Consider the following 103,819-nt stretch of genomic DNA (forward strand, 5'->3'; position numbering starts at 1 on the left):
CTTTCTTGAAGTCCCGTCTTGGATACGCAATACGATACGGAAATTTCATTCAAGAAATTATGAGAAAATTCCAGGTAAGTAACAATCTCTTTCTTGAAGTCCCCGTTTGGATACACAATACGGAAATTTCATTCAAGAAATTATAAAAAAAATGGAAAGTAAGTAACAAACTCTTTATTGATTTCAACTCTTGGATACAAAAAAAAGACATTTCATTCAAGAAATTATGACAAAATTCTAAGTAAGTAAAAAACTCATTCTTGAATTCGCCATTTGCATGCACAATACATAAATTTTATTCTATGGGACCTCTACACGTGATCAAATACGTTTTGAATCTACATAGTATTTGCTTGCCTTTCCTTGGTAACTTTCCAAACGACCAGGGATTCCCCACTGGTTCCTACACATTGCAAAAAAGTGAGCAATACGAACGGGGATTCCCCACACAAGTTTTTTTTCAACTCCACTTTTTCAACCAGACTGGTTTTTTAGACAACACCCATTTTTGAGGGGCCAATCAGAGACAGCGGAGGTTGCTCAATATACGATAACTTGATTGGTGATTGGTTACACACCGCGACGGCGCATACATAGTGAGAGAGACTTGCAAAGTCGACATAGCTTTATTTCATTTTTTAAGGTTAATTTATACGAGGTTACGTGCGCCAACGTAACCTCGTCTAAATTAACCTTAAAAAATGAAATAAAGCTATGTCGACTCCGTATTGTATATCCCAGAGGGAGAAAACAATAAAGAGTTTGTTACTTACTTGCGATTTTTTCATAATTTCTCGAATGAAGTATCTGTATTGTGTATCCAAGAGGTGAAATAAATAAAGATTTTGTTACTTACTTACAAATATTTTCATAATTTCTTGAATGAAATTTCCGTATTGTGTATCCAAGAGGGGACTTCAAGAAAGAAATTGTTACTTAATGAGAATTTTTTTATAATTTCTTGAATGAAATTTCTACATCGTGTATCTAAGATGTGAAAACAATAAAGAGTTTGTTACTTACTTAGAATTTTGTCATAATTTCTTGAACGAAATGTCTTTTTGTTTATCCAGCAGACGAATTCAAGAAAGAATTTGCTACTTAATTACAATTTTTTCATAATTTCTTTAACGAAACTTTTGTATTGTGTATCCAAGAGGTGACTTCAAGAAAGAAGTTGTTACTTACTTACTTACAATTTTTTCATAGTTTCTTAAATGAAGTTTCTGCATTGTGTATTCAAGAGGTGACTTCAGGAAAGAGTTTGTTACTTGCTTACAATTTTTTCATAGTTTCTTAAATGAAATTGCTGCATTGTGTGTCCAAGAGGTGACTTCAAGAAAGAGGTTGTTACTTACTTAGAATTTTGTCATAATTTCTTGAATGAAATGTCTTTTTTATTTATCCAGGACACGAATTCAAGAAAGAATTTGCTACTTACTTAAAATTTTTTGATAATTTCTAAAATGAAATTTCTGCATTGTGTATCCAAGAGGTGACTTCAAGAAAGAGTTTGTTACTTACTTACAATTTTTTTTTCATAATTTCCTTAATGAAATTTCTGTATTGTGTATCCAAGAGGTGAATTCAAGAAAGAGTTTGTTACTTACTTACTTACAATTTTTTCATAATGACATATCCAACAACGGATGTTGATAAATAATTTATTCATTCTGATACGAAGATTTTGTGAATGTTATCCCATGTGTTTGACAATAGATGTATGCAAATTCCTTTTCTTACAACTCCGACGTTTTATTAGACATTCTAAACGTTTGATATGCTAGCTTACTCTAAAAATAATGAACACATAACAATGTAATGCATAATATATTTTTAATGAAATAATGCTATGTAGAATATTAATACAAAAAAATATATTATGATACATTATTAATATCAATGATTAACTTTGGACATTTTGAATCTGTTCCATAAAATAGTTCACCATGTTCTCTCTTGATATTATAGGTATTGTCTTCTCTTAGTTCGTAATCAGCAGAATAATCATTATTCCATTTTTGCGTCATACACAATTTTTACTGGTGCCTCAGCAACAGGCTCAATATGCTTTTCGTCTTTGGTATTATCAGGTTCATTGACTGTTTGATCATTGGCAGTAACGTTTGCTGGTGTTTTGTTTATCATCGATTCATCTTTATATTCCATAGTGATATTTTCTGACAATGCCCTTTTTTTTCTGGCAATTTCACTGTCTATTATCACATTATTTTTACACAGGTAACAGTTTTGACACGTAGACAAGATATGGCTTACAATATTAGTAGAAGAGTAGGCCTTTCTTTTATTGATCTTCCGTTGAATGCTAATACCCGAAAGGTGACGATTGGATATATCAGTAGGTAATGTGTTACTTGCAACTGTAGCGAGGAGTTGTCCTCTATCATCAACGATTATTTTTATGTTGGCATTCTCTTTGAGTGCAATCATCTCTGGAGATCTCAATCTCGCATAACCACCAACATAAGAGTTGAATTTTTTCGGTATTCCAAAGAAATTTAATTCCTTACTGTCATGACAATGTATGCATACATTTCCAATAGTGCTACCACTTTTAATTGTTTCATAGTTTAAATACTTCTCCTTGTCGGCATTCAATGCTACAATAACTTTGTTATGTGAGCACACTTTATTGAAATGCTCCATCTTCACTTTTTTTAGAGATTTTAGTTATGTGTTTATCCTTCCACTGCGAGAAAAAGACTGATTTAATACATGCAATAAACTAGGTAGTGTCGATAACCGGCCATAGAGCAATAGCGGGAAAGCCACATCGTGTCTCTGGGCAAGCATAGAGTACAATTGTTAGAGCCATAAAAATATCTGTCGAGCAGGTATCATTAGCAATAACCTACTTCTAATGAAGCATATCAAGTCACCTGTTTACCGGGTACTAAATAACTACCAATTTTACTCCCCCTAGCATTATAAAGGCTTACACTGAAAATAATTGAACGGAAAAAATAAAAGCCCGATAAATATTTACTAGTTGGTGTGACAAGCACAGCGCAACGTTTAGCTAGATAAGAAGAAGAAGAATACGGAGAATTAATAGTCTTTTGTTCACCATTATACATGAATAAAGTGATTTAGTCGAGGGAATGAATCCTTATTCTAGAAGTTTTATTTCTACAAGTTAAGTTGGAATAAAAGAACGATGTAGTTTTACTGGCTTACACTGAAAATACTTGAACAGAAAAATTAAAACCCCGATAAATATTTACTAGTTGGTGTGACAAACACAGAGCATCGTTTGGCTAATAGCTATAAAATACAATAAAACAAATATCTGTCGAGGAGGTATCATTAGCAATAAACTATTTCTAATGAAGCATTTCAAGTCACCTGTTTACTGGGTACTAAATAACTACCATTTTTACCCCCCTTTCTGTCCGTTTTTAAGTTTTGATGTTGCTCCTTACTTTCAGTTGAAGAAACTTTTTTTTATAATTTAATTTCTGATCGCAGGGGGCTGGGCACGGTTGAAGTTGTTTTCACGTAAAAATACCCTCCACCTCTTCTATGGAAAGTTCCCCCCTCAAGACAGTCCCATTCCTGTCGACTTTTGGAAGGTGTTTCTTCATTTTTCGATAATCAGACAATTTTCTCAAACCCATAGCTTTTGACTGGCAACACTAAAGTTAATGAATCCTAAATCTTTTGGAAACAACCTCTATTTTCTGTCCGTTTTTAAGTTTTGACGTTGCTCCTTACTTTCAGTTGAAGAAACTTTTTTTATAATTTAATTTCTGATCGCAGGGTGCTGGGCACGGTTGAAGTTGTTTTCATGTAAAAATACCCTCCACCTCTTCTATGAAAAATTCCCCCCTCAAGACAATCCCACTCCTGTCAACTTTTGAAAGGTGTTTCTTCATTTTTCGATAACCAGACAATTTTCTCAAACCCAGAGCTTTTGACTAGCAACACTAAAGTTAATGAATCCTAAATCTTCTGGAAACATCCTCTATTTTCTGTCCGTTTTTCAGTTTTGACGTTGCTCCTTACTTTCAGTTGAAGAAACTTTTTTTTTATAATTTAATTTCTGATCGCGGGGGGCTGGGCACGGTTGAAGTTGTTTTCACGTAAAAACACCATCCACCTCTTCTATGGAAAATTCCCCCCTCAAGACAGTCCCATTCCTGTCGACTTTTGGAAGATGTTTCTTCATTTTTCGATAATCAGACAATTTTCTCAAACCCGTAGCTTTTGACTGGCAACACTAAAATTAATTAATCCTAAATCTTTTGGAAATAGCCTCTATTTTCTGTCCGTTTTTATGTTTTGACGTTGCTCCTTACTTTCAGTTGAAGAAACTTTTTTTTTTTAATTTAATTTCTGATCGCGGGGGGCGGGCCATGGTTGAAGTTGTTTTCATGTAAAAATACCCTCCACCTCTTCTATGGAAAATTCCCCCCTCAAGACAATCCCATTCCTGTCGACTTTTGGAAGGTGTTTCTTCATTTTTCGATAGTCATACAATTTTCTCAAACCCATAGCTTTTGACTGACATCACTAAAGTTAACGAATCCTAAATCTTTTGGAAACAGCCTCTATTTTCTGTCCGTTTTTAAGTTTTGATGTTGCTCCTTACTTTCAGTTGAAGAAACTTTTTTTATAATTTAATTTCTGATCGCGGGGGGGTGGGCACCGTTTAATTTGTTTTCACGTAAGAATACACTCCACCTCTTCTATGGAAAATTCCCCCCTCAAGACAATCCCATTCCTGTCGACTTTTGGAAGGTGTTTCTTCATTTTTCGATAATCAGACAATTTTCTCAAACCCATAGCTTTTGACTGATAGCACTAAAGTTAATTAATCCTAAATCTTTTGGAAACAGCCTCTATTTTCTGTCCGTTATCAAGTTTTGATGTTGCTCCTTACTTTCAGTTGAAGAAACTTTTTTTATAATTTAATTTCTGATTGCGGGGGGCTGGGCACGGTTGAAGTTGTTTTCACGTAAAAAAACTCTCCACCTCTTCCTTGGAAAATTCCCCCCTCAAGACACTCTCATTCCTGAGGTAAAAGTTTTAATCAAACACTTTTAGGATATTAAATGTCCTTACTGAAAAAATACCGTATTAAAAATAAAATTAATTAAATCTATCATCCGACCTAATTATTCCATCAGATAGGCCAGCACTTATAAATGATCTTTTTGAAGTTCTGCTAACAATATCGATTCACAAGGGAAAAATTTTAATCAGACACTTTTAGGATATCGAGTGTCCTTACAAAAAACTACTGCATTAAAAAAAAAAAAAATTTAGGATACAACCTAAATTATTTTACTAGTTTTATTTTGCATGATATTTCTAAAGCCAATTAAGATGAAGAAATGTCTTCAAAGTCTAGGCTATAAGAAAAAAAAGTTCTGGATATTTTTTGTCAGTTTGTAGTTTACGCACTAATATCAATATCACTAACGATTCTATTTGAACTTTCTCCAAGTTGATCAAATTGGTCTCTAAAGGGTTCATGATAAAAAAAAAATAGCGCACGCCATGCTGAATGTTCTTTTCAAAAACTCATCTGGTCGAAAACATGTTTGTTATCGTTAATGATTTCCAAAGATGTAAGAAAATTATGGAGAATACAATTCTCTGGTTCAAATCTGAAACTTTAGTCTATTTTCGGATCGAAAAATAAAACTATTCCTATAAAATCTGAGCTAATAAGGGTTTTTGACCGTAAACTCTAGTTTCTTTTAAGAAAATTAAAGAAAATACATTTCACTGGGTCAAATTTGAACGTTTGGTTATGAAAAAGCCAAGCTTTGGAACGAAATAAGGTATTTTAAAATGTATAAGAATTATTTATTTAACAGAAATCCTCGCTTTTTGAATGGCCAAAGCGTTTAGAATTACACAGATCCTTGTCTTAATCATCAACCTTTTGTTTTCATAACTCAGATAAGACACGTTTAAACTCTGACTTCAAAAGGGACTCTCCGTAATTATAAACAGATGTGGTTTTTAGACAGGAAAAAAAGATTTTCTGATAATTGGGAAAAAGGGAACGAAATAATTTGAACGAAATAATTAAAAGTACATTTTTTGAACGAAATAATTAAAAGTAAGGGATTATGCTCCTAACAAAACAATGGGGGAGGGGGTTTTTGTTTTGCATAATAGGAAAAAAGCATACTTATCGTTTTCTATTAAATATACTAATTATATTTTAAGGTTTTGTATTGTTGGAGGGGAGGGGGGCTAAGTCCTTCTGACATTTGAATTTACTGGTAAATGATTTTTATCTGGAAATAAATAAAAAAATTTAATAAGCTGTACTCACACTGACAATTCACGAATCTATTGCTTTCAACAGTTTTTCAAGGACGAAAAAAATGGATGTTACCTCGAAAAACCGGTTCGGTTGAATTACATAATTTTGTGCATGCCCCCAAAACATGTTTGACTACTTTATAACATACCAGTTTTTTTTAAGAATGTGCGCGTGAACTGACGATGTATATTCATTGTGCAATTGACAACAAAAACAGAAATAAACCTGTTTGACCACATTATATTATTATGACAAAACTCGCAAAACATGCTTGACCACATTATACCCGGCCAAATAACCGGACTGGTAATTTGCCATGGAAAGGTGCCATGGAATGTGGAATTCCTATACCTGCAAGCAAATAACATGGAGATTGCTATACCTGCAAGCAAATTCAATAGATACTTACTACTCATATTTTTTCTTTTATTTCGTCTTGTGAATTGGATGTATTTGGTTTGTGTGAAACATTTTTAAATTATATATTTATAAATTATTATTATTATTATTATTATAATAATTATTATTATAATAATTTATAATAATTATAAATTATTATTATTTACAAATTATTTAAATTATATGTACGTTAGTTAATCTTCCCCGTTATACGTAAGTTCGTGTCTAAGAACCGCCAGAATAATAAGTAAGGAGGACTTGGACTTTTTGTCAAGTCATCAATACCTGTTAAAACTAATAGTGATGTTGAACATTTGAACGTGGAGATGTTGTTTGAAATTTTTAGCGGTAGAAATTAAGGTTAACCATGAGCCAATAGTTTGTTGTATGTGCTATCGTCCTCCAAGTGGAAGCGTGAAAAGGTATACTGAAATTTCACAGGAATGTCTTGATATATTGTCGTGTAAATGCCGTAAGTGTATCATTATGAATGATTTTAATGTGGATATATCTTTACTGCATAACCGTAGCACGAGTAATTTACACACTTATGACGTAGCATCGGAAATACTGTCCACATTTTTAGCCACCGGATGTCTCTTTGCATGTCGTATACTGACTAAAGCTACCGAAACTTCCCAGTCTCTTATTGGCAATGATTTTACGAACATTCAAGTTCGAACATGTAAGGTCGTCGTAGACGACACATCAGATCATTTTATGGTTGTGTGTGATCTAATTATCGGTATTACACCAACTATTACCAGGCAGCAGCGAAAAGTAAAAGTTTTGGATACCGCTAAACTAAAGGAGTTACTGATGAACGCCGATTTTTTACCCTGTTATGAGTCCGAAGACCCGGATGAGGCTGCGAGGAAGTTTTTATAAACCTCTAAAAATGCGCTTGACCAGGCGTTCCCTTACCGTTGTATTACAGACAGAAGACCTAAACAGCCAACTAAACCTTGGATTACATCAAGTATACTCAAGTCTATAAATGTTAAGAATAAGCTGTATCTGAAATACTTATCAAATTCGACTGAAGTAAATAAGCTAAATTTTAAGAATTATAAAAATACATTAACAAGATTAACTCGGGCATCGAAGCAGAGTTATTACAAACAAACATTCCTGGAGGCGGATGGGTCGCCGAGAAATGAATTAATGGCAATTAATTAATTATTGTCTGAATCGGACGAAACAAAATGAAATCCCTGAAGAAATAACAGCAACAGATGGGACAACTGTGAAAGTGAAAAAAGAAGCGATTACACCACTTAACCACCACTTTACTACTATCGGTGAAATGACTTCAGCACCAAAAGCTGTATTGCAGTCAGCTGTGGAAATAGATTTCAAGAAGTATTTACCTCCATCGAATGACCTATCAGTATTTCTTTCTCCTGTATTGGCTTCAGAGTTATTGGCAATTTCCAGGCTTTTCAAAAACAGAAAGTCAGAAAGGCCGGATGGATCAAGCACAAATTTACTGACCACGATTATCCCAGGAACTGCGGAGTGCTTAGCTCATACTATTAACCCTTGTTTTAAGTACGACAAAGTCCCTGATTGCTTTAAAGCTGCTGGAATAGTTGCGTTACGTAAGGGAGGTGATTCAAATGATCAAAACAATTATCGTCCAATTTCGATTTTATCGGCTTTTGCTAAACATATTGAACGTTGTTTATATAATCGTCTGGTTTCGTTTCTAGGGAAGATTAATATCTTTTTCAAGCCACAATTTGGTTTCAGGAGAAACCACTCAGCCCAACATGCAGTTTTAGTTGTTACTCAGGTTATTTATGACGTTTTAGATAAAGGTGATATTCCAGGAACTGCGTTTTTTTTACATCATAACAGCATTCGACATGATTTCCCATCGTATTCTGGAACATAAGCTGCATCATTATGGGATAAGAGGGCCAGCCTGCTCTTTAATTATGTCGTACTTACATAGCCGGACACAATTCGTTGCCGACGGTGACTCCACATCAAGAACAGTGCAGCAGTCGAACAACGTTGGGGTCCTTCAAGGATCGTACTTGGCCCCTTGCTTTTCTTGATTTATATCAATGAGTTGGGTGAGTCGTCAAAGGATCTCAGACCTACTGTATTGTTTCTTGATGATACTCGGTGTGAACAGAAATTATTACGTATATGAGGGGGTTCGCCCCCTTGTCATCCATCGGTCTTTACACTAAAGCTTATTTTAGTATTTTCAAAAGAGCTATCTATTCTAATTAAACGGCCTTTGTGATCAGGGATTTGTGATTCAAACAAAATTTGAACTTTAGCGTAAAGAGCGAGGCACTGACTAGGGGGCGAACCAGCTCATATAATAAAAATAATAAAATTTATTTCATAAGTTACGGTTATTTCGTAATAAAAGTTATTTCGCAATTTACGTCAGATCAAAATTTCGAGAAAGCCCTTTAGGCAAAAACAGTAAAATCAATATGCGAATTTCATTTTAATTATTCATGCACGGTGAGCCAAAATCAAAGCTGCCTTTATTTAAAAACGTTCAGAAATTAAATAAAAACCACAAGTTTGTTTTAGCTGAAAGTAAGTAGCAAAATTAAAAACTTAAAACGAATAGAAATTATTCCGTATATGAAAGGGGCTGTCCCCTCCTCAACGCCTTGCTCTTTACGCTAAAGTTTGACTCTGTCTCACAAGTCTATTTCTTAAAACAATTAAAACTTTAGCGTAAAGAACAAGGCGTTGAAGAGGGGACAACCCCTTTCATATGCGGAATAATTTCTGTTTGTTTTAAGTTTGAATTTCGCTCCTTACTTTCAGTTAAAAACAACTTGTTTTTTATTTATTTAATCTATGCCTGGGCCGTCTCTCGGTCTTCTTTCTCGTTTTTTCAGCCATTTACCACCAAGTAGATCAAAGGATAGATAACCATTGAAAATGTAATAAATTCAAATCAAGTTTAATAGAAGGAAGTTGAAAGCTGTTTGGGCACAACTGATCTTCATAGAAATGGAAAAGTGAGCATGAAACATGAAGTAAGGTGATGTAGAAGCAACAACCAAAATAAACCTACTAAAGTCTAATCTCAAACTGATAAAATTCTGCAAAGACTTTAGGCCTGTGCACCATTTTAAAGCGTTTTTTCTGAAACCCATACTATCAAGATGATATAAAAGGGTAAATTAGGAAAATATGGGGTAGCCTAAAATTGTAGTTTAGACTTTAAACACTTCTTGCTATCTTGGAAAGCAGTTGAGTTAGGAGAATGACACTTTCAGAAATGAATCCAGGGCCAAAAATATTCGAGCCAATTCAAAATGGCAATGAAAAATGGGCAAATATTGAGCAGTTCATATTTTTGGCCTATGAATAAACTGAACATATCACTTGATGCCTTTTCTTATGCTCTTTCCGAATATAATAATCGTTTTTGGCGCAACTTCACTTCACCCCACTCAAATATACCAATTAAGGGTAGGCTATATATTTGCACATTGGGGAGGGGGGTAAAGTTCAAAACTTACCTCTATAATCAGAATTGCATCCTGAATCCAAATTCAATATTCCTTTGCGTCAGAAATGAACTTTACAGCCCCCCCCTACCTAATGAGTAAATATATACCCTAGGGGTTGGGAGTAAAGTGAATTTACGCCAAAAGCAATTTGTATATTTGGAAAGAACATAAGAAAAGGCATCGAGTGGTATATTTACTTTATTCATAGGTCAATAATATGAACTGCTCAATATTTACCAAAAAATGAGCAATATAGTACCAAAAAGACAGGTATATTAAAAAAAAAAAAAAATCATTGTCTTTGCCAAGCTTTGCCTATGGACAAAGCTTGGCAGAAGTACTAAGTGCATATATTCTCAATTTTAAGCAAAACTGATTGTAAAATAGGCTAATCACCCCTTTTAATATTCCCGAGACCTTATACAGTAAGCAAGTAATCTTGTACAAGAGACAAGGAGAAAAAAGGCGCCTAGTATTTCTGTCCAAGTCTTTTCCCTTTTTGCATACTTATTTCAGCCTTGGTTTTTATCACTATTAAAAAAAAGGATTGTTTTTAACTGAAAGTAAAGGGTAACATTAAAACTTAAAACGAACAGAAAATACCATGTATTTGAAGAGGGTTGCCCCCTCCCCATCACCTTGCTCTTCACGCTAAAGCTTTTTAGTACTTCTAAAAAAGCTTCTTATGGTTCTACTTAAACGACTCTTGTGTTTCAGGAGTCATTTTTTAAAGAATAGGGACAAAATTTAAACTTCAGCATAAAGAGCGAGGTGTTGAGGAGCAGGCAACCCCCTTCATATACGTTGTAATTTTGTTCGGTTGAAGTTTTAGTGTTGCTCCTTACTTTCAGTTGAGAAAATTTGTTTTTTATTTAATGTCTGATCGGTTTCTAAATGATGCCAGGACTTTGCTTACTGTAAAGTGTGTTATAAAGACATAATCGGATGTGTGGCAAACGTGAGGCGCCATCTTAGAATAAGCTTCCACAAGAGCAGGGTTCAGAACAATCAGGCATCAATGCTGCAGTACGAAGACCTTCCCAAAAAATTACATACTGAGTCTATAATTGAAGCCAGCTTGAAGCTTACGTAATGGGTCTTCTTGGAAGACATTCCCATTACAAAAATGGACACTTTAATCCCAGTCCTGAAAAACGATTTTGGAGACTCAGAACTTGGTAAAAGCTTCAATCAGGTCAAAACTAAAACTAGTGGAATAATTTGACACATCATTGCCCCTGTAGAAAGAAATGTGCTTTCTTGTGAACTGAAGAAAGCTCATATCTCTTTTGTAGTTGACAAATCTACCAATAAATCATGGCAGAAGGTCTTGGTCCTTATAGCAAAGTGCAAAGACTCCAAAGATATAGTCCGAGAAGACATTCTGGGGCTTTTGCCAGTAAGTGATGACAGTTCAGAAGGGCAAAAACGTCTAATGCTTGGACATTTGGAAAGCCTAGGAATACCTTTGCAAATTGATGGCGATTGCCTTTGACAATGCCAGTGTTAACACTAGACATCATGTGCCAGATTTGCTTGTGCTAGGCTGCACTAGCCATTCCCTTTTTCTCTATTCTGCATATGCAGCTAAGAAGTTGCCTGATGGAATTGAAATTTTTTCGTGACGTAGTTGCATATGTGGCAAATAGCCAGAAAAGACAGGATGTCAAGAGGAAAACCATAAGCTTTTGCAGACTTCAAGTACACGATAGCTCACTATTGAAGCTTTCGTTGAACGGGTCCTTGAGCAGTGGAACCCGCTCTTTTAATATTTACCAACCATGGAGAAGGTGACTGCTCTAGAGATAGAGGAGCCAAAGAACAGGCTAACAAAATTCTTGCTTTTATGTGTGATTCATATGTGAAAGTTACTTAGTATTTTCTTTCATTTGTCTTATAGAAGATCAATGCACTAAACAAAGAGTTTCAAGCTGGGGGAACACGGATTCACAGGCTTTTGGAAAGTTTGTGACAGACTTATCTGTTGCTCCTCAAGTGCTTTGTCAAAAAGGAAGAAGTAGGGCACGCACCAGATCCATTTAAAGTTCGGTTGAGCCCAGCTCATTTTCTTGCACTTGATTGTATAAAGTTGGGACCAAATGCACTGTGCCTAATAAGAAGCCTGCAAAACACTGGCTTATTGTGTGCTCAGCAGGTTCACTGCATCCAGATGAGCTGTCTGAATTTTTTTTTATAATTATACTCACAAATGAGCAAACGGATTGACTACAATGACCTAACATTGGAAAACCTTAAATGCTTAAGTCCAAATGTTGTCTTATCTGGAGATGTGGACACTCTTGTGCCTCTTCTTCAACAGTTTCCGAATTTGCTGGATGACATTGAGGCACAGCGTGATAAAATGCAAATAAAAATGCAATAAACCGGCGATTTTTTGTGCTGTTTTGAAGGATGATAAATTCGTTATGTTTCTGCTTCCATTTTTTTCGCTGTGCTAGAGTACAGTACTTGACTTGACTACAGTGAAGTCAGCTATAGTTCACGACTAGTTACTTGGGCCTCTTATATTCCTTTCAAAACGTTTGGATAAAATGGAGACATAACTTTTAAGTAAACATTGGATGCAGTCAACTGCAGTTCAGTTAAAGATCTAAGAAATCAAAATAAACACCTGCAAATTTCAAGCAGAGCAATACCTTTTAAGCTAAAAATAGAATGATAATCCTTATCTAACTTATTATTTAGGGCTGATCTTCTAACTTTATTTTAAATACATTTGAAAAATTTAAAGATACTATGTTTTCCGATCGAAGGTAAATGCCGTAGGAATAGTTAGAACAGTGAAAGGAGCTGCGCGCACGGTGGCAGTCGCGCGCACGCAAATTTCTTGACTTGCACACGCTTTTAACAACTTACACTCTTTTTTGGCCTTCATTTGCACTCTGTTTTGACGTCGGCAGGTGGCAGCCCTAATCATTTTCAGTACTAAAGACCAAAATGAAACGTAACTTAACATTTAAGCTGAGACCTGAGTTCAGGCTTATCAGCTTTTCAAAAATTGTTTCTGAATGCGAAAACAAAACAAAACTCTCTAAACTATTTTGTGAGCATAACATCAGAATATTAATTTTGTAATATAAATCCTTCTGTTAAATAAAATATTTTGTTTAAACTATTGCAATTTGTAAAAGAGATTTTTACGAAAATTTTAAATTGAAATGTGTCTTTTACAATTTATTTCAAAATATTTTTTTCCAGACTAATTGTTAAAAAAGAGGAAAAGCGTTTCAATTAATTTTTCTTGGATCGAATCGAAGGATAACTGATAATTATATGTAAATGCCGTAAGAATGGTCAGAACAGTGAAAGGGGCTGCGTGCACGGCGGCAGTCGTACGCGCGTAAATTTCTTGAGTTGCACACGCTTTTAACAACTTGCACTCTTTTTTTGTCTTGATTTGCACTCTTTTTTACATCGGCAGTTCGCAAACCTAATGATTTTCAATACTAAAGATCGAAATGAACCTTAACTTAAAATTGAAGCTGAGACCTGAGTTCAGGCTTATCAGCTCTTCGAAAATTGTTTTTAAATACGAAAACAAAACAAAACTCTCCAACAGGGTTGCCACCCTGACCTGGAAGAATTTACTAAATCAGAGAGAAAAAATTTACTAGATCGCATCTGTTTTTACTAAATGCTAAAAAAAAAATTTTGCGCATGATTGAAAATTCTGGAAACCTACAAGTTCAAAGATCATTTAAATATATATATATATATATATATATATATATATATATATATATATATATATATATATATATATATATATATATATATATATATATATATATATATATATATATATATATATATATATATATATATATATATATATATATGTATATATGTAGTTCGCTAGATCGTTATTTTAAACTTATCTTGCTTTTAATTTCTCTCAGCAGGCTCCTTTTTCCTCAATAGAAATTTTCAAACTGAGGAGATTCACCTAATCCCCGGGTGGTTGGCTTTTGAATTTATTCCACTAGATTCCCAATCATCATAATCCAATTGTCATTACAGCTTCACTTTTAGTTGGTAAGATTTGATACACAGAAAGCTGATTTTGTCAACCTTTAGACGCCGGAAGTGAAGTGTCTGTTTATGAAAATAGGTGACTGCTTGTCTGTCTCTGAGACAGACAAGCAAAATTGTAAAACAGACAAGCAAAAATTGTAAATTGTCATATGCTTACAATAATTTTTTTCCCTGAATTCATGGAAAATAAAAAAAAAGTTTTGTTTATCATAAATCATGACTTTTTACTAGTTTTTATTACATTTCGGGAAATTTACTAGATCCTCTAAGATTACTAGATTTTTTTTTTTTTTTTACTATGTATATGAAAATCATAATAGCGATGGCAACCCTGGTTATATTTCATTTTGGTCTTTAGTACTGAATATGATTGGAGTTACTCCTCAAACATAAACGTAGATAAGTGCTCATTATTTTCTCTTGGTGTAAATCACCTAATTGTGAAACATCTCAATGTGCCAAGCAGGTCTATATCTGTTAAATAACTTTTATACCTATGCATTTTAGTTTTATAAAGGTGCTTATTTATACATATTAATTAAAAAAAACTGTTTCCACAAAATAAACTTTTCAAAGAAAAGTAAAGAACTCCGTTAAACCAAAAATGAGCAAAAATAAAATCAAATAATTTACCAAGCGTGAAACTACCACAAATCAGCTTCGATAAATAAATGAAACCCAAAACGAACAGGAATTACAACAAATGACCGAGTCAAACTCAGAACGAGCAGAAATTCACATGAGTTGGGCTCAAAACCCATATGCGTTCCCAAGCCCAGAACATAATTTGCACTTTATTGAAAAAATATAAATGTTTTTACTTTTATAACTTTAATAAATCAAATAATATTAACAGTTTGATTACTAAATATCAGTATATGTATATTAAACTGACAATGCACATTCATTTGTGCAGACAAATGCAAATTATGTTCTGGCCTTGGGAAGGCACAGGGGTTTTGAGCCCAACTCATGTTAATTTCAGCTGGTTTTGAGCTTGACTTGGTTGTTTGTTTATAGTTCTGTTTGTTTTTGGTGTCATTTATTTATCGATACTGATTTGTTGTAGTTTCACGCTTGGTAGATTATTTGATTTTATTTTTGCTCATTTTTTGTTTAATGGAGCTCTTTAATTTTCTTATAAAAACTTATTTTGTGGAAAAGTTTTTTTTTAATTAATTTCTGTTAGTTTTATATTTACATAGTCTTTTAATGGAAAAAGAAAATAATACTTTGAATCTTTTCGTTTTTTAACTTTATAGTTTAGCCTTCTATTTGTATGTTGGAGAAAATTTTCAGCAATTTTTAACAACATACACCCTTTTAAAAATCTGGACACAAATAGTAGTGTTTAATTTAGTTACATACCTCCTCTAGTTGACCTGGAATGGAAAACTTGATACCATTTGCAAAAATATCTCTTTACTTCCTTTGATGGATTGGATACACGTACGCTATTTTGATTTGGTTAAATCTTAAGAGCAGAAGTAGCCCCGAGACTTTTAACATAATACCCTCAGTCGCTCTTGGGATACTGCTGAGATGCCTTATTGGAAATTAGCATTAACGCAGTGCATTTTGATTTAATCTTAAAGCAACTATTAAAAAAGGCACTAGCCCTTTCCATTTCCAATCAAATGAGCCCTTTTAAAATGTCTACGACAACGCTTTCATTAAAACCTTACATGCCCCCAGGGTATAAATTACAACCCTTGCCCTGAGGGCCAGAGGAGGGGGGGGGGGGTGTCATCCTCAAAGACCTAATTCCCAGAACCTTTAACTACGTTGAACAAAATGACTATATGAAAATTTAGATTGGATGTGTTTGGGGGATTGGTGGACGTGAGAGTGGGGTTAGTTACCCTCCAATCACCTTTGACTATTAAAAAAGGCACTAGCCCTCTGAGTTTTCAATTGAATGAGCCCCCTTTGAAGTTTTGACGACAAGGCTATCTATAAGATCGTTATATGCCCCTAGGGTATAACTTACAACCTTTGCCCTGGGGGGCTATGGGGGGTTTTTCATCCTCAAATACATAATTTCCAGAACTTTCAACTTCGTTGAACAAAATGGCTGTCTCTAAACTTTGATTGAATGTTTTTGGGGAAATGGTGGGCGTAAGAGGGGGGCTAATTACTCTCCACTCACTTTCTACTATTAAAAAGGGTACTAGCCCTTTCAATTTCCAATCAACTGAGCCCTTTTTGAAATTTCTATGACAGCTTTCTATATGAACCTTATATGCCCCCAGGGCATGACTTACAACCCTTGCACTAAGGGCTCTGAGGGACTTATCATCCTAAAAGACCTAATTTCCAGAACTTTCAAGTACGTTGAACAGAATGGATATCTCAAAATTTTGATTGGATGTTTTTGGGAAATGGTGGGCGTGAGAGGGGGGTTAGTTGCCCATCAATCACTTTTGACAATTAAAAAGGGCACCAGCCCTGTCAATTTCCAATTGAATGAGCCCTTTTTGAAGTTTCTACAGCATCACATTCTATAAAAACCTTATATGTCCCAAGAGCATAACTTACAACCCTTGCCCTGAGGGCTGTTGGGGGGGGGGGGGCTATCACCCTTAAAGATCTAATTTCCAAAAATTTCAACTACGTTGAATAAAATGGCTATCTAAAAATTTTTATTGGATATGTTTAGGGAAAAGTTGGGCATGAGAGTGAGGTTAGTTGCCCTCAAATCATTTTCGACTATTAATAAGGGCACTAGCCCTTTTAATTTCCAATCGAATGATACTTTTTCAAGTTTCTACGACAAAGATTTCAATAAAAACCTTATATGCCCCCAGGGCATAAATTATAACCCTTGCCCTGAAGACTATGGGGGGATTGTCCTGCTCAAAGGTATAATTTCCAGAACTTTCAACTACGTGGAATAAAATGGCTATATCAAAATTTTGATTGGATGTTGGGGGGAAATGGTGGGCTTGGAAGAGGTGTTAGTTGCCTTCCAATCAATTTTGACTATTGAAACGGGCACTAGCCCTTTCAATTTCCAATTGAATGATCCCTTTTGGAAGTTTTTACGACAACGCTTTCTGTAAAAACCTGATATAGCCCCAGGGCATAACTTACAACCCTTGCCCTAACTGCTGGGGGGGGGTGTCATTATCAAAGACCTAATTTCCAGAACTTTCAACTACGTTGAACAAAATGGCTATCTCAAAATGTTGATTGGATGTGTTTGGGGAAAAGGTGGGCAAGAGAGGCGGGTTAGTTGCCCTCCAATCACTTCCGACTATTAAAAAGAGCACTAGCCTTTTGAATTTCCAATCGAATGAGCCCTTTTTGAAGTGTCTGCAACAACACTTTCTATAAAAAACCTTATATACCCCCAGGGTATAACTTACGACCCTTGCCCTGAGGGCTGTGGAGGAGTTCCCTCATCAAAAACATAATTTCTAACTGGAAATCAGCTACGCTGAACAAAATAGCTATCTCAAAATGTTGATTGGATGTGTTTGGGAAATGGTGGGCGTGGAAGGGGGATTAGTTACCTTCAATCATTTTTGACTATTAAGAATGACACTAGCCATTCCAATTTCCAATCGAATGAGCCCTTTTTGAAGTTTCTACGACAACTCCTTCGATACGAAATGCCCTGGTATGGAAGAAAAATAAATAATACATTGTGCCAACATTGTTCTTTACTTAGGCAGCGTGATTGCGCTGCCTATGATTATTAGGTGAATTTATGCTTTCATTTACATGTTTAGGTGAATTTATACGCGCCACTAGTCTTCAGGACAAAGAGAAGTATTTTTTCATACCAATTTATTTTAAAATATTACATCCATATGAATTTTGTTCACAGAACTAATTACACTTTCCACTTTATGTGTATATTTCCACATATAGCAGATTTTTAGACTTTAAAGACAAACGGGATCAAAAATGGATGGAATATAGTTCAAACTCTTAGCATATATTTCCGCTTACTACAGAGTATTAGGTGAAAAGTGTAAGTCTTTTATTTTCAGGCATGTGAATTTTTGAAGATTGTCCAGCCCCCTCTCTTAGTCTTAGGTATTTGATTGGCTTGGGAATGACCTCAACAGAAGACCCATACAGATTTAAATTAACTAAGCTCAACTCAACTGCGGCTGCCCATTATTTCCATTTTCCTCTTTAGTCTTTTTTTTTCTTATCACATGCATTCACCGCCATATAGCCTTGGCGCCATATAGCGTAGTTGATTTTCTGGAAATCAACAACCTTTTTCGAAGTTTCTACGACAACGCTTTCTATAAAAACCTTATATGCCCCCAGGGCATAACTTACAACCCTTGTCCTGATGGCTGTGGGGGAGTGTCCTTCTCAAAAACATAATTTCTATCGGGAAATCAACTACGCTGAACAAAATGGCTATCTCAAAATTTTGATTGGATATGTTTTGGGAAATGGTGGGTGTGAAAGTGGTTTTAGTTGCCTTCCAATCACTTTCGACTAATAAAAGGGGCACTAGCCATTCCAATTTCCAATCGAATGAGCCCCTTTCGAAGTTTCTGTGACAACTCCTTCGCCACGAAGTGCCCTGGTATGGAAAAATAAAAAAATAAATAATACATTGTGCAAACATCGTTCTTTACTTAGGGAGCGCGATTGCGCTGCCTATGATAAAACTTTAGCGTAAAGACCAAAGGTATGAGGAGGGGACAACCCCTTTTATATTTGGAACAATTTCTGTTCGTTTTAAGTTTTAATGTTGCTTTTTACTTTCAGTTAAAAAAACATGTTTTTTATTTAATTTCTGAACATTTTTCAACTAATGGAGATTCGAATTTGGCTCATGGTACATGAAAAATTAAAACAAAATTTGCATATTAATTTCGACAGATTTATGCCGTATACGAAGGGATTGCCCCCTACACAATTCTTTGCTCTTTACGCTAAAGCTGTTAGCACTTTTTCAAAAACCTTCCTATTCTAATTAAACGGCCCCGGTGTTTCAGTTGACGCTCTTAAAAAATTGGGAACAAACCGTCAATTTTTAGCATAAATAGCAGCGCTGCTCTATTATAGCTAGTAGTCAACCTTCCTTCAAAAGTTATACTCAAAGTTTTCACTTTTTTTACTTTAATCAATACAAATAATTGAAACTTTAAGGAATAAATATCAGTATACGAATCTTAAATTGACAATCCACGGTCATTTTTTTTTCAGTGAAGTGCAAATTATTTTCTGGTCTTGAGAGGGCATGGACTTACTAATGTTAATTTTTGCTCATTTCGAATTTGACTCGTTTACTCATTGTAATTTCAGGTGGATTTTGGGTTTGATTTATTTATTGATGGAGACTTGTGTAAGTTTTAGGCTTGGAAGATTATTTGACTTTATTTTTGCTTATTTTTGGTTTGATGGAGCTCTTTACTTTTGTGTTTTTAACGTCATTTCTGTTCGTTTTTTTAAATAGTCTTGTTCGGGGCTTTTTTTTATATGTTTACCGTCTTTCTATAAGAATCCATAGTTTGGCTTGATATTTGTATGTTGGAGACACTTCTTCACTAATGTTTAATCCTGACATAAATAGTATTGCTTAATTTTATTTTATATCTCTACAAGTTGACCTGGAAAATAAAACATAATTTCACTCTCAAAAAATTCTTTCTATTCTCTTTGACAACTTGGATGCACTTAAACTCTTTTGATTTATTTAGATTGTAAGAGCAAATGTAGTAATAGTAGTAGCCCCAGAAGTTTTAACTTAATACCCCCTGTCGTTCTTGATATATTGCTGAGGTTTCCATTTGGCAACCATACACACAGTGCCTTTTGATTTAAATTTAAAAATTTAAATAACTGGCATAATGAGCCAATTACATGATTGTGGGGGTTTGACATACCCAATATCCCTAGAGACATAGTTACATGACCTGTCTACTATGCTGAACAAAATGGCTGTCTAAAATTTTGACTGGATGTGTTTGCAAAATGATTAAACTGGAGAAGAGGGCTTTTTATCCTCCAATCTCTTTTGACTCTCAAAAATGGCACTGGAACTTTTTGATTTAGTTCAACATCCACCTAAATGTTCCTTGAAAGCTTCACGGCAATACTCATAGCTTGTGCAGCAACAGTAGTTGTAGTAGCATTAGTAGCAGCAAGCACATAGCACCTTTGGTTTCTTAAGCATTCCCTTTACCACACGCTGAAATTTTAAACTTAATATCATCGACCATTCCTAAAACATTTCTGAAACGTCCCCTTAACAGCCTGTGAAGGCATAGTGTGTTTCGATTTAGTTCCATACAGTTTCAATATATTCAAAATTTTCGCCCTAATAACCGTATCTTTAGTAGCAGCAGCAGTAGTAGTAGCAGTAGAACAAATATTAGTAGCCTTAGCTTTAGTGGAATTAGTAGTAGTAGAAGTAGTAATAATAGTAGCAGTAGTAGAAGCAGTTGCAATAAGATAAAAATATTGTCTTTTGGTTAGTTTAACATCCCCCACAACAAGCCCATCCCTTGCCCATAGTGGCAACTATGGTTCGCCTTCTTCTAGTGTCCTTGTTTGTTTTGTTGATTGCGGCAAACTTGTCACTTTTGGAAATTGCAAATCAGAGCTTCAATTAAATCTGGAATATTTCAGGTGAGGAAATATCTCAGGAGCGAAATAGGATATTAATTTCAACTTTCAGGGGAAATTAAAGGGTATGTCAAACTAAATCAAAAGATCCTATGCGAATCTAGATTGTCAAAAGAACGTGCTTATCGAACGCGCTTATGTTTTTAAGTGCTTATCGACTCAAATTATTAATTTAGAAAAACAGGTTTTTTCCAGCAAGTCATTACCTTCAACAAATAATGTAAAATAAGGAATTTCCAGAAAGTTGGAAAAGTTCACAAGTCGGAAAAATGCTCAGCGTGATGTCAGAAGTATTTGTCACCAGCAATTGAATAGAGGACCTACTTTCCGACAACGTTTAACATCTAATGTCAACAATACATAGTCGTGGCAATGCTGCTAAATTTTTCCGATTAAAAGACTGTTAATCCATGTCCACTGTTATCAGATGTTAGAGGACGTTGCGAGTTCTCCTAATTTTCCATTATTCCTGGTTCCTCATACGCTACAGCTGCAAAACCACAGCCACGTTACTCGAGCGTGTGGTAAAAGCCCAATGCGGTTTAGTTTTCATATTGTGGCACAAACTTCAAACGTTTATTTTAAATAAAGTAGAAACAGCTACATTTTATAATTAATGACAAATTTTTCGGATATTTTTTCACGGTTTAAAACTATGCTACTATTAGTTTTTAAAATCTGGGGACATAATCAAAATATCGAACTTGGAAGACTGCCCCAATGCAGTGTCGCAAACCGTTCTCCGTCGACTAAGCGGGTTCTTGAAGTATATATAGCCAAGAAATAACACTCCTTTCCGACGTTCTGTTTATCTTGAGTCACTTTCTTCTGCAGTGAATTGCAAGTGAGCTTATACAGACATACATATTTTAAAACTTTAGAAAAATCGGAAATTTAATTCCTAACGAAAAAAACTTTCATAATCACTTTTAGGTAGAAGCTGGTACCGTATTTCAAAATAAGAACGTGAGTGAAAAAAAGCTAAATGCATATAGCACCAAACACCTCAAGAATATGTAGCTTTACTTGAAGGTTTAGCTTTCTTTGAATTCAACAAATTGTTAGTGTTTGATTTTTTACTAAAGCCTTGGTCAAATTTAACTAAATTTTTTTGTCTTTTTTTATTCGGCGGTTCAACGTTGCAACACTGACGAAAGTGTTGTATTGCCCTTAAAGCTTCATATTTCAAAACAAAGCGAAAAAATCTTAAAAAATTGTGGTTTTTATGTATGAATTGGACAGAGATGGGTCCATGGAGCAAACCGTTTCTGCAAGTATTTTTATATTCTTGGTAATTTAATAGCCAATACATCGTGACAGAGGCTACTTAAATCGTTCATTAGTGATTCAAGTTATTAGCAACGTATTACGAAAGAAAAATTTGACGACATGAAAAAACAAAAATATTTTCTTGAAGCCATAGGAAGCTTCGGACCTATGGCAAGACGATCATCGTCCGAACTACATAATAAGAATGTACGGTTTTGGCGACTTTGAGAAGTGGCCAGAGCGCAAGGTTTAGTCAGATTAGTTTGGGGGGCGTGTGTTCGCCGCTCTAAGAATTAATTCACACCCCCACACTAGGTCTCAAATTCGTATGTCCTCCCCAATTTTTCTTTTCATGTAATCTTCCTATTTCGTTCATTTTTACGCGACAACGCTAAAACATTGTTTCAAAATAATAAAACGCTAAAATGTTGTTTCAAAACGCTATTTAAAAATAAACATTCGTTTATTTTTATGCGACAATACTAAAACAATTTCAATAGCCGCTGGAAATTTCACTTTTCACCAATATGCAACAACACTAGAAATATTGATCTAATTTAGCACAAAAAACCACTGGTTTTAAGCCTTTGAAGCAATCAATATATGAAAATTAACAACGGAAACCAAATTAGACAAAATTGAACAAAACTATCTTCGTTCGTTTTAATTACATTCAAATCTGGACAAAGCCGGCGATAAAAAAAAAAGTCCTTATCCAGCCACAATATATAAAATCACTCATTTTCCCATTCTTTTCGGGAAAGGAGGACAGTGGCATCTAGGTTATGAGATACTGACTTTGATTTCACCACTGCTAAAAATAATTAAAATGCCAAGTAAAAAAATAAGGAGAATGCCCAACAGCAGGTCTTCAAAGTCATACACCAGAGCCACAAAATAATTTTTTATTCAATAGGTAGTATTAATAACATTAACAATAATGTAAATATGACACAGTATTCAACAGAACGATGGCTTAAAAAAAGAGAAAAACGAATAACATTAAAAATCCTTCAAGCCTCTAATCGGACTAGAACATTGGCTATTTAAATACAGGAAATAACTAACGGGGATTTCAGACTGGATAGAAAGATATGGCATAAGTATAATTTTAGAGTTTATCGTGGAGCACTTCCGCAGGACAAATGCAGAAAGTGTTTTTTTTGGGTCAGATGTTTCCATAACTTTATCCAGATAAGAATATCGATACAAAAGTAAATTTGACAGTGCTTTTGCTTCTAAAATTTCCTATAACAAATGAAAAATATTCCTCTAAAGGTTTACGTTATTACGAATATTGATGCCAAATACACAACTATTCATAGAAAATATTGAACTTCAAAGTATCTTTCAACAAGGACATGCGCAGGACCGCTTCGGGGCCTACCCCTTCCTCCCAAGCTCTAAAACTTTCTTGCATTCTGTGTACTACTTATTCAACTTATGAAATAAGAATTGTTTCCCTTCCCAACAAACAATGCCTTTATATTCTTTCTAAGCGGTGGTACTCAGCCATCTTCCGGTCATCCTCTCACCTGGGTGGGGTCAATTGGGGGAGGGGGGGGGGTGACATTTGCCTCCCTAGAATTGTAAAACACTTTTGTAACGATATTTTCAGTGAGAGTTGTCGCTTTTAGTACGGTATTTCAATTTTTAAAATGACGAATTTGCCCCCGCCCCCTAAATTTTGAAAAAAAGGGTAATAAAAACGACGAGTTTGCCCCCGCACCTAGATTTTGAAACTGCTTCTGAAAAAAACTTCTACCAAAGCAAAAAAAAATCGAACTGAATGTGCTTATCGGATTTTATCATAAAATATACTAATATCAAATGCAAATAAAGCAAAAAATATTTTCCAAAAAAGAAGCAAGGAAAAGAGAAAAAGCAAACTACAGTCGATGTATAAACTACAAAGGGCGAAAAAGCAGGGCAATATATATTCAATCACATTTCAATCATCTGATCTACATTACCTTGCTGACCCTCCCTTTGATAACAGCTTAACAAAAGGTATTAGGCGAAAGATCTTGAGTTATCGAAAAAATTCGATGTATTGAGTGGTACCAACTGAGCAAAACAAGATTTTTTTTTTCCACTTCCAACCATAGTAATAAAAGTCAGATTTAACAGAAAATGTTTATATGACAAGCATTTCATGGAAAAAAAATTAGAAAAATAAGCAGACATGCAAAGGATTTTTTTTTTTGGGGGGGGGGGGGTGCTAGGAGAGCTAAATAATGCTAATTTTAGAGAAATCATGGTCAAGATTATCAAAATCATGGAATTTTGGGCAGGGGAAACTCCGACCACAAGCCCCTTTCCCTTTGCGTATGTATCTTACTAAACACAAATGAAGACAAGTACTGGTATTGCCTTATAGACTATCTGCACTCAGATGTGGGGGGATTCCCCCCTAAATAAAAGATTGATCTAAAGGATGCCCTCGAAAAATGTACTATAGAAACTTCTCTTGTTATTTCTAACCCTTTGCAATAAAATCATCTTCCGCCCCCCAGGCCGGATTTAAAACTTTGCTGCTCCGTTTTTGTGAGATTTTTGGGGAAATCCCCGAAAATTCGGGGATAGTTGAAGCACTAAACAGAATGCAACTGATGAGCCAAAAGTAATGAGAGAGGTGATACCAAATTCTCAACTGCCATTTTTCGGAGATATCTGACAGTTTTTATGTAGCCACAGAAAACCTGTGTTGTTTTATAATTACTTTTCTGTGAATAGGCAGCGCGGCTGCGGAGTGCACCTGACACTGACGATAAATCCTACGGGCCTTCTGGTAAATCCTGGCCTGCCCCCCCCCCCCATGTTTTTACCTATGCCGACCTACACCTGCCAACACACACAAAAAAACATTATAGACGTCGTTTTACCGATATTTTTAAAGCTATAAACTTGACTTAGAGACATTCGTACGTATAGGAATTCAAAAGAACCACCTTCTACCAGAGAATTTGGAAATTTGTGGCCACAAATGGATTTTATGTATTTTAACCTTCCACACTCATGAACGTCACTTAGGATGTCCTAAAAAGAGGTTGAATACAAATTTTACTACGACACCGTTCCCTCCTATAATATTTATTAAAAAATTTACCGCAAATCGACCCGAAATGACGTGCTTGCCCTCACATAGGGGTTGGACCTTTGGACACTTGTAATTACAGACATAGATACAAAAAGATCCTACCCTAAGAGGCAAGTTCTAAGTGTGATTAGACTATTTTTTCTTGGGGGTAAGGGGGTTCAGAAAATTCCCGTGGGGGTCAAGATAAGAAAAGTTCATTTTCCTGTGGACATTTTTTTTTTTTCAAGAGGAAGACCCTTCAGAATGATTTTAGATCTGCAGGTATGCTTACAAAGGTAATTTCTCTGGCTGCAAATGTCGCTGCACAGTTTATCAAGATTCTTCACACAAAATATTCAATGTAAAAAAAAAGTATTTTTAGCACTGATGAAATTCATTGTATGAGAAAAAATTCGACTTAACAGGAAAAACAAACAACTGACGTCAGCCCTGCTGTATAGTAAAATTTTAGTTAAGGGCAACTATTTTTTAGAATAACTTCAGAGAACTTCAAAACACTTCGTAACAACTCAAAAACAACTCAGAACTAGTATAAGGACACATAAACGAAAATCCTTCTACAAAATAGTATTTCTACAGTAGGCTACTACTACGAATCATACTAGGTTGGATTAGTATTCAATATGGGTGAGAGACTGATTGTAAAAGTAGTTGATAAAAATAAAAGGAATTTTTTGAATGGGAATAATTTAACTGTAACAATATCACATGGTTTTTAATTTTCCTAGCGTCATTAGTCTACACCATTGTTCCTTCTCTAATTTCTGTAGCTCCATTCACTAGCCTTCGTGGCCGCTGCCATACATAAAGAATACCATCTTGACATGACAGTATGAAACAATCTTCCATGAATTGGATTGATGTCAATCGTTCTAAAGCTACTTTTTTACATATCAGAGGCTCAAGCAGAGGCCTTTCGTTGAGGCGAGGGCAGTGAACAGAGCCTATTGCTATGAGATCTTCAAAATTTACAGTACGGGCTGACGCGTTCCGATCACGCTGAAGGGTAGGACCCTTCTTGTACTTGTCTTCCTTTTTTCTGTCACTTAGAGTTAAATATGATAAACGCTGGCTCAAGGTCAAATCACTTGTGTCACTTGGTGTTGTCTCTTTGGAGAAGAGGTTTGTAACACGCGAAAAGCTAGATTTTGAGTTACTACTACCACTAGTGCTTGAGACAGTTGAATTAACAGATTGAGTCACAAGCACGCTCACTCTCTTACTAATGGGATGCTTTAGGGTGTCTTCCATCAGATCCCACATACATATTTGAGCATCCTGTCCAACAGACCCTAATCTATACCAGGTACCGAACTTCCCATTAGTTTCAGTTTTTAATTTACAATCAACATTATCATCAACACTATCACTTCCTATCGGATATTCAGAATCAAACGCAGTTATATATGGATCGAACGCTAAAGCAGATACCCAGCTCTTGTGTCCTTGACCTCGCGCCACAATTTTTCTCTCACTCATACTCCAGATCGTGATGAGGTCATCCTCTCCTCCAACAGCTACGAATTTACTATCTGGAGACCAGGCAAGACAAAGCAGGCTTCCAAAATAACTCTTTCCTATACCGATCACTTCCATTTCATTATAATTAAAAACACGTAATAATCCATCACGAGTCACTACACCAAGATATTTTGCACATGGAGAAAATTGAAATTCATTAATACAGGATTCCCCTAGGTCCCATTTGTAGAGGGGGTTGCGAGTTGATTTTGTCTTACAAGTATACACACTATAGCCTTCGCCCGACTTGAAAGTTTGAAAGCTTGGAGCACCACCGTTGACACACGTCAGCTCTTCATTGTAAATGTACATTTTGCCACTTTCATGGGAAACCAAAAACTGATTGCTTGACTCAGGAACCCATTTGATACATGTCACACGCGTTTTTTCAATTAACCTCTGGAAAGTAGAACAAAATTTATAGTACATTATTTAAAAATCAAATACAAATGACACAATTAAAAAATTGCGAAGAAAAAAGAGCTATGCCAAGAACAACGCCTAAAATAATGAGGAATTAATCGATTTTTGAGGAATATAAAATGAGGAGTTATTTTTTCATGCTTAGATGAATATTTTTGCTCTATTTCCAAGAGCCATCCTTAGTAAAAAAAAAAAAAAGTTTTCGGATGCCTACCAATGGTCCACGTAGCGAAGGTACGGATCTCTTGATTCACTGCCCTCGGAAGGGAGTGCAATGCGCGGTTGGGGGGGCGCGGTGAAGGGACCCTTGACGTATTCTCTGCAAAGCACACTTAAAAATACAAAACAAAACTTACAATAAAATGCCTGATCATTAAAACTAAAAAAATTAAAATTCAAACTGTCTTAGAATCACTAATTCAAGGAAATTCAATCAAGACTGTCGAAAAACAACACATTAATAATGTAATGCGTTACAAAATGAAAGAAAACGGATATAAACAGCCAGTACAAATTGAAAAGAAATATAGCAATGAATGATTGGCTAATATTCCCTACGGCCTTCATACCTAAGAGAAAGAAGACCTATTCAATACCGATTTTGGCACAAAGGTTGTGATAATCTGACCTTAGAGGTGAGGTGGGGGGTCCTTGTCGGGGTCAGAAATGTAAAACAAGTGCATCTATAGAGCAATATTTCTAATAAAAATAGGACTATTTAACTCTTTGATGCCTTATCATCCATCAACCATTTTTATTTGTCTAAAAACATTACTTTTTTTAAAGTTAAACAGTATGAAACTGTGAATAGTAGTAGTCTAAATAGAAAGATTCTGATAGGTTCAATGAACTCGTTGGTTTATAAAAATTCGGCGAATAACTGAGAAGTCTCGACCTTTAAAATGGAATTTAAAAAAATAAAGTTAAACAGAGAAGTTGCCATCATAGTCATAGGAGCATAGGGGTCCAATCTCTACGAAAGGAGGATGGCCAGAGTATTTTTCCCAGAGAGGAGAGGGTCAACATCGTTAAAGAACTGTATATCCACAACACTATTTTTAAATAGGTTTTAAGAATAATCCTCCCTGCGTCTGCGTCCAGGCTTATTCATAGTGATCACGTGGTATAAAATCTAACATATTGTTAAGCGCAAAATGGAAGGGCGTGTCTCACAGTTTTCTAGAGAAGAGTTAAAAAGTGAGAAGTTTTCATCAACAGAGTGCACTTGAAGCGCGTATTTGCACTATTAAGTAGCTTAAATGCGCATAAGCCAGGATTTGCGATATTAAAGTATCAAAAACACAGGATTTCAGTGCTCGAGAAAAAACAAAACTTAAGATCAAGGGACCTCTATAATACACAATGCAACTGATTCTTATAATTTAAAATGGTCCTATGAGCATCTCAATAACTCAAATTCTCGAAATTGATATCCCAAAATACCTACCATAACCAATAGCACAGCGCTTAAATGTTATTACATTCTGTTGGATAGTACGATATGCTTCAATAAGCCCTTATATAGATTAAATAAAAAAAAGCAAGTTTTTTAAACTGAAAGTAAGGAGCGACATTAAAACTTAAACGAACAGAAATTATTCCGTATATAAAAGGGGCTGTCCCCTCCTCAACGCCTCGCTCTTTACGCGAAATTTGTTTTTATTGTTTAAAACAATAAAGTTGTGAGACAGAGTCAACCTTTAGCGTAAAGAGCGAGGCGTTGAGGAGGGAACAGTCCCTTTCATATACGGAATAATTTCTGTTCGTTTTAAGTTTTAATGTCGCTCCTTACTTTCAGTTAAAAAAACTTGTTTTTTTCATTTAATTACTGAACGTTTTTGAATTAATGCAGCTTTCATTTTGGTTCATCGCACATGAATAATTGAAACGTAGTTTGCATATTAATTTTACTTTTTTATGATTTTTCGTACGATATGACGGATACGATACGATCGAATTCTGTTCGAATCACAAACCCCTGAATCACAAAGGCCGTTTAATTAGAATAGATAGCTCTTTTGAAAGTACAAAAAAAAAAATTACCGTAAAGAGCGAGGTATTGACTAGGGGGCGGACCCCCTCGTATACGTAATAATTTTTTGTTTGTTTTAAATTTTAATGTTGTTCCGTACTTTCAGTTGAAAAAAAACTTGTTTTTTTATTTAATTTCTGATCGTTTTTTAATTAATGCTGGGAAATCCAGTGCCCCCTTCATAGAAATTTTGCTTCCCCCATGAAAATATCCTCTCACGTAACCCACTCCTCCAACCCCCCCCCAGAAAAATTCCCTCCTGAAAACGTCTGTATATTTCCCAATAAACGATAATATATGTAAACAATTGGCAAAGTTCATAACTTGCAGCCCTTCCCCCAGGAACTCTGGGGGATGAAGTCATCCTCAAAGACATATTTATTAGATTTTAGACTATGCTGAACAAAATGGCTAGCTCAAAACTTTGATCAGGTGACTTCGGGAAAACAATTAGCGTGGGAGGGGCCTAGTTGCTCTCAAATTTTTTGGTCACTTAAAAAGGGCACTAGATCTTTTAATATCCGTTCTATTGACTCCTCTCACGATATTTTAGGACCACTGGATCGATAAGATCGCCCCTGGGATAAAAAAACAAATACAGAGGATTTTCTGATACATTTAATCTGATGGTGTGATTTTCATTACGATTTTGCCACTTTTAGGGGGCGTTTCCCCCTTTTTTCGAAAATAAGGCACATTTTATCAGGCTCGTAACTTTTGATGGGTAATACCAAACCTGATGAAACTTATATATTTGAAATCAGCATAAAAATCCAATTCTTTTGAAGTATCCACTGGTATCAAAATTAAATTTTTTAAGTTTTGATTATTATTGAGCCGGGTCGCTCCTTACTTACAGTTCGTTACCACGAACTGTTTGAAAAAAAAAATTATCATCCAATTTTATGACTCAAACTTTTTTATTTTAAATGAGTGAGCCCCTCATTTTTATTAACACTAAATGAATGCAAAGAACTCTGAAACAAGTTTATCTGCCTATTGCATCAGTTGAGACATATTAACTTGAGTTTATCTGCATTACTTAATCTGTCAACTAGTACAAGTCGGCTGTACAGCTAGAACAATCCGTTAACCAGTACAAGTAATATATTTAGAAATCTTTAATTTGTAGTTCACCCTCTTATAAGCCTACGTAAAGCCTACGCGCTATGTTATCAGTTAGCCCAAAAAATCGTAACAGGCAAAGATTCAAATTACGAACAAAAAGTTTAAACTATAAACGCATGCCAATTAAGCGTCAGGGAAATTTGAAATTTTCAAAAAAAATGGCAGATACTGACCATTCTTTTCTCAAACAACTTTAGATTTTTTCTTATTCTAGCTTTTTTTGGAAACTTTCAAACGGATGGGGGTCTTCGGACGAATATTGAATGGGACTCTTTTTCTCTTTTTGCAAAGTAGCCAAACAAACAAATCATTTTAGTTTTCATTTCTTAAACAATAGATGGAATTTATTTCCAAACTTACATGGTTCCAGTTTTTTCTGTTTTAGTATGTTTTACGAAAACGTTCTTAGGAGTCGGAGCCCTTGGACGATTATGAAATGAAATTCTTCTTCTCTTTTAGCAAAGTAGCAGAAGAAAATTATCTCTGTTTTTTTTAAACTTATGTTTCTTATACATTAACTGAATGGCCTTACTAAACTTTACTCAAAAGAGATCAATAAAAAAAGTCTCAATAAAATTTCAACCTGAGTTTATGTTAATAGACACTTTAAGAGACTTATTACACAAATACATTTCCTTGTATGCTTTCTGCAAATGCCGAGCCTTTACGAATGTAGTAAAAAAGATAGAAAACTGCGAAACTATACATTTCAACTACAGACACAGACAGATCTAGAAGCAAAACGATCAGAAATTTTCTGAAAGAGCATTGATGTTCGTTTTCTTTCTTTCTTTCAACCATTTTTGCATTTTTTTTTTTTAATTCCTTACGAATGAGGATCCTCGAATGATTATTAAATGGGATTCCCCCTCACTTTTAGAAAACCAGCTTAACAGAAAGTAATGCTTTGACTTTTATTTATACAACAACAAATTTAACTTATTCACTAAAATTTGCTCGACGTAGATCATTCTCAGTCTACATGGAATACTTAGACCAGAGTAAAATGTTAAAAGACACTTTACAAACCTATTCCATATATACATAAACCCCCAAATTGCAAACAAGTTTTACTAGCAGATGCAGACAGATTTTGTGACATCATATTCTGAAATATTTCTAAAAGATGGCTGATATCTATCAAGTTTTTCTTATTTCGGCTAATATTTTGAAAGCCTTTGACGGCTGGGGGTCTTGGACGGTTATGAAAGGGAGTGCTTTCACTCTTTTACCATAGTAGCAAGACAAAATGATTTTTTTTCCTAATTCCTAATTCAAAAACTTTCCGTAAAGGCAGAGCCGGTACTAATCATAACCGGAAAGATTCAGATCATGAACGATCCATTTCGAACAAAGATGGGAATAAGTGAAACGATTATCAGATTTTTTCAATGGAGAAGGGGTGGGGGAGAGAGAAAGGAAAATTGCCTACAAAAAAGGAAAATAATAAATATTCGAGTATTCTGGAGCTGGACATTGCATCATTGGTGCACGATACATTTTGGACATGGGTCTTTTATTTCAGAGCCTGGACATATTCTCGGAGAAGTAGATTCTCACACATAAGCGTATACAATATTAGAAAAAATATTGGTACTTGAGTCAGTTCAGAGCAATGAGACTAATTACGTTAATCGTTGGGATCGGTGCTTTTTATCGGGTACCTGGCATGCGCTACGCAGCTTCCTCCAATGACGCGCTCTGTGAACAAAACAACACTTTTTTTCTGGTAGACTTAAAAAGGACAATTGCAAATGTTAAAATTTTCTGAAACTGGAAGTCGTTTTATTGCATGCATTACTCACTTCAAGCAGGGGGCAAAAATCCGTACCTGTTAGACAACAGGACAATTTCAAGACAAAACAAACAAAGAATAAAAGCAAGTATTCAAGTTTTCTGGAATTAATACTGTTTAAGGTACATACAGCACGTTATGATTAAAATGAAATGACAATATTGCAAAACGACTAAGTCTTTTCAAGAGAGAGTGACAGAACAGTAACACTTTTCATAAGACAGCAACACTTTAATAAGATAAACTATTTACACAAGATACTGTAGATATTCGCAATGTTTTTTCCCTTGAACTTTAACAGCCTGTTTTTGGTAATTGGATTAATCTCTGTCACACTACGTTGCAGAACCTGTCACGCTAGCATCACTTCAGGCGTGACGAAAATTACGTTACGCAATCTTACGGAGCAAATTTTCTCCATACCGTAGGGAGTGCTAGGTAGACGGGTGCTCTACTACGAATTTTACGTTACGTAGGTTTTCATTACGTTATGGAAAAGTCAATTGCTTGACCCGGTCTCGGAGGCTCTCTACGGTAAGAGAAGGCACACTCGGAAAAACTTAGTTGATACTTCCAAATGTTTTAAGTAGCAAGTCGCCACATTTTGTCTATAGAATAACGAGGAATTTGGAAATTACATTTATTACTATTACAAAGTAAATGTAATGTTTCAGTTAAGTGTTTTCATTGTGACACGAATTTAAAAGAGAAGAGATCGCTGATGTAAGTTTATTTGTGTGCGTCTTACATTATACTATTTGTCCTTTTGTGCATTATACTATGTTTGACAGATTCAATGTTTTCATTATGATAGGAATTTAGAAGAAAAGACATAGCTGATGTATGTTTGTGTACGTTTTACATCATACTATTTTTGCTTTTTTAAATAGCACGTCGCCGTATTTTGTCTATAGAATAACGAGGCATTTGGAAATTACGTTTATTACAATTATAAAGTAAATATAATGTTTCAGTTGAGTGTTTTCATTGTGATAGGAATTTAGAAGAGAAGAGATCGCTGATGTATGTTTATTTGTGTGCGTCTTACATTATACTATTTTTCCTTTTTGTGCATTATACTATGTTTTACAGATTCAATGTTTTCATTATGATTGGAATTTAGAAGAAAAGACATAGCTGATGTATGTTTGTGTACGTTTTACATCATACTATTTTTGCTTTTTTAAATAGCACGTCGCCGTATTTTGTCTATAGAATAACGAGGCATTTGGAAATTACGTTTATTACAATTATAAAGTAAATATAATGTTTCAGTTGAGTGTTTTCATTGTGATAGGAATTTAGAAGAGAAGTGATCGCTGATGTATGTTTATTTGTGTGCGTCTTACATTATACTATTTTTCCTTTTTGTGCATTATACTATGTTTTACAGATTCAATGTTTTCATTATGATAGGAATTTAGAAGATAAGACATAGCTGATGTATGTTTGTGTACGTTTTACATCATACTATTTTTGCTTTTTTAAATAGCACGTCGCCGTATTTTGTCTATAGAATAACGAGGCATTTGGAAATTACGTTTATTACAATTATAAAGTAAATATAATGTTTCAGTTGAGTGTTTTCATTGTGATAGGAATTTAGAAGAGAAGAGATAGCTGATGTATGTTTATTTGTGTGCGTCTTACATTATACTATTTTTCCTTTTTGTGCATTATACTATGTTTTACAGATTCAATGTTTTCATTATGATAGGAATTTAGAAGAAAAGACATAGCTGATGTATGTTTGTGTACGTTTTACATTATACTATTTTTGCTTTTTTAAATAGCACGTCGCCGTATTTTGTCTATAGAATAACGAGGCATTTGGAAATTACGTTTATTACAATTATAAAGTAAATATAATGTTTCAGTTGAGTGTTTTCATTGTGACAGGAATTTAGAAGAGAAGAGATCGCTGATGTATGTTTATTTGTGTGCGTCTTACATTATACTATTCGTCCTTTTTGTGCATTATACTATGTTGTGCAGATTCAATGTTTTCATTGTGACAGGAATTTAGAAGAGAAGAGATCGCTTATGTATGATTATTTGTGTGTGTTTTACATTATACTATTTGTGCTTTTTGTGCATTACACTATGTTTGACAGATTCAATGTTTTCATTATGATAGGAATTTAGAAGAAAAGACATAGCTGATGTATGTTTGTGTACGTTTTACATTATACTATTTTTGCTTTTTTAAATAGCACGTCGCCGTATTTTGTCAATAGAATAACGAGGCATTTGGAAATTACGTTTATTACAATTATAAAGTAAATATAATGTTTCAGTTGAGTGTTTTCATTGTGACAGGAATTTAGAAGAGAAGAGATCGCTGATGTATGTTTATTTGTGTGCGTCTTACATTATACTATTCGTCCTTTTTGTGCATTATACTATGTTGTGCAGATTCAATGTTTTCATTGTGACAGGAATTTAGAAGAGAAGAGATCGCTTATGTATGATTATTTGTGTGTGTTTTACATTATACTATTTGTGCTTTTTGTGCATTATACTATGTTTGACAGATTCAATGTTTTCATTATGATAGGAATTTAGAAGAAAAGACATAGCTGATGTATGTTTGTGTACGTTTTACATTATACTATTTTTGCTTTTTTAAATAGCACGTCGCCGTATTTTGTCTATAGAATAACGAGGCATTTGGAAATTACGTTTATTACAATTATAAAGTAAATATAATGTTTCAGTTGAGTGTTTTCATTGTGATAGGAATTTAGAAGAGAAGAGATCGCTGATGTAAGTTTATTTGTGTGCGTCTTACATTATACTATTTTTCCTTTTTGTGCATTATACTATGTTTTACAGATTCAATGTTTTCATTATGATAGGAATTTAGAAGAAAAGACATAGCTGATGTATGTTTGTGTACGTTTTACATTATACTATTTTTGCTTTTTTAAATAGCACGTCGCCGTATTTTGTCTATAGAATAACGAGGCATTTGGAAATTACGTTTATTACAATTATAAAGTAAATATAATGTTTCAGTTGAGTGTTTTCATTGTGACAGGAATTTAGAAGAGCAGAGATAGCTGATGTATGTTTGTGTACGTTTTACATTATACTATTTTTGCTTCTTTAAATAGCACGTCGCCATATTTTGTCTATAGAATAACGAGGCATTTGGAAATTACGTTTATTACAATTATAAAGTAAATGTAATGTTTCAGTTGAGTGTTTTCATTGTGACAGGAATTTAGAAGAGAAGAGATCGCTGATGTATGATTATTTGTGTGTGTTTTACATTATACTATTTGTCCCTTTTGTGCATTATACTATGTTTTACAGATTCAATGTTTTCATTATGATAGTAATTTAGAAGAAAAGATATAGCTGATGTATGTTTGTGTACGTTTTACACTATACTATTTTTGCTTTTTTAAATAGCACGTCGCCGTATTTTGTCAATAGAATAACGAGGCATTTGGAAATTACGTTTATTACAATTATAAAGTAAATATAATGTTTCAGTTGAGTGTTTTCATTGTGATAGGAATTTAGAAGAGAAGAGATAGCTGATGTATGTTTATTTGTGTGTGTTTTACATTATACTATTTGTGCTTTTTGTGCATTATACTATGTTTGACAGATTCAATGTTTTCATTATGATAGGAATTTAGAAGAAAAGACATAGCTGATGTGTGTTTGTGTACGTTTTACATTATACTATTTTTGCTTTTTTAAATAGCACGTCGCCGTATTTTGTCTATAGAATAACGAGGCATTTGGAAATTACGTTTATTACAATTATAAAGTAAATATAATGTTTCAGTTGAGTGTTTTCATTGTGACAGGAATTTAGAAGAGAAGAGATCGCTGATGTATGTTTATTTGTGTGCGTCTTACATTATACTATTCGTCCTTTTTGTGCATTATACTATGTTGTGCAGATTCAATGTTTTCATTGTGACAGGAATTTAGAAGAGAAGAGATCGCTTATGTATGATTATTTGTGTGTGTTTTACATTATACTATTTGTGCTTTTTGTGCATTATACTATGTTTGACAGATTCAATGTTTTCATTATGATAGGAATTTAGAAGAAAAGACATAGCTGATGTATGTTTGTGTACGTTTTACATTATACTATTTTTGCTTTTTTAAATAGCACGTCGCCGTATTTTGTCTATAGAATAACGAGGCATTTGGAAATTACGTTTATTACAATTATAAAGTAAATATAATGTTTCAGTTGAGTGTTTTCATTGTGACAGGAATTTAGAAGAGAAGAGATCGCTGATGAATGTTTATTTGTGTGCGTCTTACATTATACTATTCGTCCTTTTTGTGCATTATACTATGTTGTGCAGATTCAATGTTTTCATTGTGATAGGAATTTAGAAGAGAAGAGATCGCTTATGTATGATTATTTGTGTGTGTTTTACATTATACTATTTGTGCTTTTTGTGCATTACACTATGTTTGACAGATTCAATGTTTTCATTATGATAGGAATTTAGAAGAAAAGACATAGCTGATGTATGTTTGTGTACGTTTTACATTATACTATTTTTGCTTTTTTAAATAGCACGTCGCCGTATTTTGTCTATAGAATAACGAGGCATTTGGAAATTACGTTTATTACAATTATAAAGTAAATATAATGTTTCAGTTGAGTGTTTTCATTGTGATAGGAATTTAAAAGAGAAGAGATCGCTGATGTATGTTTATTTGTGTGCGTCTTACATTATACTATTTTTCCTTTTTGTGCATTATACTATGTTTTACAGATTCAATGTTTTCATTATGATAGGAATTTAGAAGAAAAGACATAGCTGATGTATGTTTGTGTACGTTTTACATTATACTATTTTTACTTTTTTAAATAGCACGTCGCCGTATTTTGTCTATAGAATAACGAGGCATTTGGAAATTTCGTTTATTACAATTATAAAGTAAATATAATGTTTCAGTTGAGTGTTTTCATTGTGACAGGAATTTAGAAGAGAAGAGATAGCTGATGTATGTTTGTGTACGTTTTACATTATACTATTTTTGCTTCTTTAAATAGCACGTCGCCATATTTTGTCTATAGAATAACGAGGCATTTGGAAATTACGTTTATTACAATTATAAAGTAAATGTAATGTTTCAGTTGAGTGTTTTCATTGTGACAGGAATTTAGAAGAGAAGAGATCGCTGATGTATGATTATTTGTGTGTGTTTTACATTATACTATTTGTGCTTTTTGTGCATAATACTATGTTTTACAGATTCAATGTTTTCATTATGATAGGAATTTAGAAGAAAAGATATAGCTGATGTATGTTTGTGTACGTTTTACACTATACTATTTTTGCTTTTTTAAATAGCACGTCGCCGTATTTTGTCTATAGAATAACGAGGCATTTGGAAATTATGTTTATTACAATTATAAAGTAAATGTAATGTTTCAGTTGAGTGTTTTCATTGTGACAGGAATTTAGAAGAGAAGAGATAGCTGATGTATGTTTATTTGTGTGTGTTTTACATTATACTATTTGTGCTTTTTGTGCATTATACTATGTTTGACAGATTCAATGTTTTCATTATGATAAGAATTTAGAAGAAAAGACATAGCTGATGTGTGTTTGTGTACGTTTTACATTATACTATTTTTGCTTTTTTAAATAGCAGGTCGCCATATTTTGTCTATAGAATAACGAGGCATTTGGAAATTACGTTTATTACAATTATAAAGTAAATGTAATGTTTCAGTTGAGTGTTTTCATTGTGACAGGAATTTAGAAGAGAAGAGATCGCTGATGTATGTTTATTTGTGTGCGTCTTACATTATACTATTCGTCCTTTTTGTGCATTATACTATGTTGTGCAGATTCAATGTTTTCATTGTGACAGGAATTTAGAAGAGAAGAGATCGCTTATGTATGATTATTTGTGTGTGTTTTACATTATACTATTTGTGCTTTTTGTGCATTACACTGTGTTTGACAGATTCAATGTTTTCATTATGATAGGAATTTAGAAGAAAAGACATAGCTGATGTATGTTTGTGTACGTTTTACATTATACTATTTTTGCTTTTTTAAATAGCACGTCGCCGTATTTTGTCTATAGAATAACGAGGCATTTGGAAATTACGTTTATTACAATTATAAAGTAAATATAATGTTTCAGTTGAGTGTTTTCATTGTGATAGGAATTTAGAAGAGAAGAGATCGCTGATGTATGTTTATTTGTGTGCGTCTTACATTATACTATTTTTCCTTTTTGTGCATTATACTATGTTTTACAGATTCAATGTTTTCATTATGATAGGAATTTAGAAGAAAAGACATAGCTGATGTATGTTTGTGTACGTTTTACATTATACTATTTTTGCTTTTTTAAATAGCACGTCGCCGTATTTTGTCTATAGAATAACGAGGCATTTGGAAATTACGTTTATTACAATTATAAAGTAAATATAATGTTTCAGTTGAGTGTTTTCATTGTGAGAGGAATTTAGAAGAGAAGAGATAGCTGATGTATGTTTGTGTACGTTTTACATTATACTATTTTTGCTTCTTTAAATAGCACGTCGCCATATTTTGTCTATAGAATAACGAGGCATTTGGAAATTACGTTTATTACAATTATAAAGTAAATGTAATGTTTCAGTTGAGTGTTTTCATTGTGACAGGAATTTAGAAGAGAAGAGATCGCTGATGTATGTTTATTTGTGTGTGTTTTAAATTATACTATTTGTGCTTTTTGTGCATTATACTATGTTTTACAGATTCAATGTTTTCATTATGATAGGAATTTAGAAGAAAAGATATAGCTGATGTATGTTTGTGTACGTTTTACATTATACTATTTTTGTTTTTTTAAGTAGCACGTCGCCGTATTTTGTCAATAGAATAACGAGGCATTTGGAAATTACGTTTATTACAATTATAAAGTAAATGTAATGTTTCAGTTGAGTGTTTTCATTGTGACAGGAATTTAGAAGAGAAGAGATAGCTGATGTATGTTTATTTGTGTGTGTTTTACATTATACTATTTGTGCTTTTTGTGCATTATACTATGTTTGACAGATTCAATGTTTTCATTATGATAGGAATTTAGAAGAAAAGAGATAGCTGATGTATGTTTGTGTACGTTTTACATTATACTATTTTTGCTTTTTTAAGTAGCACGTCGCCACATTTTGTCTATAGAATAACGAGGCATTTGGAAATTACGTTTATTACAATTATAAAGTAAATGTAATGTTTCAGTTGAGTGTTTTCATTGTGACAGGAATTTAAAAGAGAAGAGATAGCTGATGTATGTTTATTTGTGTGCGTCTTACATTATACTATTTGTGCTTTTTGTGCATTATACTATGTTTGACAGATTCAATGTTTTCATTATGATAGGAATTTAGAAGAAAAGAGATAGCTGATGTATGTTTGTGTACGTTTTACATTATACTATTTTTGCTTTTTTAAGTAGCACGTCGCCACATTTTGTCTATAGAATAACGAGGCATTTGGAAATTACATTTATTACAATTATAAAGTAAATGTAATGTTTCAGTTGAGTGTTTTCATTGTGACAGGAATTTAAAAGAAAAGAGATAGCTGATGTAAGTTTATTTGTGTGTGTTTTACATTATACTATTTGTGCTTTTTGTGCATTATACTATGTTTGACAGATTCAATGTTTTCATTATGATAGGAATTAAGAAGAAAAGAGATAGCTGATGTATGTTTGTGTACGTTTTACACTATACTATTTGTGCTTTTTTAAGTAGCACGTCGCCACATTTTGTCCATAGAAAAACGAGGCATTTGTAAATTAAATTTATTACAATTATAAAGTAAATGTAATGCTTCAGTTGAGTGTTTTCATTGTGACAGGAATTTAAAAGAGAAGAGATCGCTGATGTATGATTATTTGTGTGTGTTTTACATTATACTATTTGTGCTTTTTGTGCATTATACTATGTTTTACAGATTCAATGTTTTCATTATGATAGGAATTTAGAAGAAAAGAGATAGCTGATGTATGTTTGTGTACGTTTTACATTATACTATTTTTTCTTTTTTAAATAGCACGTCGCCGCATTTTGTCTATAGAATAACGAGGCATTTGGAAATTACATTTATTACAATTATAAAGTAAATGTAATGTTTCAGTTAAGTGTTTTCATTGTGATAGGAATTTAGAAGAGAAGAGATCGCTGATGTAAGTTTATTTGTGTGCGTCTTACATTATACTATTTGTGCTTTTTGTACATTATACTATGTTTGACAGATTCAATGTTTTCATTATGATAGGAATTTAGAAGAAAAGAGATAGCTGATGTATGTTTGTGTACGTTTTACATTATACTATTTTTGCTTTTTTAAATAGCACGTCGCCGTATTTTGTCTATAGAATAACGAGGCAATTGGAAATTACGTTTATTACAATTATAAAGTAAATGTAATGTTTCAGTTGAGTGTTTTCATTGTGACAGGAATTTAGAAGAGAAGAGATCGCTGATGTATGTTTATTTGTGTGCGTCTTACATTATACTATTTGTCCTTTTTGTGCATTATACTAAGTTTTACAGATTCAATGTTTTCATTGTGACAGGAATTTGGAAGAGAAGAGATCGCTGATGTATGATTATTTGTGTGTGTTTTACATTATACTATTTGTGCTTTTTGTGCATTACACTATGTTTGACAGATTCAATGTTTTCATTATGATAGGAATTTAGAAGAAAAGAGATAGCTGATGTATGTTTGTGTACGTTTTACATTATACTATTTTTGCTTTTTTAAGTAGCACGTCGCCACATTTTGTCTATAGAATAACGAGGCATTTGGAAATTACGTTTATTACAATTATAAAGTAAATGTAATGTTTCAGTTGAGTGTTTTCATTGTGATAGGAATTTAGAAGAGAAGAGATAGCTGATGTATGTTTATTTGTGTGTGTTTTAGATTATACTATTTGTGCATTATACTATGTTTTACAGATTCAATGTTTTCATTATGATAGGAATTTAGAAGAAAAGAGATAGCTGATGTATGTTTGTGTAGGTTCTACATTATACTATTTGTGCTTTTTTAAATAGCACGTCGCCACATTTTGCCAATAGAATAACGAGGAATTTGGAAATTACGTTTATTACAATTATAAAGTAAATGTATTGTTTCAGTTGAGTGTTTTCATTGTGACAGGAATTTAAAAGAGAAGAGATAGCTGATGTATGTTTGTGTACGTTTTACATTATACTATTTGTGCTTTTTTAAGTAGCACGTCGCCACATTTTGTCTATAGAATAACGAGGCATTTGGAAATTACGTTTATTACAATTATAAAGTAAATATAATGTTTCAGTTGAGTGTTTTCATTGTGACAGGAATTTAGAAGAGAAGAGATAGCTGATGTATGTTTATTTGTGTGCGTCTTACATTATACTATTTGTCCTTTTTGTGCATTATACTATGTTTTACAGATTCAATGTTTTCATTGTGACAGGAATTTAGAAGAGAAGAGATCGCTGATGTATGATTATTTGTGTGTTTTACATTATACTATTTGTGCTTTTTGTGCATTTCACTATGTTTGACAGATTCAATGTATTCAGTATGATAGGAATTTAGAAGAAAAGAGATAGCTGATGTATGTTTGTGTACGTTTTACATTATACTATTTGTGCTGTTTTAAATAGCACGTCGCCACATTTTGTCTATAGAATAAAGAAGCATTTGGAAATTACATTTATTACAATTATAAAGTAAATGTAATGTTTCAGTTGAGTGTTTTCATTGTGACAGGAATTTAGAAGAGAAGAGATCGCTGATGTATGTTTGTGTACGTTTTACATTATACTATTTTTGCTTTTTTAAATAGCACGTCGCCATATTTTGTCTATAGAATAACGAGGCATTTATAAATTACGTTTATTACAATTATAAAGTAAATATAATGTTTCAGTTGAGTGTTTTCATTGTGACAGGAATTTAGAAGAGAAGAGATCGCTGATGTATGTTTATTTGTGTGCGTCTTACATTATACTATTTGTCATTTTTGTGCATTATACTATGTTTTACAGATTCAATGTTTTCATTGTGACAGGAATTTAGAAGAGAAGAGATCGCTGATGTATGATTATTTGTGTGTGTTTTACATTATACTATTTGTGCTTTTTGTGCATTACAATATGTTTGACAGATTCAATGTTTTCATTATGATAGGAATTTAGAAGAAAAGAGATAGCTGATGTATGTTTGTGTACGTTTTACATTATACTATTTTTGCTTTTTTAAATAGCACGTCGCCGTATTTTGTCTATAGAATAACGAGGCATTTGGAAATTACGTTTATTACAATTATAAAGTAAATATAATGTTTCAGTTGAGTGTTTTCATTGTGACAGGAATTTAGAAGAGAAGAGATCGCTGATGTATGTTTATTTGTGTGCGTCTTACATTATACTATTTGTCCTTTTTGTGCATTATACTATGTTTTACAGATTCAATGTTTTCATTGTGACAGGAATTTAGAAGAGAAGAGATCGCTGATGTATGATTATTTGTGTGTTTTACATTATACTATTTGTGCTTTTTGTGCATTACACTATGTTTGACAGATTCAATGTTTTCATTATGATAGGAATTTAGAAGAAAAGAGATAGCTGATGTATGTTTGTGTACGTTTTACATTATACTATTTTTGCTTTTTTAAATAGCACGTCTCCGTATTTTGTCTATAGAATAACGAGGCATTTGGAAATTAAGTTTATTACAATTATAAAGTAAATGTAATGTTTCAGTTGAGTGTTTTCATTGTGACAGGAATTTAAAAGAGAAAAGATCGCTGATGTAAGTTTATTTGTGTGCGTTTTACATTATACTATTTGTCCTTTTGTACATTATACTATGTTTTACAGATTCAATGTTTTCATTATGATAGGAATTAAGAAAAAAAGAGATAGATGATGTATGTTTGTGTACGTTTTACATTATACTATTTTTGCTTTTTTAAATAGCACGTCGCCGTATTTTGTCTATAGAATAACGAGGCATTTAGAAATTACGTTTATTACAATTATAAAGTAAATATAATGTTTCAGTTGAGTGTTTTCATTGTGACAGGAATTTAGAAGAGAAGAGATCGCTGATGTATGTTTATTTGTGTGCGTCTTACATTATACTATTCGTTCTTTTTGTGCATTATACTATGTTGTGCAGATTCAATGTTTTCATTGTGACAGGAATTTAGAAGAGAAGAGATCGCTTATGTATGATTATTTGTGTGTGTTTTACATTATACTATTTGTGCTTTTTGTGCATTACACTATGTTTGACAGATTCAATGTATTCATTATGATAGGAATTTAGAAGAAAAGAGATAGCTGATGTATGTCTGTGTACGTTTTACATTATACTATTTGTGCTGTTTTAAATAGCACGTCACCACATTTTGTCTATAGAATAACGAGTCATTTTGAAATTACATTTATTACAATTATAAAGTAAATGTAATGTTTCAGTTGAGTGTTTTCATTGTGACACGAATTTAAAAGAGAAGAGATCGCTGATGTATGATTATTTGTGTGTGTTTTAGATTATACTATTTGTGCATTATACTATGTTTTACAGATTCAATGTTTTCATTATGATAGGAATTTAGAAGAAAAGAGATAGCTGATGTATGTTTGTGTACGTTTTACATTATACTATTTTTGTTTTTTTAAATAGCACGTCGCCGTATTTTGTCTATAGAATAACGAGGCATTTAGAAATTACGTTTATTACAATTATAAAGTAAATATAATGTTTCAGTTGAGTGTTTTCATTGTGATAGGAATTTAAAAGAAAAAAGATAGCTGATGTAAGTTTATTTGTGTGCGTTTTACATTATACTAATTGTCCTTTTTGAAAATTATACTATGTTTTACAGATTCAATTTTTTCATTATGATAGGAATTAAGAAGACAAGAGATAGCTGATGTATGTTTGTGTACGTTCTACATTATACTATTTGTGCTGTTTTAAATAGCACGTCGCCGTATTTTGTATATAGAATAACGAGGCATTTGGAAATTAAGTTTATTACAATTATAAAGTAAATGTAATGTTTCAGTTGAGTGTTTTCATTGTGACAGGAATTTAGAAGAGAAGAGATAGCTGATGTAAGTTTATTTGTGTGCGTCTTACATTATACTATTTGTCCTTTTGAGAATTATACTATGATTTACAGATTCTATGTTTTCATTATGATAGGAATTAAGAAGAAAAGAGATAGCTGATGTATGTTTGTGTACGTTTTACATTATACTATTTTTGCTTTTTTAAATAGCACGTCGCCACATTTTGTCTATAGAATAACGAGGCATTTGGAAATTACGTTTATTACAATAATAAAGTAAATGTAATGTTTCAGTTGAGTGTTTTCATTGTGACAGGAATTTAAAAGAGAAGAGATAGCTGATGTATGATTATTTGTGGGCGTGTTACATTATACTATTTGTCCTTTTTGTGCATTATGCTATGTTTTAAAGATTCAATGTTTTAATTATGATAGGAATTTAGAAAAAAAGAGATAGCTGATGTATGTTTGTGTACGTTTTACATTATACTATTTTTGCTTTTTTAAATAGCACGTCGCCGTATTTTGTCTATAGAATAACGAGGCATTTGGAAATTACGTTTATTACAATTATAAAGTAAATATAATGTTTCAGTTGAGTGTTTTCATTGTGATAGGAATTTAGAAGAGAAGAGATAGCTGATGTATGTTTATTTGTGGGCGTCTTACATTATACTATTTGTCCTTTTTGTGCATTATACTATGTTTTACAGATTCAATGTTTTCATTATGATAGGAATTAAGAAGAAAAGAGATAGCTGATGTATGTTTGTGTACGTTTTACACTATACTATTTTTGCTTTTTTAAATAGCACGTCGCCATACTTTGTCTATAGAATAACGAGGCATTTGGAAATTACGTTTATTACAATTATAAAGTAAATGTAATGTTTCAGTTGAGTGTTTTCATTGTGATAGGAATTTAGAAGAGAAGAGATAGCTGATGTATGTTTATTTGTGTGCGTGTTACATTATACTATTTGTCCTTTTTGTGCATTATACTATGTTTTACAGATTCAATGTTTTCATTGTGACAGGAATTTAGAAGAGAAGAGATCGCTGATGTATGATTATTTGTGTGTGTTTTACATTATACTATTTGTGCTTTTTGTGCATTATACTATGTTTTACAGATTCAATGTTTTCATTATGATAGGAATTTAGAAGAAAAGATATAGCTGATGTATGTTTGTGTACGTTTTACATTATACTATTTTTGCTTTTTTAAATAGCACGTCGCCACATTTTGTCTATAGAATAACGAGGCATTTGGAAATTACGTTTATTACAATTATAAAGTAAATGTGATGTTTCAGTTGAGTGTTTTCATTGTGACAGGAATTTAGAAGAGAAAAGATCGCTGATGTATGTTTATTTGTGTGCGTCTTACATTATACTATTTGTCCTTTTTGTGCATTATACTATGTTGTACAGATTCAATGTTTTCATTGTGACAGGAATTTAGAAGAGAAGAGATCGCTGATGTATGATTATTTGTGTGTGTTTTACATTATACTATTTGTGCTTTTTGTGCATTACACTATGTTTGACAGATTCAATGTTTTCATTATGATAGGAATTTAGAAGAAAAGAGATAGCTGATGTATGTCTGTGTACGTTTTACATTATACTATTTTTGCTTTTTTAAGTAGCACGTCGCCACATTTTGTCTATAGAATAACGAGGCATTTGGAAATTACGTTTATTACAATTATAAAGTAAATGTAATGTTTCAGTTGAGTGTTTTCATTGTGATAGGAATTTAGAAGAAAAGAGATAGCTGATGTATGTTTATTTGTGTGCGTGTTACATTATACTATTTGTCCTTTTTGTGCATTATGCTATGTTTTACAGATTCAATGTTTTCATTATGATAGGAATTAAGAAAAAAAGAGATAGCTGATGTATGTTTGTGTACGTTTTACATTATACTATTTTTGCTTTTTTAAATAGCACGTCGCCGTATTTTGTCTATAGAATAACGAGGCATTTGGAAATTACGTTTATTACAATTATAAAGTAAATGTCATGTTTCAGTTGAGTGTTTTCATTGTGACAGGAATTTAGAAGAGAAAAGATCGCTGATGTATGTTTATTTGTGTGCGTCTTACATTATACTATTTGTCCTTTTTGTGCATTATACTATGTTTTACAGATTCAATGTTTTCATTATGATAGGAATTTAGAAGAAAAGAGATAGCTGATATATGTTTGTGTACGTTCTACATTATACTATTTTTGCTTTTTTAAATAGCACGTCACCACATTTTGTCTATAGAATAACGAGGCATTTGGAAATTACGTTTATTACAATTATAAAGTAAATGTAATGTTTCAGTTGAGTGTTTTCATCGTGACAGGAATTTAGAAGAGAAAAGATCGCTGATGTATGTTTATTTGTGTGCGTCTTACATTATACTATTTGTCCTTTTTGTGCATTATACTATGTTGTACAGATTCAATGTTTTCATTGTGACAGGAATTTAGAAGAGAAGAGATCGCTGATGTATGATTATTTGTGTGTGTTTTACATTATACTATTTGTCCCTTTTGTGCATTATACTATGTTTTACAGATTCAATGTTTTCATTATGATAGGAATTTAGAAGAAAAGAGATAGCTGATGTATGTTTGTGTACGTTTTACACTATACTATTTTTGTTTTTTTAAATAGCAGGTCGCCGTATTTTGTCTATAGAATAACGAAGCATTTGGAAATTACGTTTATTACAATTATAAAGTAAATGTCATGTTTCAGTTGAGTGTTTTCATTTTGATAGGAATTTGGAAGAGAAGAGATCGCTGATGTATGTTTATTTGTGGGCGTCTTACATTATACTATTTGTCCTTTTTGTGCATTATACTATGTTTTACAGATTCAATGTTTTCATTATGATAGGAATTTAGAAAAAAAGAGATAGCTGATGTATGTTTGTGTACGTTTTACATTATACTATTTTTGCTTTTTTAAATAGCACGTCGCCGTATTTTGTCTATAGAATAACGAGGCATTTGGAAATTACGTTTATTACAATTATATAGTAAATGTAATGTTTCAGTTGAGTGTTTTCATTGTGATAGGAATTTAAAAGAAAAGAGATAGCTGATGTAAGTTTATTTGTGGGCGTTTTACATTATACTATTTGTCCTTTTTGTGCATTATACTATGTTTTACAGATTCAATGTTTTCATTATGATAGGAATTAAGAAAAAAAGAGATAGCTGATGTATGTTTGTGTACGTTTTACATTATACTATTTTTGCTTTTTTAAGTAGCACGTCGCCGTATTTTGTCTATAGAATAACGAGGCATTTGGAAATTACGTTTATTACAATTATAAAGTAAATGTAATGTTTCAGTTGAGTGTTTTCATTGTGATAGGAATTTAAAAGAAAAGAGATAGCTGATGTAAGTTTATTTGTGGGCGTCTTACATTATACTATTTGTCCTTTTTGTGCATTATACTATGTTTTACAGATTCAATGTTTTCATTATGATAGGAATTAAGAAGAAAAGAGATAGCTGATGTATGTTTGTGTACGTTTTACATTATACTATTTTTACTTTTTTAAATAGCACGTCGCCGTATTTTGTCTATAGAATAACGAGGCATTTGGAAATTACGTTTATTACAATTATAAAGTAAATGTAATGTTTCAGTTGAGTGTTTTCATTGTGATAGGAATTTAGAAGAGAAGAGATAGCTGATGTAAGTTTATTTGTGTGCGTTTTACATTATACTATTTGTCATTTTTGTGCATTATACTATGTTTTACAGATTCAATGTTTTCATTATGATAGGAATTAAGAAAAAAAGAGATAGCTGATGTATGTTTGTGTACGTTTTACATTATACTATTTTTGCTTTTTTAAGTAGCACGTCGCCGTATTTTGTCTATAGAATAACGAGGCATTTGGAAATTACGTTTATTACAATTATAAAGTAAATGTAATGTTTCAGTTGAGTGTTTTCATTGTGATAGGAATTTAGAAGAGAAGAGATAGCTGATGTAAGTTTATTTGTGTGCGTTTTACATTATACTATTTGTCCTTTTTGTGCATTATACTATGTTTTACAGATTCAATGTTTTCATTATGATAGGAATTAAGAAAAAAAGAGATAGCTGATGTATGTTTGTGTACGTTTTACATTATACTATTTTTGCTTTTTTAAATAGCACGTCGCCGTATTTTGTCTATAGAATAACGAGGCATTTGGAAATTACGTTTATTACAATTATATAGTAAATGCAATGTTTCAGTTGAGTGTTTTCATTGTGATAGGAATTTAGAAGAGAAGAGATAGCTGATGTATGTTTATTTGTGTGCGTCTTACATTATACTATTTGTCCTTTTTGTGCATTATACTATGTTTTACAGATTCAATGTTTTCATTATGATAGGAATTAAGAAAAAAAGAGATAGCTGATGTATGTTTGTGTACGTTTTACATTATACTATTTTTGCTTTTTTAAGTAGCACGTCGCCGTATTTTGTCAATAGAATAACGAGGCATTTGGAAATTACGTTTATTACAATTATAAAGTAAATATAATGTTTCAGTTGAGTGTTTTCATTGTGATAGGAATTTAGAAGAGAAGAGATAGCTGATGTAAGTTTATTTGTGTGCGTTTTACATTATACTATTTGTCCTTTTTGTGCATTATACTATGTTTTACAGATTCAATGTTTTCATTATGATAGGAATTAAGAAAAAAAGAGATAGCTGATGTATGTTTGTGTACGTTCTACATTATACTATTTTTGCTTTTTTAAGTAGCACGTCGCCACATTTTGTCCATAGAATAACGAGGCATTTGGAAATTAAGTTTATTACAATTATAAAGTAAATGTAATGTTTCAGTTGAGTGTTTTCATTGTGATAGGAATTTAAAAGAGAAGAGATAGCTGATGTATGTTTATTTGTGTGCGTTTTACATTATACTATTTGTCCTTTTGTGCATTATACTATGTTTTACAGATTCAATGTTTTCATTATGACAGGAATTTAGAAGAGAAGAGATCGCTGATGTATGTTTATTTGTGTGTGTTTTACATTATACTATTCGTCCTTTTTGTGCATTATACTATGTTGTGCAGATTCAATGTTTTCATTGTGACAGGAATTTAGAAGAGAAGAGATCGCTTATGTATGATTATTTGTGTGTGTTTTACATTATACTATTTGTGCTTTTTGTGCATTATACTATGTTTGACAGATTCAATGTTTTCATTATGATAGGAATTTATAAGAAAAGATATAGCTGATGTGTGTTTGTGTACGTTTTACATTATACTATTTTTGATTTTTTAAATAGCAGGTCACCACATTTTGTCTATAGAATAACGAGGCATTTGGAAATTACATTTATTACAATTATAAAGTAAATGTAATGTTTCAGTTGAGTGTTTTCATTGTGACAGGAATTTAAAAGAGAAGAGATCGCTGATGTATGTTTATTTGTGTGTGTGTTACATTATACTATTTGTGCTTTTTGTACATAATACTATGTTTTACAGATTCTATGTTTTCATTATGATAGGAATTTAGAAGAAAAGATATAGCTGATGTATGTTTGTGTACGTTTTACATTATACTATTTGTGCTGTTTTAAATGGCAAGTCACCACATTTTGTCTATAGAATAACTAGGCATTTGGAAATTAAATTTATTACAATTATAAAGTAAATGTAATGTTTCAGTTGAGTGTTTTCATTGTGACAGGAATTTAAAAGAGAAAAGATCGCTGATGTAAGTTTATTTGTGTGCGTTTTACATTATACTATTTGTCCTTTTGTACATTATACTATGTTTTACAGATTCAATGTTTTCATTATGATAGGAATTAAGAAAAAAAGAGATAGCTGATGTATGTTTGTGTACGTTTTACATTATACTATTTTTGCTTTTTTAAATAGCACGTCGCCGTATTTTGTCTATAGAATAACGAGGCATTTGGAAATTAAATTTATTACAATTATAAAGTAAATGTAATGTTTCAGTTGAGTGTTTTCATTGTGATAGGAATTTAAAAGAGAAAAGATCGCTGATGTAAGTTTATTTGTGTTCGTTTTACATTATACTATTTGTCCTTTTGTACATTATACTATGTTTTACAGATTCAATGTTTTCATTATGATAGGAATTTAGAAGAAAAGAGATCGCTGATGTATGTTTGTGTACGTTTTACATTATACTATTTTTGCTTTTTTAAATAGCACGTCGCCACATTTTGTCTATAGAATAACGAGGCATTTGGAAATTACGTTTATTACAATTATAAAGTAAATGTAATGTTTAGTTGAGTGTTTTCATTGTGACAGGAATTTAAAAGAGAAGAGATCGCTGATGTAAGTTTATTTGTGTGAGTTTTACATTATACTATTTGTCCTTTTTGTGCATTATACTATGTTTTACAGATTAAATGTTTTCATTATGATAGGAATTTAGAAGAAAAGAGATAGCTGATGTATGTTTGTGTACGTTTTACATTATACTATTTTTGCTTTTTTAAGTAGCACGTCGCCACATTTTTTCTATAGACTAACGAGGCATTTTGAAATTAAGTTTAGTAAAATTATATATTAAATGTATTTCTTCAGTTGAGTTTTTTCATTTTGACATTAATTTAAAAGAGAAGAGCTAGCTGATGTAAGTTTCTTTTTTGGAGTTTTAAATTATAATCTTTGTAATGTTTTAGAATAATACTTTGTTTTAAAGATTCTCTTTTTTAATTATGATAGGAATTAAGAAAAAAAGAGATAGCTGATGTATGTTTGTGTACGTTTTACATTATACTATTTTTGCTTTTTTAAGTAGCACGTCGCCGTATTTTGTCTATAGAATAACGAGGCATTTGGAAATTAAGTTTATTACAATTATAAAGTAAATGTAATGTTTCAGTTGAGTGTTTTCATTGTGATAGGAATTTAAAAGAGAAAAGATAGCTGATGTACGTTTATTTGTGTGCGTTTTACATTATACTATTTGTCCTTTTGTACATTATACTATGTTTTACAGATTCAATGTTTTCATTATGATAGGAATTTAGAAGAAAAGAGATCGCTGATGTATGTTTGTGTACGTTTTACATTATACTATTTGTGCTTTTTTAAGTAGCACGTCGCCACATTTTGTCTATAGAATAACGAGGCATTTGGAAATTACATTTATTACAATTATAAAGTAAATGTAATGTTTCAGTTGAGTGTTTTCATTGTGACAGGAATTTAAAAGAGAAGAGATAGCTGATGTATGTTTATTTGTGTGTGTTTTACATTATACTATTTGTGCTTTTTCTGCATTATACTATGTTTGACAGATTCAATGTTTTCATTATGATAGGAATTTAGAAGAAAAGAGATAGCTGATGTATGTCTGTGTACGTTTTACATATTATACTATTTGTGCTGTTTTAAATAGCACATCACCACATTTTGTCTATAGAATAACGAGGCATTTGGAAATTACATTTATTACAATTATAAAGTAAATGTAATGTTTCAGTTAAGTGTTTTCATTGTGATAGGAATTTAAAAGAGAAGAGATCGCTGATGTATGTTTATTTGTGTGTGTTTTACATTATACTATTTGTGCTTTTTGTGCATTATACTATGTTTTACAGATTCAATGTTTTCATTATGATAGGAATTAAGAAGAAAAGAGATAGCTGATGTATGTTTGTGTACGTTTTACATTATACTATTTTCGCTTTTTTAAGTAGCACGTCGCCACATTTTGTCTATAGAAAAACGAGGCATTTGGAAATTAAGTTTATTACAATTATAAAGTAAATGTAATGCTTCAGTTGAGTGTTTTCATTGTGATAGGAATTTAAAAGAGAAGAGATAGCTGATGTAAGTTTATTTGTGTGCGTTTTACATATACTATTTGTACTTTTGTGCATTATACTATGTTTTACAGATTCAATGTTTTCATTATGATAGGAATTTAGAAGAAAAGAGATAGCTGATGTATGTTTGTGTACGTTTTACACTATACTATTTTTGCTTTTTTAAATAGCACGTCGCCACATTTTGTCTATAGAATAACGAGGCATTTGGAAATTACATTTATTACAATTATAAAGTAAATGTAATGTTTCAGTTGAGTGTTTTCATTGTGACACGAATTTAGAAGAGAAGAGATCGCTGATGTATGTTTATTTGTGTGCGTTTTACATTATACTATTAGTCCCTTTTGTGCATTATACTATGTTTTACAGATTCAATGTTTTCATTATGATAGGAATTAAGAAGAAAAGAGATAGCTGATGTATGTTTGTGTACGTTCTACATTATACTATTTGTGCTTTTTTAAGTAGCACGTCGCCACATTTTGTCTATAGAAAAACGAGGCATTTGGAAATTAAATTTATTACAATTATAAAGTAAATGTAATGTTTCAGTTGAGTGTTTTCATTGTGATAGGAATTTAGAAGAAAAGAGATAGCTGATGTAAGTTTATTTGTGTGCGTTTTACATTATACTATTTGTGCTTTTTGTGCATTATACTATGTTTGACAGATTCAATGTTTTCATTATGATAGGAATTAAGAAGAAAAGAGATAGCTGATGTATGTTTGTGTACGTTTTACATTATACTATTTGTGCTTTTTTAAGTAGCACGTCGCCACATTTTGTCTATAGAATAACGAGGCATTTGGAAATTACATTTATTACAATTATAAAGTAAATGTAATGTTTCAGTTGAGTGTTTTCATTGTGACAGGAATTTAGAAGAGAAAAGATCGCTGATGTATGTTTATTTGTGTGCGTCTTACATTATACTATTTGTCCTTTTTGTGCATTATACTATGTTTTACAGATTCAATGTTTTCATTATGATAGGAATTTAGAAGAAAAGAGATAGCTGATGTATGTTTGTGTACGTTTTACATTATACTATTTTTGCTTTTTTAAATAGCACGTCGCCGTATTTTGTCTATAGCATAACGAGGCATTTGGAAATTACGTTTATTACAATTATAAAGTAAATGTAATGTTTCAGTTGAGTGTTTTCATTGTGATAGGAATTTAAAAGAGAAGAGATCGCTGATGTATGTTTGTGTACGTTTTACATTATACTATTTGTCCTTTTGTACATTATACTATGTTTTACAGATTCAATGTTTTCATTATGATAGGAATTTAGAAGAAAAGAGATAGCTGATGTATGTTTGTGTACGTTTTACATTATACTATTTTTGCTTTTTTAAGTAGCAAGTCGCCACATTTTGTCTATAGAATAACGAGGCATTTGGAAATTAAATTTATTACAATTATAAAGTAAATGTAATGTTTCAGTTGAGTGTTTTCATTGTGACAGGAATTTAGAAGAGATGAGATAGCTGATGTAAGTTTATTTGTGTACGTTTTACATTATAATATTTGTACTTTTGTACATTATACTATGTTTTACAGATTCAATGTTTTCATTATGATAGGAATTTATAAGAAAAGAGATAGCTGATGTATGTTTGTGTACGTTCTACATTATACTATTTGTGCTTTTTTAAGTAGCACGTCGCCACATTTTGTCTATAGAATAACGAGGCATTTGGAAATTACGTTTATTACAATTATAAAGTAAATGTGATGTTTCAGTTGAGTGTTTTCATTGTGATAGGAATTTAGAAGAGAAGAGATCGCTGATGTAAGTTTATTTGTGTGCGTTTTACATATACTATTTGTCCTTTTGTGCATTATACTATGTTTTACAGATTCAATGTTTTCATTATGATAGGAATTAAGAAGAGAAGAGATAGCTGATGTAAGTTTATTTGTGTGCGTTTTACATATACTATTTGTCCTTTTTGTTCATTATACTATGTTTTACAGATTCAATGTTTTCATTGTGATAGGAATTTAGAAGAAAAGAGATATCTGATGTATGATTGTGTACGTTCTACATTATACTATTTTTGCTTTTTTAAGTAGCACGTCGCCACATTTTGCCAATAGAATAACGAGGCATTTGGAAATTAAATTTATTACAATTATAAAGTAAATGTAATGTTTCAGTTGAGTGTTTTCATTATGATAGTAATTTAAAAGAAAAGAGATCGCTGATGTATGTTTATTTGTGTGCGTCTTACATTATACTATTTGTCCTTTTTGTGCATTATACTATGTTTTACAGATTCAATGTTTTCATTATGATAGGAATTTAGAAGAAAAGAGATAGCTGATGTATGTTTGTGTACGTTTTACATTATACTATTTTTGCTTTTTTAAATAGCACGTCGCCGTATTTTGTCTATAGAATAACGAGGCATTTGGAAATTACGTTTATTACAATTATAAAGTAAATATAATGTTTCAGTTGAGTGTTTTCATTATGATAGGAATTTAAAAGAAAAGAGATCGCTGATGTATGTTTATTTGTGTGCGTCTTACATTATACTATTTGTCCTTTTTGTGCATTATACTATGTTTTACAGATTCAATGTTTTCATTATGATAGGAATTTAGAAGAAAAGAGATAGCTGATGTATGTTTGTGTACGTTTTACATTATACTATTTTTGCTTTTTTAAATAGCACGTTGCCGTATTTTGTCTATAGAATAACGAGGCATTTGGAAATTACGTTTATTACAATTATAAAGTAAATATAATGTTTCAGTTGAGTATTTTCATTGTGATAGGAATTTAGAAGATAAGAGATCGCTGATGTATGTTTGTGTACGTTTTACATTATACTATTTTTGCTTTTTTAAATAGCACGTCGCCGTATTTTGTCGATAGAATAACGAGGCATTTGGAAATTACGTTTATTACAATTATAAAGTAAATATAATGTTTCAGTTGAGTGTTTTCATTGCGATAGGAATTTAGAAGAGAAGAGATCGCTGATGTATGTTTATTTGTGTGCGTCTTACATTATACTATTTGTCCTTTTTGTGCATTATACTATGTTTTACAGATTCAATGTTTTCATTATGATAGGAATTTAGAAGAAAAGAGATAGCTGATGTATGTTTGTGTACGTTTTACATTATACTATTTTTGCTTTTTTAAATAGCACGTCGCCGTATTTTGTCTATAGAATAACGAGGCATTTGGAAATTACGTTTATTACAATTATAAAGTAAATGTAATGTTTCAGTTGAGTGTTTTCATTGTGACAGGAATTTAGAAGAGAAAAGATCGCTGATGTAAGTTTATTTGTGTGCGTTTTACATTATACTATTTGTCCTTGTTGTGCATTATACTATTTTTTACAGATTCAATGTTTTCATTATGATAGGAATTAAGAAAAAAAGAGATAGCTGATGTATGTTTGTGTACGTTTTACATTATACTATTTTTGCTTTTTTAAATAGCACGTCGCCACATTTTGTCTATAGAATAACGAGGCATTTGGAAATTACGTTTATTAAAATTATAAAGTAAATGTAATGTTTCAGGTGAGTGTTTTCATTGTGATAGGAATTTAGAAGAGAAGAGATCGCTGATGTATGTTTATTTGTGTGTGTTTTACATTATACTATTTGTGCTTTTTGTGCATTATACTATGTTTGACAGATTCAATGTTTTCATTATGATAGGAATTAAGAAGAAAAGAGATAGCTGATGTATGTTTGTGTACGTTTTACATTATACTATTTTTGCTTTTTTAAGTAGCACGTCGCCACATTTTGTCTATAGAATAACGAGGCATTTGGAAATTAAGTTTATTACAATAATAAAGTAAATGTAATGTTTCAGTTGAGTGTTTTCATTGTGACAGGAATTTAGCAGAGAAAAGATCGCTGATGTATGTTTATTTGTGTGCGTCTTACATTATACTATTTGTCCTTTTTGTGCATTATACTATGTTTTACAGATTCAATGTTTTCATTATGATAGGAATTTAGAAGAAAAGACATAGCTGATGTATGTTTGTGTACGTTTTTCATTATACTATTTTTGCTTTTTTAAATAGCACGTCGCCGTATTTTGTCTATAGAATAACGAGGCATTTGGAAATTAAGTTTATTACAATTATAAAGTAAATGTAATGTTTCAGTTGAGTGTTTTCATTGTGATAGGAATTTAAAAGAGAAGAGATCGCTGATGTATGTTTATTTGTGTACGTCTTACATTATACTATTTGTCCTTTTGTGCATTATACTATGTTTTACAGATTCAGTGTTTTCATTATGATAGGAATTTAGAAGAAAAGAGATAGCTGATGTATGTTTGTGTAGGTTTTACATTATACTATTTTTGCTTTTTTAATTAGCACGTCGCCACATTTTGTCTATAGAATAACGAGTCATTTGGAAATTAAATTTATTACAATTATACAGTAAAGGTAATGTTTCAGTTGAGTGTTTTCATTGTGACAGGAATTTAGAAGAGTAGAGATAGAAGATGTAAGTTTGTGTAAGTTTTACATATACTATTTGTACTTTTGTAAATTATACTATGTTTTACAGATTCAATTTTTTCATTATGATAGGAATTTAGAAGAAAAGAGATAGCTGATGTATGTTTGTGTAGGTTTTACATTATACTATTTGTGCTTTTTTAAGTAGCACGTCGCCACATTTTGCCTATAGAATAACGAGGAATTTGGAAATTACATTTATTACAATTATAAAGTAAATGTGATTTTTCAGTTAAGTGTTTTCATCGTGATATGAATTTAAAAGAAAAGAGATCGCTGATGTAAGTTTAATTGTGTGCGTTTTACATTATACTATTTGTCCTTTTGTACATTATACTCTGTTTTACAGATTCAGTGTTTTCATTATGATAGGAATTTAGAAGAAAAGAGATCGCTGATGTATGTTTATTTGTGTGCGTCTTACATTATACTATTTGTCCTTTTGTGCATTATACTATGTTTTACAGATTCAATGTTTTCATTGTGATAGGAATTTAGAAGAAAAGAGATATCTGATGTATGATTGTGTAGGTTCTACAGTATACTATTTTTGCTTTATTAAGTAGCACGTCGCCACATTTTGCCAATAGAATAACGAGGCATTTGGAAATTAAATTTATTACAATTATAAAGTAAATGTGATGTTTCAGTTGAGTGTTTTCATTGTGAAAGGAATTTAGAAGAGAAGAGATCGCTGATGTAAGTTTATTTGTGTGCGTCTTACATTATACTATTTGTCCTTTTGTGCATTATACTATGTTTTACAGATTCAATGTTTTCATTATGATAGGAATTTAGAAGAAAAGAGATAGCTGATGTATGTTTGTGTACGTTTTACATTATACTATTTTTGCTTTTTTAAATAGCACGTCGCCGTATTTTGTCTATAGAATAACGAGGCATTTGGAAATTACGTTTATTACAATTATAAAGTAAATATAATGTTTCAGTTGAGTGTTTTCATTATGATAGGAATTTAAAAGAGAAGAGATCGCTGATGTATGTTTATTTGTGTGCGTCTTACATTATACTATTTGTCCTTTTGTGCATTATACTATGTTTTACAGATTCAATGTTTTCATTATGATAGGAATTAAGAAGAAAAGAGATAGCTGATGTATGTTTGTGTACGTTTTACATTATACTATTTTTGCTTTTTTAAATAGCACGTTGCCGTATTTTGTCTATAGAATAACGAGTCATTTGGAAATTACGTTTATTACAATTATAAAGTAAATATAATGTTTCAGTTGAGTCTTTTCATTGTGATAGGAATTTAGAAGAGAAGAGATCGCTGATGTATGTTTGTGTACGTTTTACATTATACTATTTTTGCTTTTTTAAATAGCACGTCGCCGTATTTTGTCGATAGAATAACGAGGCATTTGGAAATTACGTTTATTACAATTATAAAGTAAATATAATGTTTCAGTTGAGTGTTTTCATTGCGATAGGAATTTAGAAGAGAAGAGATCGCTGATGTATGTTTATTTGTGTGCGTCTTACATTATACTATTTGTCCTTTTTGTGCATTATACTATGTTTTACAGATTCAATGTTTTCATTATGATAGGAATTTAGAAGAAAAGAGATAGCTGATGTATGTTTGTGTACGTTTTACATTATACTATTTTTGCTTTTTTAAATAGCACGTCGCCGTATTTTGTCTATAGAATAACGAGGCATTTGGAAATTACGTTTATTACAATTATAAAGTAAATATAATGTTTCAGTTGAGTGTTTTCATTGTGACAGGAATTTAGAAGAGAAGAGATCGCTGATGTATGTTTATTTGTGTGCGTCTTACATTATACTATTTGTCCTTTTTGTGCATTATACTGTTTTACAGATTCAATGTTTTCATTATGATAGGAATTTAGAAGAGAAGAGATAGCTGATTTATGTTTGTGTACGTTTTACATTATACTATTTTTGCTTTTTTAAATAGCACGTCGCCGTATTTTGTCTATAGAATAACGAGGCATTTGGAAATTACGTTTATTACAATTATAAAGTAAATATAATGTTTCAGTTGAGTGTTTTCATTGTGACAGGAATTTAAAAGAGAAGAGATCGCTGATGTATGTTTATTTGTGTGCGTCTTACATTATACTATTTGTCCTTTTTGTGCATTATACTATGTTTTACAGATTCAATGTTTTCATTATGATAGGAATTTAGAAGAGAAGAAATAGCTGATGTATGTTTGTGTACGTTTTACATTATACTATTTTTGCTTTTTTAAATAGCACGTCGCCATATTTTGTCTATAGAATAACGAGGCATTTGGAAATTACGTTTATTACAATTATAAAGTAAATATAATGTTTCAGTTGAGTGTTTTCATTGTGATAGGAATTTGGAAGAGAAGATATAGCTGATGTATGTTTGTCTACGTTTTACATTATACTATTTTTGCTTCTTTAAATAGCACGTCGCCATATTTTGTCTATAGATTAACGAGGCATTTGGAAATTACGTTTATTACAATTATAAAGTAAATGTAATGTTTCAGTTGAGTGTTTTCATTGTGACAGGAATTTAGAAGAGAAGAGATCGCTGATGTATGATTATTTGTGTGTGTTTTACATTATAATATTTGTGCTTTTTGTGCATTATACTATGTTTGACAGATTCAATGTTTACATTATGATAGGAATTTAGAATAAAAGAGATAGCTGATGTATGTTTGTGTACGTTTTACATTATACTATTTTTGCTTTTTTAAATAGTACGTCGCCATATTTTGTCTATAGAATAACGAGGCATTTGGAAATTACGTTTATTACAATTATAAAGTAAATGTAATGTTTCAGTTGAGTGTTTTCATTGTGACAGGAATTTAAAAGAGAAGAGATCGCTGATGTATGTTTATTTGTGTGTGTTTTACATTATACTATTTGTGCCTTTTGTGCATTATACTATGATTTACAGATTCTATGTTCTCATTGTGATAGGAATTTAGAAGACAAGAGATATCTGATGTATGTTTTTGTACGTTCTACACTATACTAGTTGCGCTTTTTTAAATATCACGTAGCCAAATTATGCCTCTATAAAAACTATGAATTTGTAAAATACGTTTAGTAAAATTATAAAGAAAATGTAATGCTTCAGTTGAGTGTTTTCATTGTGACAGGAATTTAAAAGAGAAGAGATAGCTGATGTATGTTTATTTGTGTGTGTCTTACATTATACTATTTGTCCTTTTTGTGCATTATACTATGTTTGACAGATTCAATGTTTTCATTATGATAGGAATTTAGAAGAAAAGAGATAGCTGATGTATGTTTGTGTACGTTTTACATTATACTATTTTTGCTTTTTTAAATAGCACATCGCCGTATTTTGTCTATAGAATAACGAGGCATTTGGAAATTACGTTTATTACAATTATAAAGTAAATGTAATGTTTCAGTTGAGTGTTTTCATTGTGACAGGAATTTAGAAGAGAAGAGATCGCTGATGTATGTTTATTTGTGTGTGTTTTACATTATACTATTTGTGCTTTTTGTGCATTATACTATGTTTGACAGATTCAATGTTTTCATTATGATAGGAATTTAGAAGAAAAGAGATAGCTGATGTATGTTTGTGTACGTTTTACATATTATACTATTTGTGCTGTTTTAAATAGCAGGTCACCACATTTTGTCTATAGAATAACGAAGCATTTGGAAATTACATTTATTACAATTATAAAGTAAATGTAATGTTTCAGTTGAGTGTTTTCATTGTGACAGGAATTTAACAGAGAAGAGATAGCTGATGTATGTTTATTTGTGTGTGTTTTACATTATACTATTTGTGCTTTTTGTGCATTATACTATGTTTGACAGATTCAATGTTTTCATTATGATAAGAATTTAGAAGAAAAGACATAGCTGATGTGTGTTTGTGTACGTTTTACATTATACTATTTTTGCTTTTTTAAGTAGCACGTCGCCACATTTTGTCCATAGAATAACGAGGCATTTGGAAATTACGTTTATTACAATTATAAAGTAAATGTAATGCTTCAGTTGAGTGTTTTCATTGTGACAGGAATTTAAAAGAGAAGAGATAGCTGATGTATGTTTATTTGTGTGCGTCTTACATTATACTATTTGTCCTTTTTGTGCATTATACTATGTTTGACAGATTCAATGTTTTCATTATGATAGGAATTTAGAAGAAAAGAGATAGCTGATGTATGTTTGTGTACGTTTTACATTATACTATTTTTGCTTTTTTAAATAGCACATCGCCGTATTTTGTCTATAGAATAACGAGGCATTTGGAAATTACGTTTATTACAATTATAAAGTAAATGTAATGTTTCAGTTGAGTGTTTTCATAGTGACAGGAATTTAAAAGAGAAGAGATAGCTGATGTATGTTTATTTGTTTGAGTCTTACAGTATACTATTTGTCCTTTTTGTGCATTATACTATGTTTTACAGATTCAATGTTTTCATTGTGACAGGAATTTGGAAGAGAAGAGATCGCTGATGTATGATTATTTGTGTGTGTTTTACATTATACTATTTGTGCTTTTTGTGCATTACACTATGTTTGACAGATTCAATGTATTCATTATGATAGGAATTTAGAAGAAAAGAGATAGCTGATGTATGTTTGTGTACGTTTTACATTATACTATTTGTGCTGTTTTAAATAGCACGTCGCCACATTTTGTCTATAGAATAACGAAGCATTTGGAAATTACATTTATTACAATTATAAAGTAAATGTAATGTTTCAGTTAAGTGTTTTCATTGTGACAGGAATTTAAAAGAGAAGAGATAGCTGATGTATGTTTATTTGTGTGTGTTTTACATTATACTATTTGTTCTTTTTCTGCATTATACTATGTTTGACAGATTCAATGTTTTCATTATGATAGGAATTTAGAAGAAAAGAGATAGCTGATGTATGTTTGTGTACGTTTTACATTATACTATTTTTGCTTTTTTAAATAGCACGTCGCCGTATTTTGTCTATAGAATAACGAGGCATTTGGAAATTATGTTTATTACAATTATAAAGTAAATGTAATGTTTCAGTTGAGTGTTTTCATTGTGACAGGAATTTAAAAGAGAAGAGATCGCTGATGTATGTTTATTTGTGTGTGTTTTACATTATACTATTTGTGCTTTTTGTGCATTATACTATGTTTGACAGATTCAATGTTTTCATTATGATAGGAATTTAGAAGAAAAGAGATAGCTGATGTATGTTTGTGTACGTTTTACATTATACTATTTGTGCTTTTTTAAATAGCACGTCGCCACATTTTGTCTATAGAATAACGAGGCATTTGGAAATTACATTTATTACAATTATAAAGTAAATGTAATGTTTCAGTTGAGTGTTTTCATTGTGATAGGAATTTAGAAGAGAAAAGATCGCAGATGTATGTTTATTTGTGTGCGTCTTACATTATACTATTTGTCCTTTTTGTGCATTATACAATGTTTTACAGATTCAATGTTTTCATTATGATAGGAATTTAGAAGAAAAGACATAGCTGATGTATGTTTGTGTACGTTTTACATTATACTATTTTTGCTTTTTTAAATAGCACGTCGCCGTATTTTGTCTATAGAATAACGAGGCATTTGGAAATTACGTTTATTACAATTATAAAGTAAATGTAATGTTTCAGTTGAGTGTTTTCATTGTGACAGGAATTTAGAAGAGAAGAGATAGCTGATGTATGTTTATTTGTGTGCGTTTTACATTATACTATTTGTCCTTTTGTGCATTATACTTTGTTTTAAAGATTAAATGTTTTAATTATGATAGGAATTTAGAATAAAAGAGATAGATGATATATGTTTGTTTAAGTTCTACACTATACTATTTGCGCTTTTTTAAATATCACGTCGCCACATTTTGTCTATAGAATAACGAGGAATTTGGAAATTACGTTTATTACAATTATAAAGTAAATGTAATGTTTCAGGTGAGTGTTTTCATTGTGATAGGAATTTAGAAGAGAAGAGATCGCTGATGTATGTTTATTTGTGTGTGCTTTACATTATACTATTTGTGCTTTTTGTGCATTATACTATGTTTGACAGATTCAATGTTTTCATTATGATAGGAATTTAGAAGAAAAGAGATAGCTGATGTATGTTTGTGTACGTTTTACATTATACTATTTGTGCTGTTTTAAATAGCACGTCGCCACATTTTGTCTATAGAATAACGAGGCATTTGGAAATTACATTTATTACAATTATAAAGTAAATGTAATGTTTCAGTTGAGTGTTTTCATTGTGACAGGAATTTAGCAGAGAAAAGATCGCTGATGTATGTTTATTTGTGTGCGTCTTACATTATACTATTTGTCCTTTTTGTGCATTATACTATGTTTTACAGATTCAATGTTTTCATTATGATAGGAATTTAGAAGAAAAGAGATAGCTGATGTATGTTTGTGTACGTTTTACATTATACTATTTTTGCTTTTTTAAATAGCACGTCGCCGTATTTTGTCTATAGAATAACGAGGCATTTGGAAATTACGTTTATTACAATTATAAAGTAAATGTAATGTTTCAGTTGAGTGTTTTCATTGTGACAGGAATTTAGCAGAGAAGAGATCGCAGATGTATGTTTATTTGTGTGCGTCTTACATTATACTATTTGTCCTTTTTGTGCATTATACTATGTTTTACAGATTCAATGTTTTCATTATGATAGGAATTTAGAAGAAAAGAGATAGCTGATGTATGTTTGTGTACGTTTTACATTATACTATTTTTGCTTTTTTAAATAGCACGTCGCCACATTTTGTCTATAGAATAACGAGGCATTTGGAAATTAAGTTTATTAAAATTATAAAGTAAATGTAATGTTTCAGGTGAGTGTTTTCATTGTGATAGGAATTTAGAAGAGAAGAGATCGCTGATGTATGTTTATTTGTGTGTGTTTTACATTATACTATTTGTGCTTTTTGTGCATTATACTATGTTTGACAGATTCAATGTTTTCATTATGATAGGAATTAAGAAGAAAAGAGATAGCTGATGTATGTTTGTGTACGTTTTACATTATACTATTTTTGCTTTTTTAAATAGCACGTCGCCACATTTTGTCTATAGAATAACGAGGCATTTGGAAATTACATTTATTACAATTATAAAGTAAATGTAATGTTTCAGTTGAGTGTTTTCATTGTGACAGGAATTTAGAAAAGAAAAGATCGCTGATGTATGTTTATTTGTGTGCGTTTTACATTATACTATTTGTCCTTTTGTACATTATACTATGTTTTACAGATTCAATGTTTTCATTATGATAGGAATTTAGAAGAAAAGAGATAGCTGATGTATGTTTGTGTACGTTTTACATTATACTATTTTTGCTTTTTTAAATAGCACGTCGCCGTATTTTGTCTATAGAATAACGAGGCATTTGGAAATTACGTTTATTACAATTATAAAGTAAATGGAATGTTTCAGTTGAGTGTTTTCATTGTGACAGGAATTTAGAAGAGAAAAGATCGCTGATGTATGTTTATTTGTGTGCGTTTTACATTATACTATTTGTCCTTTTGTACATTATACTATGTTTTACAGATTCAATGTTTTCATTATGATAGGAATTTAGAAGAAAAGAGATAGCTGATGTATGTTTGTGTACGTTTTACACTATACTATTTTTGCTTTTTTAAGTAGCACGTCGCCGTATTTTGTCTATAGAATAACGAGGCATTTGGAAATTACGTTTATTACAATTATAAAGTAAATGTAATGTTTCAGTTGAGTGTTTTCATTGTGATAGGAATTTAGAAGAAAAGAGATCGCTGATGTATGTTTGTGTGTGTTTTACATTATACTATTTGTGCTTTTTGTGCATTATACTATGTTTGACAGATTCAATGTTTTCATTATGATAGGAATTAAGAAGAAAAGAGATAGCTGATGTATGATTGTGTACGTTCTACATTATACTATTTGCGCTTTTTTAAGTAGCACGTCGCCACATTTTGTCCATAGAATAACGAGGAATTTGGAAATTACGTTTATTACAATTATAAAGTAAATGTAATGCTTCAGTTGAGTGTTTTCATTGTGACAGGAATTTAGAAGAGAAGAGATAGCTGATGTATGTTTATTTGTGTGCGTCTTACATTATACTATTTGTCCTTTTGTGCATTATACTATGTTTTACAGATTCAATGTTTTCATTATGATAGGAATTTAGAAGAAAAGAGATAGCTGATGTATGTTTGTGTACGTTTTACATTATACTATTTTTGCTTTTTTAAATAGCACGTCGCCGTATTTTGTCTATAGAATAACGAGGCATTTGGAAATTACGTTTATTACAATTATAAAGTAAATATAATGTTTCAGTTGAGTGTTTTCATTGTGACAGGAATTTAGAAGAGAAGAGATCGCTGATGTATGTTTATTTGTGTGCGTCTTACATTATACTATTTGTCCTTTTTGTGCATTATACTATGTTGTTCAGATTCAATGTTTTCATTGTGACAGGAATTTAGAAGAGAAGAGATCGCTGATGTATGATTATTTGTGTGTGTTTTACATTATACTATTCGTTCTTTTTGTGCATTACACTATGTTTGACAGATTCAATGTTTTCATTATGATAGGAATTTAGAAGAAAAGAGATAGCTGATGTATGTTTGTGTACGTTTTACATTATACTATTTTTGCTTTTTTAAATAGCACGTCGCCGTATTTTGTCTATAGAATAACGAGGCATTTGGAAATTACGTTTATTACAATTATAAAGTAAATGTAATGTTTCAGTTGAGTGTTTTCATTGTGATAGGAATTTAGAAGAGAAGAGATAGCTGATGTATGTTTATTTGTGTGTGTTTTACATTATACTATTTGTGCTTTTTGTGCATTATACTATGTTTGACAGATTCAATGTTTTCATTATGATAGGAATTTAGAAGAAAAGAGATCGCTGATGTATGTTTATTTGTGTGCGTCTTACATTATACTATTTGTCCTTTTTGTGCATTATACTATGTTTTACAGATTCAATGTTTTCATTATGATAGGAATTTAGAAGAGAAGAGATCGCTGATGTATGATTATTTGTGTGTGTTTTACATTATACTATTTGTGCTTTTTGTGCATTATACTATGTTTGACAGATTCAATGTTTTCATTATGATAGGAATTTAGAAGAAAAGAGATAGCTGATGTATGTTAGTGTACGTTTTACATCATACTATTTTTGCTTTTTTAAATAGCACGTCGCCATATATTGTCTATAGAATAACGAGGCATTTGGAAATTACGTTTATTACAATTATAAAGTAAATGTAATGTTTCAGTTGGGTGTTTTCATTGTGACAGGAATTTAGAAGAGAAGAGATCGCTGATGTATGATTATTTGTGTGTGTTTTACATTATACTATTTGTGCCTTTTGTGCATTATACTATGTTTTACAGATTCAATGTTTTCATTATGATAGGAATTTAGAAGAAAAGAGATAGCTGATGTATGTTTGTGTACGTTTTACATTATACTATTTTTGCTTTTTTAAATAGCACGTCGCCGTATTTTGTCTATAGAATAACGAGGCATTTGGAAATTACGTTTATTACAATTATAAAGTAAATATAATGTTTCAGTTGAGTGTTTTCATTGTGACAGGAATTTAGAAGAGAAGAGATCGCTGATGTATGTTTATTTGTGTGCGTCTTACATTATACTATTTGTCCTTTTTGTGCATTATACTATGTTGTTCAGATTCAATGTTTTCATTGTGACAGGAATTTAGAAGAGAAGAGATCGCTGATGTATGTTTGTGTACGTTTTACATTATACTATTTTTGCTTTTTTAAATAGCACGTCACCATATTTTGTCTATAGAATAACGAGGCATTTGGAAATTAAGTTTATTACAATTATATAGTTAATGTAATGTTTCAGTTGAGTGTTTTCATTGTGATAGGAATTTAGAAGAGAAGAGATAGCTGATGTATGTTTATTTGTGGGCGTGTTACATTATACTATTTGTCCTTTTTGTGCATTATACTATGTTTTACAGATTCAATGTTTTCATTGTGACAGGAATTTAGAAGAGAAGAGATCGCTGATGTATGATTATTTGTGTGTGTTTTACATTATACTATTTGTGCTTTTTGTGCATTATACTATGTTTTACAGATTCAATGTTTTCATTATGATAGGAATTAAGAAGAAAAGAGATAGCTGATGTATGTTTGTGTACGTTTTACATTATACTATTTGTGCTTTTTTAAGTAGCACGTCGCCACATTTTGTCAATAGAATAACGAGGCATTTGGAAATTAAATTTATTACAATTATAAAGTAAATGTAATGTTTCAGTTGAGTGTTTTCATTGTGACACGAATTTAGAAGAGAAGAGATCGCTGATGTATGTTTATTTGTGTGCGTCTTACATTATACTATTTGTCCTTTTTGTGCATTATACTATGTTTTACAGATTCAATGTTTTCATTGTGACAGGAATTTGGAAGAGAAGAGATCGCTGATGTATGATTATCTGTGTGTGTTTTACATTATACTATTTGTCCTTTTTGTTCATTATACTATGTTTTACAGATTCTATGTTGTCATTATGATAGGAATTTAGAAGAAAAGACATAGCTGATGTATGTTTGTGTACGTTTTACATTATACTATTTTTGCTTTTTTAAATAGCACGTCTCCACATTTTGTCTATAAAATAACAAGGCATTTGGAAATTACGTTTATTACAATTATAAAGTAAATGTAACGTTTCAGTTGAGTGTTTTCATTGTGACAGGAATTTAGAAGAGAAGAGATCGCTGATGTATGTTTATTTGTTTGCGTCTTACATTATACTATTTGTCCTTTTTGTGCATTATACTATGTTTTACAGATTCAATGTTTTCATTATGATAGGAATTTAGAAGAAAAGAGATAGCTGATGTATGTTTGTGTACGTTTTACATTATACTATTTTTGCTTTTTAAAATAGCACGTCGCCACATTTTGTCTATAGAATAACGAGGCATTTGGAAATTACGTTTATTACAATTATAAAGTAAATGTAATATTTCAGTTGAGTGTTTTCATTGTGACAGGAATTTAGCAAAGAAAAGATCGCAGATGTATGTTTATTTGTGTGCGTCTTACATTATGCTATTTGTCCTTTTTGTGCATTATACTATGTTTTACAGATTCAATGTTTTCATTATGACAGGAATTTAGAAGAGAAGAGATCGCTGATGTATGATTATCTGTGTGTGTTTTACATTATACTATTTGTGCTTTTTGTGCATTATACTATGTTTGACAGATTCAATGTTTTCATTATGATAAGAATTTAGAAGAAAAGACATAGCTGATGTGTGTTTGTGTACGTTTTACATTATACTATTTTTGCTTTTTTAAATAGCACGTCGCCATATATTGTCTATAGAATAACGAGGCATTTGGAAATTACGTTTATTACAATTATAAAGTAAATGTAATGTTTCAGTTGAGTGTTTTCATTGTGATAGGAATTTGAAAGAGAAGAGATAGCTGATGTATGTTTATTTATGTGCGTCTTACATTATACTATTTGTCCTTTTGTACATTATACTCTGTTTTACAGATTCAATGTTTTCATTATGATAGGAATTTAGAAGAAAAGAGATCGCTGATGTATGTTTATTTGTGTGCGTTTTACATTATACTATTTGTCCTTTTGTACATTATACTCTGTTTTACAGATTCAATGTTTTCATTATGATAGGAATTTAGAAGAAAAGAGATCGCTGATGTATGTTTATTTGTGTGTGTTTTACATTATACTATTTGTGCTTTTTGTGCATTATACTATGTTTGACAGATTCAATGTTTTCATTATGATAAGAATTTAGAAGAAAAGACATAGCTGATGTGTGTTTGTGTACGTTTTACATTATACTATTTTTGCTTTTTTAAATAGCACGTCACCATATTTTGTCTATAGAATAACGAGGCATTTGGAAAATACGTTTATTACAATTATAAAGTACATGTAATGTTTCAGTTGAGTGTTTTCATTGTGACAGGAATTTAGAAGAGAAGAGATCGCTGATGTATGTTTATTTGTTTGCGTCTTACATTATACTATTTGTCCTTTTTGTGCATTATACTATGTTTTACAGATTCAATGTTTTCATTGTGACAGGAATTTAGAAGAGAAGAGATCGCTAATGTATGTTTATTTGTGTGCGTCTTACATTATACTATTTGTCCTTTTGTGCATTATACTATGTTTTACAGATTCAATGTTTTCATTGTGACAGGAATTTAGAAGAGAAGAGATCGCTGATGTATGATTATTTGTGTGTTTTACATTATACTATTTGTGCTTTTTGTGCATTATACTATGTTTGACAGATTCAATGTTCTCATTATGATAGGAATTTAGAAGAAAAGAGATAGCTGATGTATGTTTGTGTACGTTTTACAGATTCAATGTTTTGAATCTGTAATACTATTTTTGCTTTTTTAAATAGCACGTCGCTACATTTTGTCTATAGAATAACAAGGCATTTGGAAACTATATAGAGTTGTAAGAGTTGCTTAAGTGAAAAAATTTACCCTTAACGCGACGCAACTTAACCATTTAGCAGGGAAAATTAATCACGAAGTGTGACAGCCACTTAAAAGTGAGTAGGCTGTTCTAAAGGAAGTTATTGATGTCAATTGCGGCAATTTTCCAATCTAACAAGAAGTAAGCAAAAATTGACAATGAGTAGTCTAAGTATGTGGAAAACCAGTGTATAGGGTGGCTACTTACATCATCATTATACAGTTTAGTATAATCCTTACGGATTGGATCGATTAATTGAATTTGACCAGCTGAGAAACCAATAGCTAATAGGACTCCATCCATACAGGCTCCAGTGGAATTGAAATCATGGCAGGTTGGGCTAGTACCTTTGTAAAATCGTTTATCCAGTATCCGAGATCCATCTGAAGACTGAAAGAGAGAAAAAAATATAATTAAATTTATGAATTTGGCAAACGCGTCTTCTTCTTCTAAACTAGGATTTTTAGCCTTTGCCCGTGTCTCCATTCTTTTCATTCCAAAATACAATAACGCACTCTTTTCAAATCGGCTATTATTTGCTTTGCTGAAATATTACTTTATATGAGGTAATTAGAAGAATCCTTTTTTATAATCGGGGGTGCAGATATTCTTAGAATTTCAGCCGCTAATCCAAATATCCGGCAATTGGATCCTTCAATAATCTTCTATCCATAAATTACACTATTTTCCCACTTCTTAGCTGCTATTAGTCCAGGGATCTGACTCTTACTTGTCCATTTTCTTGTTATACATCGTCAATATTTTTTCCTTATTTTCTGATATTTTCATGATATTTATCGGTTAGGTGGGAGAATTCTAAATCTTTGTAGACAGTAAATGTGGTTGAAAGACTCACTTCACCTTTATTGATACCAAACTCTTAACTGATGCTATACCTTTAACGTAAGCCTAAAATAGAACCTACATAAACGATGAATTTCCACGTACAATTTGTACTGATTAATTCCCAACAAGTCAAAAAGAAGAAGAAAGAAATAAAAAATCGTGAGTTTCATAAAAAGAGGGTATAACATAAAAATTATTATATATAATTATTATATATTTATTATATAAATTATTTATATCCAACTAATCTTAAACTACAAAAATCACAATAGCTGGTGCTGGTTTCATTATCATCCATATTTTTTCAGAACTGGCGCTTAATCCCCAAGAAATATCTTAATTTCAAATGCCGGATGAGGCAAAAAACGCCTGGTCCTGCTGTAAGTACATATTTTTGGTGTTGGATGAATCAATACCCTTCTCAGCAATCAGTGGTGTCGTTGGGGGGGGGGGGCAGCTGCTCCCCCCTAATAACTTAGAGGAAAAACTATAATTCATTAAGTATCTTTAAAACTGTTGCTGGTTTTAAGCTGCAAACTCGCTCTTTACTTCCACCAGATATTTTTTTTAATTAATCCCAGCTCGTTTTTAATGAAAAAAAAAAACACGAAAAATAGTGCTCCATTGCGCTTCCTCGTTAATAAATATTCAAATATACCGCCTTTGAAGCCTTATCATCAGGGAAATAGGTCATCTACTTCTTATACAAGCTCAGCTTAACATCAACCAGGGAAAATTTTGCTCTTGTTTGCAGGTCTAGTGCTTGAAATACATTATAGTGAGAAATAAGTTCGCCTGTTTTCAATATCTGAATTAGACTATGGTATATTAATTTTGCGTTTTAAGCTAGATTAAGCAATTATTTGATGCTTGGTCTAGGCTATCCCATACGGCAGTGCCGAAGGAATTCAGACTTACAGAGATCTAAGAACTTAAAATCCCGAGTATAAGTCAGGCGTTGGATGCTTTTTGAATCCCACGCATGACTAATATAGAGAGATATGTGAGTTTGACAAAATAGATTTTGAAAAGAATTAGTCCAGCTGTCTTGCACAAGAAACTTGGAATCAATCAAGGGGGGGAATCAACTGAGAAATGAATTATTAAGAGGTTGAATTTCTTGAATCTTTTAGTGTTCTACCATATACAAAAATTTTAGCAATGACAATTTGATCTGATACCATTCAAGTGCCAAACTGTTTCCCAATCTTCAGGAGGGCTGCTTGAGGGAAAAAGGAAAGCATTAATACAATCTTTTTGCCTCACAATTGCCAGATGGGCGGAGCTTTGTTGGCACTGTTGTATGTAGGGTATTGCGGTTTTTTTCTCGTGTCAACCATCCACAAAAAAAAAATTGAAAACAAGAAATCAACCATATCACGTAAGATAGTCAGCCCATATTCCACATGCAGAGCACATCTCTATGCAAAATTCTAACAAACATCTTTGAAATTCATGAGGATAGCAGCTTTACCCAGACCCCTTAGTCAAAAGCTTGGTACACTGCAAAGACTGAGCCAGAATGCTGTTCAATCTAGGACATTTATGTTAAACTTAATATTGATATGAGAATCTTAACCACAACTTTTAGCCAGCATTGTAGCAAAAATCCATAAAAAAAATAAATCAGGTGAATCCCTAGCACAGCGGCCACTCAGCTTGCAAAAAATACCTGCGTTACAAGAGTCAATAGATTTTTGAGTGTCTGGAGTGTCAAAAAAAAAAAATAATTCAATATCACATCCTTCTGACAAGAACTCTATACATTCCTAGTCGTGCACAGTTTCACATTAAGCTCCCTCTCCAGAACATATCCAGCTGCTTCTCTATAAATGAATTAGATAATTACTAGGAATTGCTGAACGACTTATTGCAGATACCTGCAAGCGCATTTTAATGCAAGAAAAAGACTAATAAGCTGAAACGAGTCAATACTTTTAGGGGAAGAATTTGTGTTTCGAGCGGACACTAAAGCTAACAGGGTGAAGATCCTACCCTATCACAGCTGCAAACGAACTAAAGGGTAAACCATAGCCAAAAGTAGCCAAAATCTAACTCTCGTTCAGACAAATCTAGTGAATGAATCGGAAGTAATTATTTTGTTCTGTATAAATGTATTATTTTAACTTTAATGCTTTAGCATGTCTGCTGATGACGATCACAGTATATGCGACCGAAATATCCAGAATTTTATATGTTTTCGCTGTCTAATAAATGGACAAATCCCCATTTGAACGTTTATTTGTTGCTTCATTAGAGATTTCGCTCCTCAGTTTGAACAACAAGTACATTTTTGCATGGGTAGCACTGATTTGTCTTCCCTTTTTCCAGAGGCAATTGCATTATAAAGGTGGTCAAAGAATATTGGAAGAGGGTTCATTTGAACAAAATGAAAATATCCAGGTACTTTTAATTAATGTAATAGATGACACAAGTATGAAGTGCACTTTCGGCTATTTTGTGTCACATATTTTTGTTGGAGCAGGTACTATACAAAGAGTCTAAATGCGTGTGATTGAAGACATTTGCAATTTGAGTAAATTCAAATGTCTTAATTGATCCCTTTAGAATATCTGAGTCACCTTAGGAGTCCTTGATAGTTATGCTCATGATTCTACAACAACTTTGACACTGCTTTGCATCCTTTCTCCTATCATTCCATGGTTATCTACGTTGGCCAATTTCAACACATTCATGTAATGAGAAAAAAACAGAGAACAGAAGAACATTTCTTTTCATATTTCAAGGGTCTTCAAAACTGAAACTCTGAAGTGCATATGCAACGCATCTGCATCTAAGTGGGTAAATCCTCTTAAACACCCCCCCCCCCTTGGATACAGCTTTGTCAGGAAGCCCAAAAACTTCCAGATTCACAAAATTGACTTTTTTTAAAGTTCGTTCCTTTTAATTTTAATGCTGAACAATATTTTTATCCTGTGCTGTATTGTAACAAAAAAAAAATAATAACAATAAACATCATCCTTAACCACCCCCTTCCCACTGCGTCTTTACTACGCATTTTACAGTACAGTGTAGAACAATCCACTTAATTCCAGTTTTTTTTTGTTTTGTTTTTCTACTCTAAGACCAGCTCTCTATGTGGATGTTTAACTATTTTTAAATTTATTGAACATAGCTCTTTAAACATACTTAACAAAATTAAATATTTTCAAATTAAATAAGGAATTGTAATGTAGAGTAGGACCCCTTGTACTTCCAGTGCCTAATCTTGGATACATATCTTAAGTAAAATATATATTTTCTAAATATGTATGACAGCTTCCTAACCTTGGACTTGACATGGGGCCTATATAATTTCAAATAGTTAGAGTTGGCTGACAGTTTGGACTAGGCTAGCTGGGATCGGCTGACTATAGTCTTGGGATTTCTCGTTTGAATATTAAAACTTCGAAAACTGTTCCTTCGCAGTCTAGCCAACTTTTCTTCTTCACTAAACTCGTTTGTGATTTAGTATGTCTGTGATTTGACACTTTGTTCTAACCCTACGAGTCTCTGTCCAAGATTGCACATAATTTTTCAAGATTATATCCAAGACACACCATAGACACATCTGTTTACAAAATTCCAAGTTTTATTAATGACATTGGGTTTTTCTTGATTTTAGGGCTACACTTGTATTCCAGAAGCAAAAATCAAAATATCCAAGAAATTGGCTTAAAAAGTTTGCACCATCACTAAGTTGTTTCCGAATATTCTCTACTAATAGTACGTCTTCTTAACTTTTGACAGATTCTTGTTGATTTGATTTTCCAAGCTTCCATCTAACTTCTGTTGATTTTCTAAGCCTCTATCTTTTCTAGTTTAAAAAAAAATTATGCCGTAAACCCTAGCTCTGATAAGTCAATCAAAATTTTTATGCTTGAAAGTCGAAAAATGTTCCACTCGAGAAATTACTAACGGCGCATAACTGGCACTGTAGTAGTGGGTAATTTCGATTTAATCAACAATTGTCAGTATAATTTGGTCTGAACATTTGGCTCTATCTTAAAATGTGGGTCTGGAATTCGGCTCCACAATTGACTATCATTGCCGTCAAAATAGTGAGCAATTTCTATGGCTAAAATATTTGAACAAATCATTTATTGACTTAAAAAGAATTAGACAAATACAATAGTGAAACAATCCAATTTCTAGGTGGTAATAGATATTTTACAGTGATTCAACTGATGAATTCAACTGATAAGATGTCCAACTACTGGGCAAATTACCCTACTTATTACCAGAATGAACTTTTTACTGGCACTATCTTATCAGTGTACTTCTTGCCACTAGAATCCTGAGTTTTTCACAGCACTTGTTAGCAAAATGCAAAAGTTTTCAATAGTGTTTTGGGAAGTGGTAGGTAATTCACTTAGATAGGGAGTTTTCATAGAAATTACAAATTTTCAAAATTTACAGTTTGCACAGTTTACAATGGTAACTACTTCTGAAATTTTAGTAGACTTTAAGTCAAACTGCTCTTACTTAAGGTCAGAGCCTTGTAGCTGAGCATGCTGGTGCATATATTATGCTAAATAATTTACGAATCTAAGAATCCATGCTTTCCATTGTGATCCATTTGTCAATACTGTCTGTCACATAATATAATTATATGACATTTTACAGTGAGTGGCCCATTTTGACAATACTGTATACTATAATATAAGAGTAAATAATTTATTTTTATAATTTATCAACTCTAGACAATCCAGCCGCGTGTTATAATTCTATATAAAAATTTATTTGTGCGAATATTTGTATATGAACATGTAAAAGTTTATAACATTGCGAAAAAGTTACAATTATTTTACTATGCTTCTTTTAACTTTTTTTTACTTAACATTCACAATATCAAATAAATATCAAACAAATTTAATATCAAATAAATCCACAAGCTTTTCAATAAATTCAATTTTAACAAAACTGTCTTGTTTCTCCCTTCACGCCTAGCACTTTTCATGTCAAATCTGACCAAAATTTTATTACGTTTTTATTTAGCTGAGAGCAGAAACCTAGCCAAAGAAATGCCTTGAAAATGAATTTAAGATAATGTACAGTCAAGGCAAGCTCCACTACCACTTTCTCTTGGGAAAGCTCAAACAAACCACTCTGGCTGACCGGGGGGAGGGTGCTACAGGGAGAAGGTTTGGGCTGAAGTTTCTATACAATCGTCAGGGCTCCGGTATTCCCCCTCCCTTCAAATCTTACCAACCCCCAGATTCATCGTGTATGCAAAAAAGAAATGTCTTGTTCTGTACCCTTTGATGTCTACCCATGAGAGATACAAGAAAGCTTTTATAACTTCATTTGTCAAGAAGTACAATACAAACAGGTAGTTGAAAATAGCATATTGTCTTTCTCTATTTTTTGTTTTTTATCTCCAAGTTCTAATCAGTGACCAAGGTAATAAGCGTTTGTAATTTTGTAAGTTAAATCATTTTGCTTGAATATTATGCAGGGCTCCCACGGCGTCAATAAAGTTAATAAAGCTGTCTACAAAGTTAATAAACCGTTTTCCTCGACTAACTTTGTTCACTTTATTGCAGCCGGAAAGATGTTAAACTTTATTTAACTTTTTCAAGAAAGTCTGCAAAGTTCAACCAATAGCAGAAGACTTGTGGAAAATTTCAAATAAACAACCACAGTTTATATAATTATCCAGTATGATCATTCCCTATCTCACCCATTATAAAAACCCAGACCGGGGTGCGAGTGCTCCAGAGAGCGTAGAAACATAGGCGGCATCAAATCTTTTCACGGGTAGACAAGTCAGACGCGAAACAATCGGAAACAAGTGGAAACCCGCTATTACGAATAATGCACTTTCTAACCATTTCTCATTGATAGACGAAAACACACTGATCCATAACTGCACGAAGAAGTGGGAGGAGCTTTTTGTTCGCAGCGAGAACGAAGACCAGAAATGATCTGCGATAAGCTTACTGGATAATTATATAAACTGTGTAAACAACATACAAATCAATTTCTACAAATATAATCGTGCATACTTGTTTAAATATTTAGCTTGGTAAAAGAAACAACAAATATTTTTATTTATTATTGAAAGGAAAAAATGCTTAAAAAGATGGTTTCTCAGCTCCATGTCTGAGTATTTCAGTTACTTTCTGTGAGAAATTGTGGTGAACTCAAAAAGATTACATGCTTGTGTGAGCGGGACAAAGCTTATGGTTCGTACTTTCATGACAAACTTTATTAACTTTATTGACGCCGTGGGAGCCTTGCTTTAGAGTTAAGAGTTTACACTATAGTTAATGACAGTATTATTTTTAATCTTTATTTTTATACAACGAAAACGCAAAGTTGCCTATTTAAGCTTATTATTATTATTACTTATTTTTCACCCACACAATACATTAGTATAATGGGTGGAATAACATAACACATAAAAAACATAGAAATAGAAAACGCATATAGCAAACACTTATACAGTCACGCATGTAAAAAAGAGAGAAAAACAAACATAAAAGGAAAAAGATCATAACTGAAAGAACCTAATAATGTGGTGAAATGGAGAAGCACGAACGCGAGCTGTGTTTGAAAGCTTTCTGTGCAGGAATTCTAGTTTTTCTAGTAATTAATTAAAAAAAAACAATAGCAAGCTGTCTAATGTTCATATATAAGGTTTTTATCAAAGAGGTAATCGTATAGACTTTGAAAAAAGCCTCATTCGATTTATAAATTGAAAGTTCTAGATCCGTTTTTTAAAGTCAAGAATAATCGGACAGTAAGCAACCCCCTCCATGCAATAAAAACTTGAAACTTTTTGCAATCAAAAACGAAAAAAAATTGATTAAAAAAAACTTTCCGCAAAATAAGTTTTTCAAAGAAAAGTAAGCTCAGGAGACTTTGAATACCTGTTAAATTCAAACTCAAAACGACCAGAAATTACTATTAAAGAATAAATGAAACCAAAAACGAACAGAAATTAAATAAACAATCAGAGCAAAAACATACAAAAATCAATAATATAAATAAATAAATATATCTTAAAGCGAGTAATTCTTAGATTTAATATGAACGTCAAGCTTACAACGAAAAAGAATACTTTGTTATTGAAGAATGAATTAAACTTTACACAGACCGAAATTAGATAAACAGTGAATGCGAACAAACATACAATATATATTAATGTAAATGAATAAATAAATCTTAAAACGAGTGAAACTTACATTGAATATGCAAATCAAGTTTGAATCAAATAAAAATAACTACAAACAAGAGTTTGGGTATCGCCTAACTGCAGAAGCCTAACACCTACTTTAATAGCAAACTATTCTTTTTCGTTTTAAGCTTGATTTTCATATTTAATCTAAGCATTACTCAATTTAAGATATATTTATTCATTTATATTATTACTAGTTGTATGTTTTTTGCTATGATTGTTAATTTAATTTCTGTTCGTTTCGGGTTTCATTTATTCTTTAATAGTAATTTCTGGTCGTTTTGAGTTTGAATTTTAACAGGTATTCAAAGTCTCCTGAGCTTAAGTTTAAAATGTCCTTTACTTTTGTTTGAAAAACTTATTTTTCAGAATTTTTTTTTCAATTAATTTTTGTTCGTTTTTGATTGCAAAAAGTTTCAAGTTTTTATTGCATGGGGGTTGGGTGCTTACTGTCCGATTATTCTTGACTTTAAAAAACTGATCTAGAACTTTCAATTTATAAATTGAATGAGGCTTTTTTCAAAGTCTATACGATTACCTCTTTGATAAAAACCTTATATATGAACAATAGACAGCTTGCATAACTTGTGGACTACGATTGGCAGCAATGAATGGATTGAAAAAATAGCTCCAATAAGGGTGTTTTGACCATTTCACTTGCTGACAAAAAGGGATCACGACTGTTTGGAATTGACCTTAATAGGATTTTGTGTGCCAAAGCAATTTTGCATCCATCACAGAGTATGTATTTTAACCTTATAATTGGATTATTATAATAGATTTACTATGTGTTTTTCCCATACATAACTTTACCTTATTAAAGTCTTTGGGGTGGGGGCGGTGTAGTTGGCAGAAGGAAGAAAACTTTAGCGTAGACAGTAGTGGAGGGGGAGGGTGAGGTTGGAGACTCATCCAATACGGGGCGGAACTTCACTTATCTCTTCCGTTCCCGATTTAGGAGATCAGACAGACTCATTGAGCTGTAGAATGTTAGACCGCTTGAGTTCTGGAAGAACTTAAAATACCGAAAAATACTTTATATTTTTAATTATTGCAGGATTGATTTTATAGATTGTGGAATGGTGAGCCCCCTGGCCCATCATTTGGGTGAACCGCAACTCATAATATGCAATTTTGATTAATTGTTCCGTGTTATGTACATATATTATTCTATATATGTTATTTTGAGCTATACTTTTATCGCGTTGCGTTCTATTTTAAGGCTTGAGATGAAAACTGAAACCTTAGCGGAGACAGTGGTGGGAGGAAGTCTCCTCCCTCACATGCATAATTGAGCGGCCACAGAGAAAGTAATACAAATGAAATTAATCTGTCTTTTATCAAAAGACACGAACAAAATCGTCTAAAGGAACCTGAAGTGCTATCTCTGACATTTCCATTGATTCTTTATTCCCGTTACTTTCAGATGTAAAATTTAGAATATTATCGAATGGGTTTAGTCGTCCCCTCCCTGAATAATTCAGATTTGAAAAACCCATCCCTGGGAAATTCCTCCCCCCTTAAAGAACATTTTCTTTTCCTGCTGATAAATCGCCCCCCCCCCCGTTAAATTCCACCCAGCATAAATTTCCCAGCCGTGGAATATGCTCCCCAAACATATTTCCCTCAGATAATTTCGGATATTCATAAAAATGGAAGCTGAAATTTCTAATCAACTTTTTAGGTCAGACGCAATGCTATAGGGTTACCTAAGTAAAGAGCCATAAGGGTTCAATGAATTAATACTTCTTTATTTTTCCGGGGGCACTTTATGTGGAAGAGGTAATCGCATAAGCTTATGAACGGGGTTCATTGAACTACAAATTAGAATCTGCAGTGCCCTTATACTAGGGGCAGATCCAGGATTTTTTAGGGGGGGGGGAGGCAAAATAAGTTGATCCGATAAACTTGCGTTAGGAGCAAGTTTAATTAACACAATCTTGCGTTAATTAAGTAAATTAAATTACTTTAGATTACGATAGGGGGGGGGGCGCCCCCTCGCCCTTCCCCTAGATCCACCAGTGCTTTACACTCTCTGCTTCTTTCCTTGTTAGGGAGGAGATCAGATGCCTAATAGGTGTGTGTTAATACCAAAATATTCTAACTCTTATTGGACCTTCAGGTATAAACAGAATTAGTTCGAAGGGAGGGGTGGGGAAAAAGGGCGTGGGGGGGGGGGAATTTGCCCTTAGATCGATTTTGAATCGTAAGAGTTGGACTAGAACTTCCAATTTCCAATCAAATGAGCCCTCTCTGAAGTTTATACGAGAATCCCATCCTGCCCCCGGCCCTGGGGGGTTTTGTCGACGCCAGAGTTTTTTTACTTAACCTTTCAAATATGTTTAACAACATTTTTATCTGATGCATTTGGGGCGTGGAGGAAGGGGGGGGCTAGTTGTCCTCCAGTCTCTTTTGACTATTAAAAAGTGATCAAGAACTTTCAATTTCCAATCAAATGAGCCATCTCTAAAGTTTATACGAGTATCCCTTCCATAAAAAATATGAAGGGTTCGGAGAATCCTTAAATTATAACCCTTGCCCTGAGGGTTATGAGAGAGTTGTCATCCTCAAAGACATAAATTCCAGACCTTAAAACTACGTTTAATAAAATGGCTGTCTCAAAATTTTTATTGGATGTGTTTGGGGAAAAGTTGGACGTGAGAGGGGGGTTAGTTGCCCTCAAATCACTTTCGACTATTAAAAAGGAGACTAGCCCTTTGAATTTCCAATCGAATGAGCCTTTTTTGAAGTTTCTACGACACCGCCTTCTATAAAAACCTTATATGCCCCCAGGCCATAACTTAAAGCCCTTGCCTTGAGGGGTGTGGGGGAGTGTCCTCCTCAAAACATATTTTCTATCTGAAAATCAACTATGCTGAACAAAATGACTATCTCAAAATTTTGATTGGATGTGTTTGGGGGAATGATGCGAGTGGGGGGGGGCCTAGTTGCCCTCCAATCACTTTCGACAAATAAAAAGGGCACTATCCCTTTGAATTTCGAATCGAATGAGCCTTTTTTGAAGTTTCTACGACAACGCCTTCTATAAAAACCTTATATGCCCCCTGGGGTATAACTTAAAACCCTTGCCCCGAGGGTTGTGGGGGAGTTTCCTTCCCAAAAACATTTTTTCTATCTGGAAATCAACTACGCTGAACAAAATGGCTATCTCAAAATTTTGATTGGATGTGTATTGGGGAATGATTGGATGTGTTTGGGGGAATGATGGGCGTGGGGAGGGGGGCTAGTTGCTATCCAATCACTTTCGACTATTAAAAAGGGCACTATTAGTTTTAATTTCCAATCGAATGAACCTTTTTTGAAGTTTCTACGACAATGCCTTCTATAAAAAACCTTATAAGCCCCCAGGGTATAACTTAAAACCCTTGCCCTGAAGGTTCTGGGGGAATGTCCTCCTCAAAAACATATTTTCTATCTGGAAATCAACTACGCTGAACAAAATGGCTATCTCAAAATTTTTGATTGGATGTGTTTGGGGGAATGAAGGGCGTGGGGGGGGGAGGGTTAGTTCCCCTCCAATCACTTTCGAATATTAAAAAGGGCACTAGCTTTTTGAATTTCCAATCAAATGAGCCTTTTTTAAAGTTTCTACGACAACACCTTCTATAAAAACCTTATATGCCCCCAGGGTATAACTTAAAACCCTTGCCCTGAGGGTTGTGGGGGAGTGTCGTCCTCAAAAACACATCTTTTATCTGGAAATCAACTACGCTGAACAAAATGGCTATCTCAAAATTTTGATTGGATGTGTGTGGAAATGATGGGTGTGGGGGGGGGGCTAGTTACACTCCAATCACTTTAGACTATTAAAAAGGGCACTAGCCCTTTAATTTCCAATCGAATGAGCCTGTTTTGAAGTTTCTACGAAAACACTTTCTATAAAAAACCTACTATGTCCCCAGGGTATAACTTAAAACCCGTGCCTTGAGGGTTGTGGGGGAGCGCTATCCTTAAAAACATATTTTCAATCAGGAAATCAACTATGCAGAACATAATGCCTGTCTCAAAATTTTTAATGGATGTGTTTGGGGGAATGATGGGTATTAGGGGGGGGGGGGCTAGTTGCCCTCCAATCATTTTCAACTATTAAAAAGGGCACTAGAACTCTCGATTTTCAACCGAATGAGCCCCCTTTGAAGTTTCTACGACGACCCCTTCCATATGAAGTGACTCTAGGAAAAAACAAAAATAATAATAATAATAATAAAACATTGGAGCCGTATGGCCTTTACTATAGGCAACGCTACAGCGTTGCCGCTGATTCTGTGCAGTAATTCTTGTTTATGTTTATAATAGGACTTGTTATAAAAAATGATTGACTTATAAGAATTATGAGCAATCAGTTTGAAATAAAACTATTCATTCATTCACCAAGGTCTAAAACTGGTAAATAAAATACTAAAATTATAAAGTATTTAAATACTTTAAAGTACTTAATTTAGTACTTTAAAGTATTTAATAATTTATTAATTTATATAATGTTTAATAATTTAAACTGCTTAATAATTCAATACTTTAAAGTATTTAATTTTAATACTTTAAAGTAAATAAATACTAAAATTATAAAGTATTTAGAAAAAAGATCCTACCTGCTTAAGACTAGATTGAGAACAAACATGAATTTCCTTTCCAAAATTATAGCACAAAAGAGTAACACTACTGCTGCTAGAAATTGTGACAGAGGATACTCTCACATGAGGATTTACAGTGGCTACTTGGTTTGTTGGTTGATATCCTGTTGTTGTCTGGGTATAAGCAGGTATATTTCTCATAGGCTTACTGAATTCATGCCTGGTAGCAAGCTTATATGCGCCTTCTCGCAGAGTAAAGGAACATCGGACTTCATCAGGCATTGAAGAATTTGGTGTTAAAGCCATGGTGTAAACCCTAAATCACTGTCATTACGTTGAGATTATTGTCTCAACCAGAAGAAACAATCCTGAAAAATGTAGCATAATGATAAGATAAAGACAAAATATATTTTGGACTGGAAAATCTTGCTACATAACTTCAAGATTTTTCTTTAACTACAAGTCCAATTTTGGACTTGGATCTCAAAGTTTTGGACTCGAAAAGAAAAACACCTTAAGGTAATGTACTTCTTGATGACATGTTACCTCTTCTAGCAATCTTAGTAGAATGCAACTTATAACCAGAATTATAAGTTTTTTTATGCAAAATTTTAACTTTTTGACAGTTTTTGAGGGTACTGGGAGGTGGTTTGCTGATGACATCTACTTAAGGGTGATGAAAATTGATACGACAATGTTATTAATACAAAAGCTATATCATATATGTCATATGTGTTAAACCTTAGTAGACTGTCAAGCCATTTACCTTTATTTAAAGTTGACACCATAATTTAATGTGCTTGTAGCTGGTACATGACAATCAACAGGTACCATAACCCTTATCAAATCTCTTACTAGGTTGCTAGTTCCTGCTGCAACCCAGATAATTCATGGTAAAAAAAAGTGTAAGTAAGAAGCAACTTATTGTAATAGTAGGGCCTAACCAAAACTGAAAAAAAAGGCTGCTTTGATGGCAAAATGCATTACCCTGATTAAAAACATGTGAAACGAATCAAATTTATATTTACCCATCACAAGTTACAAGCCAGAAAAAATTACCAAACTTTTGAATAAGGGGTAAAAAAAATCCCAAAAAGGGGAGAAATCTCGACGATAATTAAAGGATCAAATTCAAACCGCATAGATTTCAATCCTTGAAGAATACAATATTTTTCGGAGAATGATGATCAAGGATAAATGTTTATTTTTTTTTTTTTATTCCTCAGGTAATAATCCTAGATTATCCAGAGACAGCTTATTCAAAACAAACTGAAATTTGTAGGATTCTTTTTAAGCAGCATAAGAGACTGCATCACAAACAATTGGCTTTTCTGCTAATTTATGGCACAAAACAGCATTATTGGCCCAAAGAGAAAAACTGCTATAAAGTAAAAATTTTAAGCCAGCCAATCAATTTTAATTATAGAAAAACTATTTCTTGTACTTCCCAGTTTCAGAGGTCATATTGCCACATGATGGTGCATTTATTCCTAAAAATGAAAGTAGTCCATAAAATAGACCATAAGTAGTCCATACTTATAATAGTCCATAAGTCCATAGTCCATAAGTAGTCCGTAAAATAATACAGGCACTTATTTTAAAGCTTCAGATAAGAGAGTTGACTCATAAAATTATACACAGTGATGCTAGTATGAAGCAGAATCAGTGGATTTTTGTATGAGAGGGGGGGGGGGGGGGGTGAAGCCTCAGAATGGGATTTTTATGTACAAATTTCCTAATTTTCAGCAAAACTTCATATAAATATAGGAGGGAGAGGGTAATTTAATCTCTAATATTCCTTCATCCCCAGGTATTGTCATGGCTATTATCTACAGAATTGGATATTAGTTATTGTTTCAAAAAAAAAAAAACAAGTTCTAAGTAAGTAAGTAAGTTCCAAAGAAGGAAGGTCACAAATGTTTTTTTCACTGATGATTGTAATGAACCAGAAGCAGGGTTCATTCAAATTAATATTTAAAAATCTAATACCTTTTTTATAGAACAAAAGAGATAATATTGCAAGAAAGTGTGGTCTTCTAGCATCTTGGCCAGCAAACAGCAATTCTGGCACAAGTAGGTTGAAATACTAGCAATGAAGAGTTCTAACAACTATTGAAATGATATATACCTCAAAGTCTCAAAGACCTTACTTGAATACAGTATACCATTTATGCCTAAATGTAGATGTAATTCATGAGAAATGGACCCTTTTATAGACTATTTATCCAACAAAATTAATGGTTATAGAGTATTGTATAGTTTTACACTATCTATTAGTTGTTTCAGTGTGGTGTCTCATTTTCTTCCCAGTATATCTAGTGTATTATTATTTCTTTTTATCATTTTTTTTTATTATTATTATTTCTTTTATTTTTTTTTTAGGTTGCCTCTTTTCGAGTATAACTCACTGTGGAGGAACCACCTGTAAATATTTTCTTTTAAATTTCTTCTAATTGTAAAAGTGTTATTCTTTCTTGCAGTAATTTATTGAGACATTAAATTAACTTGAACTTGAACTTAGGAAAAGGTAAGCTTTAATGTAAAGAATGAGGTATGAGGAGGCAAATATATTTTATCCTTTTTTATAAAATTGACCCAAAAATTCTGAAATTCAAGAAAATTTTGAACTTTAAATTATTGAGATTTTTAGGAACTTATATCATTACATACTAAATATTAGGTTCATTAAAAAAAAAAATTCCAGTCATCTTGACAACTATAGTGATTTTAGTTTAGTTTTTTTGGTTGACGTTTGGAAAATTAAACTACACTGTTCAAAACACCCATACTTTTTACTATAATAGAAGCAGAGTTTATTTGGGAAAATTCTATACTTTATTTTGATCAGAAAATAAACTACCTGAGCTCATTTTTGCAAAACATTGTTCAGAAAAAGATAAACATTAATGAGGTATGAGAAGGCCAATATATTTTAGCCTTTTTATAATCGTAGGCAACACAATAGCGCAGCCTAAATAAGGAGCAATGTGGGCAAAATGTTTTTTTTTTTGGTTTTAGACCAGGGCGTATCAAAGGAGTTGTTGTAGAAACTTCGAAAAGGGCTCGTTCGATTGGAAATTAAAAGTGCTAGTGCTCTTATTAATAGTCAAAAGTGACTGGAGGGCAACTAACACCCCTCCCATGCCCACCATTTCCCCAAACACATCCAATCAACATCTTGAGATAGTAAATTTGTTCTACGTAGTTGAATGGTCCAGAAATCATGTCTTTAAGGATGACCCCCCCCCACAGCCCTCAGCGCAAGGGTTGGAAGTTATGCCGGGGGGCATATAAGGTTTATATAAAAAGGCAATTGTATAGACTTCAGAGGAGGCTCATTGGATTGATAATCAGAATTTCTAGTGCCCTTTATAAGATTCAATGAGAATGAAGGGTGGATATCCACCCCCTCCCCATATGCTTTGGATTTTCCTGAAATACATATGATAGAAATTTTTATATGGCCATTTGTTGTCACAGAAACTTCAAAAAAGGCTCACTTGATTGAAAATTGATGGACTAGTGCCTCTTTTAAGAGTCAAAAATGATTGGAGGGTAACTGGCCCCCCCCCCAGCCCATCATTTCCTCAAACACATCCAATCAAAATTTTCAGATAGACATTTAGTTCAGCATAGTTAATAGGTCCTGGAATTATGTCTTTGAGGATGACAAACCCCACCCCCTACATCCCTCAGGGCTAGGGTTGTAACTTATGCCCTGGGGTTTATAAGGTTTTTATAGAAAGGGTGGTTGTATAACTTTGGAGGGGGCTCATTGGATTGGTAATCAGAAGTTCTAGTACCCTTTGAAAGATTCAGAGTGATTAGAGGATGAATAACCCCCTCTCCACACCTTGTATTTTCCCGAAATGCATCTGATAGAAATTTTGAGATAGCCATTTGTTGTCATAGAAATGTTAAAAAAGGCTCATTCAATTGGAAATTGAAAAGGCCTTTTTAAATAGTCACAAGCAATTAGAGGAAAACAAGCCCCCTCCCCATGCTCATCAATTCCCAAAACACATCTAATCAAAATTTTTAGATAGCCATTTTGTTCAGCATAGGCTAGTTGACAGATCTGGAAATTATGTTTTTGGGATGACAACCCCCCTTCCTCCACAGCCCTTGGAGCAAGGGTTGTAAGTTATGCCCAAGTGCATATAATGTTTTTATGCAAAGGGTTGTTGTATAAACTCCAGAGGAGCTCATTGGATTGGAAATCAGATGTTTAATTCTCTTTTTAAGAGTCAATGTGATTAGGGGCAGCAGCCCCCCCCCCTGTCATATTTTCCACAAATGCATCCAAATAAAGGTTTGAAGATAGCCGTTTGTTCAAAAAAGTCCAAAGTTCATATAATAAGGCCTTTGGTGCGAACAGAATCCCCCAGAATCTGGGGGTAAGGGTTGTAAGTTATGCCACAGGGGCATGTAAAGTTTTTATGGAAGGCATGGTCATGTGAACTTCAGAAGAAGTTCATTTGATTTGAAATACATAGTTCTAGTACCCTGATAAGAGTCAAACTTGACAGAGAACAACTAGCTCCCCTCCCTGACATCCTCTTATCCCAAAACACATTCAATTGAAATTGTGAGATGCCCATTTTGTTACCAATAGTCCAAAAATCATATAGATGTCTTTAGGGTGGGCACAATCCCCCAGAGCCTATGGGAAAGGGTTGTAATTTATGCTCAGGGATGTAAGGCTTTTAGGGAATGGGTAGTTGTATAAGCTTTGGATTGGATGGAGCTCATTTGATTGGAAATTTTAGTGCCCTTTTTAAGAGTCAAAAGTGAGTGGAGGGCAATCAGATCCCCCCCCCCCAGCCTATCATTCCCCAAAACATATCTGATCGAAATTTTAAGAGGGTTATTTTGTTCAGCATTGTTCAAAGATCCAGTAATTATGTCTTTGGGGATGTCAACCTCCCCACAGTCCTCAGGACAAGGGCTGTAAGTTAGGCAATTTGTTCACTGTTTACACATAGTGCATGTTATTGAGAAAAATATGCATGTTTGAACTCTACTTTCCAAGAAGACAAAGGGTATTCGGATGAACCTTTCAGAGAATGTTCAGGGGAGTGTTGAACTAAATCAAAACGCGTTATGTGTATACAGATTGCCAAAAGGGTGCAATTATAATTTCAGTTCATTTTGAATTCAACATACAAATAGCAACCTATACTATGGATTCTTATAGAAACAAACTGAATAATTGTAAAATATATTTTTTCCCATGAAAAAGGTTATGTCAATAACATACAAACAGAAATTAATTTAAAAAAGTTTTCCCACAAAACAAGTTTTGTGGACAATCAAAACATAGTTTGCACTTTACTGAAAAAAAAAATGACTGTGGATTGTCAGGTTAATTGACATATACTGATATTTATTCCTTAAAGTTTTGATGTTTTTTTATTTATGAGACAAAAAAAAGTGGAAACATTTAAAATGTATTTTATTGTCAGTTAAGTGCAAATTATGTCTGGTCTTGAGAAGACATGGGGGTTATCAGACCCAACTCTTATTAATTTTTGCTTGTTTTGAGTTTGACTTGGCTGTTTATTGTAATTTCTGTTTGTTTCGAGTATAATTTATTTATTGGTAGTGATTTGTGGTAGTTTTATGCTTGGAAGATTATGTGACTCTGTCCATTCTTGGCTTAAAGGAGCACTTTACTTTTCTTTGAAAAACTTGTTTTGTGGAAAGTTTTTTTAAATTAATTATAAAACAACCCAAAATTATGAAATTTAAGAAAATTTTGAACATTGAATTGTTGAGATTTTTAGGAATTAATATCATTAAAATTAACAGTCACCTTGATAATTATGGTTTTAATTTTATTTTTTTGTTGATATTTTGAAAATTATAGAACACTGTTCAAAACACACATAGTTTTTAATAAAACGTTTTAATAAAGTAGTTTTAATAGTTTAAATAAAATGATGCAATAATCTTCAGACAATTTACTTTATGGAAAGGGGAAAAGCCAAACTCCTGTTTGCAGTGATTTCTAGTTGTCCATCAACATCACTATCCATTATTTTGTGTTTGATGTGATTATTTATAACATTATATATATATGGGAAATAATATATATATATATATATATATATATATATATATATATATATATATATATATATATATATATATCATTGGTAATAATTGTTTTATTTTAGTATTACTGCTGATGATGATCACTGTGCATGTGATTTAAATATCCAGTATATTTTTTTATTGGTTTTTTTTTGCTGTCTAATAAAAGGATTTATCCCTATTTGAACTGTTATTTATCATCATGGAAAGGCAGTGTGGTCTTTGATATTAACTAAATAATGCTTATATGAGAATTATGAATTTGTGGTATCTTCAGCATGTTTGTTTTAAATTGATATACACAGAAATGAAACCATTATTGGCAGGCTACTATTTAATTGGCACTACATTAATGTAAGCATTTCTGTAACCATTTATTGAAAATTCACTGATAGTTATAGGTTCACTAAGGATATGAATTTTAGGGGCTTATTTTCCACCAAGTGTTGGTTCATTGTGTCAAACAAAGCCAAACTAAAAAACAACAAAATCAGCAATGTTTTGGGCAGATTTTAGTGACTTTTTGCTATCTTGGAAAGCAATGTAGTTAAGAGGCATTTTACCAAATTTTGTATTAGCCAAGGGCTACACAGCCTGGTCTATTAAGGGAGGGGACTGGGACACTTTTGTGATAGTGATTAGCATAGTAACATTTATAGAAGATTTTAAATATGGTAATTTTTTACAAGGTTTCTTAAATTAGGTAGAAAAAAAATATTCCATTATAAATTTTCTGACTTATACAGCCTTCTGAGTTTTGGGGCCTCTCCCAGGCCACTCAGCAAATCCCCAGGTGGCGGATAAGGGAATGTCCTGTAGATACACAGGGCACCTCTTGGTAGAGAGGCGCGGACCAAGGGAGGACCTGGTCTCTGGGGGTCTTGAAATATTGCTGGAGCACCCACGTCTGGGGGCCATAAGTTCAAGCAGAGGAGGTGGAAGGCCCCTCTGATGTGCACTGGGCAGGGCCCATCAGCATATGGATACGTCCCACCAGTCACAAACCTTTTCCCAGCAATGGGAAAATTGCAGGTGATGTAGGACCCCAAAAGAACGCATTATCAGTAGTAGATATAGTTGGCCCCTGCTAGGGATGGAGAGGAGTGGCTTACTGCTGTCCTGAAATTAGCCAAAAAACCTTCTTTCTTATTAAAAACTATGAAGTACAAATGATCAAGAATGAGAACCAATACTACCGAGTCCAGGGCAACCAACAATCTGACGACCGAGAATCTTGTGAATGGAGACCCTTTAACAACGTTGACAACTCCGACCCCGGAGGCTATGCTTTCCCCTAAATTGATTTTATCTATTGGAACAGTCAAAATGTCATTGGAACAGTTGCTAAACAGTCAAAATATGTTAACTACAATTATTCTGCATACTATGAAGCAAGAACTGTTTTCTGAACATGTTTCCTTCTCAACAGCACCAATTCTAGGCTTATATCCAAAAATCAGATCACTATTTAGTAGTTCTACTCTCCAGTAGGAAACATGCTAAAGAGGGGCAAGTCTCCAGCATTTTTATTGGGGGAGGGGGCAAGAGGGGTCCATATCTGGATAGTCAAAGGGCATGGGATAAATAATAATTTTTTTCTCAACATTATTGGGGGGAATTGCCCCCCCCCCCCAAACAACATCACTGATACTAAACAAACAAAAGTAGTACCCCTAGGATATACTCCTTATTTTATGCTAGGCTATTTCTAAATACCCTGGTTGCTTTTGATACTGTACACATTACCCCTCTCTCTGATGGTCCCAGATAAAGTCTAACAATAGGTTATATTTCATTTATGTATTGAACCTTGCGATGATGTCATTCTTGTTTATTAAACAGGTTACTGAATCTTGACTCTGATAAAACTTAGATTTGCCTGAGTGAGAATAATATACTACTTGAAATGGTTTTCAAAGGTGTATAACAATATAAGGAAACATGGAAAATTTGGAGACACTTCCATTACTGAGCTATGAATTAGGTGAACATACCACCTGATGCCTTTTTTATGCTCTTTCTAATATTCTGGTTGCTCTACTTGAAAATTCAATCTTAAGCCCTTTATGGACCCTTAAAGATTATACCTTTTCTCTTTTTTTGCTATAACAAAGAGGGTTTAAATATCAATTAAGAATTATTTGATTATAATTCTATTTTGCTGGAATTATATAATTATATAATCCATAGGCATTAATGCACCATGATCCAATTGAACAAATAATTTAAATTTTTTTAAGAAATTGCTATGCTTCCTGCAACAAAACTGAGAACCACAAAACACATAGGATATATACAATTTGGGCATAGTCTATATTTATAAATAAGGGGGGCAGCAGTAAAGTAAGCTATACTGGAGTTGTAGTTGAAATGTGTTAGCTACAATTATTCTGAATATAATGAAATAGTAATTGCTCTTTTTTTCCTTTTATATAGCAAAAAATAAGAGAAAATCTAACATCTTTAAAGGTCCATAAAGGAATTAAAATTAAATTTCTAAGTAAACCAATTATTATATTTAAAAAGAACATAAAAAAGGCATTGAGTGGTATGTTCACCTAATTTGTATCTCAGTAATCTAAATATCTCCAAATTTAAAAGAAAACATGATAATCAGATTCACAGAGCTATTCCTATGGAGGAAGGGGTAACCAGGGCAGTTGCTTTAGGCACTGTGACTTGGGGTACTGCAGCTGGAGAATTTGCCTACTCTGGTCCAATTTTTCACTTTGATTCCACCTTTTTTGCTTATATTTGAGTCAGGAGGGGATGCTGTAATTAATTTTTACCTGGGCATCACTAACCCTTGGCATGGCTTTCCTGATTTATAAAAGTAGGCTATGCTACATATCAAAAGTAAAAATGTCATTGTTTTTGTTCTTTCTTTTAGTTTCTTATATAGGCTATTTCCAGGATCAGATTAAAAGGTAAGGTTTATATTAACAGACTATTCAGGTAGCTAAGAAATAAACTTGCCTCTGTAGTCAGAATTACATCCTGAATCCAAATTTAACATTTACTTATGTGAGAAATGAACTTTACCCCCACCTGTATATATACCAAATCAGAGTATATTTCAATTCAGGGTATAAATTTGCACATTAGGGAGGTAGGGGTAAAGTTCAATGGTACTTTTACATTATCTGGGCCTCTTGGCTTAATCATTATAGAGAAGGCAATGATAAAACCTGTTTTTGACATGATAACTGCTGTAGACTAGGCAATGATAGCATGGTTTGCATTACATATAAGATATTAAACTGTGGTTTTTAGGATTTTAGATGGGAGAAAAAGGTACCTAGGTTAGGTTACATATTTAATACCCCCCACCCTAATGTGCAAATATATAGCCCAAATTTGTTTCTAAACTATTATATATTTATCCTATTTCATTAGCATTAACCAAACTTGACTTTTTAGAGAGGCCCAGATAATGCAAAAGTACCAGTTCAATTCTGACTATAGATGTAAGTTTGGACTTTAATCCTGGCCCCCTAATGTGCCCTGAATTGGTATATATAGCCTAGGGATGGGGGTAAAGTTTGTTTCCATTACAAATGCATGGTATATTTGATTTCAGGATGTAGTTCTAACTATAGAGATAAGTTTATTTCTTAGCTACCTGAATAATCTATTAATATAAACCTTAACCAATTTAAAGCTTTGATACTTCTTGGCCTGTGTATTTTAGCTAGGCTACTCTGTTTATGCAAGATTTTTGGTAAAATTCCTAAAAATTTGGGGCTAGTAGAAGCACTGAACAGAACATAACTGATGAGCCAAAAGTAATAAAAGAAAAAGATGGTACTGAAATCTCAGCTGCCATTTTTGGGAGACATCTGATAGCTTATAAGAGGCTACAGAATTCCTGTGCTGTCTTAAAATCACTTTTCTGTGAATAGGTAGCACAGCAGCAGGATCACCTTAATAACAAATCCCATCAGTCAAGTATTTGTTTTTGAAAAATCACTCATTAATAAGTAAGTCATTGTACTTTCCTGGGCCTATTGATAAATCCCAGCTGGTAATTTTATTGCAGTTCATATTATTGACTCACAAATAAAATGAACATATCACTTGATGCCTTTTTTATGCTCTTCATAAATATAATATTGATTCTATTACAAATTCAGGCAAAATTCTACTTTAGCTACTTTTGACTATCTTGGAAAGTGGTTAGGTTAGTAAAATGAAAGGATGACTATTCCTTGTGATTTCCTCCTTGTTTAAAGAGGCAGCTCTAGGTCTTCTGACATGTAAGCAGTGTTTTGAGTTTTGGGTGTGAGAGGGGGGTTAGTTGCCCTCCAATCACTTCTGACTATTAAAAATAACAAACAGAAATAAAATAAACAATCAATGCAAACAAACATACAATAGATATTGATGGGAATTAATAAATAAATCTTAAAACGAGTGAAACTTAAATTGAATATGCTAATCAAGCTTGAAACAAACAAAAGTAACTACAAACAAGAGTTTGGGTATCACCTCCTTCTCTCACTGTAAAAGTCTAAAACCTAGTGCGTCATTTGCACTTTACTGGAAACTATATTCACTCCTTCTCCCTCTAGAGGGTCCTGAAATTTGCTTACATGACAGGTCTATACCTATTGAAATTTTGACAAATCAGCATTTTACCTTAATTTTCAGTTATCAGTTTCTAATTATCCAACTAGATAACTATCTGAAAAATCCTTTTAAGCAAATAAGAAATTATCCAACTAGGAAAATAATTAAAATTTAAAAGAAAAAGTTTTATCTTGCTAGCCAAATACAATAAAGCATAAGAGCCAACTTAGTATCTCACTAGGTGGATAATACTTTAACTTAATGCTTCTGATATATATCTAACTAGACCAATAAGTAAATTCTGCATGCAAACTAGTGATAATATCCAACTACTCAGACAATTTTTTCTCTTAGACATAGCATGAACATCTAACTTGGTGGATAACACTTTGTCCTAGCCCTTTTGATATTAATCCAACTAGGTAGTTAAGTAACTTCCTGCCTAGTTAAATATATATCAGAAGATTTAAGACTCCTAGTATTATCCACCTAGCCTAGTGAGGTATTCTTGCTGTGCCTAAGAGAAACAATTTATCTGGCTAGTTGGATATTATCCCAAAACTGCATAGCCTAATGGAATTTACTTATCTTCCTAGTTTGATATACATCAGGAGTGTTAAGACTTAGTATTATCCACCTAGTTAGATGTTCATGCTGTGCCAAACAGAAATGAATTATTATCCAACTAGGTAGATATTCTTGCTATGCCTAAGAGAAACAATTTATCTGGCTAGTTGGATATTAAACCAAAACTGCTTTGAGAATCTTCTTATCTGCCTATTTGGATATATATCTAAAACACTAAGCTATGTTATTATCCAACTAGGTAAATATTCTGTATATTGCATAGACAGTCAAATATTCAATAAAGTAGGTAAAGGTGTAAGAGTCTTAAAAATGTTATTAACTGTCTAGCATGATAGCCTATTTTATCTTGATACTAAGTGTAGTTGGAAATTATTTTTACATTCTATAGAATGTAATTGGAACTCTTGAAAAACTTATTTATAAACTAACCTAGTTAGCCTATATGTTTCTAACCACTAGCATATTCAATAACTTAACTAGCCTATTGTTGATAACTTCTTTGTGTGGTTGCAATTTAGGGTATATGGGGTGGGGTGGTTAAATTTGAATTTCTGATAAAAGAGATTATTATATCTATAAGGAGCATAAAAAAGGCATTGAGTGGTATGTTTACTTTATTTGTAAGTCAATAATATGAACTGCAAAAAATTTATGGTCAATATCTACCAAATCATATTATTGAGTTAGGAATAAAGTGAATGCACCGTTCGATGCCTTTTTTTATGCTGATTACAAATGTAATAAGCACTTCTATCAGAAATGAATTTCAGCCCCCCCCCCTATTTAGGCTATACCTAACCCAGAATGAGCATATTTAGGGGGGGAGGGCTGGAAAAGGCATCAAATGGTGTATTCACTTTAGTCCTAACTCAATAATATGATTTGGTAGATATTGACCAAATTTACCTCCAAACCTACCAAGAATATATATGGGACCATCAGGAATTTAGGGTGCATTGTATGAACATCAGCCATAGCCTATTATAGGCTAGGCTACTTGCCTACTTTGGTCAATATATACCAAATCATATTATTGAGTTAGGACTAAAGTGAATACACCATTCGATGCCTTTTTTTATGCTGATTACAAATATAATAAGCATTTCTATCGGAAATGAGATTCAGCCCCCCTATATAGGCCAATTCAGGGTTAGGTTAGGTTGGGTTAGGTATAGCCTATATAGGGGGGGCTGAAATTCATTTCCAATAGAAATGCTTATTAGGCTATGGTAAAATTTGGTCAATATATACCAAATAATATTATTGAGTTAGGACTAAAGTGAATACACCATACAATGCCTTTTTTTATGCTGATTACGAATATAATAAGCATTTCTATCGGAAATGAATTTCAGCCCCCCCCCCCTATATAGGCTATACCTAACCCAACCTAACCTAACCTAAGCCTAAATTGGCCTATATAGGGGGGGGCTGAAATTCATTTCCGATAGAAATGCTTATTATATTCGTAATCAGCATAAAAAAAGGCATCGAATGGTGCATTCACTTTATTCCTGACTCAATAATATGATTTCGAAGATATTGACCTAAACTTCTACTTTAGCTACTTTTGACTATCTTAGAAAGGGGTTAGGTCAGGAAAATGAAACTTTCAGGGATAGGTCTATAGGCTAAAGTATGTCCTGGGAAGGTATTTTGAAGTATCTACCTCCACTACTTCTCCTCTAGAAGGTCCTGACATTTGAAGACCTTTGAAAATCTTTGTGTTGTAAAAGTGAAACCTTGCAAAATAGCCTAGATCTTCTGCTTAAATGACGTACAAGAAAAGTATTTTCAGCTTAACAACTTTGCTCAATCCCAATTTATGAGGTTTCAAAGACCTGCAAATACATTTCCTAAATTCTGGAAATAAAACATTGATATGGCTTAAAATTCTGCTCAAATAACTGAAAATTAAGGTAAAATTTTGTTTTGTCAAAATTTCAATGGGTATAGACCTGTCATGTAGGCAAATTTCAGGACCCTCTAGAGGGAGAAGGAGTGGAGGTATGTACTCCAAATTAACTTCCCAGGACATTCTTTGGCCTGTAGACCCATGCCTGAAAGTTTCATTTTCCTAACACAAACCCCTTCCAAGATAGCCAAAAGTAGCTGAAGTAGAATTTTACCAAACTTTTCTTTTCTGCAATTTTATAAGTCTGAAAATAGGAGCAGATAGATACAGTAACATGAAAACATCTTCCTAGCCTAGGGCATAAGCTTTGAATTCATTCATGACAGCTTCTTTCTTCAAACTCAAAAACTTCACATTATAGCGAAAGGAATTTAGATTTTAACCTTATTTTTATATGTTGATATATCATTTCCACCATCAAATATACACCATCAAATATCTTTTTTTTATTTACATTTTTCGATCTTCTTCTTCAGTTTTTGGAAAACCCAACCGTTTTCATTTTAAAACTTTTATAAGAATACAATTTTAATTAACACAGCAGAAAAAATAACTAACATCTATTCATCTATATATTTTACCAACAAGTTGGCGTAGTTCTCAATATCTTGCAATTTGGTTTTCATAAGAAGTATTGTTAAATTATGTTTTCTTTTTCGGCTAGACGGGTATTTTTTAATAGCTATGTTGTGACACAAGTTAAAACAGCAAGTCAAATTTCAGAAATGACCTTTTTGGTTGATTTATTCGCGGTGAAATAAAAGTCAGGCGTCAAAGATTTGGAAGACCTTATTCTCAACCTGTCATTTCAAGGCAATAATAATTGCAAAACTTCAAGTTTACGTAATTTTAAAAATATTTCTTATGCATTTCCGGACCAAAGATCCGTGCTCCTGTCTTATCGATATGCCTTGTTCTATTTTTGTCAGATTTCTTATTCGGGCTAGAACAATCGCTGGATAATCGGAAGAATTTAGCTAACCAAACATTGATCAAAATTGTCGGATTTTGCTTTGGACTTTTACAAGAAAAGAAATTATTTGATAAACTTATCACTTATAGTTTATTTATTTGTTAAAATTCTACAAAGTAGTTTTTTGAAATCCTTAATCGTATTGTTCCCAAAATTAGACCTCGATGACACGCCGGTTTTCTTTTCGGTGGTGAATAGCTTTTTCTTAGGAAAAATAGTAGCTTGTTGGTGGCTGATGCCGATTTTTCTTATTGAGAAAGAGTTTAAAATCTGTTCAAAACACCATAAGTTAAGTGTTGTTCAAACACGAATAAACAGACAAGTTTGCTAAAGCACTTTAGAACTCCAAGGGAACGTATAACATAACGATACGTTTAAAATCAATGAAAACGTGACACAAGCAGCAACATTCAAAAATCTATAGGACCAAGAGTCTTTTTTTAGACTTTTCAATCTCTTGCTATTCAATGAGCAATAGTGTTCACTTCCTTCCGTGTTTTATTTTTCAAGATACCTGTTGCTGCTGTACTCAATGGAACTCAATAATCAAAGTATCAGTAACGGTTTAAAACCTCATAAACTGAGAGGTAAAGTTATACAAAAATATCAATTTTGACAGTTTTTTAGTCATTTAAATACCTTAATAGGAGTTTAAAAGCATAAATTAAAAGGAGTTTAATGTTGGATGTTAAAATAACTGGAAGGACAGGCTGCCCCCCCCCTTCCAAAATATAGCAGTGCTACTGCATAGTATTAGACTTTTTGAACCGGTGTGTCACATTAGTAAAGCAGCGTTTGTTCTTTGTGTGCAGCAGAACACAGACAAAGATAGAGACTCAGTTCTTTCGGGGAAGTGGAAGAGAAACAACGTCTTGGAAATACCTTATAACGATTCAATTAGGCCCAGTTTAGAAGCCTCCGTTAGGGCAAAATTTGGAAAATGGAAGTTGCAATGCATGAAAAAGGAAATGGATGCTGCTTTCTATCTCCATTTTAGTAACCAAAGACGTCTGATGTGAGGGGGCGGCACCCCAAGCTTTTCGAGACTCAGTAAAATTTGGACCACAAGTCCAAAATGACACTGAATCCAAAAAACAAAGTAGTTACAGCAGAATCTCAAAAAGTCCAAAATTTCAATCTAATTTTGATTCTAATTCCAAGATCCGGCAGAGAAGAACCAAAATTCAATAGCACAACCCATAAATACTGCAGAGGAAATCTCATAGTGATATGTATAGTTATCAAATATAGCTAAAGTCGAATCAAAATCTAAAATTATTCCACAAATTTGAAAAAAAAAGTTGAGGATTTGGTTGAATTTGGCGTAAGATTTTAATCTTATCCCTTTCTTCTTTTGGAAACACAAATGGTAAAATGCGAAATTCGTTAACTTTGTATTTTCGTAGTTATGCCAAATCAGCTCAATTTAAACTAAGAAAGTAAAATTTGTATCTGACCTAAAATAAGTTATTTCCTTACCGAATTTACTGTTTTTGCATTGGTTTCACCTCTTTCAAATTTTCATCTTTTCCGACTAAGTTGAAAAATGAGCAACAAAATAAAATAAGCAAAGTAAGACCTTGATTGCAAGACTTCAAGAATAATTTCAACTCACGACTTCTTAGAAATATTTTTTACTTAGAATCATTGATCTGAGCTAAAGTTTTCATGTTTTTTGAAACAAAGAACGATTTAAAGCATTACCCCTCCTCCCCCAGTTTTCAGTATGAAAAATTTATAATCAAAACCAGTTTGGCTTTTCAGTACTATCATAGATCCAAGCAGTTCGAATCTTTTGTTAATACATGAAATTGTTAGGTCGTTTTACGAAGGAAGAAAATTTTTTACAGACAAGAATATTTTGTAATCCTCTAAATTTCAAGTATTTTGTTGCTTCTCGGCATATTGAGTCACTTGAAAGACGGAAAGTGATAATCCTTAATCCCAAAATCAAAATGAGAAAATTTTTATAATGAAATTCGCTGCAAACTAGAGCAAAGGGATGAAATGACCGAGCGAATAAAAAATTACGGCTCATGACGTGAGTTAGATCTTAAAAGTGAATAATCTTAATAGATTTGTAAAAGCAAAACAGGATCTGTCACCGAAAAATTTTTACTGCAAAATATCAAACTATGCTGCAAGAAATCAAGAGTACTTTTTATCCTATTTTGTAATTGTTTGTAAATATTTCTCAATAACAGTTAGCTCATAATGCCAAATAATACCAATTTGGAAAAAACATGTGAACTTGTGTATATTCCGAGCACTAAAGAAGACCTTAAACAAGGCCAAGTGAGCAAATTCACTGTTTATTTATTACTTCGATAGGTTAAAAATAAAAACATTTCTTCATATCTTTCGGACACGCTCCTTATGTTTGTACACAGGGCCGGATAAAGGGTGATTGAAAGAGAGTAAAGTGTGATAAAGAGAGCAGCCTGAGAGATGCAAATAAACGGGTTAAAATGAACAACCTAGAACATCAAAAGTGACAGAACGAATCTGAACAGCTAAAGCAGGGAGTACTGAAAAAATACCTGACGCAATGATGAACGAAAATGAAGATTAAAGAAATATGTAATGAGAATACTTGAGAAAGCGACAATTATAACGAGTCAACATCAAAATGGAAGAACAGAGAAATATGCTGTTAAAAGATAAGTCGCAGCGAGAATTAGAACAAATCAAGAATGAAAATGAAGAGCGATGAAATATGTGCTTAGGAGATAAGTGGCAGTGATAATTACAAACAACAGTGGGAATAAGAAAGTGTCAAAAAAGAAAGGGAAGAAGAAATAACTGTGGGGTTCGCAGACACGTAAAAGAAAGCATTAGAAAGTATCAAAAATTACAGTGAAGTTCAAAAAATTGTGCTGTTAGAAGATAAACGACAGCAAGAATCAGAATGAGTCAAAAATGAAAGCAAAAAAGAAAGAAATATTACGTTAGACAAAAAACACCATCACAATCTTTGACACCAGCAAACCGTGGCATAAAACACAGTAAAAACCTACAAAAATGCTGTCAACTACGCAATTGCTAATTACAAGTCATTGGGACCCTTCAACGTTCTATGTGTTCACTGTAGAGTCCTCCATTTTTCCGTAGGAAAAGTAGCCAACAAACGTGAATTATTTGAGGGTTGCTGCCTGCTTGGTCTAATTACATTACTACCTACTGAATTTCCAAATGAATTAGTTTGGTCTCTTATAGGACATAACTTGCTCTCTAGTTCCACAAACAAATACGAAACTTGAACTCCTGTTTTGCTTTAGTTTCATTCAACGTAAGCGATGATCAAACCATCAATAGCTGTGATATTTTCAGCTTCAAAGTAGCGGGACAAATTTATCACAAGATCAATTTAGTGGCACATCCATCACAAACCCCAGAAGGTGATTTTGAACCCCATTCATAAAGCCAAATTTTTATATTCCTGTGCTAAAAAGTACATTGCATATCTTTTAGATTATTCTCGTAATACAATAGATCTCTTGGAAGAAATATTGCGAAACATAAACAACTATGCCAAATATAACATGAAAATACAAGAAGTGGAGGATGATTTAAATCAACTTGTTCATCCACTGGGCAACAGTCACAGACAGAAGACAAGTGACAACAATAACCAATATTTTAAAGCCTGCTCCTTAGCTGTTGCTCTCCCGGTACTATACTAAATTTGAATTTTATCTAAAAACTTAATATATAGAGAGGCCCCTGCAAAACAAATTTTAATCGGGCTCCGTACCTAGTTGATCCGGCCCTGTTGTATAACAAATAAAATCTAATATGATCACTAAATAAAATTGACTCCTCGTGATGCTGAACTATCTGTTCAACCTTAAAAGAGGCATTAACAAGTGAACTTTGCTATCCAATTAATTTGACCTACCACTCCTTCACAGTCAGCAGTGTCAATTACAGGGATTTTCCTCTCATATGTTAAAAAATAATTGTTGGGGTATTTTTACTGACAAATACCCCCCTACAATGGCCCATTTTGCCCCCACCCCTCCTACATTGCCGTGAAGTGACGCCATTATGAGCAGTGATTTCTTATAATGTTTTTTCTTTTTTCTGTTTATTTTTATTCTACCAATCATTGACTTTGCTATATATTTAGTTTGAGCTATTCCTATGAAATTACCTCTAAATTAACGAAGAAGATATGTTATGGGACAAACAAGTGCAGCCTCTATTATTTCAAATAGTATCACAAGAGTGCTATTGATGTTCAATAGCATTCTTGCATCGAATATCGATTTTCTCACCGTTACATACTGAAAACATCAAAATCTTTGATATTTCGATACGATGTTAAGTAAAAAATATAAAAAAAACAGAAAACGTCGATTTGCTCACTGGAAATCGAACAAACCAAGGCAACTGAGATTTGGATATGTTAAATTCTTTGTCATAGTTGGGGAGTCTTATTCATTTGAGATACTCAAGGCTATTCAACCTTCCCTACTCTCATTCTATTTCTTCTGTCATTTATTAGCTATCCAGCTTTATCAGAAGACAAATAAATTATTTCACGCTAGAACCAAAACTTCTAAAAAAAACCATAGACTAGTTTTTTGACTAAGTAAGTAGATCAAAACTTGTATCTTGAATTATCTTTTTGACGTAAGCCTATGCTGCTACAATATCACTAGGATCTTGTTTTTGAAATATACCCCTAGTTTGAAAAAGTAAACCCTACAAGATTCTGAATGGTCTGTTACTCTAGTAATTACACTTTCAGCTGCTAAATGAATGTCGGGTAGTGTGTTTTTTATAATATGGGGTTGATGTGAGTTGCTAAAATTATACATGTGAATGTACCGTGAGTAAAATGCGATGTATTTAAAATACCAAAATAAAGTTGCTTCTTTCTAAAGATAATTCCAGCTCCCTATAATTAAGTTAAACCTACTTTAAAAAATGAAAAGTCCTTAGTCAGCAAAGAACAAAACTGCAGTTAGCCTCAGACAAAGAACGGCGCTATCCAAGCTTTGGATTCGCTAAGACAGTGAACAATAAAAAAGGTGCTATGCACAATATTTCCAAGGAAGTTTAAACGATAAGAACCGTGTGAACGTCTAAATCATCAAAAATAGTTAAGAAAGATTATTGGACGAAGGGTTCGCATCCTTGGACCACTTGGGCCAATTGTGATCCAGTTCTTACAGTGCAGGACTAAAGAGCTACGTTTGATAGTGGGGTAAAAGTGCTTTTTGAAGATATTCGTAATGTAGAGTCAGCATCATTTAGAGATAATTATTTCGACGTTCAAGCTTTGCAATTCTTTCATTGTTGTATCTCAGTCACCGTTATGGTCATTTGAAGTGACCCTTTGCTGTTCACCGTAATATGTAAGTTTCAATAAATCTATTGCTTTTTTACCTGTGTTTATTTCATTTTATATGTCTGTAGCCAGCCTAGTAACAGGTAATTAGTTCGCAAATCTCCAAGGACGTTCCCAGGGATTCTGATCTCCAGATCGTTCGAAGAAAAGAGGTCACATTTATATGGCTACACATGTTATTTTCTCTCAATAGTTTGAGGGTGGCGTGGTTATAAATTTACTTCACTCCCCATTGTTTTGGCGCAGGGCTCGATGGCACAATCGTTTGCGCTATAAGCGGCACTATCGGAGAACTTATAAGTTGTAAGTTCACAGCTTCAAAGTAAGATATAAGATTAGATAAGGTCAATATTTATTACCGCAATCCAGCCCAGTCTTTTCTTTTATAGCCACATTTTTATAGTCACACACAAAAACCTTCATCGCTACAAATAACGCAGCCGGAAATTGGAGGAAAACTTGCGAACTAATTACGCTATAAACTTTGTAATTTGAATTTAATTATTGGAGAGATGCAGACATTTAAGTAAAGTGATTAGGCCTATAACCGCTAAGCTACCACAGGAAACCCTTTAAAATATCTCATAGGAGATAATAGCCTCCCCCAAAATAGGTTAAGTGAAAAAATAAATTTATTTCGAAATATTCAAACAAACAAAAAAATGGCAGAGGATTTAGAAGAAAAATTAATGGAGCAAAAGTTAGTCGCGAAAAACATAGAAATAGCAAAATCTTTCCCTCAGTACAGTGGTCAATCAGTGGATATTGACGAATTTAATATCCAATTGGCCCAGTTTGTACAACTAACAAAAAACAGAGCTAGAAGCGTTAGTCGACATGCTCCTTCTACGATTAAAAGGCCAGGCCTTAACCTTTCTAAAACAGATTAAACATACCATAGGCAATAACGCCAACTTGCCAATAAATACGGTTGATAAATTGTTAAAAGCATTTAAAGATAGATTTATAGAAACCAGTTCCATAAATAAATTAAAACACGGAACGATGAGCTTTGACTATTCACAAAATATAAGAGAATATCTTGATAATATACGTATTTCGGTAGAGGCAAAATACGAAACAGGTTATGGGCAACTGTATGAAAAAGTCATACTAAATACCTTTTTGCAAGGGCTACCCCCAAAACTATATAGAGTTGTAGTATCCAAAGATATTCAGACGTTGGATATCGCAGTTCATGAGGTAGAGCGATTGATCGAAGTCGACACGATGGTCGCAAATCACAGTAAAGCAAAAATAAATAGCCTAGGCGATTCAAATGCGAACATAAACTTCAAGGGCGATGAAGCGTCCCCCAATTTGTTTTCAAGGGATAACTCCCCAGTTCTACAAAGAAATAAAACGCAAGAACCCGCTAGGCAGAAAACAGTACGTTTTCAGCCTGTCAAACAATCCAATTATGAAAATAACTATACATTCATATGATGTTATAATTGCATTCGACCTCGACACATTACGACAGAGTATTGTTGTGTCCCCAACTACTTGCCAGAAATTGTTGTGGCAGTAGGCAAAATAATAGCAACCATTTGTTCGAAAGAACAAATTTTAGCGCCGGTGGTGCACTAGGCTACAACCAGGAAAGATTGCGCCAAGCAGTACCCTACAACACGTACCAACCAAATTTGTATAACCCTCCCCCAATAGACAAATTAATTACCGATTTGAAAACCCAAATACTCGCCAAAGCCAATATAATGCGAGAATGCTAGATAGAATCACGAAAATTTGCCGATGGGAAATGAAAATTTTGCAAGCCAACGGCATTGGCAGTCAGCGCCAGCAAGCGGCACTGACACAGGACATCCAAGTTACCATAATAATACATGGCGAAGGCAAACAGACGTAAATCAATTAGATATGCCTACGGAAACTCATACGTCTGAATATCTATTACAGGCACCGACACATGAAATAAATCCTCCGGGAAACGTTTCAGGCCCCTCACAAATATAAATTAGACCCCGAGGGTGCCCGGAATATTTAATAGGTCCAAAACAATGATGGTGCCGTCTTGTAGTAATATTAATAACAAATTACCTATATTTAATGAATTTTTTGTAGAAAATGTTTATTTTAAAGCTTCGTTTGACTCTGGTGCAATGATCCGAATTATAAGATCTTGCTTATTTAACTTGTTGCCTCTGTATATTAGGCGAAAAAAGAACCCTAATAATCCTAATTCAACTTGTCTGAATGGCAGTAAGTTAGATGCAAAAGGTTAAGTTTGCCTAAACGTAAAAAGGGACAACAGGATCTTTACGACAAATTTTATAATATGCGATAACTTTCCGTACGAAGCAATTATAGGCGCAAATTCTTTAAGGTCCAATAGAGTACTATTAGACGTAGCAAACGAGAGGCTCCTCTACCCGGCTAAGGTGGGGGAAGAAATTTCTACCTTAAGAAATCGTAACAGAGGATACGAAGGCAACGTAACAGTAAAAAACATTTCTGACGGAATAATGCCGCAATCTTTTGAACCTCATTTCTCGGAAGGAGAAAGAGGAATAATCAAAAACTTGTCCAATTATTC

The 103,819-nt window shown here is 32.6% G+C and overlaps 1 protein-coding gene across 3 annotated transcripts; it reads right to left on the bottom strand.

Annotated features, from left to right (window-relative positions):
* Positions 1–23,019: 23,019 nt before the first annotated feature.
* On the bottom strand, positions 23,020–95,591 carry LOC148950775 (WD repeat-containing protein 20). 3 transcript variants are annotated; one of them, XM_089090447.1, is made up of 4 exons: positions 95,492–95,591; positions 81,784–82,133; positions 69,352–69,534; positions 23,020–27,148 (listed from the first exon to the last, which is right to left on the bottom strand). In XM_089090447.1, the coding sequence occupies exons 2-4, from the start codon at positions 82,069–82,071 to the stop codon at positions 25,967–25,969; spliced, it is 1,653 nt and encodes a 550-aa protein (XP_088946573.1). In that variant the 5' UTR covers positions 82,072–82,133; positions 95,492–95,591; the 3' UTR covers positions 23,020–25,966. The 3 variants fall into 3 exon arrangements, with proteins under 3 accessions (XP_088946573.1, XP_088946572.1, XP_088946574.1); XM_089090446.1 differs by lacking the exon at positions 95,492–95,591 and adding an exon at positions 95,317–95,423; XM_089090448.1 differs by lacking the exon at positions 95,492–95,591 and adding an exon at positions 95,388–95,406.
* Between the last annotated feature and the right edge of the window lie 8,228 nt (positions 95,592–103,819).

This window comes from Artemia sp. Qi Xiang Cuo, chromosome 6 (assembly GCF_049724085.1).
Source record: "Artemia sp. Qi Xiang Cuo chromosome 6, ASM4972408v1, whole genome shotgun sequence".
In the NCBI taxonomy this organism is placed as follows: Eukaryota; Metazoa; Arthropoda; class Branchiopoda; order Anostraca; family Artemiidae; genus Artemia; species Artemia sp. Qi Xiang Cuo.

Excerpts from the sequence above, each read along its gene's own strand:
- LOC148950775 (XM_089090447.1), bottom strand. The coding sequence starts at position 82,071 with ATGGCTTTAACACCAAATTCTTCAATGCCTGATGAAGTCCGATGTTCC. Across the intron at positions 69,535-81,783 it reads CTCAATCTAGTCTTAAGCAG|TCTTCAGATGGATCTCGGAT; the intron begins GTAGGATCTTTT and ends TCTCTCTTTCAG. Across the intron at positions 27,149-69,351 it reads CTAAACTGTATAATGATGAT|AGGTTAATTGAAAAAACGCG; the intron begins GTAAGTAGCCAC and ends TCTACTTTCCAG.